The sequence below is a fragment of the Anabrus simplex genome, chromosome X, assembly GCF_040414725.1.
Source record: "Anabrus simplex isolate iqAnaSimp1 chromosome X, ASM4041472v1, whole genome shotgun sequence".
NCBI lineage: Eukaryota > Metazoa > Arthropoda > Insecta > Orthoptera > Tettigoniidae > Anabrus > Anabrus simplex.
This window is the reverse complement of record NC_090279.1, coordinates 35,481,914-35,626,092: the sequence shown is the minus strand read 5'-3', so window position 1 is coordinate 35,626,092 and position 144,179 is coordinate 35,481,914. Positions and strand designations below refer to the sequence as shown.

At 39.5% G+C, this 144,179-nt stretch overlaps 1 protein-coding gene across 1 annotated transcript; it reads right to left on the bottom strand.

The window, feature by feature from the left end:
• Nucleotides 1-34,813: 34,813 nt before the first annotated feature.
• LOC136886394 (espin-like) lies at nt 34,814-99,999 on the bottom strand. Its single transcript, XM_068230515.1, has 4 exons — nt 99,733-99,999; nt 63,710-63,863; nt 49,811-49,931; nt 34,814-36,539 (listed from the first exon to the last, which is right to left on the bottom strand). Exons 3-4 carry the CDS (start codon nt 49,928-49,930, stop codon nt 35,007-35,009), a joined length of 1,653 nt encoding a protein of 550 aa, XP_068086616.1. The 5' UTR covers nt 49,931; nt 63,710-63,863; nt 99,733-99,999; the 3' UTR covers nt 34,814-35,006.
• Nucleotides 100,000-144,179: the final 44,180 nt, after the last annotated feature.

The following is a 144,179-nucleotide window of genomic DNA, read 5'->3' as shown; positions in this document are numbered from 1 at the left end:
ACCGAGCTCAGATCCTGACTGTCGGTCTCTAATTGAAATTTAACATGCTCATGGTAAAGATGGAATATTTCTAAGGGGAATAAGACGGCCAGTCCTTCTAAGTCGTATGTAGAGTACTTGGCCTCTTGAGGTGACAAGGTTCTAGACGTTTAGGCGATTGGCCGCCTTCCTAGTTCAGATTGCTGAATTAGAACCGCAACGACCACGGATGAAGAGGCGTCTGTGTGTACAATTAACTTCTTGGAGAAATCTGGCGTACCCGAGACCGGGGTGTTACACAGAACAAACCTCTAACGCTGCTTGCTGCGACGGCCCCCTTTCAAACTTGAAAGATTTCCTGCGGAGACGGTTTAGGGGTGCCGCCCTATTGCCGAAGTTGGGGACGAATTTCCCAAAGAAATCTAGCAACCCACTTAACATCCTTACAAGGCGTGAAGTTACGGATTGCATGCGTTCTTGAATGATCGACTGAAACTCCATCAGGTGACACAACATGCCCCAAGTAGGACATAGATGGTTACTAGGCTGCTAGGTAGGGTCTTCTGCGATACTAAATTTGAATATCTGTAACATTATCTAGATGATGTTGTTATTTTTATTGAGACCCTTGAAGAACCCTTAACTCATCTGGATGAAGCTCTAAAACGCCTTCGGAAAGCTGGATTGACGGTCAAGTTTTAAAATGTATCTTTTGATTAAGAACCGCCGTGCCCTTTGGGAGGACGAAAGGCACGCGGTTGTATTCATACAGATTCCAGTCGGTAGCGAAGGCAGTCATATGTTCTCATTCTTCCACCAGACGTATCTTATTATAGGCTTGGTTGAGATCTAAGATGGTGAAGAACATAGCCTCCCGAAACCAAGAGAAGCATGAATGCAAGTCGGGAAGGGGTACTGATTGTAGAACAATCTTACGATTTAACGCCCTGTATTCAGTTACTTTCCTGAAGCCCCCTTGAGGTTTCGACACCAGAAAAATGGGTGAAGAATACGCCGACTTGGAGTGTCCAATGATACCATCCCTCAGCATTTGGTCGATGATTTCCTTGAGGGCCTCCATTTTCGGCGGAGATAACCAGTAGGGAGGAAATCTTATGGGGATCGAATCCGTAACCTCAATCTTGTATTCAGTTATGTCAGTCACAACTAGATTTTCCGAAACACGTCGGGAAATGACTGACATAATTTACGGATGCAACTAGCCTGATCCTCACGTAGATGCCAAAGATCAAACGACATCTCACCCTGGAGAGGCGAAATAATGGATGATGCTACAGAATTACATTTCAAAAGAGGTACCGTACATGAAAATTACTGCAAATTTGAATATACAGGATTTACTTTGAAGATCGAGCACGATGGAGGAATGTGACAAGAAATCTGCTGTTAATATCACAGGACATGGCAAATTTTTAGCAACCTATTACTTAGATTTCCACGTAAATTTTGAAATACGAATTTTGGCATAGATAAATTCAAAAATTTCTAGGGGAGAATAGTTAGCCGAAACACATTATACAGAAGAAACATATTCGGGAAATTTACAACAGTACTTCAGCTTCGAATGCCATTCTATCGAAATAATGAATACACTAGATCCAGAATCTAAAAGGGCCGTAAACAGTTCGTTATCTGAATTTTGAAAAAGAGCACGAAGCCTGGAGTATCGGAGGCAATTTTGAGGCAATCTTTAGAACCTTGGAGGATGGTCTTCCTTCTTGATTATGTGACATAGTACCCTTAGATTATACTGGACTGAGCCTTCAGATGCAAATAAGGGCGAGGACTCAGCCAGGCGCCCTAGTTATAGTAATCGCCACGTAAGGCCATACACTAAAAGGTAAATATCGCCGCCCGATTCTCCTTTTTTAAGGCTGATCACTGCTTGCAACATGACTAGTTACATGTTAAAATCACCAGACCTAACCACAACAAACTAACCTGAATGTAAGCATCGATAATGAATGATCTCTTACCGCAGTAAAATATAAAAGTTAGGATAAATAAATCAATATATTCATTAATTAAGCCGGTTCCCACGCTCAATGAGGAATTAACGAAATAATCACACTTTCTCACTCTCACTCAAATTAATGTTACACATTTCTGCTCTTATTTTGATATGCGGATTACTACAACCATATTTTTGAAAATAGGGGTGTATTAAACGATGTAATTCATTTAATAAATCTTTGCAGTGTGATTTACGAAAGTTCCAGAGATTACGTAGTGCCTTTCCTTTCTTTTGCGCGAACCTCAATCAATCAATCAATCACTGCTGATCTGCATTTAGGGCAGTCGCCCAGGTGGCAAATTCCCTATCTGTTTTTTGCTAGCCATTTTTGAAACGATTACAAAGAAATTGGAAATATATTGAACATTTCCCTTAGTAAGTTATTCCAATCCCTAACTCCCCATCCTATAAACGAAAATTTCCCCCAATTTGTCCTCTTGAATTATAGCTTTTCCTACTTTTAAAGACACCGCTTAAACTTATTCGACCAATGATGTCATTCCACGGCATCTCTCCACCGACAGCTCGGAACATACCACTTAGTCCAGCAGCTCGTCTCCTTTCTCCCGAGTCTTCCCAGTCCAAACTTTGCAACATTTTTGTAAAGCTATTGTTTTGTCGGTTATCACCCAGAACAAATCAAGCTGATTTTCTTTCGATTTTTCCTCTCTGTCTTCAATGACCAGTAAAAAATATTTTGTGCATATTTCCAGTTTGCAGGCTGATTATACCTTGAAGCTTATCCAGGAAACATATAGGAGATCTAATGTGCTAAGCTATGTGAACGGAAATGAGGTCAGCTTTCAAGCTCACTGCCGAATTCATAATAATAATGTTATTAGTTCTACTAACTACAACTATGGTATCCACAAACGCTGAGGTGCCAGAATTTCCTCCTGCAGGAATCCTTTTACGTACCAGTAGGTCGACAGACATGAGACTGGCGTATTTGAGTAGCTTCAAATACTACTGAATTCGAACCCATAAACTTGAGCATTTCATACATTCTCTCCTTCACTCGCTTAAATTAAATTAAATTTAAACATTTCCTGCCTTTATTTTGATGTACGCATTACTATAACCGTGTTCCTAAAGGGAGGGGGGAGGGAGAGAGAAAGAGAGAGATCTAGATTGTACATTTTACTGCAATTTCCAAGAGTTCAAGGACTTACCACGTCCTTCCCTTTGCTTGGATATTGTTCTATTCTTTTTCCTTCCTCAATAAGCAATAGGGGATGGGGCCATTTTAAACATATTTTTAGTTTGCAAGTTTGTGTATCTCAAGCTTAAAACATTAGGGAAACCCAGGAAATCTACAGGGGCACTAAGAAGTCAAAGAACATTACCAGATTTTTATATACAAGGTGAACAAAAATGCCGCACTTGGAGGTCGTCACGCGATTCCTCATCGCATTGCAAGACAAAAGTTTCTATAGCCAAATCGGATCTGGTAGGGTTGGAAAACAAGTCGAAAACGAGAAGCTGGCAACACTGTCACATCCTGCAGCGCATCAGAATGTAATAGAAAAACGTGCATCATCCCGCCCTACCGTGCCCGCCGTCGCAGCTCACTGAATAGACTGCTGGGTTATCAATCCCACATGCACCATAGAGCTACGTTCGAATCTGAGTCAGGTTCTTTATCCTTGTGTGTGTGTGACGTCCGGTCCCTAGTTCCCGTCGTGTAACTGCGTTTGTGGGCATGACATCCTGTTGTCAAATGACAGTAGTCGAACACATGACAGTGTGAACCATGAGTCGACTAATCACGCTGTACACAACCATAACTCGTCCTGTCAAGTGCGTGTTGGACGACTTCCTGATGGAGTACACAAACGGCAAATACGTCGATATGTTTTTACGTAGTGTTGGGTGCATCCGATAACCAAGCCTCTGCTTCTGCTCGTGATTATGGAGCACGGTACCCTCAAATACCCATCTCGATAAGAATGTTTTCCGTCGCCGTGATCAACCCCTGCGGGAAACCAGTAATCTTCGTCCAGAAGTAGTGGACAGAGGTCGTCCAACGACTAGACGTACTCCACAAACGTAGGACGAGATTCTTGAAGCCGTTCACCAATCACCTCGGCAAAGTACCCGTGATATTGCAGGCAGTTCCAGGTATCTTAAACACTGGTTGTTGACGTGTTTCATGACGAAAAACTGCATCCATATCATTACACGTTAACTCAACGCCAGCGGCCAGAAGACCGCATTCAACGAGTACTGTTCTGAGAATGGCTTTTGACAAGTTGAAGATAACGAACATTTTATAAAGAATGTGATATGGAGTGACGAATGTAGCTTCACTCTGGAAGGTAATTTCAACCATCACAACAGCCATTATTGGTCTGGTCACAACTAACATGTCACCCGTTAACGTGGCTTTCAGGCATACGTTGGCGTAAACCTGTGCGCTGGAATCGTGGGAGAAGTGCTTTTAGACCCTTACCTATTGCCGGACGAGTTGAATGCGCCCCGCTATTGTACGTTTCTGGTCAATACTTTGCCTGACGATTTAGAAAACTTACCACTTGGTGTTCGGCGGCATCTATGGTTTCAGCATGATGGTGCACCGCCACACCTTGGAATAACTGTGCATAATTGGTTAAATGAAGCGTTTCCAGGGAAAAGGATTGGTCGTAGTGGTCCAATGTTCTGACCTCCACGTTCCCCGGACCTTAATCCACTAGATTTTTATTTGTGGGGCACTTAAAGGAACATGTTTATAGTACTCAATCCATCCATGTATAAGGCCTAATAGCTCGCGTGCATGCAGCATCGCTAATGGTGGATGCAGGTGTGTTGCGTAGGGTCCGGCAAAGTATGCTCCAGCGAGAGGCGAAGTGTTTGCAAGTGTAAGGTCGTCGCTTTGAACATCTGCTGTGAAGTGAACGTTGCTCGTATGTGTACGTATCGGCTCTGTGAAGATTAGACTGCACGTCACACGAACAGTATGTAATTATTGTGCGTAGCATAATGGATAATCTAGTGTAGCCACCTACTATACTGTATTGTGTTTCCTTGTACCGAATTCCATAGAGACGATGTTACTGTATCCAATATTATGTTGTACGTATTGGCTTTATTTTTGCCATGGACGATACAAAGTGGTCGTTTACGTCTCTAAGAAGTTCATGTTATGTTTGAATGTTTAAATAAATGTAAGTGTAACAGTAAGACAGAACATGGTGTATTGCATAGTGGAGGTGGACATTGGATGTAATTGGATACATTAACTGAAAACACCGGCGCGTCCGCACAATACCTCGTCTCAATGAGCTAATGAGGCAGCTCCCGGCAGTTCATGCGACCTGTGCTTGGCCACGCTGCACGTCGTTACAGCATTGCCAGAGCCTTTACATTTTAAAGTATACTGAATTATTACCGTATTTTAGTGACTCTGTCATTAAATATAAAGAGCAAACAGTTGTAAAACACGACAGCATCTTGCAATGTTAACTTACTTGGGCCGAATTGTTAATGGCACAACAGGATGTTACAAATATATTTCAATTTAAATAGGCATTACATGATCTTAAAAGAAAACTAGCGTGTGTAATATTAGCATAGGCCTAACATCTAAGCTGATGTAGCATCACTGGCAGTATTAGCACATGAGCCTACAATGTTTCCTCCCTTGAAGTTCACATATGGTTTAATGAGAATTTCACCTACCATCGATGTTACCAATTTGTCATTCTGTTCGAAACCTTGAACTTTATGTTTTATGTATTCCGGAAAGTATGTGCGTTTCTGTCCTAATATTGGACTACCATTCAGACTGGAGCCTACTCTTTTAAAAGTATTGACATGTGGCAACATTTTATTGCTACTATGTCTCATAAATTTGTAAAAATCGCACGACGCAACAGCCCTGAAGTGCCTGGCCTTGGCCCTGCTCAGCCCGAAGGCCTGCACATTACGAGGTGTCTTGTGTTCGGCAGGACGAATCCTCTCGGCCGTTATTCTTGGCTTTCTAGACCAGGGCCGCTATCTCACCGTACGATAACTCGCAAATGTAATCACGTAGGCTAGTGGACCTCGAACCAGCCCTCAGATCTAGGTAAAAATCCCTAACTTGGCGGGGAATCAAACTCGGGGCTTCCGGGTAAGAGGCTGGCATTATATCCCTTCACTACGGGGTCGGCCGTAAATTTGTAAACATGAGGAGATATCAGGCAGAAGGTTGAACAAATAACAAGAAAATCGCACACATACTCCCTTATGAACTAAGAAATGTTTTAACTGCGACTATTAAATTAACTGTGGGGACATCATCCTCGGTGTTCAATTCACCAACTAGGACTAGAATTAACTTATTTCTTGAATATTTCTACACATTGTTACACTCATTCCTTGTAATGCAGCTATGATGTTTTGTAACTGAAGAATATACCGCATTTGTATTAGTAATTTTCTTCACATATACATTAGAAATATTTTATACTTTAATAAAACACGTTTAGAATAAAGGCCCTGTCTTATTAGATATGCTATGCAGTACGGTTGCCTTGATGTATCGACATACAGAAAAAATACTTACGTTCCCTTCATCACAGTACAACAACCATCAGGTACGGTAACATGTTTATTGTACTTTTCAGCTGTGTAAGAGTGTGGATTGAAATTCTGTGTACGGTATGAGATATGTACTATCTTCAATGGCTCTGCTTATTGCTCCTCTTTCTATTCTACTTTTTTGCCTGGTTCTTCTCTTCACCTGCCAGAATGTGACAATAAATATGATGGGCGGTTCGGAAAGACATAAGGCACTGCATTCTCTGACAATCATGGTCTTGGAAGAGAAGTAGTTAAAAGTTTTTCCTGAGGATCAGTACCAGTTATTTCCCATAAAATATCACTGACTTTGAAATGTCTGTGGCATACCTGTAAAATAATGTATCACCGTGAGCGAAATTCATGCATTTACAGAGTGAATCGGCCTACTCCAGCAGCTCTTGTAGGTGGTATGTTTTAATGCGTATAATAAAAATAATAATACCGTTGAAATAATGTATTCCATGATTGTAAGCTAACATAACCTTATATCATTGGAGAGTAAATAGCCTACATATCACCAGCTGTTTCGTGTAGTTAAATACGTCATAGGCCTATGCTCATTATGATTGTGTGAGAATGTAATAATAATAATAATAATAATAATAATAATAATAATAATAATAATAATAATAATAATAATAATAATAATAGTTACTCACCACTGAGTTATTAGTAAATCTGTAGTCTTGTCTTGGAATTGCACGTAAACATATCTGCCGCATAACCTCGTCTTTCGGAAACTTAATGCATGCGCTTCGTTATCACTCTCGCATTTCTCCTTACAGTTGAGTACCCAACACATCAGTACCATTACGTACACCGGTATTAGCAATTGGGACCATTAAACGAATTAAAACTCTTCTAATTTCAGCGTTACATGGCCAAACTCATTGCTGTGTTATTACTGAAAAGGTTCAAGCTTGCCTGTCGATGCTGACGTCACAGTACATTCCCAGAACGGTTGTGAGGCCTTATATCTAGGAGGTGTTGATTTTGGTCGTCTTCGGTAAGGGTCTTTGATAATCATAATATCAGCACTCAGACCAAGCTTTATGCGTACAAAGCTACCGTTATATATGGATGTGAAACGTGGACTACCTACAGGAGGCACATACGATGCCTGGAAAAATACCATCAACGTTACCTGGGAAGGATCCTGAGGGTTAAATGGCAAGATCGATGCACTAACATCAGTGTTCTGGAAGAAGCTAACTCCACTAGCATTGAGGCCATGATTATCAAGCACCAACTTTGTTGGAGAGGCCACATCGTTCGCATGCCTGAATTCCGTCTCCCAAAACAAATTATGTACTCCCAGTTAAAGAATGGTCATAGAAAACTTGGAAGACCACAAAAGCGTTACAAAGATGCACTAAAAATCAACATGGAAAAGTGTCAAATGGAAACTAACAACTTGAAAGCTACGGCACATAACCGCACAGTCTGGCGTTGCAATGTCTGGGAAGGAACTCAGCGCTTCGAGCAAGAAAGGTGGAGAACAGAAATTGAAAGCGCATTGCAAGAAGACAAACCAAACTACACAGCCAGTACCTAACAGAACAAATGTGTGTCAAAAATGTGGAAAAATCTGCGGTTCTAGGATTGGCCTCTACAGTCACTTAAGATGTCACAAAAACTAAGTTCTTCAGGAAGAGGGGTAGCCCATCAAAGCTGTTAGCACAGCGTATACTAGACAAAGTGTTTCACATCACCTGTTTGGGCGGACTACAGTATTGCTCTATGCAATATAAGGTACTAAGGAAAAGATGTATTTCTGTCATTCTTATGTATCACTCTAGATAATTTCCTTACCAATGTAATACACACACGAGGTGTTATATTCAGCTCTACAATACACACATAGTCGTACTAATAAACGTCCTTATACACTTGTTTCACACTCGTGTAGTTATACATTGAATACGTTGCCTATTTTTCTGACTAATAAAGGTGGAATACCCATGGTATTACTATACTGCACGTATACACTCGCTCGAAGCCGTGCGAATCTCTTCTTGGAGTTCACTGACGTACTTCTTCACGTTCCTGGCCGCTTCTTCTGGTTAGGCCAATCTGTATATAAATCTGAATGTTATCGGTTGACATAGGTAAATATCCAGTTGTGTACAGAATTTCAAGCCGCATCTAATGCCGTTAACATAAATAATGTTAAAAAGTAATCGAGTGTGAAAATATTAACATAATGTAAAGTTACGACAAATAAAAAATCATCATAGCGTGGAACCTATTATATCATAACTCCAATTTTATCTTCATTAAGTTTTCAATTATTTCACAGGTGGTAAAGAAACATTTTGACTCAACGTAGATAACATTGATTTTAAATTTGAATGATAAAATATCAGTACGTGTCATTCCTTACAGTCATGTTCAGAAATTAGTGTGCGCAAGCACGAAAACGTCAGTCGCTGGCCAATGCCTTTACTATTAACTCTACATTGAGGGGAGGGGGAAAGGAAGGCAAATGGTCTCCGGATACGGAAGTTACTTTTAAAACAAACCTCAAGTTTTTATCTCGCTTAGTTCTTAATTTGTGACAGGAAGAACGTCTCGTTTGTTTAGGTTTCACGCGTGACACTGCTGGCTGATGTGCCTCACAAACAGTGCGCATTTAAATATCCAGACAATCGTATGCACTGCAGTGTTCATTTTATCAGTAGTATAATACTGACAAAATAAAAATCAGTGATAAATGAACTGTTGAGGACAAATGGATTGTGGTTTTGAAGTTTTGTGTAATTTGAGAGTGCGTGCTTTCGCGTGGGGGTTCTTAGTTCAAAGAAAAGAAGGGAGAAGGGTGACAATGGATCTTCAAAATAAGAAGAAACGTTCCATAGTAATAATTGTCACTGATAGTAATTACTACCCTCCTTCCTCGCTCATGTCCGCAGTGCTGTGAGAACTTGAAGTTCGCAAGATATAAAGCCACCTCTAGGATCTTTCATTAAGTAATTCTGACTGTGTTAAGGAGAATTCGAGCACGCGCCTTCGTAAATCGATATTTAATTTTAAAACTTCCGTCATCTAAAAGAAATGTTTCACTCCACCTGTTAAAGTGTTTTATTTTACAAACATTTCCAGCCTTCATAAACACAAAATGTTCTAACTTCTACTATATCTTCACATTATCTTGGAGATCATCAACGTTATTTTCCGTTCTTTCAATGTTTGCTCAATGGATGAGTCGGATATTTCACCACGATTATATTACTGCAGAAAGTAAAGGCCACTAAAATAAACTGATCACTCGTTTCTTTTTCGTCACTCGCTGCTATACAGGGTCCTGGTCTGAATAAGTAATTCAGCGAATAACTATAACAGACGTGTACACAGGAAGTTTATACACGGTTTATCAGTAACAAATCGCATATCAACGGTGTATAAACCTTGTATAAAAGTTATACACCGTTTATTAGTAAGACTGATAAATATTAAAACATTAAGACCACTGTCGCTTCCTGTCGCTCCTAGTCATTTCCTATTCCATTATCTCGATGAAACCTGTTCATGGCAGTTCTGACACCAGCTGCTCTGAAGACTGGAGTTGGGACCATGGCTGAATCTTGATGTACGCCAATTTCAGCAGGAAAAACGAACTAGATTCCTCTTTCGTAGAGGGACGGACATATCTTCCTTAGTTTGGAGGTAGCACATGTTCCATATTCTTAGTCATTAAAAGCAATAGAGTACACATTTCGGCTGGAGAGTATTAAGTACTATTACATTAACAGTCAGTAGTATAATTGTATGGTTCGGGCGCCGCCTCCTCTTCCGGGCTCCCAGGGGCCCCTCCGCCTCACGGGAGGCCCTCCCAGAGGCCCCCTCCGCCTCACGGGTGGCGCTCCCAGAGGCCTCCTCCGCCTCCGCCTCCCGAGGGGCCTTCCCAGAGGCCTCCTCCGCCTCCCGCGGGAAATTTGAATAGGTAAACAAAGCCACGTGCTTTTTGACAGCTGTCATCGACATCAACGCATCGCTATCCTCACTGCTGCCATCTTGACGGGCCTAAACCTCAGTGGTACCAACTTAACCTAACTAACGCGAGATTTGAATAGGTAAACAAAGCCACGTGCTGTTTGACAGCCACGTGCTTTTTGACAGACAACAACACATCGCTAACCTCAGTACTGCCATCTTGACGGGCCTAAACCTCAGTAGTACCAACTTAACCTAACTAGCGCGAGATTTGAATCGGTAAACAAAGCCACGTGTTTTTTTGACAACCACGTGCTTTTTGACAGAAAACAACGCATCGCTAACTTCAGCGTTACCATCTTGACGGACCTAAACCTTAGTGGTACCAACTTAACCTAACTAGCGCGAGATTTGAATCCGTAAACAAATCCACGTGCTTTTTGACAGCTGACATCCGCCATCTTTTATCAACAGAGCACAGTGCTGCCCTCTTTAGCTACTTACATTTGAAATGTGGTGGCGGATAATTTGAAAAATGCTTTTTGATAGCAGCCATCTTTAATGGACAGAGCACCGTGCTGTACTCTGGTGACAGACAATTCCACGTGACAGCAGTCATCTTTAATCAAGAGAGCACACGGCTGCACACTCTGTGGTGGCGGCAATTTGAAAAATATCACATGCTCTTGTTTGGAAACAAAGCCACGTGCTTTTTTGACAGCTACCATCCGCAATCTTTAATCAAGAGAGCATCGTGCTGCACTCTCTAGTTGAAATGCGGTGGCGGCAATTTGAAAAATTCCACGTGCTCTTGTTTGGAAACAATGCTACATGCTTATTTGACAGCTACCATTCGCCATGTTTAATCAAGAGAGCACCGTGCTGCACTCTCTAGTTGAAATGTGGTGGCGGCAATTTGAAAAATTCCACGTGCTCTTGTTTGGAAACAATGCCACATGCTTATTTGACAGCTGCCATCCGCCATCTTTAATCTATAGAGCACAGTGCTGCCCCCTTTAGCTGAATTGTAGTGGCGGACAATTTGAAAAATGCTTTTTGACAGCAGCCATTTTTAATCCAGAGAGTACCGTGCTACCCTCTTTGTGGTGGCGGCAAATTCGAAGTGCTTTACAAACTCTCGTGCTTTTTTCTGCCAGCTGTCATCCACCATCTTGCATCACAAACCTCAGTGCTGCACTCTTTTGCTAGATACCTTTGAAATGTGGTGGCGGCAATTTGAAAAATTCTATGTGCTCTTGTTTGGAAACAAAGCCACGTGCTTTTCTGACAGCTGTCATCCACTATCTTGAATCAATAGAGCACCGTGCTGCTATCATGCGGGCAATTTCGTCAGCTGTCATCCACCATCTTTAATCTACAGAGCACCGTGCTGCCCTCTGTAGTAGTGGGCAATTTGAAAAGTTCTGCTAGCTGTCATTCGCCATCTTTAATCAAGAGAGCACCGTGCTGCCCTCTTTAGCTAGATACCTTTGAAATATGGTGGCGGAAAATTGAAAAATTCCACGTGCTCTTGTTTAGTAAACAAACTCACGCGCGTTTTGTCAGCTGTCATCCGCCATCTTACATCGCAAACCTCAGTGCTGCGCTCTTTAGGTATATACCTTTGAAATATTGTGGCGGATAATTTAAAAACAAAAATTCTACAGCAGCCATCTCGACGCTAACTGCATAAGATGGCTGCTATACATGACTCTTTAAAGCTGCTAATGCAAGATGGCCGCTATACATAGATTTTTATGAGACTCCCTTGGGATGCTTGCGCAAGTTGGCGGTTATAAAAGGCTCCTTATCAGAAGCCCTAGGGATGCTTGCGCAAGATGGCGGTTGCTCTTATGAGGCGGCTTAAGGGTCCTTGCACAAGATGGCTAGAGACTCCCTAAGGATGCTTGCACAAGATGGCGGACACAAGATGGTTACTATACACGACTCCTTACGAGACGCCTTAAGGGTGCTTGCGCAAGATGGCTGCTGCTCTTATGAAGAAAGCTAGCTTAGGGGCTAACGTGTCGTGCTAGTTCGATTCATTAAATTTAGGGCTTAAATGCAAAATGATAAATATCTCGAAAACGGTGCATCGTAGAGCAAAACGGACAAAATTTTTCCGCCTAGTACGTAGGTTCGCAGTATGAGGAACAAGAAAAACAGTCTAATGAAGGGATCAACGGTACGGTTCCTACTTAGATCCTTTGGGATTTGCTCTGTTTTAGCTTGTATTGAAGCGAGTCTTCGTAACATGATCAGGTCTAGCTATGGTAGAGAGTATAACGTACCGTGCTGGTTCGATTCATTAAATTTGGGGCTTAAATGCAAAATGTTAAATATCTCGAAAACGGTGCATCGTAGAGCAAAACGGACAAAATTTTTCCGCCTAATACTTAGGTTCGCAGTATCAGGAACAAGAGAAACATAGTCTAATGATGAGATCAACGGTTCGGTTCCTACTTAGGCCCTTTGGCATTAGCTCTGATGTAGCTTGTATTGAAGCAAGTCGTCTAGCTATGGTAGAGAGTATAACGTACCGTGCTGGTTCGATTCATTAAATTTGGGGCTTAAATGCAAAATGTTAAATATCTCGAAAACGGTGCATCGTAGAGCAAAACGCACAAAATTTTTCCGCCTAATACTTTGGTTCGCAGTATCAGGAACAAGAGAAACATAGTCAAATGATGAGATCAACGGTTCGATTCCTACTTAAGCCCTTTGGCATTGGCAGCTATCTAATTCTACAAGATGGTGGCTGCTCTTATGAGACACAAGATGGCTTGAGACGTCCTAGGGATGCTTACGCAAGATGGTGGACACAAAATGGTGACTATACATAGCTCCTTATGAGACAGCCTGGCAACATTATTTTTAAAACGAAGTTTTGAATCGCAGACAGCTTGTACATTTAAGGAAAACCAACCATGGCGATTTCTGTATATTTCTGCATTATTGCCACCAGGTGATATAATTGGTATATGTGTACAGTCTATTGCACCTACAACTCCAGGAAAGTTGCAAATGTTATAGAAGTCTCGCATTACCCTTCTTACTTCTCCCTCCTCGGTAGGCATCTTGATGAATTGAGGTTTCAGAGCTGCAATCTCTCTAGTGACTTTGTGTATAGTCCTACTTGCAGTTCCTTTATTTACATTGAATACATCTCCAATTACTATTTGGAAACTTCCAGTTGCGTAATATCTTAGTGTGAGAAGGATCATGTACATTGGATTCAGTGCATGATTTCGTTTAGTTTGTGTCCTTAATTGTAGATGTAATCTTTGTTCTAGTTCTTCAACTACACGTTTTTCTAGGCGAAACCTTATTTTAAATTGTCGATCATTTAGTTCTAGAAAGGGATTCTTTTTATGTTGAAACACGCGAGGAGCTCTTTGGAGTTCATACTCTCCATTCCCGGATGAAACATCAGAATAATCTGAAATCTGAAAATAACATAACCTAGAGGCCCTTAGCATAAAACAATAAACAAACAACTTGTTAATAGTAGGATTATTGTTCAAATAATTACAAATAGCATTACTTACCATTTTACTTTAATCAATAGTAGACCTATTTGTTCTTTCTCTTCGTTATTATGTTATAGACACCTAACAGATTTATTTCTCACAAAAATAATAATTATATTCCTTCTGCCGAACTTAGTTCAACCAGGTTAATCTGAGAAAATTCACCAGTCAGATTTGATCTTCAATCAAGGAGACATGATCTTGGATTAATGTTTATACAACCAAAATTCTAAGTTCAGCTTGACTGGACATCAGTTTCAGGTGGTTGAACTCGGATTAAATTTTATGCAACCGGCCCTCAGTCTTCTCCATCTACAGCACCACACTTACACTCATCAAACCGTTCTTCCATCTTATTAAACTTAAGACTTAAACATCAACAATCCATCACTTTATTACCCTCATCAAGGCACCTAAAACAATATAAAAGATTTTTGACATTATAACCTACTTTCATAGTTTCCATACTGCCAAATTTTTTTTGCTAGGGGCTTTACGTCGCACCGAGCCAACATTTTCTCCTTAACTACAGTCCCACTTCATCCACCTTAATTACCTATTATTACATAAACCTTCTCCTCACACGGATACACTTGAACAATTCAAAATTTTCCTACACCTCATTTACACACACAAACAGACAGTTCTCCATTCCAAGTCCATTAGTTCACTCAGTCTTCTCACTTCTTTACTAGTTTCCAACTAAGCGTCAGTTCAACAATCAACAATAAAGTTAAACAATATACGAACTTCTTAAATTTACACTACCCTCAGAGCCTACTCAACCTCCCCTTTTCTCAACTCCTACCTAATTTTATCAGGCTTTCCCTTGTCACCAACTCTTCTCATAAACACATCTACTCTCGTATTCCTCAAGTCTTAAATCTACTACACCCTCCCATCCTACTACTCCTTCATCTACTTCACAACAACTTGCCCCGGGCGTATCACCTTCCCACAGGGCAAGGTGCTCTCCCCCTTCCCCTAAAACTACAGCCCCCTCTTCTGATATCATGGTCACGACGATACCCTTCCCGCATCTGCTCAGGGCGGATATCCATTTCTCTGAGCAAAATACCTTCCCCCTTCCTCCCTCGGCATTAACGACTTTATCTGTACAACCCCTGTTATTCGCTCAGTTTCTTTAGAAATCTAGCTCTAGCTACATTTAAGAATTTCGCTATATTCATTCCTTTCTCCCACTATTTACATAACCAAGATGTCATCTTATAGCTTTCCCCTACCTTATCCACCTCCTCCTTAGTTAGTTGTTTAATCTTTATATCCTCCAAAGCTCGGCATTGATTCAAAATATGCAGATCCACCCACCTCTCTCCACATAACACACATCTGTCCTTATTCTCACTACCTACCCATCCCCTGTTTCTCGGAGCTCCCAATACCCACCAATACGAACGTCTCTTATCCCTTCTACCCTCAAACTCAGTTTTCGGGTTTATTACTTCCACCAATTTATTTACTATTGCTAAAGAGACCCTCCCTCTACATTCCCTTATTAAACTCTATCTTTCAATATCTAGTAGTCTTCCCTTTATCCTTTCCCATACCAATTTTTTTCCTACCTTCCCCCACCAAACATCTCCATATACCCCCAATCCAATCTGCTGTAACCACTTTTTGCACTTATTCATCCAGTAACCTTCATTCGTCATACCTTTCTTAAAACTAACCGTTTCATTTACTAATATCCCACCCTTCCCTTCCTCCAATCTAATCCAATACCTGAACACCCTCTTAGCTATGTCAACCTCCATCGATTCTTTACAGACTAACCTGGCACCAACATTGGCTGTACAGTTCGGGAGGTCCATCATGGTCTTACTAAATTTCGCCACCACCTGGTTTAGTTCACACCTCCCCTCCTCCATTGCCCATCCTTCCACCCCAAATAGCATTTTTGCCCAATACCAATGATTTAAACACCGTTTTCTGAATTTTGTATTTAATATCTGGAAATTCCTTCTCTAATACCCTCAACTGCCTTTAATTTAGCTGTCCTACACTGTTCTTACCAAGAACCATTCTTACTAATTATTACCCCTAGATGCTCAATTTTCTCCCGGTCTAATTTCTTCCTGATCTAGCCTCCAGACTTCCTTATTCTTTCTCCCACCCCTTTTCCTACACACCATTATCTGAGTATTTCTTGCATTTGCTCTGAGAGACCACTTCTTAGTATACTCAACTACCTTGTCCAACCCTTTTGCAACCCACTTGCCGTCAAAGCCAAAATCAATAGGTCATCCGCGAATAGCAACCCTGGAACCTCTATTTTCCCTATCCAAGGACATTGCCATGCCTATCCTCCATGGCACTCTAAAATATTATTTATAAATAATATAAATAACATAGGGCTTACACCCCTGTCTCACCCCGCTCTTCGATTCAAAACACTTACTCATCCTTTCATCCTGCAACTTAATCATCACAAACATTCCTCATAAATTGTATCTATTGCCACCCTCATTTTCTTCGACATTCCAACCGCCCTTAATCTGAAAAATAGCGCCTCCCTACTGACCGTATTGAAGGCTTTTTCTAAGTCAATCGCTGCTACATATAATTTACGCCATGCTATCCTCACATACTTTGTAACCAAGGTGTCCAGAATTCAAACGTTATCGACTGTGTTCCTACCTTTCCTAAGTCCATTTTGAAACTCAGATATCCTACCATACTGTTCCGCCCAATTTGTTATCCTATTCGCCAAAACCCCTATGCACACATTCGACAACGCGTCTAGGAGTGTAATTCCTCTATAGTTATTAGGATCGCTACTATCCCCTTTATTTTTATAAATAGGGCATAATACGCCCTTCCTCCATTCCCTCGCAAATTTCCCCGTTTCCAGCAACTTATTAAATAATTTCACAGTCCCCCTCAACATCGGTTCATTTGCCCCAACCTCCTTCCACACACTATTGGAAATACTGTTCACACCTCCTGCATTGTTATCTCCTCATCCAATATTGGAATTTCTACTTCCAATTCGCTTACTACATATGACTTTTCTATTTCTCTACCCAAATTCCCCTCCCCTTCTAAAAGCCTTTTAAAATGCCTAACCCACTCGTTTTCTCCTATTTTATCCCCCTTCCCCACCGGTTTCGTTCTTCTAATCTTCTTTATTGACTCCCATATCCTCTCAAATTTCTTATCTCTACAATATCTATTTATTTATTCAGCTTCCACCTCCATCCATCCTCTTTTCTTCTCATTCAATACCTCCTTATATTCCCTTCTCACTTTACAATATTCCTTCCTTTTTTCTTGCTCCCCCTCCTTCGTAAACTCTTTTAAGACTCTCATTACTACCTCACGTTTTCTCCTGCAGTCTTCATCAAACCATCCATTCATTTTGTTCTTTTATCCCTCTACCCTTCTCCTCACTTTCTTCCCCACCCTCCATACAGGGAGTTCTATTAATTCTAGCAACCTATCCATATCATTCCCTTTTGCCGCCCTTTCAATTCCTACCCTTAATATATACCCTTCTTTTTCAAATCCCGTCTCAATTTCTCTTTCGCATTATCATCCCATACATACTTCCATCCTCCATTCCTATTTCTCTCCCTACTTTCCTCCATCTTGCCCTTCTCATCAGCAACCAAAGTTCTCGATTTTATTTTGATAGGCATATGTTCCGTTAACCCACATTCTAACACCTCAAAACGTATTATTCTCCTTAACGCTATCTCTGAGCTTATTCCTATATCGACTACACTCCCCCATTTGTTGTAATAAACGTAAACTTTCCCACACCATCCCCCTTCATCCACCCATTTAAAATAAATAAATCTTCTATAGCACATGACTCTAATAACCTTTCTCCATAACTTGTGTTTATTTCTTCAATCAGTTCGTCAAAAAATGTTTATTTGCATAAACTGAATCGCTCGGATGGTTATAAAGCAGGGCCAGACAAAATGCTTCCGCTGTGCGCTTCCACATTTTTACGCTCAGCCACACTACCCCCTCTACCCTACTCTGTAATAACTCCACCCATTCCGCTACCACATTTCTTATTAGAACTACTATGCCCCCTGGGTTTTGGCACCTCTTCCCTATTTTTTCGTTAACACGTTAACGACTATATAACCGTCGCATGTAATTTCAATCCCTTTCCCTAACGACGTCTCCACTAGAGCAATTATTTCAAAATCTTTCACTAAATCCACAATTTCCCTATTTCCTAACTTCCCCATCAACCCCTCAATATTCAGCATCCCAATCATCATCTCCAGTTATTTATTTCCTCTCCCTCCCTCTCTATACTTCTGCGTTTCACAACTTCCCCCCTTACTTCTCGTAATTCTTCCTTGTGGTTCCTCCCCATCCCTCTCCCCTCCCTCCCTTTCTTCTCACCCCATCATTCCCCTTTTCCGTGCCAACGCCTTTTGTTCCCTCTTCATAGATCTTTAAAACTTAACGATCTTCCCTTATTCAACGCCTGATTTCTCTCCAAGTTTATTTCTGCATTTCTCTTATTCGGGGAGGGTGAGTCACTACCCTGACTCCTTTTCCCTCCCATCACCTCTTCACTACCTATACTCAATTCACTTCGGTCTAGCGTCCTACTTGCTGATTTACTCATTCCTGGGTTGTTCTGACTCACCAAGGTTTCTGCTATTCCCGCCATCTGACCGCTGACACCGCAGTCCCGTCTTCTCTCTTCCTTCTCCCCGCTGATGTCTTCCTGCTCTCTATTTCTGCAACTCATTTGCTCCTCACATTTTTCCATACTCAGCAGTTCCTCCTGTGCCCACGATCGGGACCAATTTCTGCCTGAAGTCACCAGACACCTCCCCACTATCTTGGCTCGCAATCCCTGCGCTCTAGCCCGCCACATATGCCGCTTAAAGATATCCAACCGCATCCTGTCTTCTTTCTCTATATCAGCCTTCAAATAAATATTAGATCCTTTCAAATTTCCAGGATCCCTCAGAATTATATCAGCCGTCAGGGTTGAAATTAATCTTAACTGCACCGGCCTATGTCCCTTGTTCCTTCCTACTCTATATATATCATCTATATCCACTTCAGAGAAGTTTATCTTCATTTTATTCATAACTATGTCCACCACTTTCAATACTAACTCCACTTTTGATCCTGTTCCTTCCTCTGGTACACCATACACAAACATATTTTTCCTTGCTGATTCGTTCCTTGCTAGCCTCACTTCTCTCTTCACTGCTGTAAATTCCTCTTCCAGTACCAACACCTTCTATTTCAAGCTCCCTACCTCATCTTCTATCTCCGCTAACTTGTCATTTACCCCTCCAATTTCTTCTTTTATAAAAATTTTGAAGTACTTCTATCTCTTTCTTTTGGGTTGCCCGGTATTCCTCCATCATTTCCTTTATTTCTTCTCATTTGCTCACTTCCATCACCACTCTCTTGATCTCTTCAAGTTCCTCCCAACCGAACGGTCCCTGATTTGGAACCAGCGTCTTTTCTATACCTCCTACCACCAGCAACGTCGCAATAACCATCGCACGCAAAATAATATCCAACAGCCCATTATAACCACTAATTTATCTCCCTGTCTCTGCTCCACCTTTCTTCCTACACCACCTTGCAGCATGCCATCTTCCAATTCTTAGCCTGTATTGCTGTAGCGTTACTCCCATCTTGCACTCCTCAGCTCACTCACACGTCCGCACTTCCCGATGACTCGCTCGTGACTCTCTCTGGATATACCAGGGCTAACAATATGGTGGCATTTGGACAAATGCATATAGACACCCTTCCTAACACTAGAAATACCAGGGATATAATAAGTAAACTAAGAGACGAAGCAAGGAATATGCACACTATGAAATAGGTGCAATAGTTAATGAAGAATGATTTACAGTGGACACAGAAGATCCGTATTCACAGCTGACAAAAAATTTAAGCAGTAGACGACAAACATACACAATACAAGGTTGGCACGCGTACAATTTGACGAGCTGAGCATAGAACCGGCCTGAATGAAGACAGGTTACCAATGAGGATATACTACATTAGACAACAAAAAAGATGTACAGACTGGTTCACAGTACAAGCTTATAAAGATACAATTGAAAGACTATGCTTTCAACGTTAGAGGACGGTACCCTCATTTTCCATCTGTCCTGATAAGGACATGGTGAAATTAATTCAGTACTCGACTCACAAAATGTGAGACATGCGCCTTCAACCTATCAATTCCATATTTCATTTATATCATGTAATTAATTCTTAATAAGAAACGTATTCCCACTAATATCCACAGCACTGGAAAATAGTGCAACATCACAAGCAGTGGCACCTGTTGGAGCTCGTGATTCATCTCAACTCTCCTCAGCAAACAAGAATCAGGTACAGGTCCACCGGCATAATGGATCAGCATGAAACAAAGTGTCAGAATGAAAAGAATGCAACAGGCCGACCACACAAATTAGTAAAAATGCAAACAGTAAATTTCATTGAATTGCTCCACAAAGGATGGGCAGGAAAAACACACAGACGGAACACAGGAAGGTAATGCAGCATACCACAATTTACTGAACTTCAGTGATACTCATTTCTCAATGTGAAAAGCTGCTCACTTCGATAGTCACAGAAACAGCGTAGACAGAACCACGCTCTGCTACCACTTACACTCTGTGGCATACCAACAATCGAAAAAAAGGGCAACAAGCAATGGGCGGGTCAACACCGCAGCCCAGGTATTCGACTGCTAGCACAACCACTTAGAGATTAGAGGACGAACCAAGCGCGAAAACACGCCAACTAATTAGGTAAGGCCTCGATAAAAACACACAGACACAGGATTGGGAAGCGAGTGAATCTGGGCAATACCAATAAGTCAAGGACCATAACAGAGGGTCAAAAATGTCAAAGAATAGAGCAATTCAACTACAATAACACTCACCCTCACACTTAAGGACCAAAATTTAATACCATTTAAAAACGAGAACTAGGGTGGGTGGTCCAACATAAAATATAGAATACAAATTGATACCAATTAAAAAGCTACCGACCATAAGGTTCATTTAGAAAAAGGAACTACCACTAAAAAAGTGATCACAATGCTAGAAGTCTTCAAACTCAACCAATGAATAGAGTACAAGAAAGTTTAAAAAATAGTAAACTCAAGTTGTAACTTACAATATTATTGTTCGAGTCGGTACCTTTTGCCTTTTTAAAAGGGAGGATATAATGAGTACTCTTTAAAATTCATAATTTATGTGCACCTTCCTTGGTATGGCTGCCCCTCGAATTTACCCATTTAAATTTACCAAATTCTTAGAAAACAATTAAAAGCCAACAGACCCAACTACCATACATAATTACACGGTTTGAGATAACATACTGAACACGGAAGCGTTTTAAAGGAAACTATATAGCCGCATCCCCAAATCAGAACGATAATATCAAGAAGTAAGATTAAGGCAAGCCAAATTTGAATAAGGTAAATAGCCTATGTCAAAATAAATTGATATTAACCTAGAAAATCAACCATAAGATTAAACAATAATATTGAAAGAAATACATTCCTCCGTGAACCAGTTCATGACACCAATGGCATGAAATCATCACCCAACAAGCAGCATCCGGACATCACATTACATAATCACAACACCGACTCACACCGTGACAATGCGCGCTAATCAGAACAGTTATCAAGATATCAAAAGAAGGAAGCATTAAGCATTCCGCAACAATGCTATTAAATGGAGGGTAGCTTCAGAAATAGTAGCCACCAATGAGAGGAAATAATAATAATAATAATAATAATAATAATAATAATAATAATAATAATAATAATAATAATAATAATAATAATAATAATAATACCAGTCTAATATCTTGGAACTTGAAAATAGGTGCAATGAGTATGGTATGAAAATTACCCTCTCGAAGACTAAATTGATGTCAGTAGGTAAGAAATTCAACAGAATTGAATGTCAGATTGGTGATACAAAGCTAGAACAGGTCGATAATTTCAAGTATTTAGGTTATGTGTTCTCTTAGGATGGTAATATAGTAAGTGAGATTGAATCAAGGTGTCGTAAAGCTAATGCAGTGAGCTCGCAGTTGCGATCAACAGTATTCTGTAAGAAGGAAGCGAGCTCCCAGACGAAACTATCTTTACATCAGTCTGTTTTCAGACCAACTTTGCTTTACGGGAGCGAAAGCTGGATGGACTCAGGATATCTTATTCATAAGTTAGAAGTAACAGACATGAAAGTAGCAAGAATGATTGCTGGTACAAACCGGTGGGAACAATGGCAGGAGGGTACTCGGAATGAGGAGATAAAGGCTAATTTAGGAATGAACTTGATGGACGAAGCTGTACGCATAAACCGGCTATAGTGGTGGAGTCATGTGAGGCGAATGCAGGAGGATAGGTTACCTAGGAGAATAATGGACTCTGCTGTGGAGGGTAAGAGAAGTAGAGGTAGACCAAGACGACAATGGTTAGACTCGGTTTCTAAAGATTTAAAGATAAGAGGTATGGAATTAAATGAGGCCACAGCACTAGTTGCAAATCGAGGATTGTGGCAACGTTTAGTAAATTCACAGAGGCTTGCAGACTGAACGCTGAAAGGCATAACAGTCTATAATGATAATGTATGTATGTATGTATGTAAAATAATAATAATAATAATAATAATAATAATAATAATAATAATAATAATAATAATAATAATAATAATAGTCCGCCTCTGTGGTGTAGTGGTTAGCGTAATTAGCTGCCACCCCCGGAGGCCCGGGTTCGATTCCCGGCTCTGCCACGAAATTTGAAAAGTGGTACGAGGGCTGGAACGGGGTCCACTCAGCCTCGGGAGGTCAACTGAGTAGAGGTGGTTTCGATTCCCACCTCAGCCATCCTGGAAGTTGTTTTCCGTGGTTTCCCACTTCTCCTCCAGGCGAATGCCGGGATGGTACCTAACTTAAGGCCACGGCCGCTTCCTTCTCTCTTCCTTGCCTATCCCTTCCAATCTTCCCATCCCTACACAAGGCCCCTGTTCAGCATAGCAGGTGAGGCTGCCTGGGCGAGGTACTGGTCATACTCCCCAGTTGTATCCCCGACCAAGAGTGTGAAGCTCCAGGACACTGCCCTTGAGGCGGTAGAAGTGGGATCCCTCGCTAAGTCCGAGGGAAAAACCGAACCTGGAGGGTAAACAGATGATGATGATGATGATGATGATGATGATAATAATAATAATAATAATAATAATAATAACTACAAATAAAAATCAAAAAGGCAGAGGAAAATTGGATAAAATTAAACCTAACGCACACTTAAGTATTCACTCGGGTGTACAAATTAAAAATCGTTACAGTAATTATTTAAATATTCAGAGATTTTAGGTACCTGACTACACATATAGACCACACAGTTTGTAGAACATTTTTTCAGTCTCTTTTCTTTCCACGGGGAAGAATTTAAATTAATAACCTCAGATACAGCCATTTAACTTATCACAGGTCCTGTTCAAAAGGCAGATCATCGAAAATCACAAGTTAACAGTTACAACAGCAGCTCTAGTTACCTAGAAGTACCTTTTTCGAATTAAAATTTTTACTCGCCCGAATATAAGATACTTTATTGGGCATGTTGAAATTTTAATGACTTATACAATTTCAACCACGAAAATGTTCACTTCATAAAACCTTACAGTGTCAGAAGGGGAATGGTATCTTCAGGCTAAAAACAGAGGTAATATTTATTACATGCCGAGCCGACATATTGGATTCGTTCACCAGTAAGCTTGAACGAAGCTACGCACTACAATGTCGCCGAAATAGTTTATACGCTATACAAAGTTGGACTTACCATAGTGATGAGGCTGTTTCTTAATGTAAATACTTCACAAACCTAGAACTGTGACACCATGGTATCTGGCATGTTCCGATGGCGAAGAGAAGTCACATAATACTTACTTTTTAAAGAAAACTTTACACAAAGTTGAACTTTTACCACCCACCACTAAATTTAATGTAACGCTGGACAGAAAGCACATGCTAGGGTGGTTTGAAAAAACGCACGGCCTCCTTACAGGCCGAAGCACCATGAGTCCACACCACAGACATCTTGCCGGTAGTTACGCTGCCGCACAACAATGGTTGCGGGAGCGGACACAGAGCACACTGGGAAAACAGTTGACAATCAGTTGGCGAGCTAACCAATACCAAGTTCATAACACCAAAGTTCCACCAAAGATCCAACGGTGAGGAAATAGCCCACCGTTATTTCATAATTTACTCCAATCTGGTGTTTAAATGCATAACAATTAACTATTTCCGGCGAATTGCTGTGTTGCATTACATGGCGCAAGTTAAATGATAGTTTCCTCTCTACTTTTTTAATTCCACAAGTACCAAATTCAGGTGTAGCGGTAATTCCACATATTCCCAATAAATTATACCGCTACAGCAGCGATGATAGCCACTTAATGACTCTATGACGAAAAGCACAAAATGGAGTAATGTATTTCCCTTGAAATCTTTGGTATCATTCCATCCCCATGTGAAAAAAATTGTCAGTGAGCCCTGAAGACTCGCGTTCAGTGAAGTAATTGTAATATTACTGATTACATTTTGAAAACGTAATTCGGTAGTATTTTTTCTCATATAACTGTAATTGAGCCCACTTTTATTTTGTATTTTCCCATCATTGCTCACTTACAGCACAACTAAAATGTTTCAACTGAGCTAGTGACCACATAACTGTCGGGAGCAAATGAGATCAAACCCCACCTCAGCAAACCTGAATATTGATTTCCGCGGTTTCTACTTTACACAGCGAGTAACCTAAGGTACGAGCCACTTACTTCCCTTTCCCGTTGTCGCTATAAAGGCCGGTCTCCACTGATTAACATTTAACAACATGTTAAATATTAAAAGTGTTAAATGTTGAATACTGTTTCACTTAACATTGTGTCCACACTTATTAAACATGTTAAACCTGACTTCCTTTTTCTATATACAGGTAGCTCATTATATCAATTTGTGGTAATACATTTAGGTGGTGTCTAGCATTTTCAAACAAGGACAATGGACTCGGAGAGGATTACCGGGCGAGTTGGCCGTGAGGCTAGGGACACGCGGCTGTGAGCTTGCAACTGGGAGATAGTGGGTTCGAATCCCACTGTCGGCAGCCCTGGAGGTTTTCCATGGTTTCCCATTGTCACACCAGGCAAGTGCTGGGGCTGTACCTTAATTAAGACCACGGTCGCTTCCTTCCAAATCCTAGGCCTTTCCTATCCCGTCGTCACCATAAGACCTATCTTTGTCGGTGCGACGTAAAGCCACTAGCAAAAATAAAAAAAGATGAAGAGTATTATGCCTTTGTTATTGCCACTGTTGCTTCTTGTTATGATTTAGAAATGCAGTTTTATTAGGCACATTTCCTCCCCTCATCCCGGTCATTGCTTCGAAAGCAAACCATTTTGTAGTATAAACTTCGTCCGCTGCTGCCCCCGACTTTTCCAAACTTTTTACAATTCTCGACTCTACCGTACTGGGAGCGGAGGGACGTTAGTATTGTTTTTTGATGCTCTCTCGGGAACAATTTTAGATAATTTTGAGTTCCTGGGAACTATCGGCTTTCTTCGCTTTATCTCTGTATTCCTTTCATGAGACATCCCACAAACAAGGCCTTTCTATTATATCATTAAGTCCAGAACAATCTCCTTGCTCTACTCCATTTCTGACTATAAATTTTAGTACCGTACCGGTATAGTGCAGAGAGAACGACATACGTGCGCGTACTGTACTCTGCGAACCATGTGACCTTGCCGTGGTGGGGAGGCTTGCGTGTCCCAATGATGCAGATAGCCGAGCCGCAGGTGCAACCATATCGGATGGGTATCTGTTGAGAGACCAGACTAACGAATGGTTCATCGAAAGGGGGGTAGCAGCCTTTCGGTAGTTGCAAGGGCGGCAGTCTAGATGATTGACTGATACGGCCTTGTAATAATACTCAACATGGCTTAGCTGTGTTGATACTGCTACACGGCTGAAAGCAACGGGAAACTACAGCCGTAACTAACTCCCGAGGACATGCAGCTCTCTCTGTATGAATGATGTACTGATGATGGCTCCCTCCCGGATAAAATATTCCGGAGGTAAACTAGTCCCCCATTCGGATCTCCGGGTGGGGACTACACGAGAGGGGGCGATCATCAGGAAGATGGATACTGACATTCTGCGAGTCGGAGCGTGGAATGTTAGAAGTTTGAATCGTTGTGGTAGGTTAGAGAATCTGAAAAGGCAGATGGATAGGCTAAAGTTAGATGTAGTTGGCATAAGTGAAGTACGTTGGCAGGAAGAACAAGATTTTTGGTCAGGCGACTACCGAATTATCAACACAAAATCAAACAGAGGAAATGCAGGAGTTGGTTTAATAATGAATAAGAAAATAGGGCAGCGGGTAAGCTACTACGACCAGCATAGTGAAAGAATTATTGTCGTCAAGATAGACACCAAACCAATGGCCACCACAATAGTGCAGGTCTATATGCCTACTAGTTCAGCGGATGATGAAGAAATCGAAAGAATATATGAGGAGATAGAAGATTTAATACAATATGTAAAAGGTGACGAGAATCTAATTGTCATGGGAGACTGGAATGCAGTGGTAGGCCAAGGAAGAGAAGGTAGTACAGTAGGAGAATTTGGATTGGGACAAAGGAACGAAAGAGGAAGCCGGCTGGTTGAATTCTGCACTGATCATAATTTAGTCCTTGCCAATACTTGGTTCAAACACCACAAACGACGGCTGTATACGTGGACGAGACCTGGAGACACTGGAAGGTATAAAATAGACTTCATTATGATTAGGCAGAGATTCAGAAACCAGGTGTTGGATTGCAAAATTTTCCCAGGAGTAGACGTGGACTCTGACCACAACTTGTTGGTCATGAAATGCCATCTGAAGTTGAAGAAATTGAAGAAAGGAAAGAATGCAAAAAGATGGGATCTAGACAAGTTGAAAGAGAAGAGTGTGAGGGATTGTTTCAAGGAACATGTTGCACGAGGACTAAATGAAAAGGCTGAAGGAAACACTATAGAGGAAGAGTGGAGAGTCATGAAAAATGAAGTCAGTAGGGCTGCTGAAGAAATGTTAGGAAGGAAGAAAAGATCAACTAAGAATCAGTGGATAACTCAGGAGATACTAGACCTGATTGATGAACGACGAAAATACAAGAACGCTAGAAATGAAGAGGGCAGAAAAGAATACAGGCGATTAAAGAATCAAGTGGATAGAAAGTGCAAGATAGCTAAGGAAGAATGGCTGAAGGAGAAGTGCAAGGATGTCGAAGGCTGTATGGTCCTGGGAAAGGTAGATGCTGCATACAGGAAAATCAAGGAAACCTTTGGAGAAAGGAAATCTAGGTGTATGAATATTAAGAGCTCAGATGGAAAACCACTTCTAGAGAAAGAAGACAAAGCAGAAAGATGGCAGGAGCATATCCAACAGTTGTATCAAGGTAAAGATGTAGATAATTTGGTTCTGGAACATGAAGAGGCTGTTGATGCTGATGAAATGGGAGACCCAATTTTGAGGTCAGAGTTTGACAGAGCTGTGAGTGACCTAAATAGGAACAAGGCACCTGGAATTGATGACATTCCCTCTGAATTACTGACTGCCTTAGGAGAAACCAGCATGGCAAGGTTATTTCATTTAGTGTGCAAGATGTATGAGACAGGAGAAGTCCCATCCGATTTTCGGCAGAATGTTGTTATACCTATTCCCAAGAAAGCCGGTGCTGACAGGTGTGAAAACTACCGCACCATTAGTTTAGTATCTCATGCCTGCAAAATTTTAACACGTATTATTTACAGAAGAATGGAAAAACAAGTTGAAGCTGAGTTGGAAGAAGATCAATTTGGCTTCAGAAGAAATGTAGGAACACGTGAAGCAATCCTGACTTTACGTCTGATCTTAGAGGATCGAATCAAGAAGGACAAGCCCACGTACATGGGATTCGTAGATCTAGAAAAGGCATTCGATAATGTTGATTGGACCAAGCTATTTATGATTCTGAAGATGATGGGGATCATATACCGAGAACGAAGAATTATCTACAATCTGTATAAAAATCAGTCTGCAGTGATAAGAATCGAGGGCTTTGAAAAAGAAGCAGCAATCCAGAAAGGAGTGAGGCAAGGCTGCAGTCTGTCCCCTCTCCTTTTCAATGTTTACATAGAACAGGCAGTAAGGGAAATCAAAGAGAAATTTGGAAAGGGAATCACAGTCCAAGGAGAAGAAATCAAAACCTTGAGATTTGCCGATGATATTGTTATTTTATCTGAGACTGCAGAAGATCTCGAGAAGTTGCTGAATGGTATGGATGAAGTCTTGGGTAAGGAGTACAAGATGAAAATAAATAAGTCCAAAACAAAAGTAATGGAGTGCAGTCGAACGAAGGCAGGTGATGCGGGAAATATTAGATTAGGAAATGAAGTCTTAAAGGAAGTAGATGAATATTGTTACTTGGGTAGTAAAATAACTAACGATGGCAGAAGTAAAGAGGACATAAAATGCAGACTAGCACAAGCAAGGAAGAGCTTTCTTAAGAAAAGAAATTTGCTCACTTCAAACATTGATATCGGAATTAGAAAGATGTTTTTGAAGACGTTCGTGTGGAGCGTGGCATTGTATGGAAGTGAAACATGGACAATAACTGGCTCAGAAAGAAAGAGAATAGAAGCTTTTGAAATGTGGTGTTACAGAAGAACGCTGAAGGTGAGATGGATAGATCTAATCACGAATGAAGAGATACTGAATCGAACTGGTGAGAGGAGATCAATTTGGCTAAATTTGACGAGAAGAAGAGTTACAATGACAGGTCACATCTTAAGACACCCAGGACTTGTTCAGTTGGTTTTTGAAGGAAGTGTAGGGGGTAAGAACGGTAGGGGTAGGCCAAGGTATGAATATGACAAGCAGATTAGAGCAGACGTAGGATGCAATAGTTACGTAGAAATGAAAAGGTTAGCACATGATAGGGTGGCATGGAGAGCTGCATTAAACCAGTCTATGGACTGATGACTCAAATAACAACACAACTGTTTTTGTAGCTTATAACAAAGAGAATGATATTGCGGAGTGTTGTAACTATAATCCTACTTCACGAGAAGTATGTCGTTTGTGTCGTTTAGGCTATCTGTTGGAATGGAGACAGCACGGAAGTTGCCGAAGCCGTGCCGACATCTCACAAACAACGAATTGACTTGACATGTTTTCCACTTGGAGCGGAAAACACGCCAACATGTTAAAAATGTTAACCTCAACATTCTGAGTTAACAAGCAAAGTCAATTGGAAGACACAATCACAATATATATGTTAATTGTAACATTAACATGTTGGTGTTAAATGTTAATCAGCGGAGACCGGCCTTAAGACCTTCCTATGTTGGTGTGACTTATAACAAATGGTACACATACATTGGCCCACATGCAAATAGAGTCTTGTTTCCGACTGCACATTGAACTGGAGGTTCCATGTCCATGATCAAGATATTAACATTCAAGTGTTATATGAACGTGTTCAAAAGTAAAGGGATGCCTGTATGGAAAACAATCAGGAAGTTATGAATAGATCTAATCTTGCACACAACATGAAAATAAATTTGGAATTCAAGAGGACAAATTGGAGCAAAAATTCGTTTAGAGGAGTTAGGGTCTGGAATAATTTACAAGGGGATGTGTCCAATTTGTTGAAGAAAATACTCGATGTACATCTAATATTGAACCTGCCACCTGGGTGACTACTGTAAATGCAGATCAGTGGCGACTGATTGAATGTGGCACCCTCCTTTCCCAATGCAAAGGTTATTCCTAAATGGATCAAGGAAACAAATAAGGCACTTCTTGGGGGAAGACTCACGAATTACTTGTTGAAAGTAGAGTTAAAATGTTTAGATGGTATCGCGTATCGCATAGTGCAACTTGTGACCCACTCAAGTTTCGTAAGGAAAAATCGTTGATTTGTGGCGACAGGTCATTGGTCGTTACCCTCCTGTACATAGCCGAGTACGACAACCGTCCACTCCCTCCTTTCAGCCTGTGTGACGATTAAACATATTCTGCCATTTTAATGAAATTTAGGTAGCGTAACGGTTAGCCCGGGTTTGGTTCCAGGTATGTGGTTAAAAAGATGCATGCAGTTCAATTGGGGGTGTCCCTGAAATGAGCTACACCACTGCAGGTTGATGACGCGAGTTTACTGAAACAACACCTTTTGAAACGAAATACTCCCTGCAAATGATACTTTCATCGCCACAAAATAATCGAGATCATTAGTTATTACGCGATTAATTTCAAAATATGGTTTCTAATTTCAAGCCTGATTTTATACTCTGCTAGAATCGCATTTCACACACTGGGACAAATGGATCTTAGTCTGTCTCATTCTCTGTTAACACATCCACTTGCTTCCATATTCACTTTCACCCTCGTTTTAAAAATAATTCAAATAATCTGCAGGGATCAATGCAGGAACTACTTAAAGTGTGAATGTAGTGGTGAGGATGCAAAACATGAAAATTACAAAAACGAGACTGAATTATTCGATTGTCTTCTGTGTGACTTAGGTATGTATTTCAAGTTTCTCATCTCAAGGCCACTTACCTGTATGAGATCATGCTACATATATTAAATTACCAGTGTCTTCAATGGCAACTTTTCTCAAGACCACTTACCAGGATGATCTATGGTGCTGACTATCCACACTGTCTTCAGCTTGTAGAGTGGCTCCAACCACTAAATTAGACGATACTATGCTATTCAAAGTTACTACGGGCATCAACTACTCCACTCAACTCCCAATTAGTCATGTGGTCCACACCTCCCACGAACAAAGGAGGCAGCGAGCTGTTAATTTAACCCGATGGGTGCTACGCCTGTCTATAGACGGGCTGACGCGGCCGGTCCAGCACTGCTACACCCGTTTATAGACGGTGCGCAAGAACTTCAATTTTTTTTCAGTTTCTCGGTTCACTCTCGAGTGCCAATTTGATCTCTGATATTTTCTGCCATCTGTTGGGCATTATGTAGAACTAATTGATCACAGATTATAACTTCGGGAAGTAACTTACAGAGCTTTTTGTAGACGTCTGTGGAGTTCATCTGTGACGTAAACAAACATGGGGGAACAACAATCTAGTTGGCTCGTTGTAACAGGTTCCTTATTTCGTGAGTCGAAATAGCCTCATCTAATTCAGACAGAGTGACAATCAAACGCCCCGAAACAGTAATCCTCTCATGATGAGCTCTCCATTTGTCTTCTTTATTCAATAATTTGTCGAAATACTGGACCCATGTACTATGACTTATATTGGTCCCCCCAGAACCCGATTTCTTCTTGGTTATTTGATTTATTTTATCCCATACATTTCTACTGTCATTGTCCTTACACTTTTTATTTATGACTGCAGCCATCTTTTTTTTTGCCATTCCGACTTCGTCTTTCTTAACAATTCTCTGTATTCTTCCCTTTCTTTTTTACAAAATTCGTTTCTAGCTACTTGACCACCATCCACCCTGTATCTCCCAAGTGCCTTCATAACTAGTGACTTTTTCTTTACATATTCTGTATTATACCATCCATCTTTTATCTGCGTTTTACTTAGATTTTGCCTCATACCTTTTCCTGCCATTCCTATTAAATTTTCTGTCCTGGTTAGGGCTTCTTCCACTCTATTCTCTTCTATCAATTGTACAATACCTATTTTCCAAATCTCAAAATTTTCTCCATTGCAGTACTCTCTGAATTCATTTCCTAATTCTTCTCTCCAACGATACCTAGGTATTTTCCTCTCCTGTACGCTATCGTAAACGATCTATTGCGCTCTTATATCTTGAATCATTAATTTTATAGGTACTGGCATATGATTTGCCTCTGCCCAATCCTTAATGCTTATCTCTTTGATAATTTGCAAACTATCCCCACAGCATACAACTAGGTCAATTGTACTGCTCTCATTTTCTACTATATAGGTTAGTTTCCCACTCTCATCTCCAAACCACCACCCATTCAATATATAAAGCTCCTCTACCGCGCATAATTCTAGTAGTTTTTCTCCATTTCTGTTACATTCTTTATCCTGGCTATTTCTATTAACTACTAATACCTCATCCTCAAGTTTTCTGTAAACTGGCTTCTTGTCCCCTATCCTTGCGTTAAGATCGCCCATAATAATAATGCTTGCCTGATCATACGTACTTCTCATTCGTCTAATTTCTGTTGCTCAATAATCAAAAAATTCATTCTGCGCAAATGGGAGCTTAAAGGTGGATTATATATAATAGCTTTACATGTTTAATTCCTCCAATTGACCCTATCTAATATTCTTATCCAGATTAATTCCTTAAACTCAGATTCTAAGAGCTGCATTCTATCTTTTAAGTTGTTTTTTATTACCAATGAAATTCCGCCCGATATCCTTCCTCTATTGGATCTCCTTGATCCATAATGACTCCATACGATACACCCTTCTATCTTTAAGTCTTCCTTGTAATCCGCCCAAGTTTCTACAAGCCCAAGGATGTCCATTTCTTCCAGTAGCTCTTTGAAGTCTTCGTTACCTATTTTTCTCCATACTCCTTCAATATTAACACATGAAACCTTTAACTCTTAGTTATTTTTTACCTCTATGTTCTAAACTCCCTGACTTACTTCTAGTCATTCTAGATCTTTCCACTTCCATTATACTCCCCTCCGGAGAGCAAATAACGTCTTCTCAGATAGTTCTTCTGTGATTTTTAATCTACTACCTGAAGCCATCCCCTTCTTCTGAAAAAAGTCTTTTAGATTCACTGACCTTCGCCTGGAAGTATCCTCAGCTCCTCCACGCAGCCCCGCTGTTGACATCCAGCTCGCCTCGTCGTTCCTCCCACAGTTATTTAACTCCACTGGAAGATCTGATGTAGACCGTTGAATCACCTGTCCAGGGTTATCAACATCAGCACCGCACGTATACTCTGGAATCCTTTGTCATTACTCCTTCACCTTGCACTTCCGCTGATGACCCAAACTGCTTACTTCGTTCTTTAAACATATCACCCAGATCACTGACCATCCACGTTCTCGTCCAAGTATCTCCTATCACATGCAAGCGGTTTCCTCTTATAAATGCCCGTAGATTCGATTTTCTTGCTTGTCGTAAATGGAATTGTAGAACTCCTTGCTCTTGGTGGCTTTTCCTGTCCATATCCCTTTTTATCCAAATCCTGCTGCCCTTCAACCTCGCACTATTCAAAATTCGGCTTGCCATTAATAAGGAAACAAACTTAATTCTAACAGGTCTTCTTCCCCTATTCTTTCCCATCCTATACACATCATCTATCTCCCTTTCGGTGCAATCAATGCCTAATTTCTCTCTCATTAGGTTAAAGACTGAGCTCATCAATTCCTAGATTCTCCTTCCGTTTCATCCAGTCCATCAATAATAATATTTCTTCTCTTCTCCTCCTCCGTTCTTCTGCTATCTCGCCATTGAAGTACCTGTACTTGTTCTTCTAGCGCCTGTATCCTCTGATTTATTATAGCTCTTTCTTCGTTGTCTTATCTTATCTTCGCCTTTATTTCTGTTAAATCTTTGGTTATGCTGTCCTTCATATCGTTGATTTGTTGGAACTGTGCTTCTAACATTTCTTTGGTCTGGTCAGCCTGAGAAGCATTGCGGACAAATTCCTTGATTTTCTCCATGTCCTTGGGCCTGGGTTCATCTCGATGCCTCCGATGACTAATAGAGTAGCCACTATAGCTGCCGCCATCCACAGTTCTGTTAGTCCTATTTCTTTATTAAATCCTAATTTACACTCCGTCTTGATCCACTTGACCCGGTTGTGCCATCGCCCTATCACACTCCTATACTGCTTTTCCTGCACTTCCGGACCATTACCACGCACGTCTGCTCACTAGCTCAGCTCAGCAAAGACTGCACGAACAATCTAGTTGCTCTTGCAGCGATGTTATTTCGGATCAAAGAATCTTTCAGTTATTAACCACAGCGGAAAGTGATGATGGAGATGATGATTTTAATGAATGTTTAAGCGATTTTTAGAGTGAGAGTGATACATAGAGTGCCAAAAGTATTGTATGTGAGAGAGAAACAGAGCGTCTTTCTAATTGAAAGAAGAAAAACACAGTTAGTTCTAAAGCTACTTTTTCGCTATTTTCTTGGCGGACTGATTACTTTTCTCCACCAGACTTTCAAGTAACTCATTGATTTTTTAAAAACGTTTTTGCCAATGGAGCTGGTGCAGATAGTTGAACAAATCGGCATCACAAACCACCAGTAAGAAACATTTAACTATCACCACATTCCAAGTTTAGAAAGATTTAAAAATTACAACTAATGTACTTCTAAGAAGTTAAATGTAATAGTTGCCTACAGATTTTAGGAAATAATATTATTTAGGGCTCTTTACCTTGTATAAAAATAATGTATGCATAGGCACAAAATTGTAATTTGGTTTTCTCTCAAAATAATATTGAAATAAGTGTGTAGGATTTTCCTTTGTTTTCAGATTTATAAACAACCAAAATTAGTAAACATTTTAAGCTAATCACCCCACCAATAATTTAAAAATTGAGGTATCTACTAATTTTTTTACATACGAATGAAAAAACTCAGCTAAGTGGTACCAAAGAGTCAACTGGTAACTCAGAAATTAAAAGGTTAATCACAAGGAAGATGGGGCTGGAGCCAATACAAACTCACATTTAACAGTTTTATTACAACTATGTATTTACATTGGTACAAACCTTAGCACAGACAATTCTCTTACAGGTCATGACACAACACAGAGTTCTTTGTCACCGGCAGGATCTCTCACTGGTGTAGCACTGATCCTCCAGAGAAGTGCTCCTCCCCACCTCCGAGGCGCATATAGCGAGTGTACTGCAGATAGAGGGAGACTCACTAGATTACTGTTGTTGTGTGTTCCAAGTAACTTATTTGTTCAGTGAGCACTGCTCTAGGAAGTGAACCACCTCCTGGTGACCATGCAGTTTAGCAAGGGTCAGAGGAGTGCAACCATCACTAGCCTTAACATCGAGACTAGTGAGGTCTAGTGTGGTGAGATACTTAATTACTTCAAGGTGACCTTGATATGCAGCCAAGTGTAGTGGAGTGTCACAATGACTAGTCTGAACCTTGAGACTAGTGGGGTCTAGTGTGATTAGGTACTTTATTACTTCAAGGTGACCTCGATATGCAGCCAAGTGTAGGAGAGTCCAACCACTACTAGTCTTAACATTGAGACTAGTGGGGTCTAGTGTGGTGAAGTACTTTATTACTTCAAGGTGACCTGCACGTGCAGCCAATTGTAGTGGAGTGTGACCGCCACTAGTTTTAAATTTGAGACTAGTGGTGTCTAGTGTGATGAGGTACTTAATTACTTCAAGGTGACCTTCACGTGCAGCCAGGTGTAGTGGAGTCCAACCATCACTAGCCTTAACATTGAGACTAGTGGGGTCTAGTGTGGTGAGGTACCGCACTGCTTCAAGGTGACCATTACATGCAGCCATGTGTAGTGGAGTGCAAACATCATTAGCTGTAACACTGAGACTAGTGGGGTCTAGTGTGGTGAGGTACCTCACTATATCGAGGTGACCCCACTGAGCAGCTTGTACAAGAGCAGTAACCAGCAACTCCCTAGTAATACCTCCCTCCTTCACCAGGTACCTCACCACCTCCATGTGGCCCTCTTTTGCTGACAAGAGCAGAGCAGGCACTCCTTGAGTGTGGGTGCCAATGTTCACATCTATTGCACTCCTTCCAAAGGAGAGACAATCCTCTAGACCCCGATTTTTCTCCTCTTCTACAAGAGCCTTCACAACATGCAGCTGCCCCCTCTCTGCAGAATGGTTCAATGCAGTGCGCTTCCAATCCACACAGGGATTTCTTGCAAGAAGGAAATTCACCACATTTACGTACCCCTGATCAGCTGCCCAATTTAGAGTTTGCTGAAGGATTTCGTGACCAGGTTCATACTGGACGAGCAGTTCCTGCCACGGTGGACCTTCCTCTATGTCCCGCCACTCCCTCTCTCTCTGGCGAGAAAGGTTCTCTCTCATCTCGCACGCCAACTCTCGCTGCTCAACAATCTTCTCCCTGTCCTTACATGCTCTCTCGACTTGTTCTTCTCTCTTCTTACATGCTTTCTTCACTTCCTCTTCTCTCTTCTTACATGCTTTCTCCACATCCTCTTCCCTCTCCTTACATGCTCTCTCAAACTCCTCTCCTCTGTCCCTACATGCTTTCTCCACATCCTTTACTTTCTTCTCAAATGCCTCCTCCCTTTGTTCTATTACCATCTCCCTCTTTTTAAGTACTTCTTCCCACAACCTCAGGCTGTTCTGTGTTTCCTTAAGACTTGTCTCCAATTCTTCCATCACTCTGGTGTCTTCTCTTAGCTGCAACTCCCTCATCTCCACATGTTCCACAAGTGAACCATAGAGTGCCGCACACAGTTCGCACCGAGTCTGAAACACACAATAACACCACAAATTGACAGATAATCCTTCTCAGAGCCGGGTACACGGGATCAATTTTAGGTACACTGGCACCATAAGAATTACTTGAAGAAATTTTGATTCACTTGCAAAATGCCGCAGACATGGCAACCATATTATAATGTTATAGAAACTTACTACGTCAGCTGAGTGGCACTGTAGCCACATTGTCAACAAAGAAAGAAAAAATTGAATATGTTGATGGTTTAAACATTGAATTTATTTGTAGTGTAGAACCCTCAGCTGTCATTTTGAATGCTACATGTTTGATATTAACCCTTGTTATGCACTCTCTACAACCTCAAATGCTTTCCATATATTCTCACCGTCTGCCTACTTCGCCGCACTACTGGCGCAACTCCTACGTTGTTGTCACGTTCGCCCGGCTCACCATGAACTGTGCTGCTCGCCTACGCTCTCTTCAGCCCGCCGCTACGACGTACACTCTGTTCTCGTAACTTCTGGACTTGCCTTGCCACGAGTATATAAGTCTACTTCTGCCTCTGATCGCTGGTCAGACATTCATGAGAATATTTTCGAGTGGAGAGAGAGAGAGAGCACACAAGCGGCTGGCCCGTTGTGTTGTTTTAAAATTTGTTTTTATGATGCTACTTTGAAAATTCTATGAAATGCTGGGTGAGCAGAAACCATATTATTTACTTATACTTGTGTTTCCTTTCAAAATTTAAAGACTTGATGGTTTACGAGGGCATGGCCTTCAGGCTATGATTGCAAGTCGGAAACTTGCAGACTCTTTTTTCAAATTGTGTTCAAAATTCTGCTGATGAAACTTTATCATGGATAAACGTCAGAAGTGCTTACACATCAAGAACGACTTTGTTTTGGTGGCATAATATATGCATCCACTATTAACTTTTATTACAATTAAAGCAGCCTCCTCCTCCTCCCTTTTCTGTCTGTCTATCTCTAGCCTGTATATTTCCTTCTTCATACTCTTCTAGTACTTATACAACTATTCCTACCTTAATTAAATTACTCTTTCTTTGCTTCTGGTGGGTTTTGATAAGGATTTTGTGTGTGGCCTTTATTCAGTTGTATTATCGCTCTGTTCTTCTTGACCTTTGTTTTTAACTTGACAAAGATTCGCAATTAAGTATTTAATTTATTTTCCACCTAGTCGATACAATGATTGCTTAAGGCAATTTTTAATGGTCAAAAGTGGTACATGTTTCGTATATTATCAACATCTTCAGCCACATAACACTGTTTAGATGAAAAATATATAAAAAATTGACAAAGTAATGCTTTAGAGGAAGTGTCCTTAAAATTAACATAAGATTGACAAGATTAAAACAAACAAATAACTCAAGAGAAAATATATAAATTATTTCTACAATAGAAAGCAGTCGTCAAGGAAACACTTGTACAATATTCCATAGAGAAATTGTCCTAATAAATATTCTTTTCTTAATAATTCATGAAAAAAGATCAATTTGTAAATTAAAAATTATACAATTTATAAGTAATTATCGAAACGAAGAAATCCTGATATCACAGTGCGGCTCTTATTATTAATGTAGATGAAAATATAACTAATTCCTAGTTGTCAAATCTTATTAAGCCTGCTTTCCTTTGGAACAGTAACTCCTGTCATTCTTTCACAGTTTTGCGCCGGGTGTAATATTGATGATGCAATCTTCCTTGCTCTTGCACCTGAGGAGGTGGAGGAGCGGGGGATATAGGTGTGTCAAGAACTTCCTTGCTGTCACCTATAGCTTCAACTGAGGAGGAACAAGTTGTAGGGCTATCTGTAGGTGGAGAAATTCCAATTCTTTTTTCGTGATCCTTCTCAAGCATTTTCAAATATACTAGAATTTGATAATATAATGGATTCTTATATTCTACAGCCTCATTAAGGTTATCATTTTTCTTTACAAGTTGGTCTAGATGAATGTACAGGTCTTCATATGTGTTCATTAAGGTATGTATTAACGTTCAAAATCACTTATTTCGCCCAAAAATGCCATTTTAGTTTTTTCACCGGAAATGAAAGCTTGAAGTCTCTACTTCAAAATGAGATATAATTCAAGCATATATTCCAACTGTAAGTATCCGGAAATAAGATTTAAATGGCCTCTTGCGCGCGTGATAAGGGGCGTAGCTGCAGTGTCCTGCTTACATGTAAACATCTCGTCAGATTTTCTTATTCAAATTTACCTCGTTGGTGCGGCTTGCCTCCTGAGTATATAGTTCATAGTTCTGACCAACAGATGGCATTACTTGTATATTCCAAAGACTTTTATTCCATTGCTAGGCAACAGACATAAACAAATATGTCAGCTTCCTTTTGGCCATGTGGTCTTTCACATTGTGACTAAAAAGTGTTTGTTTCTTTGTGTGTGTGCATAAAATGGGTTCTAAAAGCCGATGTGGAGGAAATAGAAAGCGAAAATTTCATGGAAACCGACATAGTAAGGTGAATGTCAGTGTTAATTGTGCTGTCAATGTAAATAGTGAGAAAGAAGGTAGGCCTAATGAAAGGGCATCATTTTGTAGTGCTTCTCAGTCCAAACTTTCTTCTGTAAATATTGAATCGGATAGTGTTAGTGACGTTTACAATATCATTATTGACATAGAGTGCTTTGCAAATATATTATCTGCATTAGCTTGCCCTAGTTGCTTCAGTTGTAAAACAGTTTCTGTAAATAACTTAGAAAATCTGAGATTTGGTTGGGGAATGTCCCTTGCATTGTTCTGCAGCAATTGTGATTATGAATTCCCCAACTTTCCAACTTCCAAACGACAGGGTAAATTCGTTGAAGTGAATAGAAGATTAGTTTATGCTATGAGAGAGATTGGTTGTGGACAGAGTGAAGCTAAGAAATTTTCTACAATCATGAACTTGCCCCCACCCCCTTCACCTCCAGCATATTATAAACATGTCAAAGCTATTTCTACTGTCACTCAAGCGGTTGCAGAAGAAAGCATGAAAAGTGCTGCAGAAGAAGTGAAGGTAAGGAGGGGATATGAGTGTGGTGTATCAGTGGATGGAACATGGCAGAAACGTGGACATTCATCTCTCTCTGGTGTTGTTTCTGCGATATCAGTTGACACTGGTAAAGTGCTTGATGTGCATGTTCTATCAAAATATTGTGTAAGTTGTAGGAAACATTCTGCAGATGATAAGAAATCACCGGCGTACCTTTCCTGGCAGGCAGACCATGCAGCAGTGTGTGCAAAGAACTACAGTGGTTCATCTCCTAATATGGAGCCTGAAGGTGCAAAATTAATATTTGGCCGATCCAAGGAGAATAGGGGCTTACAATATATTCATTTTTATGGAGACGGGGACTCCAAAAGTTTCAAGGCTGTGGTAGATTCTGATCCATATAATGGAAAAGATATCACAAAGATGGAATGTGTGGGACATTACCAAAAACGGTTGGGAACAGCTCTTCGGAAACTGTCACAGGAAAAGAAACTGGGAGGTAGGGGTAAACTGACAGGGGCACTCATCGATAAGATGCAAAATTACTTTGGAATTGCTTTACGTTCCAACACAAGCAGTATTCACGCCATGTCAAACGGCATATGGGCCACTTTGTACCACTTGACAGCAACAAAGGACCGTCCCACCCACCATAGGTGTCCTGTAGGAGCTGACAGCTGGTGCTCTTATCAGCGAGCTAAAGCAAATAATAAGATAGAAAAATTTAAATTCAAGTCAGGCCTGTCTTTTGACATTCTTCAAGCAGTAAAGCCTATATATGAGCGACTCACCGACCCAGAAATGCTTTCTAAGTGCTTGCATGGATTGACTCAAAATAATAATGAGTCATTCAATGCCATGGTATGGAGACGGTGTCCTAAAGAGACATATGTGGGCCTTGAGACCTTAAAATTAGGAGTGATGGATGCTGTTTGCCATTTCAACTGGGGAAACAGAGTGGAAATGGAAATATTGAAGAGGATGGGAATTGCTCCTGGCAAATACACATCATCTGGTGTACTTGAAGCTGATGCAGTACGGTTACACAAAGGTGCAAATCAAAGTACTGCAGAACAAAAGCAGAGGAGGCGGTACTTGAGAGGCAGAAGAAAACTAAAAGAAGACAAAAAACTTCTAAATGAAGGTCCAACCTATGGAGCAGGCGAGTTTTAAAGTGCCCAAGTAAGTGAGTTATGTTCATAAGGTAGTTCTAAAACTTCAGTGCTGTTTCTCTAGAATGTAATTTTTTGCACACCTTCCCACATTTGAAATAAATTTAAATATCCTTAAAATTGAGATAGAAAACTCAGTGATAGATTAAATTAAAGCTAATAAATGTGGGGATGTTGTGAACTACTACTTTGTTGATATTGTGAATATTATTAATATTATTGTTATTAGTATAAGCATTTTAACAGGGATGATTAATTATTTTTAAACTTTTGTCAAAAATGATGTCTAGCTCCCTTTCTATTCCTGATAATTAGAAGATCCTAGTTCACAACACTCTATGAATTAAATACTTCAACTTGGTGAAAACAATTTCAAGATTATAACATTTTTGGAAATTTTGACATTTTGAAAATTGATGTGTTTTTTTAATTAAACATTATTTTTCGGTGATGATAAGGCAGAAAATGTTGATTTTATTATAGGAATATGTTAGTCTAATATGTTGTGAATTATGGTACGAAACTCAAAAAAATCGGTTAAGAACTTTGGATTTTCCTTCGCAACGTTTAAACATACCTTAAGCTGCCCTTTTTTAACTTTTTTATGATGGTCAGGTCTTGTTCTATGTTGGTAAATTTATGACCTGTGGCAGTCATGTGTGATCCCATTGCTGAGAATCTTCTATGTTTTTCAGCATTCACATGTTCCAAATATCTAACTTTAAAATTGCGGCCAGATTGTCCTATGTATGTATTCTTACATTCAAAGCATGTGAGTTTATATATTCCAGAATCAAAAAATTTATCTTTTTCCGAGAGATTTATTGTATCATGGTTGAAAATACTATGTTTCATGTTGTTATTGGTGGAAAATGCAATTTTGAAATTTTTTCTCTTAAATAAATTTGTTATTACATGAATGTTTGGATTATTATATGTGAACTTGATATATTTTTCAGTTTTACTAGGTTCGACTGCTAATTTAGATTGTTGCTTCTCCGAAAATTTATTAATTATTTTATCAATCATGTTATTGTTGAAACCATTCAAGAGGGCTTGTTGTCGGATAAACAACAGTTCTTTATTCCTTTATCCAAATCTGAAAGGAATAAAGAACTGTTGTTTATCCGACAACAAGCCCTCTTGAATGGTTTCAACAATAACATGATTGATAAAATAATTAATAAATTTTCGGAGAAGCAACAATCTAAATTAGCAGTCGAACCTAGTAAAACTGAAAAATATATCAAGTTCACATATAATAATCCAAACATTCATGTAATAACAAATTTATTTAAGAGAAAAAATTTCAAAATTGCATTTTCCACCAATAACAACATGAAACATAGTATTTTCAACCATGATACAATAAATCTCTCGGAAAAAGATAAATTTTTTGATTCTGGAATATATAAACTCACATGCTTTGAATGTAAGAATACATACATAGGACAATCTGGCCGCAATTTTAAAGTTAGATATTTGGAACATGTGAATGCTGAAAAACATAGAAGATTCTCAGCAATGGGATCACACATGACTGCCACAGGTCATAAATTTACCAACATAGAACAAGACCTGACCATCATAAAAAAGTTAAAAAAGGGCAGCTTAATGAACACATATGAAGACCTGTACATTCATCTAGACCAACTTGTAAAGAAAAATGATAACCTTAATGAGGCTGTAGAATATAAGAATCCATTATATTATCAAATTCTAGTATATTTGAAAATGCTTGAGAAGGATCACGAAAAAAGAATTGGAATTTCTCCACCTACAGATAGCCCTACAACTTGTTCCTCCTCAGTTGAAGCTATAGGTGACAGCAAGGAAGTTCTTGACACACCTATATCCCCCGCTCCTCTACCTCCTCAGGTGCAAGAGCAAGGAAGATTGCATCATCAATATTACACCCGGCGCAAAACTGTGAAAGAATGACAGGAGTTACTGTTCCAAAGGAAAGCAGGCTTAATAAGATTTGACAACTAGGAATTAGTTATATTTTCATCTACATTAATAATAAGAGCCGCACTGTGATATCAGGATTTCTTCGCTTCGATAATTACTTATAAATTGTATAATTTTTAATTTACAAATTGATCTTTTTTCATGAATTATTAAGAAAAGAATATTTATTAGGACAATTTCTCTATGGAATATTGTACAAGTGTTTCCTTGACGACTGCTTTCTATTGTAGAAATAATTTATATATTTTCTCTTGAGTTATTTGTTTGTTTTAATCTTGTCAATCTTATGTTAATTTTAAGGACACTTCCTCTAAAGCATTACTTTGTCAATTTTTTATATATTTTTCATCTAAACAGTGTTATGTGGCTGAAGATGTTGATAATATACGAAACATGTACCACTTTTGACCATTAAAAATTGCCTTAAGCAATCATTGTATCGACTAGGTGGAAAATAAATTAAATACTTAATTGCGAATCTATTGAAGTGCGATACGGACCATGAAGCTGATTTTATGTAATTGACAAAGATTGTCGTTGTGTATCATGGATTTTGTGAGGCTCTTTAGGGTCACCTATACGAATCTAGTCAGCCCCCATTTTGATCTCATTTAATTCTGTCTAGTTTTCACCAAATTCAAAACTGTGGGTATTTATAATCCTATTTTGTAATTTAGCGCGTTATTGTTCTTGAAAAGTTAAAACTGATTTCCTCTTTGGAAAACATTGCCTTATGTTTCCCTTCTCTCATCCTTTTTTTTTTTGTTTCTTTATATTCTGTACCTACCACGAGCAACCCTCTGGTTTTGTCTGGCAACGCTTCACTGAATCTGCTTGCTAATATTGTATATTTCGGGAATCAGTAACCAGATTGACAACTCTATGTTCGATTTATGTCTTTCGGTGGTCTCGCATATTTCCACCAGTCTTTTGGTACCGTCCTGTTCTGACAGTGAGACAGTCTGATTACGGCCGATGCAATGTTTATATACCATCTGAATTTTTGGTGGATAACAGCCAGGGTATATTTCTTTATATTTGCAACTATTCCATCGCGTTCGTACTGCTTCTTATTCTTTAAAATATATGATAATCAGTTGTACATCACCGTAACCATAAAACTCACGTAACACCCTAGAATATGAACGTTAGCTAGGAGTTACATTAATACCAATCACTCGTGAAAATTATAAATTTTTTATTTAATCTTTATGATATTACAAATTAAAATCCTGTATAACTTAAAGTACCAGTAATGTAAGAGTCTCAAGAAGTACAGAGTTAAAATTTAACAACTGTAGGTCTGATTTGATAGTTCAATCATCACATAAAATACAGCACATTGCACTATGTTGGGCACAAACAGCGTGGTGACTGTGTCCACAGAAATTGGTGATCATTCTTGTCAAATGCGGTGGGCACACTTGGCAATCACTTGGAGTTAATTTAGCACTGTTTTAAAGAAAACTCTATTCTATTCACGACGCTACACAGAGAAGCGAAGGAAATGTCAATTAAACCACCAACAACAACAACTTGCAATAATACTAATGTGTCGTAAATGTTACGACTACACTGATAAAATACTAATTTCAAAACAACCGGGATCATGGATGAACACGTCCAGCAATGCAGCTTACTTCCAACTGAAGGTAGTATGGCGTTCAGTCCACAGAAACGTCCGGGTTTGGAGCAGCAGGCTATGTTGCCAAACTGCTTCGTAAAATTTATGACGTGTTAATATACTAGGGTTAAAATACCTCTATTGCTCGCTATTGCCCGGGTACCACATTTAATGTTTATGATGTTATTTGCCTTATGTCCCACTAACTACTTTTACAGTTTTCAGAGATGCCGAGGTGCGAGAATTTAGTCCCACAGGAGTTCTATTGCGTGTCAGTAAATCTGCAGACACGAGGCTGATGTATCTGAGCACCTTAAAATACCACCGGCCTGAGCCAAGAACGAACCTGCCACGAGGTCAGAATGCCAGCACCTAAACCATCTGAGCCACTCAGCCTGGCTATTTAATGCTTACATTTAGGATAGTAACCTGTTAATTATGTATGATGGGAATTTCTGTATATTTCTTAGTCATCCTTTCAAATTAACAATCAAATTAATTGACAATGGCATGTGTTGACATGTCTCACTATAAGTATGTACACAATTCCAACTGTTACTGGGACCACCAATCAACCTAGGAACTGCAGAAACTGTATTCAACACTCATCTTGGGCCACTTTGGACATTTTCCTTTTCACCCCAAGTTGTTGGAAGTAGGGACTGGACTTAACCATGTATTCGACACTATTTTCAATTATTTGCACCAGCTACCCCCCCCTTGCTGACCGGGCTTGTTACAGATGACTTACCCCCACAGTATTCTTTCCCAGATGGTAATATGTGTACCAAATTCTGCTGAAATAGATCCTGTGGTTTAGGTAAAGATTCGAAGCAACTCCCCTCCTCACACAAATACACACAAAAACCATACGCCTGTTAATAATATTAAGATATCAATTATAATAACAGAAGACACACTACATGCTGTTATGTACAACAAAGCAGTTATTATTGTAATTTGTCACAAGTTATTCGGACTTCCTAAGCATTAGCCTTGAATTTCACCCTTTATTTTCCCACTTCCAATAATATCATAACACTTCAAATAGATTCCCAACAACAAAGGGGTGTAAAGCAAATAGGCTACAACAGATAAGGTAGCCACCTTGGTTTTAAATTGAGTTGAAACCTTGGAATTGACTGGCGTGAGAATGAGAAACCAAACAGAATCATCTCCAGGGTTGAAAATAGCTATCTTCAAATGCTACTTCTTCATTGTATTATTGGATCCATTCTTTCATTGGTGGAAATAGAGAGGCTCGAACCTACAATCTGCTGAATGCAACAGAGATAAACTAATGACAGTATTACTCATGGGAATAATGATGGGCAACTTTAATGCAAAGGTAGGCCAGGGAAAATACGAAGATCTAGTTGGTGCTTCTGAACTGGGTGGTGGTGACCACTTCATGAGAGTTTTTTGATGCCTATCATGATGCATTTTCTTGAAATGCATATGTGGAAATCACCTGCTGACACCGAGAATATTATATGCAATAAAATAGATCTTACCTTGGTTAATATAAGATTTCTAAATAGTTTTCTCTCTGTTAGAACGCATCAACTGTGTTGATTTCTGTTATGCTCATGCACGAAATGTTGGTACAGGTAAAACAATGTTAAGAAGACTGATAAAATACACTGGCATCAACAAGAATGTACACATACATTTACTGAAGGATAATAAAATCAAGATCAAAGTTACAAAGATCTTAACATTTACTTCAAATAAAAAGCCAAATCCTCCCAAAATTGAAAAAGATATGAAGGAAGCTGTGAAATATACAAAGATTTGCAGCACAAGGACATCTCACATCTGACTCCATTAATAGGACAAAGGAATAGATGACTGAGGGGATTATCAAAATAATGGAAAATATGCAAGAGCTTAAGAATATTAGCCAAACTAGTTAAAAAAACAACAATAGGGAAATATACAGGAAAATTAGGAAATCAAAAGAATACAGAGTTAAGTCAAAATGTGAAGAGAGATGTTGTAGGCAAAAAAGTACACTTTTCATGGGACCCAAGGAATACTGGTGTAAACAGGGGGAAAGTGCAATAAGTGGGAAACAAGTTCTAAACAGTATGTAAAAAAGCTCTAGAATGGACACAAAAATTACCAGAGGTATATTGTTAATTTACAGTATTTTAATCGTAACACTGTTACATTACTTACCTCAAATAAACATCCAGTGTAAATTAATTGTGGATAGGACTACTACAATGCCTTTGTAATTCTGCTCATCCACTGACCACCAGGTCGTAGTAATAATATTATGTAATACACTATAATATTTTAATAAGGGTATCTTTCTTAGAAATGCAACAGAATTATCTGTCATGCAACAAATTTTCTCTCTTGATGAAACATTTCAATTACTACATTTGTACCTAATTACAACATTAACACATACTTATTCCAGATGGAAAAACTACACTAACACTGCTTCCTACTGAAATAGACCAGAATCGATTTCTGTTTACACTTCTCTTCCCTTAATGTCCTCTATTTGTTTTTCAAGTTCATATAGGTTATGAAAATTTTCACACCCCTCTACAGATAACAGATATCTACATAAAGTGACTACTGCAGCATTTGCCTCAGTACTGGTAGGCATCACTTCACTGTGCTCTTCTTCTTCTTCTTGTTATGCAACCAACTCCTCCACACTTCTTTCCTCGGCAGTTATCACAGAATCATCCACCCGAAAGGAAGTCCTCAGCAGTGCAGTTTGACTACAGCATTCTCCACACATCAGGAAGCAGGCTTCCTCCTTCTTCTTTCACTGGCAAGCACGAGTTGAAATTGTAGCCTTTCCAAGACTTCTGAATTAAGTAAAGACGGAAACTTAAAATGATAATGAATAAAATATGCTGCACCAGGTTCTTTTTATAGAATGGCTTAAAGGGGTGTATAATACCTACATCCCAAGGCTGCAGCTTGCGTGTGCAGTTAACAGGCAGCAATTCTAACTGCACGTTCCTCAAATCAACATCCACAAGATGTGCAGGGCAACTGTCAATGAAAAGAAGGATTTTCCAATTTAGTGCAGCCATTTTTGAATCCAGAGCAGGTAACTGCCATGGAAAAAAGATCTGAGGTCATCCAAACTTTATAATTCACTATGTAAGCAGTTATTAATGATCGCACACTCATGATGCAACGAGGCTTTTTTGATTTCCCTATCAAAAAAGCCGGAGTCTCCCAGAGCTCACAATATCACCGTGAGACTCCCCGCCATGGTATTTATCCCCTTTGAATGAAAAAGTCTTGCTGGGCAACACACAGCCCAATTGTTCCTGGGTTTGTACTTGTTGGTCAGCTCCGGCAATCTTCTATTGATTTCCTCTTCCACAGTTTCATAACAACTGCGTTTTATTCCCCAGCCATTGGATGCGCTGAAATGTTCAAAGCCCAAAATATTAGACACTTTGCGCGCATTTTCCGAAACATGCCTTTCTGTCCACCATAATGGCGTCGACCTTCTGTCCATAGGACATAAACTAGTTGCTTGGTTATCGTGTCTGCTTTTTGTCCATGCTAATTTCACATAGACCACCCGCCCAAAAACACAACCTTAGTAATATGTTAAAAACAATTATTTCGGTAAGGTAACCCACTCGTAAGAAATGTTCTGCGTCCCGTAAATTCCAAAAGGAAATTCTAAATTCCCATGGAGGGAATTAGATATTTTTCCACCAATAGAGCATATAAAAAATCAGATCAAAATTAGATGTATGGCTTTTCAGGCGTTTGCTCTATTAACCAGCATTTTGTCTTAGGTCTGACACTAGACTCGTCAGAGTGGGATGTGTCAGACCCTACCCACTGATGCTGGGGTGTATGCAGGTGGACCTATCAGAAGCCTAGTTATGAGGCACAGTCTGATAACTGCATACGGGAGATAAAACTCCACAAGGGAATTTATGCCCGCCTAGCAATTCCTAATGGAAATTCTAAATTCCCATGGAGGGAATTAGATATTTTTCCACCAATAGAGCATATCAAATCAGATAAAAAATTAGATGTATGGCTTTTCAGACGTTTGCTCTATTAACCAGCATTTCGTCTTAGGTCTGACACTAGACTCGTCAGAGTGGGATGTGTCAGACCCTACCCACTGATGCTGGGGTGTATGCAGGAGAACTTATCAGAAGCCTATTTATGGGGCACAGTCTGATAACTGCATACGGAAGATAAAACTCGACAATGGAATTTATGCCCGCCTAGCAATTCCAAATGGAAATTCTAAATTCCCATGGAGGGAATTAGATATTTTTCCACCAATAGAGCTAGGCGGGCATAAATTCCATTGAGGAGTTTTATCTCCCGTATGCAGTTATCAGACTGTGCCTTATAATAGGCTTCTGAAAAGTCCACCTGCATACACACCCCAGCATCAGTGGGTAGGGTCTGACACATCCCACTCTGACGAGTCTAGTGTCAGACCTAAGACGAAATGCTGGTTAATAGAACAAACGCCTGAAAAGCCATACATCTAATTTTTAATCTGATTTTTGATCACGTAAATTTGTCGAGTAGGCCACTGCTTATCAGAGTTGTCGTGCAGTTTGCAAAGCATCCCCGGATATTTATAACCTGCTAGTTTCACCAGTGCATTGTCGTAACATGTGTGTTGTCTGGTTTGGAAATCACACCGTGGTTATTCGAAGCATTATAGTTTACTTGCGACGCCATTTTACACTATCTACCCCATCTCGAACAGCCTAACATGGTGTAAATAACAGGAAACATAAAATGTTGCAAACGTAAATCTGAAGATTTTAGTATATTGTGAGCATAGAGACACAGAGGGAACTAACAAAGGTATGTTGTAAATGATGGGAAAACTTAATATGTGGGACAGTAAAAGCAGGACAATACTGTGATTACTTTAAGTTCCATGAAAGTGTTAAGCAGGTTTCTGGAATATACTGACCTAAACCCAACCCAGCAGGGTCTGGATAAGGGGGAAGGAAAATGATGATGAGAGTTCTAGGTCAGAATGAAGGTTAGAGGAAAGACAAGTCACATAGAGAATCTTCTTGTTCAATATAAGCCATGATGCTGTATATGATTACAATTCTGTATCTGGGAAAAGGTTATAAGAGCAATAAAACTTGGCAAGGAAGGAAAAGGCACAGGAGAGGATGGAGTCCTCATGGGAATTTTGAATCAGCTGAATAAAGAAAACTTTAGCATCATCATACAACTGTGTAATGTTATTTACAACAATGCCAGAACAATGCTAACTACAGTATATTAGCGAACACTTGTACTGAATTGTGGGACTGTGAAAATTAGGCCCGCTTTCTACAGAGTTTTTGAGATTACCCCACTAAGTCTAAAATTTATTACCATACTATAACTTCAATATTAATATTTCATGGTGTAGCCTAATGAGCAATGCTAGATTATTTTGAGAAATAAAAGATCATAAATCAGTACGTGTTGCAGACTTTCACGATGAGGCTATTACTTGTACAAGATATGCTGATACAGGGAATATTTCATTTACCTCAAAGACAGGCCCAGGATTGGGTTCTATGCCCCCTATGAGCAGTAACATGGAAATAACTTCATAGAGGCCTCTAGGCTGCTCCTTGTCAGGGAGTAACTTCACAACAGAGTAACTCATTCTGTAACACAAACAGGGTAATATACAGGATAACATTAGTAAACTGACTCCACAAATACCGTAACAAAATTCTAGCATGCGGTTTTTGTACAAAGATATCCATAATGCAAAAGATGTATACATTAATAATAACAACATTAATAGTAACTAAATGTCACAGCTCCCGGAACTAAAAGCGGAGTACAAGGAACTGTCAGACTATTACAAGACCAGCTTTAGGCAAAGGACACGGAACTTGTGAAAATCAAAAGTGAATTTAAAAACAAGCAAGATGAAATGGAGCAATATCAGCGGCGGCAATGTATCCGTATTTTTGGCATTCCGGAATAGGAAGGGGAAGATTCTGATGTCATAGCAATTGGCATCGCAAGAGATCTTAGTGTCGACCTTGACCTTCAAGACAATGAACTGGGTGCGAAGCCACGAGATCTAATAGTGAAATTTGGCGGAGTGAAATCTATATAAATAAAATCATAATGACAGTGTGTCTGTACATTGATTATTTTGGTGAAATTTCCGTACAGTTATCCGTTTCAGGTGTAATAATGACCATCTGCATAATTTTTAGCTTTGGTGTCTGTTTGTCGGTTTGTCTGTCTGTCCTTCTATAACTTGAAAACTACTGGATATATTTCCACCAAACTTCATATTTAGAATTCACCTGTCCTTGGGTAGGTTTTAGCGCAAATATTGTTTCTAAATCACTGAAATGAGTGGGGATTTTTACAAAACCGAAACCATGATTTTGCACTCCCTAAAAGTATACACAACCAAACTTAATAGAAATCTACCTGCCTTAATGAAAATTAATTTCTAAACCTTTTTTCTCATGTGCATCAGTTTGATACCAGGATTAATAAGGAGATATCATTAAGGACCGTTTTTCAGTACAAGTCCCACCAGACTTAACGCAAGAACGGGTGCGTGTAAAGCGTATTTCTTACAACTTAAAAACTACGAAAGATATTTGAACCAAACCTTATATTAGCATCCACCTGTCCAAGGGTAGGTTTTAAGGTCAATACCATTTCAAATTCCCGGAATGGACTGGGGTTTTATAGGAGACCGAAATGGTGATTTTACTCTCCCACAATATATAAAGTACAAGACCAACCTGACTGGAAATCAATCAAACATTTTGGAAATTCAATTCTAATTTCTTTTTCTGATGTGCATTTTTCATCAGGAGGATTAATAAGGGAGATAACATGAAAAGGTTGGTTTCTCAGGATAAGTCTAGCAGACATAGCCCAAAAGGAGTTATACGTGGAACAGATACCTTATCTATCTACATAAATCATATCGTAATGACCGTGTCTCTGTGCATTGACTATTTTGGTGAAATTTTCGTACAGCTTTCCGTTTAAGGGGTAATAATGACCATCTGCATATTTTTAAGCTATAGTTTCCTGGAAGTCCTAAATTTTACCCCTCTCGCCCAAAATCAAGATTGCCTCACAATCTGAAAAATTGAAATTAAGTAAAATTATATGTTTTAGCCGGTAACCTCTGGATATCTTCTAAGATCTTTAAATATTTCACTTTTTATGCCAAAGAATATAAAAATATAGGGAATTTAATGACGGTGCAGACCTTCGTTTTGAGGTATTTTGCGGCTAAACGGCAAGTCCTATCACAAAACGGATGGCACAGTCTCCGTTCAATTTCAAGTGATCTACAACTTTGGTCCTGTGATATTTTGTCATCTCTCTCTCCCTTATAGGGTAGATTTGGCTGTATATTTCGATTGTTCGTAAATTTTGTGCTTTTTACATGTTTGTTACTTACGTTGACACACATATAAGAAAGACAGAGTCATCGAATTTGGCACGCACATTGACATGACCAATGGCTACATGCAAACTAAATTTCATGATTCTAGCTTGCACATAAGTATGTGAAAAATAATGTAGAATGATAAAAATGTACCCAAATTTCACCCATTCAAATATGGTAACTCAATCGAACCCATAAATATGTGAGATACGAGAAAATGTTTTAACACCAAATATGTAGAGCGATAAAAGGGACGTCTGAGGGCACAAACCATTTGTTAGTATGATGTACTGTTTAGGAGCAGTAAATCTCGAAATGAAGGTTTGCACTTACAAACGTGCCCATGCTTATCTGTCATCTATATAAATATAATCATTAAGACCATCTGTCTGTACATTGACTATTTTGGTGGAATTTCCGAAAAGTTATCTGTTTCACTTGTAATAATGACAATCTGCATATTTCTTAGCTTTGGTGTCTGTTTGTCGGTTTGATTGTATGAGTTTTTATAACTTGAAAACTACTGAATATATTTCTACCAAACTTGATATTTAGAATCTACCTGTCCTTGTGTAGGTTTTAGGGCCAATATTATTTCAGAATACCTAAACTTACTGGGGGTTTATCTGAAACCGAAACCATGATTTTGCACTTCCTCAAAATATACACATCCAAAATTAATCAAAATCTACAATCCTTAATGGAAATCAATTTCTAAAACTTTTCTCATGTGAATTTTTTGATAGGAGGATTAATAAGCAGATATCATGAACGGTTGGTTTTGCAGGTTAAGTCCAGGGGACGTAGCCAAAAGGTGTTATATGTGGAGCAGATTCCTTATCTATCTATATAAATACAATTGTAACGACTATGTGTGCCTGTAAATTGACAATTTTGGTAAAAAAATTTCGTACAGCTACCCGTTTGAGGGGTATTAATGATCATCTGCATATTTTTTAGTTTAAATTCCTGAAAGTCCTAATTTTTACCCCCCTCACCCAAAATCCAGATTGCAGCATTATCTGCCAGAGGAGCAAGAAAATTGAAATTTGGCAAAATTATACATTTCAGCCTTTAAATTTTTCATTTTTTCCCCCAAAGAATATCGAAATATGGAGGCAATTTTAATGATGGTGCAGACTTTTGTTTCGAGGTATTTCGTGGGATGGACGGGAAGTCCTATCACATAATGGATGGCACAATCTTCGCTGAATTAGGAGTGATCTTCAACCTTGGTCTTATGACTTTTTGTCATATCTGTATCGCTTATACGTTAGATTCGTCTCTATTTCTCAATTTTAAGTAAATTTGGACTTTTTACCTGCATAATTCATACTTACAGGAAAGATAGTATCATCAAACTTTACACGAACATTGGTCCACCCAGTACCCATATGTGAGCCAAATGCTATGTCACATAATTATCCAAAAAGTAATGCAATGTAAGATAACCTTACTCAAATTTCAACCTATTCAACGTTTCTAACTCAATCTGACCCATGCATAGATGAGATGCGAGAAAATATCATAGGATCAGCCATTTAGATCGCTAAATACTGTGCCTTATGGTACAATCCTTTGTCGATATGACGTACCGTTTAGCAGCAGTTTATCTGTAAATGAAGGTCTGCAATATTGTATATATGCATATACTTTTATATGCCCATCTGTATATATTCATTGATGTCGATTTGTAGCGATAGAGAAAGGGTGTGTTTGCTATTGTAATCAGTACTCCCCACACCGACTTTGACTGGCAGTAGGAATGGGGTCCTTCTCCAACTCCTGTGTAACTGGCATTAGTAAGGAGGACCTACCATTGTAATGAATAATTCACTTCTCGATTTGTCTTGCAGAAGGCAAGGGAGCATGCAGTTTTGTTCAAAAGTTCCCTACCCTACTGTGTTTGGCTCTAGGCCAGGGTGCCTGCCATTATAAACAAATGTTCCAATCCAAAATGTGACTAGCATTAGGCACAGTGGCCTCCTATTTTCATGAAAACTCACTAATTCTGCATGACTAGCAGTAAGCTGGCTGGCAGCAGGAAAAAAGGCCTGTCATTATAATGATAACTGCACAACTCAATTTTGAGTTGTAGTAGGGAAGTGGCCTGCTATTATAATAAAAACTCCTCAACTGTAATCTGTCTGAAAGTAGGAAAGGGGCATGCCATTGTAACTAAAACTCCCCAAATCGATTGTGTCCGTGCAGTAGGCAATGGGGCCTGCAATTATAATGTAAACTTGCCAACTCGATTGTGAATGGCAGTAGGCAAGTGAGCCTGCCGTTATCATCACAACTCCGCAGCCCACACTTTACACTGGAAACAACGTATGGGGACCTCCCCATGCTATTTCTCGGATAAGGCTAAGAGGCATGCAATTTTTAAACAATATCATTTACTGCACGCACAGTATTTACTTCGATATCCGTATACAATGTAGAGTACCGTAGCGAAGCATGGGTAGATTTGCTAGTCTTCCATAAGAAAAGAGGATTCAAGGGAATGGCGGTCACAAGAAGAGAGGATCTGACTGCAACAAGGCTCGCAGTCCTTAAGGAGGCAATTTTGAGTTTTGGAGTACGCCAGATATGGAGCGTTGATGGAGTAATTAATATAAAAATTGGATCAAATAATTATAAAGTGTGCACTGTGGAACAGTTAAATGAAATTGATATGCGGGAGAAAGGGTCACAACATTTTTGTAACTTTCTATTGTAGTTTAAGTTCAAAGTTATCCTTGTAGTATATAATAACTTTTTATCTTAACTCTCTATAGAACGGAATTAGTAATACACTTTACTTCTGCTTGCCGTAGTGATAGACTGGTGTTAGTAGAGGTAGACTGGGTACAGTGCCTCATTTTTATCGTATTTATATCCACGTATATTATTGCTATATTGCCATTATCATACTGATCAAAGTAAATTGTTAGTTACATTCCCATTATTGCCATAATCACCTCCAATATACAGTAACTGATAACATCGTAAGCTACATAAAAATATAAACTGAAAGTGGAAAAACCGGAGTCAACTGCAGTTAGCCCCTCAGATAACAACCTTAAGACAAACGAACAGACTCCCCTCTTCCTTACAAACATTCCTCACAAACTTTCAATTACACCATCCTCCCTCAATATCCCGGGAACCAGTTGTGCAGGCAACACACACCTATTGTCATCTGAGCTCTCTTGCCATTGCCGGTCGACAAGGGACATTATTATGCCACATAAATGCTCAAAGCCTGCTTGCTGAGACGTGAATGGAAGAAATTAAAGTTCTATTTATGTCTCCCAGTTTCCACGCAATATTAATTTCCAAATCTTGGTTAAAACTACACCATGCATTTGAAAGACTGCAGCTGGCGGGTTATACATTGCTTAGATCCGACATATGTTACGACCAGTCTATGTCCTAAAATAATCCATAGGTCTCCAGGTCCGTACAAGCGAAAACCTGAGTTCATGTTCCTGGAAATAACTGCGAGTGAAGTAAAATGTCTTCTGGGTGTAGTATATAAGCCACCAAATGCGGGTTTCTTATGCGATCTAGAAACTCAAATACAAGATTAAGTCACTGAGTACTCTAATATAATTATAATGGGCGATTTCAACATAAACCTTCTTGAACCTAACTCTCCTCAGACTACCCAAATTATAAATTCTTTTAAAGCTTGCAACATAACATTTCTCCCTCTCCATGCCACATATCTCACAGACACATCACACACCTTGAATCTCATGGCCACAAACCAATCTGAATTAGTTCTTCACCATGGTCAAATTAGTGTCCCAGGTATATCGTGGCATGATGCTATATTTATGGCCTATTCTATTAAAAGTCCCAAGTTCAAACCGAAAAGAATTTAATGTCGAGATCTACGACAAATTGATAAGAATAAACTTTTACAAGACGCAGTTGCAGTGCCATGGCATTATATATTTAAACTTAAAGACATAAATGACGAAGTGGCATGTTTCAATCAACATATGATGAGCTGTACGATAGACATGCCCCTGAAAGGACGGCTCGAGTTTCGCGGAAGCCAGCTCCCTGGCTCTCAGATGAGATTACAGCACTTAGGGCTAAACACGATGCTGCTTACAGACGAGTTAGAAAACAATGCATACCTGACAATCTACTTAACTATAAGAGACTGAGAAACGCTACAACCCAACAGATTAGAAATGCGAAATTACGATACACTCACAGTTTAATTCAAGCAAATGTTTCAACATCTGTGTTGTGGAAACCTATAAGGAGCTTTGGCATTACCAAAGGATGAGACGACGACAAAATAAATATACCCTTGGAAAAACTGAACGATAATTTTTCATCCAACTGCACATAAAATGCAGCCCTGAAACAGGAAGCTATTGGCGGGAATTATGCAAAGATGATAAGTCCCAACTGACGAGCCCAACTTAGCACACGAGGGCGAAACACAGGCAACCAAGAATGAGTTAGCTGGAAAATTTATAATGTCCTATAACGGACCATTATATTGGTATTAATTATGCAAAGACGCGAATAGATAGAGAAAACTTCTACTTCTGTCCAGCAACCCACTCAAAGCCAGGTTTGCTATAAATCGGATGACATCAACGGAGAAAGGAAATTACACTATAGGAATAGAGATGATAAAAATGATTCTGGATGTGACATTACCTGCGCTAATTAACATAATTAACTCTTCCCTTGTAGGACAGCACATTTCCCGAAACATGGAAAGCGGGCATTATACGTCCTCAAAAACAAGTAGCTTCCCCTTCTGAGCCATCTGAATTTAGAGCCATCTGCATACTTTCTGCTTTATCCAAAGCGCTAGAGTTCATCGCCCATAGACAACAGACTACATGACGATTTACAACTTACTTGACAAACTACAATCTGCTTTTTGTCAAGCACACAGTACAACAACAGCAGTACTGAAGGTCACAGAAGACACTCCAGAAGCAATGGACAATACCAATATAAATGGTCCGTTATTGGACATTATAAAATTTCCAGCTAACTCATTCCTGGTTGCCAGCGTTTCGCCCCCATGCGCTAGGCTGGGTTCATCAGTTGGTACCTAGCACACCTACCAAGACGCTGGCTAATGCATACCGTGGAGAATACGCCGAGGGGTCAGACAAGGAGGTATAATATCACCGATACTCTTTAATCCTTATTCTGAGCACATATTCAAAGAAGCCCTATTTGATGTAGAAGGAATTTCAGTAAATGGTGTCAAACTCAACAATTTGCGCTACTGAGATGACACAATTGTCTTTTCAGATACGATGGAAGGGCTGCAGAAGTTGATGAACAACATTTCTGAAACAAACAAGAGATATGGTCTGGACATCAACACTAATAAAATAAAATTTATGATCAGTAAGAAGAATATCCGAGGCGTGAATCTGTTCCTGAATGGAACAAGTACAGAGAAGGTTTCACACTATTCATATATGGGTACCATCATTAACAAAGCATGTGACAATTCGCAAGATATAAAGTGTCGCATTGGACAAACGAGGAGTGTTTTCAACTCAATGAGCTCAACCTTCAAGAACCACGACCTTACAATGGATACCAAAATGTGGCTCCTTAGGAGCTGTGTGCTTTCAGTTCTCTTTTATGGTGTGAAAACATGGACCCTTACAAAAGCCACCATTGCTAGACTGGAAGCATTTGAACTCTGGCTATACAGAAGAATTTTCAGAATATCATGGATTCTGAGACTTACAAACGTTGAGGTTCTACGCCGAGCTAACAAGAGACCAGAGCTGATCAACACTAAGTGTCGTAAACTACAATATTTTGGACACATCAGGACAAATCAGAAAATATATGAGCTACTTCAACTTATTCTGCACAGAAAAATAGAAGGAAAAAGATCTCCTGAGTGAAGAACAATTTCCTGGCTCGACAACCTTAAAACCTGGTTCAACAAAACATCTGCAGAACTGTTCCAAATTGCAATGGATAAAGCCAGAATAGCCTTGTTGATCACCAATGTCCGAGACGGACAGGCACGCTAAGAAGAGGAAAAAAATGACAGAAATGTTAACAAAAAGGGATATGAGAGGGATACAGCTGTGAAACAAAAAAATACAGATATTTGGTGCATTTAATGCAATACAGATATGGAAGTGGCTCCTCCACTAAAAGACTGTAAAGAGAAAAAGAAAGATCAGAGAGAAACATGGATGAGAATGAGATAGGTAAAATCAAAGAGGAAGCTGTACTTAACATCTCGTTAGGGTATTAAACAGAGAATGAAGCCACCAGCAAAACTATGCATTATGATAGGAATATAAGGAAAATAATTAAAAGAAGATGAAAACAGAGAAGATACATGCAGCTAGTAGCACATGCAGAGGTGCCAGACTCTATGACATACTTAAAGTCTGGGAAGAACCTCAAATACTAAGTTTATATAATGACTAGCAAATGTTCCCTTGCTTCACTGTGGTATTCTACTCTGTATATGTATTTCTTGGTAAATTACTGTAAAGGCAGTGAATAACATTATATTACATTGCATGTCTCTTACTGATATCCGAGAAACAAAACAGGGAAGACGCCATGACTTGTTTCTGATGTAAGGTAGGCATTGGGGAAGTTTTATTGATAATGGCAGGCCACATTTCCTACTGCCAATCACAATCGAGTTTGGTAGCCTCTACTGAATGACAGGCTCACTTGGCAACTGCCATTCACGGTAGAGATGGAGAGTTTTCATTATAAAGACAGGCCCCTTTTCCTAATGCCAATCACCATTGAGTTGAAGAGATTTCAATATAATCAAGAAATGCAGCGCTATATAACATATCAACAACTGAGACACAACAATAAATCATAGGAGCAAAGTTGTAGATCTCTCCAAATTAAACAGCGATTGTGCTATCTGTTTTGTTATGCGCTGTACCATTTAGCCACAAACTACCCAGAAACAAAGGTCTGCACCATCATTAAAATGCATCCATATTTTGATATTTTCTGGGGCCAAAAGTTATACATTTGAACAGCTTGGTATTTTACCTCAAAGAAAAGTGTGTCCAGGTTTCAGGATTAGCACTCACATACATACAGAGTAATTAAGGAAGAAAGTAATACAGTAAGAAAGTTGAAATTAATATAAAATAGGATTATAACCGAGGACAGCCGGATAGGACATACCGTATTTTCTCACCTAATTAATGTACATTTTTTATGAAAAACAGGTGAAAACTATATCTATATTACATGAAAACTTTGGATGCGTAAATTATTCAAGCAATTCAGGTATTTAAAAAATATTTACAATTCATTTACATTTAAAATGTATATCAAATATAATATAAACACAAGACATTGACTCCATATGCAGCGGCTATTTCTTGTCCTTTAAAATACAGCATTTCATGAGAAATGGCATATCCAACGTTGCGTAACAAAATCATATATGTAAGCAAGTTACTTGCAGAAACTTGCTGCTTTTAGGTCCACGAAATGCACTGCGAGGCTTCTTAGTCGCCTGAAGTGCACTTCTCTCTTATCGCAGTAGCGCACGTTGCAATCGGACTCTCAATACTTGTGGCCCACTACCCTATCCCCGTATGTTTTGGCGTAACTGATCACCGCGAGTTTATATGAAGCAGTATTACTCGAATTCTTGCTCAGTGTGGACTAACAAACAATTCTGAGATCACAGGAAATGCATGTCCCATACCCAAAACACTCCAAAAATATATGTTTGTACCAGACTGGAATAGAGCATTACTAGTCACTTCTGTGCTGATTCCCTCACTGAACTAGTGCAGTGGTATTTTCTACCAGCAGATAAGAGCACGCTGCCAGGTGTTTGGGATGCCCGGTTTCACAACAGGAAGGCCGCTACTTGAGTAGCCGACATCTGTATTACGAAACGCATCCAGAGCTGCGTGATGGATGTTTGAAGAATATGTAAACATTTCTTTTCCTCCACTTTGGACACAAAAATATTGGGATGCGTAAATTATGCAAGGGCGTTAATTATGTGAAAAAATATGATATATGCAAATACCAAGCAGATGTATTGCAAAATGAAATGTTTCGCACTAAATTGTGATGGTATGAGTTACGGATATAAGAATGTGGTAACAGTGGATAAATTTAGGCACAGAGATCCTAAAACAGATAAGAAGATGACTTATGGTGTTATTACTTAAGCCGAACACATTAACTGCAGGAAAGAAATAATAAATAAAGTCTGGGGTAAAATAAACTATACTGAAATTACAAACAAGCTATGAACATCAACATTCATCATTGTAACATGAGAGGCGACCACGGAGTCACATATCTATGCATCTTGGTACTGTATGTGTTCCCTTCAAAACGATCCGTTGGAGAGAGTTCAGTTCCCCGGACTCACACCTGTAGATGGCCACATATGGGTCATACTGAAAGAATTAGTTTTCCAGTCAGGCATCTCTATCTAGGAATGTAGATGAATATTAAAAGAGAAAACTCTCTCTCCAATACCCAGTATTGACAAATTTGTGAACGATCTACAGGAATCTTATGATCAATGCATGACTCATTAGGCCACACATTTTGACAGACTTACACAGAAAATTGTATACCAATCCATGCCAGTGCTTCAAAATTAACACATTATACACTGCCTATCCATACATATGAGGAAATGGAATAAGCAAACAAGACATCAGCCAGTTACCCAACAAAGAGCGTTTTTACAATTCTCTACATGACTAGTGGGATCTCAACTTGATTTTGCTGATTAACATGTCTCTCAGCGTTGCAGTCCACCTTCATATAGCAACAGCGACTGCAGTCAGACTAGCAACTCCATGCCATGGAAAGGCTGAGCATTGCATGCTTCAATTTGTAACAATGAAATCATGTTATCCCTTCGGGATAAGTGGAAGAACAGAGAGACAAATGGAGGCATGTAGAAACAAGGGCCTATGGATAGCTCTGATACACTGTGATCCTTCTGTTTACCCTTGTAAGCTGTATTGTATAGATGAACTATTTCCAGGTCTTGGGAAGATTCGCTTCACTTCATAACAAGCCTAACTTCTTCTCAAAATCTCTACAATTATCGTTATGAAGGATGCACACTGGTACCAGTCATGCTGAAGGGAGTGCATTTACAAATAAACCTGAACATAAAAATACTATGATTACAAGTAATAACAATACATAACATTAGTATGATATGGACAAGGAGAATATTTGAGTGATACATGTAACATAAATATTACATTATTTTATGATTTGTCTTAGTTGTGGCAGTGAATATACAGAGCAGGAGGTGGCAAGTTAATGAACTTCATGAATTATTTTACTTTATACGAGTATACTGAGTCGAGTTCTAAAAACTGACCATGTAAGTCATATGTACTGCAAGTAATATTTGTTTATACCCATTTCTTTATTTCACTTACATCTGTGATATTTAAGGAAAGATGATATTTAATAGTTACAGTAAATTAAGTGAAAATTATAATCAATTCATTATGTGATTTAGAGCAACAGGTAAGTCACACTTCCTGCAGGCTTGTACCTTAATTACTGTATCTTAATCTTCGCTGTTGAGGCAAATGCCAACAGCCCCACATTAACCCTTTGACACCGACCTCCATACATCGTATAGACCTTTCCCTCACACGCTGCTGCCTAACTTCATTTTGTTGTAAATTGTAAAGTTTTAAAAGGTGTCGAGATGGAAATAGTTTATCTTCGAAGGTAAAGATGTCTGCCTTGCTTGTATGTATGAACCAGCTCAAATCAGTTATTTTTTTCTTTCTAATATGTTTCAAGTAGTCTGATCTATTTCTCCTTGAGAGCATGTAGGCTAAGATTTTTCCTGCACTCTAGCAGATGTATGTTCCATCAAGGGATATTCCCTCATGGATTGATAGTATAAATCGCCGTCTCTTCACCGATATGAATGTTAACATCATCTGGTGAGAATTCCTATAATTCATTCAACGCATTGAAACCTCCTAAGACTCGTAATTACTTGAGATATATATATGTGTGTATGTATTAAGCACCCAATCAATTAGGAAGTAAATACGGACAAATATGAACATGATTACATGTAATCATAATTAACTGACTTGCTGACACTTTGAAATATGACATTGCGTGGCGCAGAAGGATAGCACAGTGCAGTTTGAATGAAAGACAAGTAATGAAGTTTTAGTAAATCAGACAATAACAGCACTACACCAGACTGAACTGAGCAAAGAGAGAATGGACGTAACACGAGAAATGGGGGGGGCATGGTGCACATGGCCAAATAATGGATGACAAAGCATGCCAAAATATACGCCCTCTTACTCAAGAACTAATCGACCCATTTACCTGGGATTTGTGCCAAATTAATCTTTGAAATATTGCTCTCAGTTCTTCCAATCAAAGTTCCCGAGACAACAATTACCCTACTCTTCACTTCATTGTGAAACAACCCAACCAAATGCAGGAATGTCATTTTCATTCTGTACAAATATGGAAGGTTCCTTCTCAATTACTAAACTATAAGCTAAATACAAAGTTAATTAATGTAAACTACATTATTTTGACACTCTACTGTAAACATCTGAGCTAAACTGTTACACAGTTACATAGTATAAACTTCATGATCCGTATTGACAGTGCTGAATTGTGCAAAGTCTTTGTCTTTTTCTCCTATTCAATACCTTATACAAACTTGAGCGGGTTACAAATTCATGTCAAGTTTACTTAAAAGAATATGCATGTTTCGGACCTTCTTTATGGACATTTGAGGTACAGCTTGTATTGTACTGAGTTGAAAACAATCTCGACGTAGCATAAAAATTTGCAATTATGATACACTACATATTAAAATTCACAAATAGTGGACCTGAAAGTTTTTGTACAAAAATTTGCATTTGGATAACAACTGTCAGATTTTGCCACTAATTCTAAATTGAGCCTTATACCCAAGAACAAATTACACACAACCTTAGTCATATATAAAAATATTATGCCTTGCTTACAGGTGGAATCATTAACATTGACAGTGCTCTATTAACTTTGATGAAATCTCCTCAGAACAAGCATCAAGAATTATTTGCACACACTCAAAATACGATGTTTACCATTTAAAATCAAGTATACATGCAAGACACACGAATGCATTTTCTCAAAGTAACATTCTGAATAAATTGAATCTACTTTCAGAAAACACAATAATTTAATATAAATTTTGCCACGATGCACAAAAAATTATATGATTTTAATATTTTTAATGAGTATGCAAACTCAAAATGTTAACATCCACATTTACTGAATTGTGAGTTTGTGAAAATTAGGCCTACTTTCTAAAAAGTCCTTGCGGTTACCCGGCTAAGTCTTAAACCTAATACAATGTTATAAAATTTATATTAATAATAATAGTTCATGGTGTAGGTTAATATAGTCACATCCTAGTTTGTTAATCATGGGAAACAGCTATATAACCTAATAAATGGGAGACTCGAGATACCAGTCACTACAGAATAGGAGGGGGCATCTCGAAAAAAATTCTCAGTCGTGGCCACCCTTGCGAAAATTTACTGCAAGTAGTTTGCAGTTGTGAGAAAGAATTCCCAGCCCAAACTATCTCTACATAGGTATGTTTTCACAGGAATTATGCTGCAAGGGAGTGAAATTGGTGGACTTGGGATATCTTATTCATGAATTTTAACAGACACAAAAAGAGGGAGAATGACTGCTGGTACAAACCGCTGGGAACAATAGCAGGAGATTATTCAGAATGAGAGAAGATAAAAGCCAAGATATGAATTAAGTAATTCGATAAATGTGTAAACCTGCATACTTTGTGGGGTCATGTGAGGTGAATGGAGGAAGATGGGTTTTGGGGAGAATATTGGACTTAGCCACAGAGGATAAAAGAAATAGGAGACCAAGACTACTATGGTTAGACTCACTTTCTAATGAGTGAAACATTAAAGGTATGAAACTTAATGAGGCCACAAAGCCTTACAGACTTACCTTCTCTCTCCTTCCCAGTTTCACGGAGAAGAAATGGTGTGCCTAGCTGCAGGAAGTGATGGCCGATACACAGCTTGGTCACGTGTCACAGAGGTAATGGCTTCTCTCGCAGTAACTGTTGCATTCAGAAGTACATAGAGTTGAGTATAAAAACCTATAAAGATGAGCATGTGGATCAGTCTCAATCGCTTGGTAAATACAACCTCAACAGAGAAGAACTAACAAATAGAGTTTGGGGTAAAACAAACAAACAATAATGAAATTACAAACAAGCTATGAACATCACGAGTTTGTCGTAACATGAAAGGTGTCCACGGGGTCACATGTCTATGTGCCTTGGTACAGCACGTTGTTACCTCACAATGGTCGTTTGTTCTCACACCTGTAGTCACCTACATATGGGAAACGCTGAAAGAATTTGTTTTCCATTCAGACAACTCTGTCTAGGAATGTACATGAATTACGGGAGAAGACTTGTCTGCAACAACCAGTGTTCATACACATGTTCCACAATCTACAGGTATCTTATGAACAATGCGTGATGCACTGCGCTGCACCTTTTGACGGACTTGCACAGCGAAGTGTGTATCGGTCCATGCCAGTGCTTCAAAATGAATTAACAGCTGTTCACTGCCTAACCAAACATACGAGGAGATGGAATAAGCGAAGGAGACTTTTACGGATACATCAGCAAGTGTTCAAACGAACAGTTAAGGGTGATTTTAAACTTCTCTATATGCCTTTATGGGAAAGCTCCCATAGGCAGGGTCTCACCTGTACTTTGCTAATTAACATGTGTCTCAGCATTGCTGTCCATTCTGATACAGCAACAGGAACTGTGCTCAAACAAGCTACAGCTTACCACGGAAACTCCGAGCTTTGTACGTTTCAGTCTGTACCAATGTTATAATGTGATTACTACAGGACGAGCGGAGGCACACAGAGATAAGGGCCTGTGGATAGCTCTGATCCACCGTGATCCCTCTGTTTATCAGTGTTAGCTGCCATGTATAGGGGAACTATTTTCAGTGGAGATCAGTTTCACTACATAATAAGCCTAAGCAATTCTCAAAATCTCTATGATTATCATTGTGAAGTATATACACTGGTACCAGTTTGCCGAAGGGACAGTAATTACTTATAAACCTGACATATAAAAATGTTAATTATTGTTTCAGGTAAATAACACATGACATTGGTATAATAGGGAAAAGGAGGACATTTGAGTGATATATGTTATATAAATATTACATACCTTCATGATTTGTCTCGTTTGTGGCACTGAATTTGTAGATGAGGATATGGAGTAAGTTAAAAAAAGTAAACTTCATGAAGTATTGTATTTTATCACATGAGATTATTGAGTAGACTTCCAGAAACCGACCATGTACATCACATTTATTATAAGTTAATTCGTTTATAACCATTTCCTTATCTCAAATACATTTGCGATACTGCGGGAAAGGTGATATCTAACATTTATACTAAATTAAAGTTTTTTTTTTTTTGCTACTGGCTTTACATCGCACCGACACACATAGGTCTTATGGCGATGATGGGATAGGAAAAGCCTAGGTGTTGGAAGAAAGCAGCTGTGGCCTTAAGGTACAGCCCCAGCATTTGGCTGGCGTGAAAATGGGAACCATGGAAAACCATCTTCAGGACTGCCGACAGTGGGATTCGAACCCACTATCTCCCGGATGCAAGTTCACAGGCACGCTCCTCTAACTGCATGGCCAACTCGCCTGGTAAAAGTAAAAATTAAAATAAATTCATTATGAGAATTGCAACAAAAGGTAGGTCACACCTAAAGTATCCACATCCTGCTGTCTTGTTTCTTAAAACAGGATAATTCACAGTTAAGAGTCAAGACTCCAACAGAATAATGTGAAGCAAATTCAGTGAGCAAGGAGCCAATCTTTGACAGCCTACAGACAAATGAGCCCTCAAAGAAGCGCTATTCAGTATAACAAACTGTAAATTATAAGCAGAGGTCAAGAGGTTCAGTGTGTTCAGTTTCTTGTGTTACAAACTTACTAAAGGACAATGCTCTTTCTGCTCCAAATATATATCGTTCATACAAGAACTGAGATGATCTGCCATCTAGGAAAACAAAATTTAGCAAGCAACTCACCGAAATTCATTAAGTCAATATTTATTTTTTCGTAGTCTGTATGGCATTATCAATCTCCTATTGCTCTAAGCAACCTTAAGAAGATAAACCTGATCATCTTCCCCCTGCAAAGAGGCGCAGGCATTGAGGTTCTTGTGTTTATATTATACAGCCCACTAAACAGCTGACGGGCATGAGGGTGCAAGCTCCAAGAATAGAGCCGCAAAACTACCCCCAGGGGCCTGTTTCATAAAACTAACTAATAATATTAGCTAATAATATTATAACTCATAAAACAAATTATTAGTTGTCAAAATTCTGTTTCATAAATATGCATGACTAATAAAATGGCTTCACTAATAATATTAGTTCATTAGTCAGCTGATACAGTTTGAGGTTAGAATCGATTTGTTGCATGTTCTTACAGTAGTTTGTTTTCGTTCCTTGCAGTAGGCTAGCGCTTGACCCACTCATACTCTGTGCTTTTTGTGTTTGACTACAACCGGAACCGGCTATTCAGTGCAGTTTCAGATTCTTATCAGTTTATATAGGCTACGATGGGTAAAAGAAACGACAATAATGTCAGGAAAGTAAGTTTCCTCAGAAAAGTGCTGGAGTTGAAGGGGCAGTTGATCGGAGCCTTTTCATTAACCGTGACAAAGGACTCGAAAAGGCAAGCGTGGATGGAACTGTGGGATTATGCTGTGGCTATTGGGCTGGTCACAGCCGACAAAGATCACACTTATGTGCGGGATGCTACTTGGCCTAACATGAGGAGCAGAACAGTGGTAAGTTTTAGCTGTATTTTTCTCTTAGTTGGAGGTTATGTTAGTGTTTATTTAACCGGGCGAGTTGGCAGTGCGCGTAGAGGCGCGCGGCTGTGAGCTTGCATCCGGGAGATAGTAGGTTCGAATCCCACTATCGGCAGCCCTGAAAATGGTTTTCCGTGGTTTCCCATTTTCACACCAGGCAAATGCTGGGGCTGTACCTTAATTAAGGCCACGGCCGCTTCCTTCCAACTCCTAGGCCTTTCCTATCCCATCGTCGCCATAAGACCTATCTGTGTCGGTGCGACGTAAAGCCCCTAGCAAAAAAAAAAAAAAGTGTTTATTTACTAACTTCAAGCCAACCTTTTCTCAACTGGATGTCGATATTTTTTAAAGGGGGAGAGGGAGAAATAAGGAGACTATTAGCTCCGCAGTAGAGTTTACTGTGCTGTATACTACCCATACTACCCATAGTAATTGTGTTTTTATCACTGTGACTGAGCAGAACATAACCTGAAATTAATTCCAGTGATATTTATAAATCTTTGTTATAATATGCAAAAAAAAAAAAAAAGCATACAAAAATTATTGTATACAATAGATGTAGGTAGTACTTTAGTATAGATTCACAATTAAGTATTTATTTATTTTCCACGTAGTTGATACAATGATTGCTTAAGGCAATTTTTAATGGTCAAAACTGGTACATGTTTCGTATATTATCAACATATTCAGCCACATAACACTGTTTAGATGAAAAATATATAAAATTGACAGTGTTATGTGGCTGAAGATGTTGATAATATACGAAACATGTACCACTTTTGACTATTAAAAATTGCCTTAAGCAATCATTGTATCGACTAGGTGGAAAATAAATAAATACTTAATTGTGAATCTATTGAAGTGCGATACGGACCATGAAGCTGATTTTATGTAAGTACTTTAGTATAGTCAGTTTTAACAGGATGGCCTTCTTCTAGACTTACATGGTTTCTTTTATTTACAGGCAAAAGTTGATAATGCTTATCAGACTGGAAGTGGGGGAGGAAGTAGCAAAAAATTAGATGTCACAGACCACCTGGTTCTTGACATTATCGGAAGAGAATCTCCTGTTTTACAGGGATACGGAACAGAAGATTCTCTTGGAGAAATCGTTCTTCCTGCAATGGGACCAACTTCAGCTTCGACCAGCGACTATATAGTGGCGTTGGAAGAAAGTAGGCCTATATCTGACACTGAAATTGATGGAAGCTTGCAAAATGGAGAGCTCCAGCATCAGCAGGAGACACCTAAGGCTAGAGATAAGCTGGAAATGATTTAACTTAAGACTGTATTCTGGCATCTAATTCCACCTCTTGAATGCGACTCCTTTGTGTGACTTTAAACTTACAGGCTCAGGCTGCCCGCTAGTAACCAAGATCTGTTTTCCGGATTACATTTAGTGGAACACTGTACATAAAAGTGATGCTTAAGCATGTTTATCATACTCTGGTATAGTCATCTTGAAACATATTTTGCATGAACACTAATGGCATAAAGAACTTGAAATAAATGTATCATATGTCAAAAAAGCTACACTTTATCATAAAATATCAATCTGTGAAGTGGATCATCAGCAATCCCATTGTACACAGCCACTACAACCAACAAAAATTGACTACATTGCTCACAGCAAGCCATCAGTCATTCTTCTAATGCCTGTCCTCATCAGGGACCCTTTCTTGAAATTGGCACGAGTGAGCATACCACTTTTAAACACGCTCATAACAGAAATGTGTGGATTAGTGTTCAGAAACTTGGGTACGTTCCCAGTTCCTGTTGCAAATAGAAGTGTCATTAAATATGTAAGCTGGTCAACTAATGTGTACAAAAAAAAACACCACTGACACAGTCCTTTATTTGTAGAATTCTTTTCTGTGATAACTTCCTTTTTCTATAATATTTTCTCCTTAATAGCAAGGGAAAATCTGTGACAAATTGGGACAAATATTCGTTTATAGGAAGGGGAGTTAGGGATTGGAATAACTTACCAAGGGGGATGTTCAATAAATTTCCAATTTCTTTGCAATCATTTAAGAAAAGGCTAGGAAAACAACAGATAGGGAATCTGCCACCTGGGCGACTGCCCTAAATGCAGATCAGTAGTGACTGATTGATTGACAGTACTTGAGCACCTCTGAGGTATGTAAATTATATGGGCCGATTTTAAAACATTGGGCGTTTGGAAAAAAAAAAAACATTAAGAAGATAAGAGTTATTGTCTTTTTAATCTGTAATATTATAATTTAAATTTTGGTTCAATGATTACAAGGCAATTAGGCCTACAAATTTATATTATTATTCCTAGCATTTACCCGTTGGTGCAAGGTCCGCCATTTTGCACGATCTTGGGCATCGTGTGGTCTTAACATGAGAGTCTTCGTATCATTTACTGTGTCATGCCAGCTTTGCTCTGGACGTTCGTGTGGACATTGCCCATTAATTTCAAAGGAGTGAGTTAAATTGGCTCCAGGCGAGTTGGCCATGCGGTTAGGGGTGCGCGGCTGTGAGGTTGGATTCGGGAGATAGTAGTTTCGAATCCCACTGCGGAAGCCCTGAAGATGGTTTTCTGTGATTTCCCATTTTCACACCAGGCAAATGCTGGGGCTGTACGTTAATTAAGGCTATGACCGCTTCCTTCCAACTCCTAACCCTTTCCTATCCCATCGTCGCCTTATGACCTATCTGTGTTGGTGCAACGTAAAGCCGCTAACAAAAAAAAAACTGTTCCAGATGCGGCACACAGGACATGACCATACCATTTGAGATGCTTTTCCTGTGCTTTCTCAGTGATGGGTGCAATGCTCATTCGCTAGTGAATGGTGTCGTTTCTGACATGATACAAGTGTGATGCCTATCAACAGCAAAGCGTATACATTTCCATATTATACAATTTATTAACTTCATTATATATACCCGCATTGACTTTTGCTCACCTGTAATGGAGTGTGTTCCACCTTCCAATACCTATTTTATTGTAGGCCTTTATATGTTTAGGACTAACACATTACACACGGTATTGATAATATTTAGGACAAAAAAATAGCTGAAGATGTCTAATAGAGACTAAAACATAATAGCCAAAGATGTCTCTATTACAGATTATTTATAAAGGCTGGTGTTTAACAATTTATTCCTGTCATTAGTCTCAGGGTACCCATTTTCTGGAAAAATAGGGAAAGCATGGAAAACACAGGGAAATGACTTGTCACATCAAAATTAATCTTTCAGTGTAATACTGTACCCAAACGTAATGATAGAGTTAGACTGATATTAGGCGCGACACGAGCCGAACGCAGTGAGTAGTATTTTGAGAGAGAGATAGAGACAGATAGTGAACACATGCGGTAATGAAGAAGAGTGAATGAAAAAGAGAGAAATACTTGCACGAACCGCTCAAATGTTCCATCAGCTGTATTGTTCCAAATACAGTGTGTCCCACTCCCAGCATGGCCGGGAGACTACATGCGTGTTCTGAGCGGTATATTCATAACCTTCTGCGTATTCTGTGTCCACTATTACTACATTTATCACTTACTCATGCACCCAGTAGCCTTCATCATGAATACTAACCTCTATGTATGGAGGATTTTGAGATCTGATCAAAAATTAGATGTTGGCTTTTCAGGCGTTTGCTCTATTAACCAGCGTTTCGTCTTAGGTCTGACACTAGACTCGTCAGAGTGGAACGTGTCAGACCCTACCCACTGATGCTGGGGTGTATGCAGGTGAACTTATCAGAAGCCTATTTATGAGGCACAGTCTGATAACTGCATACGGGAGATAAAACTCCACAATGGAATTAATGCCCGCCTAGCAATTCCAAATGAAAATTCTAAGTTCCCATGGAGGGAATTAGATATTTTCCACCAATAGAGCATATCAAAAATTATATGTTGGCTTTTCAGGCGTTTGCTCTATTAACCAGCGCTTCGTCTTAGGTCTGACACTAGACTCGTCAGAGTGGGATCCCTATTGCACACTCTATAACCCTCCTTGTTTTTTTATGTGCTCTTAAAAATCTTTGTTGAGACTGACTAGCAAAATCTCGGATTACTGGTGGTATGAGCCAAGATTTTAAAGGATAGATGGAGTCTCCAAGCAGAACTGCACCAGGGAAAGGTCTCCAGCCATTAGCCATCCTATTGTTCAAGCCACTTAATCCTAGAACCCTAGCATCGCTGACACTGCCAGGCCAGTTTGCACATACATAGTAGAATTCTAAATTTGGCCCACATACTAGCAGAACATTCAAGGAATGTTTCCCATGTCGATCAACAAATGCCGGTTCATATGCACTTGGTGCATCAATTTTGATAAGTGTTCCATCAAGTACTCCACAAATTAAAGGAATACCACCAAGTTCAGTGAATCTGGCAACTACTTCACCACAGTCAGCTGGCCAACGTACAACATCCTGCAGAAGAGTGTCATTTATTGCAGTCACAACTCGGTGCACAACTCTGCAGACTGTTGCTTTTGAAACACCATGCATATCAGAAATACAATGATACTGTGCACGACTACCTAACCAGTCTAGTGCAATCTGAAGCTGCTGTTTTGAGGTTAGTGCTTCATTCCTTGCAGTGGGAGATTCTAAGATATTACCAATCCTATCAAGCACATATTCAAATGTTCTGTAATCTAACCTAAATCTCTCATTGTATTCATATGATTGTTCCATACCAGTATAGGCTGTTCTTGGCCTAAAAGTTCTTGGACGGCGAATATAAACTCTCTCCTCATCACCATTTGAATCAGAGTCAACCATTTCACTGATCTTCACAATTTTATGCCAATATATCAATATACCACACACTTTGGTTTCACTAATAATATGAAATATGAGTCAAAATACACTAATAGAAATAATCCCAATAATATGAGTAAATTGTATTAGTTATGTTGTCTATGAAACAATTTACTAATATTATTAGTAACATCTACTAATAATTTAGACTCAAACTAATAACTAATATTATTAACTAATAATTTTATGAAACACAATACTAATATTATTAGTTAATATTATTGGTTTTTACTAATAATATTAGTGAAATATGTTTTATGAAACAGGGCCCAGGTCTCTAGTATCATGCGTTACAGCACCATTAATAATAATAATGTTATTGGTCTTAAGACCCACTAACTATTTTTTTTTTTTTTTTTTGGTTTACGGAGACACTGAGGTGCCCGAATTTTGTCTTGCAGGAGTTCCTTTAATTGCGAGTAAATGTACCGACACGAGGCTGATTTGAGCACCTTCAAATACCACCAGATTGAGCCAGGATCAAACATGCCAAGCTGAGGTCAGAAGGCCAGCGCCCCAATCGTCTGAGCCACTCAGCCCGGCTACAACACCACTGGTATGGCTAGTGCCAAAATTATTTCCCTGGGTAAGTTAGGCCTGGCTAGTGACAAAACCATTGGTCCGGATTTGTTAGGTCTGGCTAGTGACAAAACCATTGGTCCGGATTTGTTTGGTCTGACTAGTGACAAAGCAATCGGTTTAGATTAGTTAGATCTGGCTAATGAGAAATTCACCAGTCTGAATTTGTTAGATCTGACTAACGACGAAACCATCAGTCTGGATTAGTTAGATTCGGCTAATGAAAAAACCATCGGTCTGAATTGGATAAGTCTGGCTAGTGACAAAATCATTTGTCCAGATTTGTTAGATCAAGTATATGAAAAATTATTTGTCGGGATTGGTCAGGTCCGGTTTGTGAGAAAACCTTTGGGATGGTCCTCCGTAAAGTGGGCAGGGAGGTGCAAGCCACAACATTAGAGCCGCGAAGCTGCCCCCAGGATTCTAGTACCCTGTGATACTAGTGATGAGACCACTGGTCTGGATAGGCTGGAACTGGGCAGCACAAAACCATTGGGCTGGAGTCCTCCATAATTTTTTAAAATTGTCACCTGTACTTTTCAATATATGTGCTGACAAGTAGTGATGGGCAATGCTCTCACTCGAGACTCTCGCGAGAATCCCGAGACCGATCCTCCTGTAGCACAAGCTGTGCCACGTACCAGTAACGACAAGTGTAAACTTGACAGTTATCATCAGCGGTTCTCACATGGAAACGTGTGTGACGATAAATTTGGTCAAAATCCTATGAAAGCACTGCATGTTGAACTATGAGCTCCTTACCATTACGAAAGTGAGTACAGAATGCCAGTATCTTAAACTGTTCACGAGTTATGTCAGGTGGACTTCTTAGCTGAATAACCCATATAATTTGTTAATTGTTATTAGGATGTAATCCTACCTGGATGCCTCACAATCGTTGTCGGCAGGGTAGTTTCTTGTGATTCAGACCGGGCCGGAGGTGTTCTGTGACAATTCCTCTTCATTGATATGCGTTTGTAAATGCCGGATCATCCCAGAAGTTTCTGCCGATGTATTTTACTTCTTTTGAATAAGCAACACAGTGGGCTGTACTATGTAACATCTCTTAAAAATAACCAACATCAAAGATTTACGTTGCATTTCGGACATCGTCTTAAAGTTGTCGCGTACAACTCGACACAGTTCACATTGCACCGTCGTATATCGAAGTACCTACCTAATTATGACGCTCGGGGCCGATGACCTTCGATGTTAGGCCCCTTAAAACAACAAGCATCATCAATCATGACGCGAATACTCTATAGCAATTTAGATTGTACATTCCACTCATGCGTAATGGTGGTTGCATATGCAGCAAGGCGCATCTTGCCTCGTCTCGAGTTCGAATAATGCACGCCTCTAGTATCCAGTTACGTGTACCTACAGTAGCCGTCAGGTTCTGTACTTAAACCACTCATTCGTGTACCTACCAGTGCACACAATGCCCGAATGCGTATCCTTTATAATTATGTTATACTGCGTCAAAATAGACCTCGGTGTAAATGAACGCCCTAGTCACTTGTTGACACGTATTTACGAAAATGAGAAGGCCCGTGGTTGGCTATCACATATTCGGAACAAACAACGCCATATTTGTTGTTGCTGTTTGAGTCATCAGTCCGTAGACTGCTTTGATGCAGCTCTCCATGCCATCCTATCCTGTACGAACCTTTTATTTTAACATAACTGCTGCATCCTACTTCTGCTCTAATCTGCTTGTCATATTCACACCTCAGCCTTCCCCTACCATTCTTACCGGCTACACACGCTGAACACGTGCTGGGTGTCTATCATTCTATCTCTTCCTCTCGTCAATGTAGCCAAATCGATCTCTTCTCCCCAATTCGATTTAGGGTGACGATGTTAGTCTTTTACGTATCATATTGCTTTTCGTTCTGGGAGTGATCATAGCCATGAGAGCTAAAGATTGTCATTTTCAAACAACACGTAGAGGATTTTTCATTTCATAATTCTTAGATGCACCACAGGGATTCATACCTCAGCATTTTTGGTTATGAACTCAGTGACTGTATCACCCTCTAAAACCCATCCTGTTCACCTAGAAAGTGTGCAAAATCAAAGTTCCTTCAAAAGTGAAGATAAAAGCTACACTAGTGAATTGAGGAATGGTTATTTTAATAGACTGTGTTCGTACTTAAGTTGGTAGATGATAACGCAAGGTGGTCAGGTTTCATAATTGAATTGTAAGTGGTGGTATAAGGTGAGAGGAGAGATTTGTGTGCGATGGTTTATGAATGGGAATTATGTACAGGTATTGGCTTGATACAGTTTGGCTTGTTATGAGACGGAAATGAAAGTAGTAGAGTATATTTTAACGTGCAGTTTGGCGTGATATGTTTGTTTACAATTAGAATATAAGATTTAGTATGATTAAGAGCAGGGGTAGAAGAAAATAGAAATAATTCAGTAGCCAGCCCCTTTTTATCAGGAGCCAGCACATTTTTCGCAAATATACATTATGAACACCACAGGTTAGACTAGGATAAAGCTACGTATTATTTTTGAAGTGTGACCTTAAGTAGTATAGTCTCAGTTCATATAAGAATGGAAATTTATATTTTAAGAGATACTAACCCAAATAATCACCAGTCACCTTCAAGGTCAGCGTCTTTTAAAATTACACTACATGTGCCGGTTTGATTTCCCACCAGTAACATTCAACTTGCTTAACAATGCAAACAAACCTTCAAAATCAGTGAGGGGTCCCTTTTTTTCTTTTTTGCAGTATTTTAAGATGCCATGAACAATGCATTCATATGCTGTAACATATTAGCATTCATTTTCTCGACGCACCTCGCTAAAAGTGCACATTCGGGATTTTTCATGAAACTTTCAGCCTCCTGCCGGCCCCGCTGTGTAGTGGTAGGGTGCCTGCCTCTTACCCGGAGGCCTCGGGTTCTATTCCCGGCCAGGTTACGGATTTTGACCTGGATCTGATGGGTGGTTCGAGGTCCACTCAGCCTACATGATTACAATTGAGGAGCTATCTGATGGTGAGATGGCGAACCCGGTCAAGAAAGCCAAGGATAACGGCCAAGAGGATTCGTTGTGCTGACCGCACGACACCTCATAATCTGCAGGCCTCCGGGCTGAGCAGCAGTCGCTTTGTAGGCCAAGGCCCTTTGGGGCTGTTATGCCATTTTTTCAGCCTCCTGACACTTCGAGTGCGGATAGGATTTTTCGAATGTTTTAAACGTTTCCGGTTTAAGTGGTCCTGAAAATCCAGATACACCTTTAGAATGTTTGTCGGGAATACTACGAAAGTTACTGCATAATTTACACTTCGCAATTCCTTCTTCATAGCACAGCCACGGTAGTCATTCAAGCTACAATTCTCTGCATTGTGTATCATTCTCATACTTCCCTGAATCAGTAATATTCAGCTTGCTTAACAATGAAACCAAACCTTCAAAATCAGTGTAAGGTCTGTTATTTTTTTTGCAATATGATAAGATGCCACGAACAAAGCATTCATATGCTGTGACATATTAGCATTCATTTTCTTTACGCACTTCGCTCGAAGTGCTGAAATTATTTCCGTTTGCCTGAAAATTGAAATTTCGACGTATTTCTTATGTTTGACCTATTATTGTCTTGAACACCATAAATATCACGCTGGTCATTGTCGTCCTGAACTCTACAGTCGGCACTTCCATCACGTGTTTTCTCACATTCACTCCCTTCTGTATCACTTTGTTATATTTACGGGCCCTACTTACGAAGAAATCTGAAAGAGTACACTGTTTGTTACTCGCATCAGTCAATTTGTGCGGTTTTGTTCGTTTCAGTTTGCCGATTTTCTCAAGTATAGTATAGAAACCTGAAATACACCAGCGTTAAATGGCTTCCGAGTTCGCGGGCTTCGATGTCTGATGCTACGTTGCCAATTTTCCATAAACGCACAGGAATAAAAACAACCGTATTTATAAAGTGCAAACCGTTCAATACCAAGATGCTGTAATTAAATTAAAAGTATAAATATTGTTCGGTGAAAATACAAGAACTGATAAACACGTCATTCCGTATGTTCTAAATGCAAAGAATGAATTCCACGGGAATTTAAAGTATCAGTACCGATCAGCACTGCTTTGGCGGCAATAGTTGAGGAACGGCTAGTCACGGGAAGGATGGCGGTAATGTAGTGTTTGTGGAATTATTTAACGTAGTAGTTCTCTGCATTTCTCCACAACTCCGGTCTGATCTTTGTACTCGGCTACCGATGGCTGATCATCTGTAATAGAACTGGATGTGTCACGATATGTCCATATGAAAGGATACTTGTTTGACGGGTTACAACGATATCTCCCATGACCGCTAGGCAGCTCCCGCGCAGAAATGAAACGTCCAGTTCCAAGGTACGAAGAGCAATTACAGAATTCAAAACGCCGCCAAAAGCAGAGAAAATGTTTATTGCACATATTTGAATATATGAGCTACAGAAAAAACGTGAAACACCACACGACTTGTTACTTTGTAAAGTGATGGGAGAGTACATGTAAGGGAACTCCGGATTTCAAACAATAAATTTTCAAAACCGAATATGAAAATTCAGGCGCCATGGCGACTGGGCGCCCGGTATTTTTCGACCCCTGATTAAGAGTGATGGTGATTACAATGGTTGTAAAGAGTGTAATATTAGATTGTAATGGTGGATTTAGCATGCAATTATTTAAATGGCAAGTAGTTAGATAATGTCATAGTGAGTAATGGAAGTAGAACAATGTAATAGGAAAATACATGAGAGAAATAGAGGACGCTGACTCAGCGGATGTGTCAACGTTGGTCTGGCTCAGCAAGTTGTAATGGTTCGCGCGTTGACATCTAGGAGGGGATTGTGCAATGACTTGCTGTGTCAGTCACGAAAGGAATGGGAGGGCATTATCCTTCCATATGGATGGCCAAGTACACTGTGCCTTTCTGCGGTGTATTTTATTTTACTTTATTTTATGCCATGTATGCCATTTTGTTTTGTGTTCACACAGTTGTCATACTCCCACGGATAACGGATCTCCGAAAACGAGATGAGCGTGGGCCTTTTTGACAGTGTCGTTGATGATTTCATGGAAATTTATTTTGGTTTGTTTATTTTCAGCAAATGCAAATTGATTGATCATATCCTGATAAGGTTAGACGTTGTTATTTTTCTCCGTTATAGATCATTAAGGTCATGTACTGTACATCTGGAGGAAAAATAAAATAATAAAAGCTACACTGTGTATCAAACTAGAGCCTGATTATTTCACTATATTATGTTTGGAGTAACGAATTGTGTAGCAAGATTTCAATGAGTTAACCACAAAATCATTCAAGAAGAGACATTTCTCTTTGTGGAATTACAACGCTGAATTCCTTTCTTAATACCGAATACTGGTATAATTTAGCTCTGAATCTTCAAAAGCCTACGTTTTCAATGGTTTCCCCACCAAAAAAATCACACTTAAGCCTGATAGGGCTAAATTAGAGCAACATCATACAATTACTGTACTATCAGATCCAGCAACCCTCAGAAGGGCTCTTGGTGTATTTTCTCACTATTCTCAATGGATACAAGAAGTTTCTGAGATGATCAGACCGCTTAGTACTTCAACGTGCAATTCCTGCCTTCGAAAATCAGGAAGCTGATAGTCGTAATTCTGTGATAACCACTATTAATGAAAATGAAACCCCGACAGCTGAAACTGATGTGTCGGAGAGTTTGCCATATCTGCTACCGCTAGGCAAACTTTTCTTCCCCTGAAATATTATTGAAAAGTGTAAAACGACTGTTATCTGTTGAGAAAGAGGCTTCGCAAATGGTGACACTTCCACCCTAGCAGACATTTCAAATTGTAAACAAATCATAAAGTCTGTCAATTTCACATTTCATAATAAGGAAAAATAAGAAACAACAGGCTGTGATGGACAATGGAATTATTTTTCAGCTTTAACCTTTTCACTGCCGAGTTTTGACGCGACCAGGCGAGCCCTCTGGGCTGTGGTTTTAAGAAAGAAGCACTTTTACAGATACATTATTACCGATACTATTAATGGAATGCATATCATCCTCTTAGGCCCGCAGCCCAATACGGGGTCGGGAATGAAGTGAGATTACACTTTACACCATATTTTTACGGCCGGATGCCCTTCCTGATGCAAACCTCAGTTGAGAAGATAATGAATACGAAATGAATAATGGTGAATGAAACTGGGTAAGGAAGTGGAAAGAACTGTCCCGGCATTTGCTTGGGAGTGCAGAAGGAGAAACCATAAGAAAACATTCTCAGGACAGCTGACAGTGGTGTTCGAACCCACTCGCCTGCCGAATGCAGAGCTTGGCTCTATAGCCGTAGCATGTTAATACGCGGCTACTCTGCTCAGTGATACTGTTACTGAAATATCATCTAAAATTGTTGATCCAAGAACTGGTATTATCAAAATCATTTACATTTGTGGAGAAAAGTAAATATCTGAGGAGAGGGTGACAATTCCATGTGAGATTCTTCACTACTACTTTGTCTCACATTTTCTTGTAGTTCAGTATCACCCCCTATATATTATCCAACTTCATTATCAAAATGTAGCTCTCCAGAATCACTATTCATGAGGAAAGATTCAATTTCATTGTCAACAAGAGATGAATGTTCCCTTCAAGATGCCATGATGGCTACACGTTAGCGGGAAAGATGTTCCATTCCAGCGAAGCTTTCAAAACACATGAAATGGAGTGGTATATCTGCTATAGAGAACTTCTTTGAGCATTTCCATGGAATCTCAAAGCATGACATTATATCGCGTTCATTTGAGAGATCGGACAAGGAACGGCGTTCAATAACGTATATATATATGGGTTAGGCAGTGAATGGGTTAATACTGTGTAAACTTGGTGATGATAACACTGTTGATGACAGGCTCTACTTCAAAGTCAGTGTCTATAATGCTATAACCAAAATGTACAAATACCGGGTGAGTTGGCCGTGTGGTTAGAGGCGCGCAGCTATGGGCTTGCATCTAGGAGATAGTGGGTGTGAATCCCACAGTTGGCAGCCCTAAAGATGGTTTTCCATGGTTTCCCATTTTCACACCAGGCAAATGCTGGGGCTGTACCTTAATTAAGGCCACGGCCGCTTCCTTCCAACTCCTAGGCCTTTCCTATCTCATCGTCGCCATAAGATCTGTGTCGGTGCGACAAAGCCCCTAGCAAAAAAATGTTAAAAATCTACATTTCAGCTTGGACGATGTCGAATTAAAGACACCATCATGTAGATTTGATCAGAGCATAAACTTTGTTTCCACAACCTATAAAAATTATATTAGGAACTGACCACAGTTCAGTTATTGATAATAAAGTTATGATAGGGACTAGTGAAATTAAGTGAGAAAATTATGAAAGAAATTAACTGAAGTTGTGAAATAAGACTCTATATCCAGTTGTATCGTTAAAAGAACCCATGACAAAAATTGTCTGTTGGGAGTTCATATGTTTGGTTATATTTAGCCATTTTTAAGAGCATATTTGGGCAATATTTAGTTCCTAAACATCCGAACTGTACTTGTAAATACAACCTTAGTTGGGGAGAATGTGGTATATCTCCTTGAACAAAGGTGAAATGTTACAGCCTTGTCCAACCCCTGTGGATACCTTGAAACGAGACTTATTTTACCATCAATTCTTACTACAGCTGAATTGTCAACATAAATGTCTTTGGTTGCTTTTAATATTTTACCCCGAATCACATAATCTCTCAGTACGGCTAACATCATCTCCACTGGTACACTTCCATAAGCCTCCTCTAGAGTATGAAACAAACATGAATTTTCTATTCCTCTTGTAGCATTTTTAATTACCTAAGTTACTACATACTTAAAATAGATCCTGAGAGCCTCTCTGAGGCTGATCCCACACTGGTTTTCATCCAACTTACTCTCAACCACTGCTGATCGCACCCTCCCTTCCAAGATGCCAGTAAACACTTAACAACAAGATAGCTCGACAGTTCTTGCAATACTTCCTCCCTTGTTTATATCATGTTGCAATTACTGCTCTTGTGCAAACAGAAGGTACTTTACTAAAAGTTCCATGCTAATATTACCCTTTTGGGGCCATTTCATCGCTGCCTTCCCAATATATTTCACAATTTTAGGTCTAATTTAATTGATTCCTACAGTTTTATGAAAATGGAGTATATTTACCGTCCATTCCATTTCCTCAAGTGTACTTTCACTTCATCATCAGCTCAGTTGTTCACATCAACAGAAAGATTTCCTTTTATGATGAGAAGATTTTCAATATAATCCTTCCATCTGTCCAGTGATCCCTACCATCAGTTCTTCTATCATTTCATATGATTTACAAAAAATACCGTTCATTTCCTCATGTACTCCCATTCTAAGATTCCTTATCAGTGTCCAGAATAGTTTACCTGCCACCAGACCTAGTCTTTCCAAATTCTTACCAAAATCTACCTATTACTACTTGGATTCAACAGCTATTTGTTTCACTCTCCTTTCTTAATCTACGTACAATTCCCTATGTGCATCAGCCCTGGTTTGGACCCGTGTCTGATATGCCTTCTTTTTAGGTTTACAAGCTGCCCTCAGTTCATCATATCATCAAGATGTTCACATTTTCCCCAACACACAGTTGTTTCTAGACATTCCTTTGCTGTTTCTACAACACCATCCCTGTATGCCACCCATTCTCTTTCCATACCCTGAACCTGCTTCCTGTCTATTGTTTTGAACTTTTCACTAATCATATCCATGAACTCCTGTCTAATTCCCTTGCCATATACATTTTCTACCCTTATTCTTCTTCACGCGAATTTCACTTTCTGCATCCTAGGCCTACACATACTTATCTGTACCACCCAAAACCCCTCGGAATACTTTCACGTTCCTTCCTTAATTTGGTGTATGTTATGATATAGTCTATTATGTAACTCGTGTCACTACCCTCCTGTGTGTAGTGATGAATAGTCTTATGCTTGAAGCACGGATTCGAACATGCTAATCCCATATAAGCCCAGAAGTCCAGCCATTAGATTTCATATCTTTTTCCATTTTACCTATCACCTTCACATATCCTTCAGTTCTATAATCCTTGTTCTTATTCCTCCTACAGCCAAACTTACCCACAATATTAGCTCATTTACATCCTTAACAGACACTATCCTGCATACAATAGTATTACTGATTAACAGCCCTAACCCACCCTTCCCATTTTAACACATTAAGAACAAAGATTAGTTTTTTTTTTTTTTTGCTAGGGGCTTTACGTCGCACCGACACATATAGGTCTTATGGCGACGATGGGATAGGAAAGGCCTAGAAGTTGGAAGGAAGCGGCCGTGGCCTTAATTAAGGTACAGCCCCAGCATTTGCCTGGTGTGAAAATGGGAAACCACGGAAAACCATTTTCAGGGCTGCCGATAGTGGGATTCGAACCTACTATCTCCCGGATGCAAGCTCACAGCCGCGCGCCTCTACGCGCACGGCCAACTCGCCCGGTAAGATTAGTTTACAAGACTCTATATCCAGTTGTATCGTTAAAAGAACCCATGACAAAAATTGTCTGTTGGGAGTTCATATGTTGCGTCTTCCAGTTGAGTTTACAAGACGCAACCGCTCAAAGGCCAGCAATAATTCGGGGCTCCTTTTTAATGAAATATTGTTGTAACACTTCAACTTTATAATGATTACTCAACAGCACGATGTCCCTTTTTAGCTCATTACAACATTACGTTAATAACCAATAATTTTTAAACTTTTATACATGTTTATAGACAATTTTAGAAAAGCTATGTCTAAGTACATTTTTGTTTTCACCTTAGCAAGGACATTTGTAGCCGATGATGTCTGTACAAATACGAAACATGTACTACTAATTGAATAAATTGCTTATGGCAATAAATATATAGTATTGATAAAGTGGAATAGGCTAAATATTTGATTTGAATTAATCAAATATTTGAGACATCGGTATGGATCATGAAGTTGATTGCTTGCAACATTATGAACACTTTATAATCTCCTATTTATTCCTCATTATCTTCTCTTACCCATACACTAAATGCTAACAAATCCAGATGCAGCCTCCTTGCTGATCCAGCCAGTTCTACTTCTGTGAGTGCTATCAATATTCATAACTCCCAACTAAATTATATTTCAATCGCTAAATCTCTTCTAAGGTGTCCCTCGCCTGTCAAAAGAAACTGGGATTCTGTTACTCCCATACGTTTAGGTTTGCTTAAAATGTTCCGTGTGCGCTTGACAAGAATTCTCAGAAGTGAAATGCTACCCTACTTACACACAGTCCAAGTGAGAATCTCTCCTCTAATATGATAGGTAACCCATCCTCCACCATTCGCTTCACATTACCACACAACAAAAGCCACCTTGTGTGTTCAGTCTTAACACAATGGCTGAAGCTAATGGATGATTGATTAGCAGCTTAGATAAGTACAAAAGTATGTCTGTAAGTTAATAAGGTGACTGTTGAGGACAACTACAGTTATTATTTATTACTTGTTCATAATATCACTATCTCAGTCATCGACTAGTTTATACAATGTTCACGTATATACACACACACGACTTCAATAATGTGTATTTTTTACATGTGTTATAAATAGCACTTTAGTCACACTAACATGCTTTTAACATCAACACTGGGAAATAAGACCTACTTCTTAAAAAAAAAATAACAGCTTCCAACTAGTTCATTCCTCTCTTAGTTTTATCTCCTCATTCTGAGTACCTTCTGCCGTGGTTCCATCCGGTTTGTTCCACTGATCATTCTTGCTACCTTCAAGTCTCTTACTTATAACTTATCAATAAGAAATCCTGAGTCCACCCAGCTTTCACTCTAGTACAGCAAAGTTGGTCTGTAAACAGACTGCTATATGGAAAGTTTCGACTGGCAGCTGACAGAATATTGCTGATTGATACTGTGAGCTCACTGCAATAGTTTTGCTGCTCCTTGGTTCAATCTAACATTCTATACTACCATCTTGGGAGAATACACTTCCTAAAGAGTTGAAAAGGCCTACCTGTTCCAGTTTGATATTCCCAACCTGACATTCAATTCCCTAAGTTTTCTTCCCTTCTGACATCACCTTAGTCTTGGAAAGGCCAATTTTCCTATCATACTCATTGCATCCACTTTCAAGATTTAAGATATTACAATTGCTGGGTTTCACCACAACCCACCATTATGAAAAGCAATCAGCATAGGCCAAACTGCTTACTATATCTCTATGCAACTGTATCCCTGCCTCCCACATTATAGTTTTTAGTAGATGATCCATATATACTATGAAAATCAAAGGTGAAAGATTACAGCCTTATCTAAGCCCTGTGGGTACCTTGAAATAAGAACTCATTCTACCATGAATTCTCACTGCAGCACAAGTGTCAATATACACGTCTTTGGTTTCCTCACAATAATTTACCCTTAATCCCATCGGCTAATATGTTCTCCCTTGGTACTTTGTAATGAGCGTTCTCTAGAATACAAAACAAATATGAACAGTCTATTCATTTTGTAGCATTTTTATTTACCTGGCACATACTGAAAATCAGATCCTGAGAGCCCCTTTGTGGTGTCATCACACACTGGTTCTCATGTTTTCATCAAACTTACTCACAACCACTCCTGATAGCACCCTCCGTCCAAAATGCCAGTGAACACTTTGCCTGGTACACTGAACAATGGAGTAGCTCAAGAGTTGTTGCAATCCTTCCTATTCCCGTGTTTACATGGGAGTGCAATTACTGCTCTCATGCAATCAGAAAGTACTTTATTAATATTCCATGCCAACCTTATTACTCTGCGTAGCCATGTCAACCCTGCCTTCCCACTATATTTCACCACTTCAGGTCTAATTTCATCTATTCCTGCTGCCATATGACAAAAGAGTTTTTTTACCATCCTTTCCAATTCCTGAAGTGTAAGTTCACTAATATCATTGTCCTCCTTCCTATGAGCCCAGTTGTTCACTGTGTGAACAGAAAGATTTCCTTTTACGACAAGAAGATTTTCAAAATAATCCTTCCATCTATCCAGTGATTCCTATAGATCTACTATCAGTTCATGTGATTTACCAAAAACACTGGTTCATTTCCTTTCCTTCTCTTTCAAAGATCCTGATTAATGTCTAGAAAAGATTACCTACTGCCAGACCTACCCTTTCTAGATTCTTTCCAAAATCTACCCATTACTACTTAGATTCAACAGTTATTTGTTTTGCTCACCTTTCTTCATCTATCTAAAATTCCCTGTCTGCATCTGCCCTGGTTTGGACGCATGTCTGATACACTTTATTTTTAAGTTTACAAGCAGGCTTCACTTCTTCTCACCATGATATTAACATTTTCATTCTTTACACACAACTGTTCCTAGGCATTCCCTTGCTGTTTCTACTACTGCAACCCTTATACCATCCATTCTCTTTACATATTGAACCTGATTCCTGTCTACTATTTGGAACTTTTCAATAATCATATCCATGTACTTCTGTCTAATTACCCTGCCCTGTAAATTTACTACCCTTATTCATCTGCTGATGGATTTCACTTGGTGTATCCTATGTCTACAGGCACTTAATCCACTAGAGTTCTTTAAAATCTAAAACCTTTCTCAATACTTGCACATTCCTAACATATTTCCTGAATTCAATGTCAGTTATGATATAGTGTATAATGGATAGGGTTGCTCCTACCCTCCAATATGTAGCAATGAATAGCCTCATGCCTGTAGGATGTATTCGTAATTGTTAATCCCACACTAGCACAGAAGTCCATTAAATGCTTACCATCCCTATGAGCTTCCATACCTTCCCCACATTTACCCATCGCATTCTCATAACCTTTAGTTCTACAGTATTATTATTGTTCTAATTCCTTCAATCACCAAATCTATCCACGTCATTTGCACATTTACGTGCCTAAAAGAAACTACGTTGCATGCAATAATATTACTGATGAACAACCCCACCCCACATTCTGCCCTTCATTTTTTAACACACATTAAGAACACTTTATAATCCATATACTCCCCATTACCTCTTCTTACTCATAGAACATTAAATTCTAATACATTCACACACACTCTCTTTGCTGACTGAGCCAGTTCAATCTCTGTAAGACCCATTAATATTGAAAACTCCCCACAGAACTACATTTCATTCACCTAGGTTTTTCCAAGGAGTCCCTCACCTGTAAATTGGAAGTGCGATTCTGTTACTCCCATACGTTGAGGCTCGCTTAAAATGTTCTAAGTGTGGTTGTTAAGAATTGTCGGAAGCAGGATTCTACCCTACTTACATATAGCCCTTGTTCCCCAAGAAATGAATTTAATTCAGTATTTAATAGTAACTTTTGTATTATGTAGTTATATTAGTTGTTAGTTGAATATCAAATGAGAATCTCCTGTCTTACAGGTTAGAGACCACCGGTCGATATTATCGTCCTTGCCGCCAGAGTACATCGAGGTTCATGATTCAGAATATGTCCACAATGGCCACTCCTATTCCATAGCAACTGTCGCCCATGGTTCACAAACTAGTACATGACTAACCCTCACCACGAACAACAACAACAACAACAACTACTACTACTACTACTACTACTACTAATAACCAAGCAAGTGACTGCCCGGTTTGTGTGATGTAACTGTCAGCTTGCATTCGGGAGATAGTGAGTTCAAAGTTGATTGCCTGCAGACCTGAAGATGGCTTTCCCTGGCTTAGTATGTTCACACCAGGCAAATGCCAGGGCACTACTTTAAGACCATGGCAACTTCTTCCCACTACAATTAGCACTTTCTTATCGTATCACTGCTGTAAGACCTAACTGTGTTGGTGCAACGAAAATATAATAATAATAATAATAATAATAATAATAATAATAATAATAATAATAATAATAATAATAATAATACTCAGGGTAAAGGTCCAGGATCCACCAACACAGCCCCCGCGACTGTGATCTGTGCAACATCACTGGAAGGATGAGATTTACAGTAATGGCAGATAATTTTAAAGGAGATTGGCTGTTTGACATAAAGTAAATATATAATCACAGCAAATCAAAGGGTGACTAGATTCGGTAAAAGTTTATTAACTGGTCTAGATTAACAGTGCAGCTAACATGTCGTAACAAGACCAAGACCACGGCAAGAGGCTAGTACATGACAGAATATGAGATACGTCCATCTATTGTCCAAACCATCAGCCTGGATGGTTAGATTCGGCTAGTGACCAGAACATTGAGCTGGAGGTAAGCAACAGGGGTCTGGGACCGTAAGGCCTCGGGTTAGGGCTGCTAAGCGGCCAACAGGTCTCTAGCATCTCCTAGGACAGAACTGGCTTGTGACAAGACCTTCTAATATACCTAAAACAATTGATGGTGACAGGTCAGGTTGTGACAGGTTACATTGTGATCCACCAAAAACCACTGTCACAAGGTTAGGTTCCGATAGGTGTGACATAATTTCTGATGGACCGACTGTTGTCATTGAAACCACTGTTGGTGAGAAGGATCGAATGCAATAAATACAAAACTGAATCAGTCATTAGTCTATAAAAATTTTCTCCAGAAGATATTCCAGGAACTGAAGAACCACCAACATACAAAGTGTACTGGAATTCAAAACAGGATAATTTAAGGTCCTCATTGTTCTTTAAAGAGAAGAAACATCCAGTCAATTACACTCGTAGTCGCACTGAACTTGGTTTGTCACTATTATTGTGAAAAATAGGAACTTAGTATGTTATGACAAGCACAGAATCCCATCAGACAGACGGCATGTTAAACAGCGACTCATCAATGATGACTGGTAGGAAGTTGAACCTCACCAATTTTTCTTTAAACTTTAAACATTTAACAAACTTCTACATAATATGCGTAAATCAACTTCGACTATTCCACTTGACAACCGAACATTTAAGATCACATTCGGTGATCAGTAAATCAAGAAAGAGAAGGATATCCAAAAATCACACACTGGAACAAGACCATACATTTCTGGAACATATTTTCAGAATGTATTTTATAAAAAAGACTGCGACAGGTTGTGGTAGTGAATGACATGGCTGAGTTTTGCTTTTGGATGCACTGAGTATAATGCCAATGTCTGCTCCAACAGTTTCACTTAAAACTGACGGCATACTATGATACAATCATCTTAATTATATTGTGAATACTAGTAGAAATTGAAAAGGTTGAGTTTGAATGGACTCCCAGATTTAGACTGGGATTTTTGAAATTAGAAACTGTAAACTTAAAACAGCCTTTGATCTCAAATATCGTAAGAAGGAATTTATTCACAGTGTCTTTCACTGAGAAATATGCCTTTATATAGACTAACATGTGTTCGATCTTTTACTTATTATAAATCTGAGTGGAGACCCCTTGAAATGTTACGACTTTACAGAATAACGATACACTTCAGGAATTACAATGCTGTGGCTGTTACCTGGACAGAATATCCGGTTGTGGTAGAACAGTGTTCCACAGAGCTGAAGCAGTTATGACAACAGAACCCTCGTAGCTATGGAACAGTGTTCCACAGAGCTGATGCTGTTAACTCGACAGGACACTCATTGCGAGGTCTCAGTGTTTCACAGAAGAAGACAATGAAACATATTAGAAGCACGCTATGGGTGTTACCACAACAGAAGTCTCATTGCGATGGAACAGTGTTCCACAGAATAAGAGCAAAAGGTAGTAGGGATGTACTGAAATACTAGTTAGATGTCTCACGAGTGGTACACGGTATGCACTTCTTGATCGCCATTTTTTCCTCTATGTTTTTAATTGAAATTGCCCAGATAATTGATGAAGTTAACAGTTTTAATATATTGCAATGGCAGAAAAGAAAGCAAGAAAATTGTTTTGCCTGACCATTGTACTATCCCAATGTTCCAAAAACAAGGTCAATCATACTCATACCATCAATTTCCTAAGGAGGAGCCCTTCTGTAAAAAGTGTTTGCATGTGCTTTGTAGACAGGACCTAAGAAATAAAAGTGTGACTCATTATATCAATGTCTGCTCAAAGCATTTTGCAGTTGTTGATTTTGTCATTACTGAAACAAGTGAAAGAGATCATTAGTTCTAATTAGGAAATAAATTTGAAAAAAATTAGTCCTGATTAGTTAATATGACCTATTTCAATCATTTTAGCAAGGCTGAGTAGCTCCAACAGTAAAGCACTGGTCTTCTAGGACCAACTTGGCAGGTTTGAACCTGGCTCAGTCCGGTGGTATTTGAAGGTGCTCAGATAAGTCAGCCTCGTGTCGGTAGATTTACTGGCACATAAAGAAGTCCAGTGGGACAAAATTCCGTCACTTTGGTGTATCCGAAAACTATAAAAGTAGTTAGGTGGGACATAAACAATAACATTTTAAAATATTATTCAATGAGCCTCTGTGGCTTATGCCGCAGCCCGCCAGGCTCTCACCGCCGAGTTCCAAGGTTCAAATCTCGGGCACTCCACGTGTGATTTGTGCTGGACAAAGTGCAGGCGGGACACGTTTTCCTCTGGGTACTCCGGTCATCTATCATTCCAGCAACAATCTCCGATTTAATTTAATTTTATTTCATCTGTCAGCCAGTAATCATTGCCCCAGAGGAGTGTGACAGGCTTCCTCAGCCGGCACAATTCCTATCTCGCTGCTAGATGGGGGCTTCATTCATTCCATTTCTGACCTGGTCGAATGACTGGAAATAGGCTGAGAATTTTAGTTTCCAGTGTTATTCAATAAATTTAGGTGAAAAACAAAAACTTACAGGAGAACACGGTAAATCTTCCATGAGCGGGCGCATATGGCATGGCTCGCACGATGTCACAGACATTAAACATTCAATAAGGCGCACCTCAGATGATGTAACAGATGTTACACGAACAACATGGCACGGGTCGGTGATGTATGAACCGGCTATACAGAATTGCCAACCAAAGAATGCATAGTGACAAGACCATTGATCTGGATAGGTTAAATCTGGCTCATGACAAGACGATTGGGCTGGATTTACAACATAAAAATAATTTAGAAGCCTCCACCTTATCAATACAATATTTATTTGCTATAATGCAGTAAATTCAGTACCGGTTTCGATCCCTATGGGATCATTGTTGTAACCAAGGTTGAAGTTTACAAAACACAACTTTTATTGCTTCACTTTATGATATTTACACAAATAACTGAAATTTATTTTGAAGCAAAAAGGAATATTGAATCTTGAGAAAAGTTTGTCTTTATACAATATGTACAGGTTTACAGTCTTTATATACACTTCTATCTTGAAAAGATAGTCTTTGTGAATTGACACGTTGATAGTCGAGAACTATCTGGCACACTAACATGAATGTCTTTGAGAGTCCTTGTTTGTTGAAGTGCCTGAATTCCTAAAAAGCAAGTTCAATTGATTGAAGAAATTCCACCTAGCGAAACTAAGGGAGCTTGCATAACTTAGGGAATGAAAATGGCTTGTAAAAGAATTACGGAACATAAGCAGCGGAAACAGGTAAGGGAGCGGTGACCAGAGGTGAAACCTCGTACTGCCAGAAATTCAGTCCACCTGGTCGAAGCACATTTTCAAGAGGAGTAGCCTCCGTGCTCGACGTAGGGTGTATTCTGGAGCTGGACACCGGGCAAGTGGGCGAGTGAGTAGGCAGGGAGCTCCTATTTATAGTACACTCGATGGTCAGGCACGCGCACTGAGGGCTGCGCGTCGAAGCTAGCAGAATGATACACAGGCGCGCGTGCAGCTGGCTGGTGGAGCGAGAAAGGGAGCGCCGGACATACAACAATCATCCTCAGCTGACACACATTAAATTGGTTTCAAAAACATCACATGTAAGACATTACACCTTCATAAAACTGACCCATTTAAACCAAACATTAAAAAGTTGCTTATTAAAATAGTAAATAGATCTTTTTCTTTGGTTTGAAGGTACCCGTTATGCGAGGCATATCACCTCATTGTGCTTAATCTATTGAACATCAAATAAAGTTTACACATGTTTACACTAGTGTTTGTAAAATTGTTACATATTTACAGCATTTATTGTCTTTAAGAATATGTATACATAAAAAGTATTAGACCCAATGTAACAGGTCGGTTAAAAATAGATGAAATGGTAAAAACAAATAAAATGGGTCCAATTTTTTGTTCTAATTTGTACTGTTTGTTATTGCTGCATTGTACTTGTAAATTGGTGAATACACGTTGTATATATGCTAAAGTTGAGGCTTATAATTGTTTTCCATTCGTTCCAATTTTCTTTGACTGCTGCTAGTATGCAGGTGATGAAGTTATCTTGATATACAGATGTTGTTGTGAAGGATTGCGTGTGCCATTATTAAGTTAAATAATGCCTATTATGAACTGAATTTCATTTGATATGCCGTACGTCTTGAAGTAAGGTTTAAATTATGTCAATGTTAGCCAATATACATTTGTTCTGGTGATAGCGTGAGGGCATCTTTTATGTTGTAGAATATGATATCTGTAAGTAGAAATAATTTGTATAAGAAACGGCGTGTAATAGGCTGTGAAAAGTGAGTTGTGTGTTAAAGTACTTACGTTGAGTGTTGGCACTGTGTGCGCTGCACGGCGAGATCTGTTACGTCTTACGTGTTATTCTGGGGCTGTAGTTCATGGCTGCGGAGGAGAGGTTTGGAGGGAGCGGGGCTAAAGTAGGGGAAGTCTTTAGGCGGTTCATTTGAATGTGTGAGTTGTTGTTTCTTAATTCTTTTCAAATAATGATTTTTAGAAGGGGAATGACTGTATCGAAAAGAATGTTAGTTCTTTCTGTGATTTCATTTAAGCTGAAATTTGGGTTGACGTATTGGTCTAAGTTTATGTAGAATTCTTCCAATATACTGAGCAAGGGGCTCTTAGGGTTGGTGTTCAGAATTTGCATGTCATTGTTAAAATTTGTGAATCTATGTTTTTGGTCATTAAAATGTTGTCCCATGGCTGAAAGGTGTCTATGTTTAACTGCATTTATGTGTTCGTTATATCGTATCTGAAAGTTTCTCCCGGTATGCCCTATGTAGCTGGCCTCGCAGTCATTACATTTCAGGCGGTAGACACCTGAGTGGTAGTAATACTTTGAAATACTGAGTCATTTCTCCAATTGTGTTTTGCTCCCTTGCTCAGTATAATGGATTCTATTTCATTAAATATGTACTAGTTAAATTTTTCATTGGTGGATGGAATACATGCTGGTCATTTTCAGTAGATCTAGTCAAATGTTGTGCATTGGGTGTATGATTGCGTGTATGCTGGTCTTGTGATTGTTTCAATACATTTAGTTTTTATTTAATGTATTCTGTTTTTGTATGGTTATAATTGCTATTTTTTCATTGGTTATTTGTTGAAAGTTGTTCCAATAAGTGTCTGGTAAGTCGCATGAAGCAGACAAATGTAATACAACCGTTATCATGGAGAAAGATGAATACATAACTAACACCAAAACTTGCTTCCAAGATGAAACCTTCCAAACTAAAAACAAAGATCCCACCAATAGCATTCAAAAAAACCTAAACATTTTACTGAAAAACATCCACTTCCTTTTAAATGAACAGGAAACTACAAAATTAATCACAATGAACCCAGGACTACCTACTGCTAAAGCATACCCAAAAATTCATAAAGATAATATTCCCATGAGCACTATAATAAATTATAGACCAAGTCCCACCTATAAATTATCACAATTCATTCAAAGATTTATTAAAAAACATTATGTGTTCCAAGCCAAGAAAACCATAAAAAACTCAATAGAATTCTGCAACATTACCAAAAACATAAAAATAGAACAGCACCATAGATTAGCATCGTATGACATAATAAATATGTACCCCAATATACCTACACAAAAAAAACGTGAAAATCATAGAATCCAATCTCAAAAATCATAGCAAGCTCAGTAAGTTAGAAATAGAGGAATTCATAAAATTATTACACTTTGCCATCAACAATAATTACTTTAAATTTCACGATACTATATACCACCAAAAAGGATTACCCATGGGATCGCCAACATCAGGTATATTGGCAGAAATATATATAGACTACCTAGAACACCAAGAAATCCGAAAACTAGACAACATCCCCTTTTGGTGTAGATTTGTAGACGATGTATTTGTTATAACAGATAACAGACATACCAACGAAAATAAAATCCTACAACAACTAAATAAAGTAGATCCTCATATAAAATTTACTATGGAAACCGAAAATAACACCACCATAAATTACCTAGATATATCCATAACCAGGCACAATAACCATTTAACATATAAAATATACAGAAAACCTACTCACACATCTAACACAATAAAAATAGACTCCACCTACACACGCACAAGAAAGCCGCATACTATAGTATGATATACAGAGCACACAATATACCACTCACGAAAAAAAGACTTAAATAAAGAATTGAATCTAATCCATGAAATAGCCAGACAGAACGGGTATAAAAAAGAAATGACCAACAAGATCATTAACAAAATAAAAAACCAATCTAAAACCAAGCTAACTAGAACCGAAAAAGATAAAAAAGACTATGTACTATTCACCTATAATAATAGCCACATAGATTCCATAACTAACATTTTTTAAAAACAAGGCCTGAAAATAGCCTACAAAACCACACGTAGCAATACTAACATCTTACACAATTCTAAATCAGTCAACAACATAAATCAATACAACCACTCAGGTGTCTACCGCCTGAAATGTAATGACTGCGAGGCCAGCTACATAGGGCATACCGGGAGAAACTTTCAGATACGATATAATGAACACATAAATGCAGTTAAACATAGACACTTTTCAGCCATGGGACAACATTTTAATGACCAAAAACATAGATTCACAAATATTAACAATGACATGCAAATTCTGAACACCAACCCTAAGAGCCCATTGCTCGGTATATTGGAAGAATTCTACATAAACTTAGACCAATACGTCAACCCAAATTTCAACTTAAATGAAATCACAGAAAGAACTAACATTCTTTTCGATACAGTCATTCCCCTTCTAAAAAATCATTATTTGAAAAGAATTAAGAAACAACAACTCACACATACAAATGAACCCATCCCTCCAAACCTCTCCTCCGCAGCCATGAACTACAGCCCCAGAATAACACGTAAGACGTAACAGATCTCGACGTGCAGCCGTGCAGCGCACACAGTGCCAACACTCAACGTAAGTATGCACTTTAACACACAACTCACTTTTCACAGCCTATTACATGCCGTTTCTTATACAAATTATTTCTACTTACAGATATCATATTCTACAACATAAAAGAAGCCCTGTGTAATAGATAAGAAAAATGTTCCACCGATCAATACATTTATTGTGGATGAATTATTACACTAGTACCGGTTTCGACCTATCTTGGGCATCATCAGCTAGCACACAAATTTACAGTCATGGGATAAATTACAAAGAAGTTACTTAAGAGCATCCGGATGTCTGATAAAAAATGGAAGTAAGATATATTGCAGTATGTTGCGTTAAAATAGCTCTGATTAAAAGTAGTGATGGTTAGAATAAACTAAAACCTATTGATTGAGCATGGACATGAGTACATAAACACATTAAAATATATATGGCACATCATAAGACACTAAAAATATATAGCACAATAAACACATTAAAACATGGATGTTATAAAACGTCTATTAAAATTTGAGTTCATGTTGCGTTGCATTCATTCTTCAATCCTCTTGTAGTTCATGTGCTGATTAAGTTGAATATCGAGAATGTTCTATGGTTGATATACTTTGTATTGGTATGTTATGAGAACTCTTGTCAGTAAAATTCGAAAATTAAGTTGATGTAGCAAGATAGGTTTTAATATCAGAGTAGTTGGTGGTGACACTTCTCTCGTCTATGTACGTATATGGTCGTTATTGTTGTTGCTGTGGAGGTTGTGTACCGATATGTTTGGATATTTGTTGTGCTCTGCCAATCCAATCAATACGGAATATGAAACTTATAAATAATAATAAAAGAAGCCCTCACGCTATCACCAGAACAAATGTATATTGGCTAACATTGACATAATTTAAACCTTACTTCAAGACGTACGGCATATCAAATGAAATTCAGTTCATAATAGGCATTATTTAACTTAATAATGGCACACGCAATCCTTCACAACAACATCTGTATATCAAGATAACTTCATCACCTGCATACTAGCAACAGTCAAAGAAAATTGGAACGAATGGAAAACAATTATAAGCCTCAACTTTAGCATATATACAACGTGTATTCACCAATTTACAAGTACAATGCAGCAATAACAAACAGTACAAATTAGAACAAAAAATTGGACCCATTTTATTTGTTTTTACACTTTCATCTATTTTTAACCGACCTGTTATATTGGGTCTAATACTTTTTATGTATACGTATTCTTAAAGACGATAAATGCTGTAAATATGTAACAATTTTACAAACACTAGTGTAAACAAGTGTAAACTTTATTTGATGTTCAATAGATTAAGCACAATGAGGTGATATGCCTCGCATAACGGGTACTTTCAAACCAAAGAAAAAGATCTATTTACTATTTTAATAAGCAACTTTTTAATGTTTGGTTTAAATGGGTCAGTTTTATGAATGTGAATTTAATGTGTGTCAGCTGAGGATGATCCCATAGGGATCGAAACCAGTACTGAATTTACTGCATTATAGCAAATAAATATTGTATTGATAAGGTGGAGGCTTCTAAATTATTTCTATGTTGTAATAGCAATCAATACGGAAATGAAGCTAATAGATTATGATGGGCTGGATTTGTCGTCAGCAAGGGGGGGGGGGCTGGAGGTGCATGACCCCAGGTTAGAACTGCCAATCGGCCCTAGGCCTCTGATATCCCATGTGACAACACCACTGATCTGAATTGGTTAGGCTGGATTGGGAGGGTCCGGCTAGCGTCAAAACCATTGGTCTGGATTCATTAGGTCTGGTTAGTGACAAAACCATTTGTCTGGATAGATTAGGTCTGGCTAGTGACAAAAACCATTGGGCTGGATAGGTTAGGTCCAGCTAGTCACAAGACCATTGGTCTGAATTATAGGAATAACCCTCAATTTATGTTCATCTACACGCTTTTTGTGACAGAGATTGAATGAACAAAAACATGCCTTAACTACGGCTGCTGATACAATTTCACCTAATGTAGTAACCCTGTGGCCACTGATCATGCGACCTCTAGCGGGAAAAAAATTACACAAATTTCTTCACAGCCAATCGGAGCTGGCCAACAGGAACAAAGATAATGGTGGCAATTCGTTTTTTCATGCTGTTTTGCTTTCAATTCTCCTATATAAGTAAGAATACTTTTTGGGGTGGGATGGTGGACTTCTAGGAAGTGTATAGATCTCTCCTCTCTGCTACTTCATGTATTGTAAAACATTACTTTTCAATAATTTCTAACGATTCCCAACAGCAGCCCGCCTATGAAAGTGTCACCGAGAATGTTGTACCTTTGATATTTTCATGGATTGGGATCAGTACCTTGGAAATAATCCCCAGAGGAAGATTTAAAAATAGGGAAGTAGCCAAAACACAGTGCGTGGTGGTGTACCCTGTATCGCAGGGTGAGCTATAATTTGACACTGTACAGAGGTGCCAAACTTTGAAGTGGGTCACCCTCTGTCCCTCAGAAAATTTTCGAGTCAAGTCCAAAGCACGTCCTTTTCTTGATGATACCCCCTTTTCCCTTCCTCACAGCAATCTATTTTAAAGTATATCATATTACACAATAACATTTGCACACTAACTGTTAATTCAGTGATAAAACATTCTTTGTAACTTGTTTCACATCCAGCAGATGATCTTCAGTGTAAATATTCTTGAGACATCCTTCCTCCGCGATGAAATTTTCGTCTTCTGAACCATAAACTATTCCAGTCTACATTGGTGTAATGTGGCCCTCAATACTGTAAATACAACATTACTAAAGAATTTGTACTCGAGAAGAGCAGAGTATCTCCTTCATTCACATAATGAATTTCACAACGCTTTTGCGAAGCAAAAAAAGTGACGATCGAATAAGTAACATTGCCAACTCACAATCACTGAAACGAAGAGGGTTGATCAGAAATTCCTTTTTTGTGATAATGTCACTTTTCTGTAATAATTTTCCCTTTGACCAAAATGCTGTAATCGTGAGGTGAAATCCATTATAATTACGGACAACCCATAATAGCTGGCACCTCTGCACTGTAGCACCATCAATTTCAGACTTCCTGCACACAAAATAATTCATCAAATTTAAAATATTTATATCTGTCTTATGGCTTGAAACAAGATCTTAAAACATGTGCGCTGAAGGAGAATTCAATACAGTAGTACTGGAGGTACTCTCTGGTACTGCAGTCTTACCGTACTTTATGTACACCTCTAACCTTATACACACACTCTCACACAAATATACACTACGCATGTTTTTGTAAGGCTATTTGCACTAAAGAACTAAACACAATCACTAAAAGAAACGGTTGCTACTTTTAGTCCTTTCCTTCCAGTCAACTCGCTTCCTTCCGAATAATTTTCCACCCTTTGCCTTCAATTCCGCGGCAGTAGTAAAGAAGTAGGGGACTGGAAAAAATAATATTGCATTGAAAATTACTCACACGGGTTCAGCACTCCATTTTGATTATTTTCAGGTCCCAAAATGTAGGATTTTTAGTGATTTTATGGGTAATATTGGCAATAATTATTCATAATGAAGTAGGAGGATGTATTTATCATAGCCATCTTTGTTTCCAGAGGTGTTATGGGATAGACTGGTCACTTTGACTTTAGAGCGAAGTATGGAACTTGCAGTAGTTGGGGATAGCATGGAAGTTACAACACAAATCATGGAAGTTACAAGTTTTCATTATATTATAGACATATAGACATAAGACATTTTCATAGGGTATGGTATGATGTTAAGAAGAGCAATGATTTGGGGACAAGCAAAGCCCCCAGGTTGGAGCCGCGAAGTGGCCTCAGATCTCTAGTTTCGACTGCTTGTCCCCACATGACTGGTCTGGATAGAGTAGACCAACGGTCTAGTCCAGGCCCTACCCTAACCAGTCCAGACCTATGATGCTTGTAGTGCAAACTAGAAGCCTAAAGCTGCCTCGAAGCTCAACCTGGGGACTTATGCCCCCACACCCACTTTGCTTGTACACACATGACTGGTCTATCAAAACCAATGCTCTTGTCCAGATCCCATCCTAACCAGTCCAGACCAATGGTCTAATCCAAGCCCTACCCTAACCTGTCCAGACCAATGGTGCTTGCGGCTCTAACCGTGGAGCGATGGAACTAACCTCGTGAGTGCTTTCAAATTTAAGTACGCTGGCAGTACGTGCAACGGATACCAAACTAACCTTCTATATTACTCTGCGAGTACCACTTCCTATTCTTGTTAACTGTGTGCACTTGCAATATAATGCAGCCTCTGTTTTACTTTTGCTGTGAGAGTAATAACACATTTTGTGGGTTGGTCGGTAAGTCAATGGTGACATAAAAGTAGGATCGCTCCTCATTGCGGCCTCGCGTATTGTTTCATATCATTTGTACATGCTTTTCTGATACCTAAACATGCACACGCGTTCGTAAATTAATCCATAGGATTGGGCGCTCAGGTGGTACTGAAGCGATCTCTGATGTTTTCTTCCTGTGTTTTTAATTTCTAGTATTTTAATGGTTCATTGTGATTTCTATGGTGAATTTATATCATCGGTATGCCTTATGTGATGTGATCATGTTTTGCTTTAATGTACATTTAAATGTCACATGTTGGTTCGTGACATCATAGTTTCATTATGGCAAAGTCAAAGGGATGAACTATGACATCATAAACATGGCTACCATGGCAAGAGAGTCGTGGTGCTTGGCAAATATTTACATTTAATAATTACTTAGAAATTGCAAAAAAAAAAAAATCATAATTTTTGCATCTAAGTTCCTTTTCTGGACATGGCAGAATTCGCCCTTTACGTTAAACATTTCTGAGACCCGAATTGGAGATAGTGGGATTGTGTACTAGACCCCAATTCCTTCTTACTTCGTGATTATGAAAAACCACACCCAAACACTACGCAGGTATTCACCATTCTGCCACACAGTAGTTCGCAAATAATTAATGCAAAATATACATAAAAACTGCACATAACACGGTAACACACATGTATACAGTAGGTGTGTAGCGACGTAAGATGGCGACAGTTGCAAGTTTCCGGCTTCACTAGCACGAATGCTACGAGATAGAGCACTGCAGGCTATTTACTATATGTCTGTGAAGTGACCAGTCTATCCCATAACACCTCTGGATACAAAGAAGGCTATCATAAATACATCCTCCTACCTCATATGAGTAATTATTACCAATAACACCCACAAAATCACTATAAATGCTACATTTCAGGGACCAAGAAATATTAAAAATAGAGTGCTGAACACGAGTAATTTTCAGTGCAATATTATTATTTCCAGTCCCCTACTTCTTTACAGGAGCCAATTCCGCTTTCAAATACGCAATAGTCATTGCGCCTATATTATTTCCCACTTCTTTCAAAACATCAACAGAATATGGTAACTTCATTTTCATGCATATAGGCTAAGTAACAGTTTTGTTTCCATTATCAAACTTAGAAATACTCTACATGAGTCTCATGTAAAACAATTAAGAAGCAGAAAGTGCATCCGTGTATTATCATTACGCTGCCTAGCGGACAAGTTTTGCGTGTTACATCCCCATTGGAAGCATGCTATGGCTGTTACGTCAGCAGAATACTTGTTGGGATGGAACAGTGTTCTAAGTTCATGGGAAACAGGCAGGTAACTTACAGCACAACACATCAGCACAGTATTAACACGATCAGAGCACGCCTTTTTCTTGAAGTGTGCTTGCCGAAGGCGAGTTACCTGGATAAACCATGAGTGAACGATAGTATGCAATAGCTCAAAATACCGAATGCTACGCCTAACACATGGGCTGATCAAATACGAGAAAGGAGAAAGAATCATGCCTTGCTTTCTCCAGTGTGAAACCATTTTACAACATGGATAAAGACTAAATCACTCAAGAACCATGCTAAGTCTTAATGAACTAAAATAACTTCAGTAATTATGAAGCAAAGTAGGACAAAATGACTAATGAAGTAATGATATAATGAAGGGTTCAGGAAGAACTGGTACCTCTGACAAATACGAGTATAAGTTAACAGGTTTAGCTGAGTAACACATTACCATGCTAGAACACTTGTTATCTTACCGTCCACCTTTATCAGCGAGAATCCTGATTCTCAGGACTACTTCCTAGGCCACTACTATTATTACCGATAATAATAACCGAGCGAGTGCCTGCCTGGTTTGTGCCACATAGCTTCCAAAATGCACTCGGGAGGTAGTGGGTTCGAACTCCACTTTTCGGAACCACGAAGACAGTCTTCCCTGGCTTCCCGTGTTCACACAAGACAAACGCCACTACCGCTTCATCCCCCCCACCCCCCTCGAAAACACTTTCCTATTCTTTCGCCGCTGTAAGACCAGTCGGTGTCGGTGCAACGTAAAAATAATAATAAGAAGGATCTCGTCACACCACTCGGATATTAAAGTAGAATCACCCCTACTTTGTGTACATACCGATTTACTAAAAACGCACTTACCTCACTCCAAACATCAACACGTCCGCAACAGAACGACGCCACAGCAGACTCTTTCTTCTTCTTTCTTCTTGATGTTTGGTTGGGATCGGTATTTAACTAACACCCAGTTCCAATACTTTATTAATGAAACACTGCCGAACACTCAGAAACACTTAGTTATGGTGACTAATAAACACTTTATCACACAGGTGTTAAAGCTGGTAAAACTGTGAACTTCTTGTTTATTATCATGTATGCATTGAACCGTAGGCCTATTCAGAAAATACTTTAGTACAAAGATACAGCAGACTCCAAAGAGAATGTGTAGCGCAGACTCCAGTAGCAACAAGAAGTGAGGTCGATGGGAATCAGGGCTACCAATGTCGACGAAGAAAATTATCGAAATCTAGCTTTAAAAATTATGGCGTTTTCATAAAATTATCGCAAAAATATTATTGTTATACTATTATGATAAAAGGTACTATTATTATAACGAAAAATCACCAACATATCTGGCGTAAATTCTCAACATTTTTGAAATCCATAGCAATGTCCGTGACCTAATGTTCACTATTAACTGAAGGAGTTCTGATAAGATTGGATTTTGAGAACACTCGCTCGCAAATTGGAGATAGTCTGAGGCAAAACCAATTAATTTATTGTAGCAATACCGAAAATATCTATCTCAACAGCATTCAGCTAAGTGCAAACGTCGAACGTCGTGACATCTAGCGTCTAGCCTAGGAACTGCATAACTTCTATATGCTACAGTTGAGAGAAATGCGTCTCCTCTCACTATATATATTTGTGAAAATAACCGAGTATTAATAATAATAATAATAATAATAATAATAATAATAATAATAATAATAATAATAATCATAATAATAATAATAATAATAATAATAATAATAATAATAATAATAATAATAATAATAATAATAATAATAATAATAATCATAATAACAGAGAATATCATTTTAAAATATGGAATTTCTCATTCGCAAATCTCCAAACGAGCATTATAATGGCCGTGAATTTCAGTGTCTTAAAAAAATTGAAAGCAGAATTCGTCTGAGAAACCACCCAGCGTCCGGGAGGAATACCTCACAACTACTCTCTCCTCTTCTTTATGGCCTTTTCCCAGTTACCTGGAATGAGCACTTTGTACAGACCTAGCCTACTTGTTGTTTTTTTTTTTTTTTTTTTTTTTTTTGCTAGTGGCTTTACGTCGCACCGACACAGATAGGTCTTATGGCGATGATGGGATAGGAAACGTCTAGGAGTTGGAAGGAAGCGACAGGAAGGTACAGCCCCAGCGTTTGCCTGGTGTGAAAATGGGAAACCACGGAAACCCATCTTCAGGGCTGCCGACAGTGGGATTCGAACCCAATATCTCCCGGATGCAAGCTCAGCCGTGCGCCTCTAACCGCACGGTAGCCTAGTTTTACGGCCGGATGCCCTATGTGGAGGGATGTATTCACTGTTGCCTGTTTGTTGTGTGATATATTGTGTGTATTTGAAGAAGATGCCAATCGGGTAGTCCCCGAGCCAGAGAAATTATCAGCCGCGATTTAATCTCCGGTTCAGCCAAGTGTCATACCCAGTACTCTCTGAAGCTGATCATTCCGTGATGGTGATTATTGTTTCAACAGAAAGTACAAGTGGACAACCATTCTCTTTCAACATTAATCAGAATAGGTCTTACAATTGGAAGAATGAAGGTATCGTCTGAAGAAAGGGAAGGTCTACGAACCACTGACCAATCACCCAACGCGCCGGACGGGGCAACATGATTGAGTTATTAAGTTCTCGGATAAGAGAAGCTGTAACTAAGGAGCAGGAGTTTTGGTCCCTTATTTCTTCTCCTTCCTCTTTTGTCCTTCAGTACGGCCGACCATCACCTCTCGCTTGTGCTGTACTTTGAATTTTCTGCGTTTCCTCTGAAGGCAGAAATACATAATATTGTGCGTACATAATACTCGAGTGAAGTGCGATGTTCCTGACAAGAAAGAATTGTTCAGGATCTGCTATAGTCTCTTGCACATTTTTATGCATGCAGAAATATCATCATACCTACATATTAAATATGTTGGACTGGTGGTCAGTCCTATGCCAAATACACTGAAATAATTTTCTTACAGTAAAAAAAAAAAAAAATTGAAGCCGTCTGGATTTGAAACTCATGGCTTTTGACTTCAGAATAACCAGGGTAACTGTTGCGGTACAGGCCCACAACGGGTGAAGTGTGAAATTTATGGTGGTACTTAACTATGCGGACCCTCAACTTTGAGGACATTAAAGAGTTCTATTTATGTTTCACTAACAGCTCAGTATGTGATTAATAATAATAATAATAATAATAATAATAATAATAATAATAATAATAATAATAATAATAATAATAATAATAATAATAATAATAATAATAATAATAATCTATATGTATAAAAATGAATGTTTGTATGTTTGTATGTTTGTATGTATATGACACATCTCCTCCTGAACCACTGGAGCAATTTCAATCAAATTTTGAACACTTATTATTTGCTATCTGGAGACGAGCACTGTGGAGGTAAGCCACCTCTAGCCCCCTTAGGAGTGGGGGGTTAGGGGGGTCAGGTAAAAAAATAGTCGAAAATAGTTTCCAATCCATAGTTTTTGGGGTCGCTGAGGTGAATAGTGACACTCTCGATTTTTGAAAAGTCAAAATTCTGCTCCCATTTGGGTGGGGGGGGGGCGAGGGGGGACTGATGATGAATGTATGTGTGCAAATGACACATCTCCTCCTAAACCATTGGAGCAATTTCAATCAAATTTTGAACACTGATTATTTGCTATTTGGAGACGAGCACTGTGGGGGTAAGCTACCACTAATCCCCTTAGGGGTGGGGGGTTAGGGGGTCAGGTAAAAACATAATCGAAAATAGAGTCGAATCCATAGTTTTGGGGGTCGCTGAGGTGAATAGTGACACTCCCGATTTTTGAAAAGTCAAAATTCTGCTCCCATTTGGGTGGGGGGCGAGGGGGGACTCATGATGAATGTATGTGTGCAAATGACACATTTCCTCCTAAACCACTGGAGCAATTTCAATCAAATTTTGAACACTTATTATTTGCTATTTGGAGACGAGCACTGTGGGGGTAAGCTACCACTAATCCCCTTAGGGGTGGGGGGTTAGGGGGTCAGGTAAAAACATAATCGAAAATAGAGTCGAATCCATAGTTTTTGGGGTCGCTGAGGTGAATAGTGACACTCCCGATATTTGAAAAGTCAAAATTCTGCTCTCATTTGGGTGGGGGGTGGAGGGGGGACTGATGATGAATGTATGTGTGCAAATGAAACATCTCCTCCTAAACCACTAGAGCAATTTCAATCAAATTTTGAACACTTATTATTTGCTATCTGGAGACGAGCACTGTGGGGGTAAGCTACCACTAATCCCCTTAGGGGTCGGGGGTTAGGGGGGCAGGTAAAAACATAATCGAAAATAGTGTCGAATCCATAGTTTTTGGTGTCGCTGAGGTGAATAGTGGCACTCCCGATTTTTTTAAAGTCAAATTTCTGCTCCCTTTTGGGTGGGGGGCGAGGGGGGACTGATGATGGATGTACGTGTGTAAATGACACATCTCCTCCTAAACCACTCGAGAAATTTCAATCAAATTTTGAACACATATTATTTGCTACGGGGCGAGAGGGGCTGATGATGAATGTATGTGTGCAAATGACACATCTCCTCCTAAACCACTAGAGCAATTTCAATCTAATTTTGAACACTTATTATTTGCTATCTGGAGACGAGCACTGTGGGGGTAAGCTACCACTAATCCCCTTAGGGGTCGGGGGTTAGGGGGTCAGGTAAAAACATAATCGAAAATAGAGTCGAATCCATAGTTTTTGGTGTCGCTGAGGTGAATAGTGGCACTCCCGATTTTTTAAAGTCAAATTTCTGCTCCCTTTTGGGTGGGGGGAGAAGGGGGAGTGATACATAAAATTAAACGAAAATAATGTCGAATACATAGTTTTCGGGGTCGTCGAGGTGAATTGTACACTGCGGATTTTTATTATCAGGAGACAAACCACGTGGGATAATACAGCCCAGGAAACCTTAGCGGTGGGGGGCAAGGGGGTCAGGTATACAAATTAACGAAAATAGTGTCGAATCCATACTTTTCGGGGTCGCAGAGATGAATAGTGGCACTCCGGATTTTTAGTATCAGGAGATACCCCACGTGGGGGTAATACACCCCAAAAACCTTAGTGGTAGTGGGGCAAGAGGACTCAGATACAAAAATCATCAAAAGTAGTGTTGAATCCATACTTTTCGTGGTCGCTGAGATATATAGTCACACTCCGGAATATCTTAAAGTCCAAGTTCAGCTCCATCATTGTAGGGGGCGATGGGAGAGTGGTATATGAAAATAATCGAAAAGAATGTCGAATCCATAGTTGTCGTGGTCGCTGAGATGAATAGTGAGACTCCGGATATTTTATAATCTCATCCCCCTTTGGGGGGGCAAGGGGGAATGATACATAAAATAATCGAAAATAGTGTCAAATACATAGTTTTCGATTTCGCCGAGGTGAATTGTACACTTCGAAATTTTAGTATCAGGAGACAAACCACGTGGGGGTAGGACACCCCAGGAACCCTTAGGGGCGCGGGGTAGAGGGGGCGAAGGGGCTGAGATATAAAAATCATCGAAAGTAATGTCGAATCCGTACTTTTCGGGGTCGGTGAGATGAATAATAGCACTCCGGAAATTTTTTAAAGTTCATCCCCCTTCGTGGTGGGTGGCAATTGGATTGTGATATACAAAAATAAACGAAAATAATGTTGAATCCATAGTTGTCGGGGTCGCTGAGATGAATGATGAGACCCCGGATGTCTTACAAGTCCAAGTTCATCCCCCTATCTGGTAGGGGGTGAGGGGGATTCAGATTTAAAAATAATCGAAAATAGTGTCGAAGCTATAGTTTTCGGGGTCGCTGAGATGAATAGTAACACTCCCGATTTTTAAAAACTCAAATTTAACCCCCTTTAGGGGGAGGGAGAGTGAGATATAATAATAATCGAATATAATGCCTAATCCATAGTTTTCCGGGTCGCTGAGATGAATAGTAATATTCCGGATTTTTAAAGTCCAGCTTCAGCACCCTTTGGCATAGAGGGTGAGAAAGGGTGAAAAAATTAATTGTCAAAAATGCCCCCCTTTGGCATAGAGGGTGATAAAGGGTGAAAAAATAAAATGTCAAGATTGCCCAAGGTAATAGACGTGTGTATGTTCCAGTATGACTTTCAAGTATGACTTACTACATGGAAAACATACTGTGGGAGTAAGACGCCCCTAGAACCACTTCGGAAGCGGGTGAAATATGTAATCCATATTAATAAATAGAAGTCAGTTTGGCGCGATCTATATATACAGTACTATACATATATAAATTAAGGCATAAAAATTAAAACAGACGTGAATTAATGAGACCATTCTAGGCATCCTAGAAACTTAAAACTTGGTACCAGACAACCTGATGACTTCAGGATCTCTAGAAAATGCTAAAATTCTCAAAATTCTCTGAGAGGGACACGTTGGGAGTTTCAAATATGCATAAGAACATACTCGGTGATGTTTATCCTGAACGATAACCTATAGGTTTCATGGGCTTAAAAGTTTCCTGACAGTCCTCATTTTTAACCCCCTCCCCCATACCAAGATGGCAGCACAATCTCCCAGACGAGTTAGAAAATAGAAATTTGGCAAAATTATAGCTTTTTGCCTGTAACAGATGGAAAATTTACGAGATCTTTAAAACATTATTTTTTTACCCCCAAAAAATATCGAAATATGGAGGCAATTTTAATGACGGTGCAGACCTTCCTTTCGAGGTATTAGGTGGCTAAACGGTAAGTCGTATCACAAAACAGATGGTATAATCTCCGTTCAATTTGGAGTGATCTACAACTTTGGTCCTATGACGTTTTGTCGTATTTCTATCCCTTATGTTAAATTTGGCTCTATTTCTGGATTTACGTAAATTTTGCACTTTGTACGCGTATAATTGATGGTTTGATTCACTTATAGGAAAGAGGGGATGATCAAATTCTACACGAATATTGGCCCCCCAGCCAAATTCTATGTTTGAAGCTGTCGCATAAGTATCTGAAAAGTAATTCACTGTGTGAAAACCTTAGGCAAATTTCACCCTATTCAACGTTTCTGCTCAATCATACCTTTAAATAGATGAGATACCAGGAAATATCATAGGGCCAGCCATTTAGATTGCTAAATGAGGCCAGAGGTGTCTTACCGTACAATCCGCTTGTCGATATCATGCACCGTTATACGATACGATGTGTTCATCGATGCCGTGCAAGAATGCTCTCGCACATCAATCCCAAGAGGCTGTAGGTCTCAGTACATACAGGGTCTAGACGCCAGTACAGTAGATAAATTAAATGAGTACCTACTGCTCTATGAAGAAAATCCCTTCAGTGAGTACACTATTCAGGCTGGTCAACAACTAATCCAGTCCATGGGCGAAATAAAGAGAGAACGTTGGGTTAAGCTGATGGAAGAACTAGACATGGCAAGAAACAGCAGAAAAGCTTGGAAGCTACTTAGACGTCTGAACAATGACCCCACGAAAAGTCCTCTACATAGCAACACTACTTCCAACCAGATAGCTCATCAGCTCCTAATAAATGGCAAAACAGATAAGCGAAAAAGACCACCAAAACTTCAAAGAAATATCGAACAAGAAACATCCAGTCTGTCCAATCCCTTCACTATGAACGAGCTGGAAAACGCCATAAAAATGAGCAAAACTGGCAAGGCAGCCGGTCTAGATGACATGCGTATGGAGCAGATACAGCACTTTGGGAATACTACCAAACAATGGATCCTACAGCTTTTCAATAACTGTCTGGAACGATGTCAAATCCCTAAAATCTGGAGGAAGACTAAGGTGGTTGCAATCCTGAAACCTGGTAAGCAGCTTACGGATCCGAAGAATTTCAGACCAATATCACTCCTGTGCCATCTATATAAAAATTTTGAAAGAATACTTCTGAACCGTATAACACCAGTGGTCGAACCTTTTCTAATCCCAGAGCAGGCTGGATTTAGACCAGGAAGGAACTGCTGTACACAGATCCTTAATCTGACACACCACATAGAAGATGGATTTCAACGTGGTGATATTACTGGAGTGGCTTTTGTTGATCTCTCTTCAGCATATGATACTGTACAACACCAGATAGTTCTAGGCTCACAACGATTATTGCCACGTTGTTGCAGAACCGACGCTTCTTCGTTGAATTTCAAGGAGAGCGGAGTAGATGGAGAATACAGAAGAACGGTCTCCCACAAGGCAGTGTCCTAGCACCAATGCTATTTAACATATATACCAACGACCAACCTCTTCCACCTCACACAAGGAGCTTTCTGTACGCAGATGACCTGGCCCTGGCAACTCAGAGTAAAAACTTTGAGCAAGTGGAACAAAACCTTACTGCTGCTTTGAAGATGCTCTCAGATTATTATGAGGAAAATCACCTCAAGCCAAACCCATCGAAAACTAGTGTGTGCGCCTTTCATTTAAAGAACAAAGAAGCCCTGCGGAAGCTGCGTGTGAAATGGAAAGGAATGGAGCTGGAACATAGCAATACTCCAGTTTACCTTGGTGTTACCCTGGATCGTTCGCTGATCTTCACCACACACTGCACCAAACTCAAGGCAAAAGTTTCATCACGAAACTGCCTACTGCGAAAGGTAACTGGTTCTGGATGGGGTGCCCACCCCCAGACAGTAAGGAAAACTGCCCTAGCACTCTGCTACTCTGCTGCTGAATATGCTAGTCCCGTGTGGTATAAATCAGCTAACGCAAAGAAAGTCGACATTGCCTTGAATGAAACCTGCAGGCTAATTACAGGCTGTTTAAAACCAACACCCACACAGAAGTTGTATTCACTTACAGGTATAGCCCCACCTGATATTAGACGTGAGGTGGCCGCTAATATCGAGAGACAAAAGGTTTGCAGCATCTCAGCCCACCCCCTTCATGAACTTCAGCCACCTCCAGCTCGACTGAAATCCAGGAAGAGTTTTCTACAGTCTTCTGCTCCACTTGATTCTGACCCAAAAAAAGGCCAGGGTTAATCTATGGAAACAAAGGTACCCAGATCATCCGGAACGTGTTGAAATTGAAGAGAAGTTGCCACCTGGTCACGAAGAGGGATGGTGTATATGGAAGTCATTAAACAGACTGCGGACCGGCGTTGCAAGATCTAAGGACAATCTTGTGTAATGGGGCATCGTGCATGGTGGGGACTCATTATGCGAATGTGGAGAGGAGCAGACTTCTGCGCACCTCTTGCACTGTCGTCTATGCCCAGATTCATGTACAGGGTTGGAATTGGCACTGGCCGGAAACAATGCCACCAATGTAGCCAAATACTGGTCACAACTTGTGTAAATAATGTATATATAGTGTAGATAGTTTCATATAATACTTCCTTTCTCCTTTTTTTATTTTTTACAATTAATTTTTTCATATGTCTTTCATTTTGTGTAATTAACATACTTCATATTTTTATTATTTATTTTTTTGAATTGTATTTGAATTGATTTCTTATATATTGGTACCTCTGACACGAATAAATAATAACCGTTTAGCAGCAGTTATTCTGTAAATGAAGGTGAACATGCATATACTTCCGTATGTCGATCTACATTTATTAATTTAAGTCGATTTGTAGCGATCTAGAAAGGGGTGTGTATTGCATTGTAATTAATACTTTACAAATCAATAGTGACTCTCAGCAGGTGGGCGTCTGCTGTTGTAATCAGTACTCCCCACATCGACTTTAACTAGCAATAGGAATAGGGTAGTTCTCCAACGCCTGTGTACCATTGTAATGTATAATTCCCTTCTCGATTTGACTAGCAGAAGGCAAGGGAGCGTGCATTTTTTCAAAACTCTTTTACCTGATTCTCTTTATCATTAGGTATAGGTGCCCCTGATTATAAACACATTCACCCATGAAAATGTGACTGAAGTTACGCATAGTGAATTGCGACAGACAAGTGGACCTGTGGTTATCATCACAACTCTGCAACTCGCACTTCACATTGGAAACAACGTCTGCGGACCTCTCTATGCTTTTTCTCGGATAACGCAAAGGGGCATGCAATTAAAATATCTTTATTCACTTCATGTAAAGCAATTTACTTCGATTTCCGTATACATTGTAGAATACCGTAGAGAAGCACGGGTACATTTGCTAGTAATAATAATAATAATAATAATAATAATAATAATAATAATAATAATAATAATAATAATAATAATAATAATAATAATAATAATAATGTTTTCAATACTTGTTGGCCTTATCAGTTCCCATGCCATTACCTTGCTGGGTAATTTTTTCAGTAAATAACACTCTTCTTCGAATATCATTGCAATGTAAGACAATTTACCGTCAAACACTGATAAATTATAAACAGCACATCAGTGTGCCAAGAATGATACAAGTGGTAATGTGCTGGTCACACCAAGCCGTGTGGGTAGGAAAAGCTCAAGCTGACCGGTATTGGTACAATCAGAAATAGGTTTCAGATCCACTGGTGAAATGATAAAATTGAATATGAGCTTTCGCGTAACGGGTTGCCTAGAAGGGGTTTGGACCAATTAAAACAAGAAGATAATATTATATTGCATTAAATTAGTTGTAATTATTTAAATGTATTTTAAGAAAACTAATACCACTCTTAATTTTAAGAAAACAAAATCCGAAGGGCAAAGAAACTGCATAGCACGGCTATAGCAAAACATCAGAATAATTATTTTGCTTTGTTAACTTAACTCAAGGGTTGACAATTTATTTAAAATCATTTGTAAGTTAAAACTGGTTTCCATATTAATACATATTTACCACTAATACTATCAATTAGTTATTATATATCTTATTAATTTTCTACAGTATTTTAATAATAATAATAATAATAATAATAATAATAATAATAATAATAATAATTGTCGCACGGAAGGCTCAAAGAGAAATTCAGAATGTGAAAGTTCTAAGGCAAGCAAAACTGGACTCAGATCACTATCTATCCAAGATAAAAATCAAACTGCTCCCGAGAAACACAAGGAGAGTTCGAGCCAAATATTGAAAGATTTGATAGAGAAAAACTAGGATCTAACCATGAGTTCACGCAGAAACTACAATCCGTAGATGCAGAGAACTGGGAAGAACTGCGCGAGGCCCCGGTCAAAACAGCTAAAGAGACGGTTCAGCTTACTAAGCCCAGGAAGCATGCTTGGTGGAACAGTGAATGCGATGCAGCGATAAGGCAAAGACAGGTCGCCTGGCAGAAATGGAACTCGCTAAAGAACCAAGTCAACTGGAATGAGAGAAAGTGTGCAGCAAAAACCATGCTGGCGAAAGGCAGGCATTTCCTCCTACCTTAAATACGTATGGTTTTCCCGCCAATGATGCTGTGGTAAAACCAGTGATTCTGTATGGGTTGGAAACAGCAACACTAACGAACCTGGAAAAACTACTAAAGATTGAAAGGAGAATATTGAGGAGGATTTACGGCCCAAGGGTGGTAGAGGGAAACTACGGATTATGATCAAATAAGGAGATATACAAAAGAACAGAAGACCTGGAAACAACAATAAGGAAAAGACAGCTACGATTCTATGGACACATGGTCAGAATGGATCCAGCAAGGTTAAATAAACAAATTTTTAATAAAATATACTACTTGAAGAGCCAGGGGGGATATGCCAAGCAGATGAAGGAAGAACTCAAGAGGTTAGGAATTGCAGATGAAGAATGTCGTGATAGAGACCAAATCAGGAAAAGACTTTCCAACATAAAAGTTCTGGTTGAAGAAAAGAAAGAGCGCAGGGGGGGAAGATGGACTGAAGAGAGAAGAGCGCAACATTCTGAAAGAATGAAGGCACTGTGGAGAAAGAGGAAGGAAGGAGGGATGATTAGAAGGAAGTGAAGTGGTATTGGCGTGGTCCAAAGTTTGGCCGGTTCGCAAGAAATAATAATAATAATAATAATAATAATAATAATAATAATAATAATAATAATAATAATAATAATAATAATAATAATAATGAGAAGAAGAATAACATTAAGAATACTAGCAATTCATTAATAAACAACATTTTCAAATTGACATAAAAGTTCAATTCCAATTTATCTGACCTATACCGAGCGAGTTGGACGTGCGGTTAGGGGCGTGCAGCTGTGAGCTTGCATTCGGGAGATAGTGGGTTCGAAATCTACTGTTGGTAGCCCTGAAGATTGCTTGCCGTGGTCTCCCATTTTCACACCAGTTAAATGCTGTGGCTATACCTTAAGTGAGGCCGTGGCCGCTTCCTTTCCACTCCGAGCTCTTTCCTATCCCGATGTCGCCATAAAACCTGTCTGTGTCGGTGCGACGTAAAGCAGCTTGTAAACAAATCTGACCTATAATGGAGTTCTGCATAACACAAAAGATGCACAGTCTTTACCACGAACATTTTACATGGAAAATTATTTACAATGTGTCACAACATTCAAACACTCGCTTTCATAAGGTCTGCCAAAGAATCTTGTATATTTTATTTTCTTGCAGATGACGCTGTCTGATTCTTGTGTCATCAGCCGTTCTAAGTTTCAGCAACCATTCTTATACATAAGGTGTTGGGTCCCATAAGTGGACTGATGGTTTTATTGCGGTAATAAACACCATACTAGATATATTTTCAATCAACAGACTATTCCTGGATTGTCTCGTGATGGCGTTAAAAGTGATAAATCCCCTTTCGTAGTGAGCACCAGCTATCGGCAATGTTAATACAGCCATTTTTGCTATCCTCTACAGACCCAATGTATAAAGTAATGCCATTTTTGAAATAAAAATTAGATATATTGCTAATTGGGCATCACATATCACAGATACAATAAAAAACTATGAATTTTTGAAAAACATTTTTGAAAAAATGCATGTGTCGTGTGTGACACATTGGTATTCTAACTTACTAAAAGGAACTTCATAGTCTTGAATGAATTACTGGGTTATTGGTACATATTTCCAAAATCTACCACACAAAACACTGTTGTATGTTCACTACTGCAAGCTAACAATCTTTGTCGATGTTCTGAGAACAGTACTCCACATGCTGTGCAGAAAACTCGAGCTCGCACACTTTTGCAGCCTGGCATTCTACATCTGTGTGTTTTGCCATCATCCACCATTTCTGGCATGTGAAGTGCACCAGACGTCCTCTTGGCAGTGCTTGGAAGTGGTGATGAAGACTTTCTTTTCTTCACCTGGCAGGCTGTGTCTTCTGGTGTTTCATTTTCTTCTGATTCTTCTTCTCCCCTGTTGTTTGGTTGTTCTGAATTCATGAGCCATTTGGCTACTTCGATTTTGAAGTCCAGGTAGTCTATGATGTCCTTCTTTGCTTTCTTCGGTACCTTACAATCTCCTCGGTACTCTATCCATCCTGCTGCACAAGCAAAACCAAAGAAGTGTAGAATGAGCCGTACAGTCCATTTTCTGGTTTTTGCATGTTGCCTATTGTATGACAGCACTCTGTCGAGGAAATCCACTCCTCCCATAAATTTGTTGTAATTCTCAACAACGAGAGGCCGCTTCACTTTCTTGCAGATTTGGTCTTTTTTGCACCAACGGCGGCATTCCACAACTGGATTTGTGCCTTCTATGGACGAGGCAAGAGTAACTGGCTTATTTTCAAACCATTTTACTATGCACACTTGCCCATCGCTACGAACAACTTGGTCAACTGAGCCCCTGCCTGCCCTGATGTACAGTCGCATTGCAGCATGACCCCAGAATGGCACCATCTGTTCATCAATACACACCTGCACCGACCTCGCATTTTTCAAGCACCCATCACGAACTGACTCTAATAAAGGCCTCACCTTCCAGAACTTATCATTGCGGCGTTCAGTTGGTACATCATCATGATCAACTACAACTTTTAAATTCTGTTTGATGGCAAGGAAACGATTTCGGGACATCTTTGAAACGATGTGTTCTACTTTAGTGGAACCCGCCCAGTACATCTTCAGCCTTGGGTATCCCAAGTATGACATAGTCATTGAAAATGCCAAAAAACCTTTTGATTTCTTCGGCAGTTGTATTGAGAGATTTTCCCAAACGCGATAGAGACATTACATTTGTACATCGAGATACAACACTGTAAATACTCTCCGAAAAATACTCTTCGAAAAATATTGAAAGGGTTGCAACTCCTTACGTGGGACCTCATGTAAAGCTGGAGCAGGTGGAAGAGGTTCAAATATATCGGTATGTCTCCATGGTGGAATACGATGATTCACTGGAATCTCTAATTCTTCAGTAGGATCCTCGGGACTGTCGGAAGGAACATCTTCGTAAATGACTGCATCGGGTGTTAAAACGTCATTACTTTCGGAGTCCACACCCTCGAGATCAGAGCAGTTGCCATCAATTTAAAGTTCTGATATAATTTCCTCCGCGGACACTGTAATGCAAGAGACCGTTAAAAATTAAATGCCAGAATGTATTTGAATTATGCCAAAGTCACACTGCTTACAAAAATGTCTCAGTCTCGCAAGAAGACAAACATTTTTAACTACCTATACCTGTTAATTCAAATCTGTTGTCACTATTTATTACTATTTTTCTCCAATTGTCGAGAAATTAGTGTATCGGAACAACACTGGTACTCTAATTTCTTTGACGGTCGTAAGAAAATTCTAAACCAAATCAGTATTAGAATTAAGGTTCAGTTGCAGTGTGTCGTATGCGACACACGCTTTCAAAACACTTCGTACAGTCAAGATAATTCACAAAATTGTAAATTATACTATATCAACAGACTCTTTAATGTGTTTCAATTATAAATCAATTGAAACAAAACAGATACATGCAAATAAAAGCAGTGAAAATCACTTACATGCAGAACGCGCCATTTTCAGTTCATTTTCTGAGGACACGATCTCAAACAATGACATCCCAGTCACGCAGTTCCCGCTATTTGGGCTCAAAACTACTTTCGGTCGTTAACTGCACTCTACAGTTTGCCATGAGAACTAAATTGGATGTGTCGCACGCGCGTGCTTTTAGAATAATAATAATAATAATAATAATAATAATAATAATAATAATAATAATAATAATAATAATAATAATAATAATAATAATATGACGACTACTACGACGACGACGACGACAATGATGTCCCAGTTGCTTCTGATTCTGATCCAGACGGTGAAATATTCAACAGTCATAAAGCGGTAATACTGATCTCCAGCATGCATCATGATAGCTATTGAAGAGGCTGAGAAGAAGAAATCGGAAACAGTTCATTTTTATAACAGCACGAAAAATGGTGTACTTTAGATGCAAATGACAAGTTATGCCAAACTTACAACGTAGCACGACGAACCAACAGATGGACACTCGTTGTCTTCTATCATCTCTTCAATGTGGTTGGTATCAACGCTTTCGTTGTATGGAAATTCAATCCCAGCCACGAGAAAAACATGCCAAGGAGAGTACTTTTGAAAGAGCTGGCGAAAGAACTCATGAAACCATAGCTGTTGGTGCGTGCTGCTATACCTAGCCAGCCTAAAAATCTCAAGAAAAGACTACGTACAGATAATGGTGACAGGGAGATATATGCGTGATTTGCCCTAGGTCAAAGGAGAGGAAAATTAAAACTAGATATGAAAAATGCAAGGAAAATGTCTGTGGAGAGTACATTGGGGAAAATATGTGAGAATTGTGTGTAATGTGAAAAAAAGAACACTGTCGTGAACTTCATGATACTTAATGTGTATTGATTTCTTGTAAACATACTTTTTAATGTGGTGGAGTGTTTGTAGTCAAATAAGATGCAATTGTATTGTAATTAGGGTATTTTTCAATACATACTCTCCAAGAGGCCTTAAAGAACCCACGCGAGTAATAAAGGGGGAAAACTGAGCGCGAGTATCTAAAGATTAAGTGGAACATCTCGATAATTCCCACTCTGTCTGGAAATTTCAGCTTCCCTCAAATGTTTTCCAGGTCATTCTTGCATTCACTGAATAGCACGAATGCTTCTATGATTTATTCTGTAGACATCAGTCAGACTAGTAGAACCTTTCTGGAAATACTATGAAATATTCTAACTTCATCAAAATCATGTTAGTAGTGCACAATAAGTTGGGCTGGGTTATGAGTGTGGGATTTTGGTAAAGAAGAAAAGGATTACAAGAATTATTAATTGAATTTCAGAAGCGACAGCAGTTGTTACGTACCCATGCTCAAGAGGGAGTGTTGTCTAGTATTTCCCACTTATATATGTTAGGGCATTTACTAGAATAACACGCTGCAAAATTATTTGCAGGAGAGAGTCATTTTTATTTTTATTTTACATATGTCCAAAGCTACTATGGAACAAAGTTAGCTCACATCTTAGATCTGAATTAGCAAAGAGGTTATAAGTCAATAGAATAAACAAGAGGAAATTTAAGATGGCGGTGGACATAGGTAAACTGAATCTGAAACATTAGGGAGTCCTAGTTCACTAAAGAGACAAGAGCCTTATTTACGATTGTGGAAAATACGATTAGTTTGGAATTTATGCAAGTGAAGGTTGTGTTATTAACACTAGTATTTTAGTGAAGCGGGTTGTAAAGTCGTAATACTGTGAACGTTTATTTGACTGGCTATTAAATTAACAATCGTGTGCAGATTTAACATATTCTATGACCTAAAAGAAGCTACTACAGCATACACTCGTGACTTGGTTTTGTAGTTCAGCAAAGTAGAAAATCAACTCAGATTTTTTTTATGGTGATGTTTTCATCACTTGTTCTTTAAAATATTTACAGGCAAAACAATTTAGTCAAAAATCTTACGTCTGTGAATGTAAGTTGTTAAGTTTGCAGATATTCACTACCAATATATGTTCTCAGAATAACAATGATTATGATTGGCTTCTCCAATTATTTAGAATACTACTGTGTAGCTAAAATTATACATCTGTACTTTAAGCTAACGAAGTTCCTCTGTTCAGTCATAGCAAGTATAACTAAATTAGGAAATTAACTAAGAAAATTGAGCTTGTGGTACCTAAATGATAACAGCCGCAAGAGAACGAGAAGGAAATTGTATAGGGTAGTGTGAAAACGACCGAGTATCTTCCGGTATAAGAAGATAGCTTCTACCAAGTGCCAACAGTCTCCTCGAGGGTGGATGAGCGGGTAGAGGCTAGGGCACTCTATTGTCCTTGGGACAGGAAATGGTCCCAAAAGGCGGATGAACCTTCAACTGGTCAACGGCATTAGGATGCAGAAGGCAACGGGAAACCACTGCATTAAAGATCCTTAAGGATATCCCTTTGAGTTCATATGGCATGGCTCTGTTAAATGTAAAACTATTAGCCGGCGTTTCTATTCCCCCATTCGGATCTCCAGGGGGGAATGTTTTGAACGCTGCTATCATTAGTAAGCCTGACAGTTGTGGAAAGATCAAAGTGTATGACAACAAAGTTCGAATTGCTACATGGAATGTACGCAGCTTATATATGACCGGGAAGCTATCAAACGTGGAAGCAGAAAGATGCAGGCTGAAAATTGACATTCTTGGGTTAAGTGAAGCAAGATGGCCTGGATCAGGGATTCAGATTATGAAGTAAGGATCCTTGTACTTTTCAGGGGGAGATGATATTAACCACAGGTATGGAGTTGGCGTTATTCTGTCATCAATGATTGCAAAATCAGTTTTAGATTTCGTTCCAATTAGTGATCGAGTATTGTTACTAAGCTTGCAAACGACACACCGACCTATGAATATCATCCAGGTTCATGCACCAACTTCTGACAGAGATGATGAAGAGATAGAATCATTCTATAATACATTGAATGAAGCACTGAAACTTACAAAGAAAGGAGAGATAACACTGGTCATGGGTGATTTCAACTCAAAGATTGGCCTCGGTGCTGAAGGTGATATTGTGGGGAGCTGTGGTCTTGGTGAACGAAACACAAGGGGAGACAGATTGGTGCAGTTTTGCACAGAACATGAAGTTCTCGTTTCTAATACCTTTTTCAAACTTCACCCTAGGAGGCTATACACATGGACTTCACCTGCAGATAATGAAGAAAAGATCGATTTTATTTTAGTGAAACAAGAGCTGAAGAAATTCGTGAAATCAGTAAAAACCTATCCTGGTGCCGACATTAACAGTGACCACAACCCAGTAGTAATGCACTTTAAAATGCAACGCTTTAGAAACGCTAGAAGGTGTGCTAAAACATCAAGACGCGTAGACATCAGAAAATTGGCCAGTTCTGATGTCAGAACTAGTGTTGGTGCTGCTCTGGAAGAAAAGATGGAAGCAATAAAAGAGTCTCAACATATAGAAGTAGAATCCACATGGAACTCTATAAGAGATAGCATAACTCAAGTCAAGAAAAATAATATAGGATACGTCAACAGCAGCAAAAAGCAAAACTGGATGACTGATGAAATCCTGGAGCTTACGAATGAAAGGGGGAAATATAAAGGTAAAGACCCCGTTAAATACAAAAATCTACACAAAGAGATACGTAGAAAATGCAGAGAAGCAAAGGAATTCTGGATGTCTGACAAATGCAAGGAAATCGAGGAACTTCAGGAGAAGCATGATCACTTTAACCTATATAAAAAGGTGAAAGAGCTGAGTGGTCTACAAAAGAAGCGATGCGGACAAATATTAAGGAACACAAACAATGAGATTATTTTAGGAGTTGAAGAAAAACTTAAAAGATGGAAGGAATACGTCGAATATCTCTTCAATGATGACAGAGATGATCCTCCACCACCTGACGAAAGAATCAATGAAGCCAGTCCTGAAATAACAAAGAGTGAAGTATTGAAAGCCATTAAACTTCAGAAGAATGGTAAAGCCACTGGTTCAGACAGAATTTACGCCGAAGTTGTTAAAGTTATAGCTGAACAGGACTCAACCGGCCTCAGTCTACTAACATCGTTGTTCAACGTCATCTATACATCAGGAAAGATACCTTCTGACTGGCTGAGATCAACTTTCATACCAATACCGAAGAAGCAGAACTCCTCCCAGTGTGATGATTACCGTATGATTAGTTTGATGTCCCATGTCCTCAAAATATTTCTGCGAATCATACACACCCGGATTTACAAGAAATGTGAATCTTATATGGGTCAGACCCAGTTTGTCTTCCGAAATGGGGTCGGCACACGTGAAGCACTCTTCTCCTTAAATGTACTAGTACAGAGGTGCAGGGACATGAATGTCGATGTATATACTTGTTTTATTGACTACAAAAAAGTCTTCGACTCTGTGAAACATGAAAAGATGATAGAGATATTAAGATCGACTGGTATTGACCAATGCGATTTACGCATTATCAGCGCACTGTACTGGAATCAAACCGCAGATGTCAAAAATCGACCAAAGAACATCAGAAGCGTCTACAATCAGAAAAGGTGTTCGTCAGGGTTGTGTGCTGTCACCTCTCTTATTCAACATTTATTCTGAGGCAATATTTAAGGAGGTATTGTTGGAGGAAAACAGCGGGATAGTTATAAATGGACAGGCAATTAACAATATCAGGTACGCAGATGATACTGTTGTCATAGCAAATGAATTACCTGTGCTCCAACGCATGATAGACAAATTAGTCCAGCGCAGTGAAGAGTTTGGCCTGTTTGTCAACGCTTCCAAGACCAAAGTTGTAGTCTTCTCTAAACGAAAAATTCCAGCAACCCTGTCAACAAACGGCAGTAAGATTGAACAAGTATCCTCCTTCAAATACTTGGGTACTGTGCTAGATGAGGAATGTGATTCCAAGAGGGAGATAAAATCTAGAATAGAACAGGCCAGGAGGCAATTTTTTAGCATGAAACAGCTATTTACAAAATCGGACCTAAGTGTGCAATTAAAAATGCGAATGATTCGGTGCTATGTATTCTCCATTTTTCTCTTTGGATGTGAAAGCTGGACCCTTGACCAAAATCTAGAAAAAAGAATTGATGCTTTTGAAATGTATCTCTATCGCCGCCTACTCCGAATACCGTGGGTGCTGAAAATTTCAAATGACGAAGTCCTTCATCGCATGAAGAAACAAAAAGAACTATTACTTACTGTCAAAAAAAGAAAAACCCAATATCTAGGTCACATTATGAGAGGCGAGAAGTACCAGCTATTACAACTCATCATTGAAGGTAAAATACAGGGGAAAAGGTCTGTTGGCAGGAGGAAGAATTCATGGCTGAAGGACATCCGAAGATGGCACAACTGCACTTCAGAAGATGCTTTCCATGCTGCAACATCACGTCCAGAGCTGGCTATGTGGACCGCCAACCTCCGCTAGAAGAAGGCGCCTCAAGAAGAAGTGCCAGATTAAACACAAACTATTGTGAACAAGTATAATAACAAAGAGACCTGTACACATTAAACACTCTTCAGAACTGCGACTTTGATCATCTGATGTCATTAAAAAATGTTCATACAGAGCTTTGTAACTCCTTGCAATACCCTCAACAGCTATGTGAGATGAAGCTACCCAGGGCACAGACAAAATTCTCCCTACTTTTGCTATTTGCAGTTCAAGCTCGTTTGCACAGGCCTGTAATTGATATTGAATGTTTTTAGGGATCCATGAAAAATCTCAAATGCATTCACTGAGTTTACGGTATTACCAGTACTCAGATCTGTTTTATGACACTCGATAATATTTGAATACATCAGACACTGTAATTTCAGCGGACTAGATTTTCTACCCATCATAGAACTCGCACCATCACTACATACACCAACCGAATGTTTCTTCTAAAAGGGAATGTGAGAGACCACTAGAATATAAGACCCCAGTTCCGACAATTTAAAGAAAATTACACTGAAGAAAATAGAAATTGCAACACCCAGAAGGAGTAGTGCTACATTACTGCAATTGAACATGCAGGACGAGTGTTCGGTTGTGATTCGATCATTGCACTTTCAGATCCCTCTGACCGCAAGTTTGGACAACAATCAATACAGGATGTGCCCAACACGAGCTGCAATACCTTGATGAATTCGTCGAGGCAAGGAGTCAATAAGGCCCTGGATCGCTTCCTGAGGAATAGGGGCCCATGCTTGCTGCACTGCACGGGTCAGTTTTTCCAGAGTTGTGGGTGGCTGAGGACGGTTGGCCAGTTGTCGACCCATCATGTCCCACACATGCTCAATAGGACTGAGGTCCGGGGATCTGGCGGGCCACTCTAAGGTTGTGATGTCGTGGAGAGCTTCTCTGGAGATGCGTGTTGTGTGAACCCGGGCACTGTTCTGCTGAAACATCCCATTAGCAATGTTCGCCATCATAGGGACAACCACTGGATTGAGTACCCTATGAACGTACTGTCGAGCAGTCATAGTGCCCTCAAGAAGCACTAATTGTGATTTCACATTAAAGCCAATAGCATCCCAGACCATAATGCTTGGTGTTGGCCCCGTGTGCCTCTCGACAATAAGATCTGGGCGGCCCCTCTCCCCGGTACGTCGGCGCACACGATTCCGGCGATCACTTCGCGCAAGACAGAAGCGCGAATCATCACTAAAGACGACCCTACGCCATTCGCCGACCCACATCGATCTTTCTCAATACCAGATCAGCCTTACACGTCGCTGTTGTGGGGTCAATGGAACACCTTCTGCAGGGACAAGGTCTCGTAAGCCAGCTGCACGCAGGTATTACCAACTGTTTGTTGTGCAACGTGGGGTGCCACAACTGCTCTAATTTGCGCTGCTGTTGCATGGGGTTCCATCCGGGCCATCCGAATGATGCAGCGATCCTCTCTCACAGTTGTCTGTCTCGCTGGTCCTTTGCCAGGTCTACGAGTGTGGGTACCGATACCTTCATTTGACCACTGATGCCATACACGTTGTACTGTAGATGCCTGTCGGCCAACACGTACAGCGACACTCCTTAGCGATAATCCAGCCTCACACAGCCCAATTATCCGAGCCCTCTCAAACGGCGACAGTTGTTGATAGTGTTCTTTTCTCTGTCGTCGAGGCATGTTTGACGGGGAACACTTCACTGCACAGACTGCAAGTCAACTACGCTACACCAGAGTCCGTATACTGGAGTTTGATTACTCCGCGACCAATAACGTGGGGAGACCTGTAGCAACAATCCAATGGGTCTGAAACTTTGATCGTTTATATACCTGCATGGCTTCGTTCCATATCTTGAAAATCAACACAAACGACCAAGGCCTTCAGGGTGTTGCAATTTCCATTTTCTTAAGTGTATTTTGGTTCATCACCACTGAGAGAAGCACGGATATAAACCTGTTTTTGAGGATCTGTGTTGGATTCGTCTATAAAAATCGAAAATTTAGAATCGACTGCATTTATTTCCTTACATAGCACTTTTTTAAATTTGCGTTTCTGAACTAATAGAGTTAATTATACTGACGGCAGCTGAATGACCCTGGAGTCCTATAACCATATCCAGTCCATTGGCTGCCCGTTGATCTATTAATTCAAGGTATTTGTTATAAGAAATGCATCTTTGATACACTGTCTGCTGTACGAAAGACCTTATTGGTATTTGCGTGGTAAAGGTTAATTTTTTCTGAGAATTTGTTTTGTGTCGTTGACTTGTTATGATAAAATATGTTGTTCCTCAGTGATGTTTGGCGTTCCGCTGTTGTACTTCCGTAGGACGTAATCCCTGTGTTCACCCATTCCTTTGAAATGTGGAGCACTGATTCTCTTTTAATGCTCAAACCAATTTCTTGTTCCTTCAAACATCCCTTACGGAAAATTCTCTGAGCTTCTATAGACAGACAAGCGCATGCTTTCAAGAAATTTTCTGATTGTTGGGCAATCCATCATTTTGGATATGAAGACAACTTTCATGTGGAGAAGCTAAAGAAGAAAATTCACAATTAGAACTAGTACAGGCAGCTGAAATTCAATCACTTACATGAACCACGCGGCCATCCACACTAACGTTCCTTTTGTGAGTAGATTCTCCAGATATCTCACAGACCGTCCATTTGTTATTTTATTTTATGAAATACTTCCTCTCATGCAGAGGCTACCTTGCGACAGAGTATTATTTTGCATTAAAGTTTAGAAAAGAAATAGATATACTTGAGAAATTTAAATGGCAACCTAACTGTAATAATGGTTTCCTAGAACTATTAATGAACCCCTTAATCCAAGTGGGACCAAAGCATACAAAAAATAGGAAACGGTACGGTTTGTGGTATTAGCTTCTTAGCCATTTGGTATAATAATTGTAGGTTTTCAAACGTGATGATTACCACCAAGGCGGTGGTCTGTTTAGCTTGATGTTATTAATTATAATTAACTATTCCTTGCCTACTACCTATTATTAAATATCAGCGGTGTTATGTGCAAGTAAAACTCTTGGTTCTTATTATGATATAATTTTGATTCTTTGCACACTACTGAAAATGACAAGGGTTTTTTTTAAATTTCAAAATAAGATGTTCTCTCACACTTCGAAGTTTGAAGTAATAATCATTATTACACATTCCGGAGTTGTATGAAGCAGTGTAGGTAGAAATACAGTTGGCAGTATTGATTAGATATATACGCTGATCACTATGGGCCTTTGAAATAATGCGGGGCATTTAAAACAACACCTTATAAACCCTTCAGCCAAATAAAAGGGAAATAGGTCTCAGACTGCGTTCCGGTGCGTTCCGGCACCCTTGTATCCCTGGGTACAATAAAGTATTTGGTAAAACTAAGATTCTTCGAATTCCTTATTTCAATGAAGATCCTTCTTATCTCTTGTACAAAACCAAAATTCATCCACATTTAAAAATAGTCTTGAGGAAATACTGACTCTGCTAATGATCTCCAATGATTGTCGATTTTTAATTTTCAATTTCTCTGGAGCAAATTTAGGAAGTCATTTTAAATGAACGAAAGGAATTGGCGGCCTACTTTAATTTTGGAGAAACCCACTTGAGGTGTTAAACTGAAATTTCGAAAAACAATACCTCCAAAGTCATATCGTTAATATTCATTTATTTGATATTTATTATTATTTCCCTCCGGATCTACAGTATTTCCTACCTTGTATGTATGTATGTTGGGTATTCAGCCCGAAAGCTGGTTTGATCCTCTACAGCTCCACCAACAGCTGTCATAGATAGCCTAGGTATCACTGAAGAGGCATACTAGGGAAATGAGGAGTTAGGTAGTTTCCCGTTGCTTTCCTCAATTTCCTACCTTAGTGATCCTTAATGAAGAGAAATAATATTGCCCAACCTAGACGAACACCTTCAACTTTACTCTTCTAGATAAAATACTAATGTGATAATAATAAGCATAATAATAGGTAAGAGTACCGGAATAACCAAAACAATAAATAAATATAGTGGGCAGTGATCAGTGCGCGGTGGATCGTGGTATTTACCAATTATTCTGCGATTGCCAGAGATTCGCGGGACTACTCGCAAATTATAATAGGGGTTTGGTATAAAGGGATAATTGCCGCCTCTCCCTGCAGTACTAACTGCTGGCTGGAGCCTGAAAATTAACAAAAGAATAACTTGTGGGCCCTCCCCGCCGTGATCACCGCGCGGTGGAGTCGGAAGAAAACCATATAATCGGCGATTGCCATGGAATCGCGAGGCTACTCACGATAATAGAAATGGCAACAGCACCAGGAGGTTTAAAGACCTCCACCTTCTGGCTGAAATTCGTGAACCTCGCACATTCTGTAACTACTGCCTTCCACCCTCGCTGACCTGCTATTGGTTCGCTGATTCAGCCAAAGCATTGCATAATCTGCTGCCTTAGCGTGCCGTAATCTCCTCGCTTATCAGTTCCTGTCTGAACTGCTTCACTCCACACATTCTACATACAATAAAACAGCGTTATTTAATTTACTATTCCTACTTATAACCACTATACCTATCCATATTCAGCCAAAATAACTCAATCTCTTGTTATATCACCCTTATATACTCATACAAACTCCACATTTCAAATTATCATCCCACTCCTCAACTAGTTTCCCTTCCATTCGGATTGCTCACAGTTAAATTCCACAGTTAAATTCCAATCACATATCCATCAATTATTACCCTACAATTTCTATAATACAATCACTCTTTTTCACCTCTTAGGAGTAACACTACCTCAACCGCCAACCACATCATCACTACCACTCTTATCAGTCAAGCATCTTTAGTCTATATATACAAAACACTAGCCATTTCAAATACAATTACCTCTTATCAAGCATATACCACTCGCAATCACTTCATCATCCCTCTAAACAACCTCTCCTTCCAATCACCTCAACACTACATCTCTTATCAATCAGATGTACAGACCCAGAACAACTCCACATTTCAAATCATCATCCACCTCCTCAACCAGTTTCTCTTCTATTCAAATTACTCATAGTCGAATTCCACACTTAAATTTCAATCACATTTCCATCCATTTTTTACTATACCATACCTATAAAACAAGCACTCTTTTCTCCACCATACCACCAATTCTGCATCTTACAGGTAACAGAGCCTCAACCGCCAACCACATCGTCACTACATCTCTTATCACTCAAACATCTTTTCAAAAACTAATCATAATCCATTTACTGATCAATTCCAATACGCATTTCAGATATCATTAACGTCCATCCAAACTTGTGCACTCACAACTTATCATACTAGCTATATAACAAAATCTCTCCACCTTCAGCTCTTTACCAACCATACTCCACTCACCCTCCAACTATATCCTTCTTGCTTTTCCTTAAGTATCGTCCCTCTACGAGGTGAGGTATATGAAACAATAGAATCAAGACCACATGAAGTGGCTTCATTGAAGTTTTGTCCGATCACTTCATGTGATGTTGAGAGATCTTTCTGTCAGTACAAAAACATTCTGTATGACAGGAGAACAAGATTGTTACCGGAAAACATTGAAACGTTTGCTTGTTGTAAATTGCTTTTATACATTAGTGTCCAAAAGTTAAGCATAATTACTAAACGAGGCCATACCGCCTGATAGAAATGTGAGAAGGATTGCTGAACAAACGGAAGCTAAATCACACGTCATATGCCACACAACTTGTCCAAAGAACAGTGTCAGAAATGTTCTGATAGCTAAGGTTGAAAAGAACTAACAAAACTTGGCAATGTCCTCCACAACAAAATATGCTGTTAATAGGGCGTATGGTTCCCCTACGACCACACATACTTCGCAGCGACGTGGCATGCTCTCTATCAGATGGTCCAAGAGCTCTTGTGGCAGTCGATCTCATTCCTCCGAAAGGGCAATGCGAAGGTCTGGGAAGGTCCTTGGTGGAGGCTGACGGGATGCAATTCGCCTACCCAATGCATTCCAGGCATGTTCAATAGGATTCAGATCCGCAGACCTCACTGGCCAGTCCCTGCAATGAATGTCTTCCCCAGCCAAAAATTCATCCACCAGAGCAGCGCGGTGCAGTCGGGCATTATCGTCCATTAAGAGGAAGTCTGGGCCAACCGCACCTCTGAAGTGTCTAATATGTGGTCTCAGTGCCTCATCCCTGTATCTCCGAGCGTTAACATTGTTCCTCGGACCACCCATGTAGATGTGCAGGTCCGTACGGCCACTCAACATGATGCCGCCCCACACCATGACGCCATCACCACCATACTGGTCCCGTTCCACGATGTTCCTGTAGTTGTATCGGCTACCCGGTTCTCTCCAGATTAATGTGCGACGGGAATCGTTCTAAAAACTGAAGCGGGATTAATCTGTGAGGAACACATGCCTCCATTCATTCATGGTCCAGTTTCGATGTTGACGGCTCCACAGTAAACGGGCCCGTATCTGTGCTGGAGTGAGCGGGACGTATACCACTGGACGTCGGGCAAACAGTCCTGCTGTTCTGAGCCTCCGGTACACAGTTCGCCGGGAAACGGCAACCCCTGAGACTGCTGCAAGCTCCGCCGACAATATATTGTCTTGCGAAGGCACTCCGATTTCGTCGGACGGTTAAGGCCAGATATTGGTCCTGCTGTGGTGTGTTTATCCTTGGTCGACCTCGTACTGGCCTACGACTAACATTTCCTGTGTCTCGAAATCGTTTCCAAAGCCTGAAAATGACGTTTTGTGGCACATTCAAGGATATGGTGACTTCTGTCCGTGTCAGGCCTGCTTCCAGGCGGCCGAGTATTCTACCCTGCAAAACGGGCTCCAAATGGCGTCATTTTGCCATTATGTTGTCACGTTCACCACGAGGCTACACTCCGTACACTATAACAGGGCAAACACGACTGAGGGAATACGGCGCACCCGCACTGGCTGTGTTTACCTTGCGGTTACGCCGCTAGTCAAAGCAAGGAACACTCCTTTCCTATACAAAGTGAACACGTAGGTTGGTATGTGCATATTTCGTGCGATTTGCGGTCTATTTCCTGTTGCCCTGCTTCCTCGTACCTTATGCTTAACTTTTGTACACAAGTGTAGTAATTGAGTATGTTATTAAATTATATGTATTCTTTTCATTCCTACTTTGTTGCCTATTTTACACGTCAGAGCCTAATTACATGTCTATTTTGGCTATTTTAAGAGCCTATGTGCCTGCCTATTTTAACTGTATTTAGTGCCTATAATTATCATCTCTAGTGAAAACGAGTCAACTGTACGTCGCCACAACACCGAGTCACACTCGCACACTTCATCTCACCGGCCGTCTTCCTCGCTGGCCCGATCGCTATCCTCGCGAAGGGAGGAGCATCACCATGATCGCCATGATGTTTGTAATTTATTTTTCCAAATAGAATCATATTTTTGTAAGTATAGAGTATTTACAAAAATTGAGCAAATTCGTTCTGAATATAAAAAAACTTGAAAACTTGGTAGTACTCGTCATCGCTAGTAATATCAATTTGGGGAAATTGTCATGCTGACTCGTTAGTGTGGTATTATTTTTAAGCGGGGGTTACGAGACCCGCCCAGAATACCAACAAACATGTCTAAATAATAATGCTTCATTGGCATATTTAGTGGCGATTTATTTGCTCTGTTTTCGATTTATTCAGATATTTTTAACAAGTAGCTTTTTACTTTTGGATCATATGATGCTCCAATACTTGTTGAACTGGTCAATGGTACAGTGGCAATCCTAACCATACCTTTAGTTGGCTGAGAACACAGAGGTCACCATCTACGAGAGAATCACAGTAACTAACGGACCATGTTGAAATCTCAGCTGTTTGGCAAAAAGCTCACTCCGCTGTACTCATCAATGCGAATAGAGGAGTTTTAAAGCTGTGTACATATAGATAAGGTTTAAAATTCTTACATGTAAACATTCTCAGATACTACAGTATACTTGCAAGCTTCTCTCCAGCAGTGAAAAAGAAAGCCCTAAAAGTATAAATACAGGAAAAATGCGTGATAAAGAGAACGGTGTTCAGGTGCAGGTAAGCAACACAAAATCAATTTACTGTTCGTATTAAGTCTTCTAAAAACATACGTTTAGAAGGAAGGCACGTATATTCGCTGTCTTTTGTGTAAATGACCAGGACTTTGTTATAATTCCGCCAAACGGCCAAGAATGTCCTCTCTCGTACGATCTGGATGAGCGAGTTTATAGGCCTAAAAGCGTTGGCGAGATTTTGGCGTAGATTAGAAAAAATATTGCATCACCGGTTTAGACAACGGCCTTCTGAGCCCAAGTTGGCAGGTTCGAGCCTGGCTCAGTCCGGTGATACTTGAAGGTGCTCAGATATGTCAGCCTCTTGTAGAAAGATTTACCGGCATATGAAAAAACTCCCGTGGGAATAATTCCGAAACCACGGCGTCTCCGAAATCCGTGTAAGTAGTTAGTGGGATGTAAAGCCAATATTATTATTAATGATTGAAGAGAACTGAAAAAATACTTACAATAATTTTTACAATTTGCTTAACATCGCACCGACACAGACAGGCCTTACGGCGACGATGGGATGGGAAATGGCTAGGAATGGGAAGAAGCAACCGACGGCTTAATTAAGGTACATCCCTAGCATTTGCCTGGTATAAAAGTGGGAAACCAGAGAAAACCATCTTCGGGGCTGCCGACAGTGGGGTTTGAACCCACTATTTTCCGAAAGCAAGCTAGTAGTATAATAGGCGGATTCGGGCGCCACCTCCTCCTCCGGCTCTCGGGAGAGGCCTCCGCCTCCCGCGACAAATTTGATTTTGGCGGGAAATTTTAATTTTGGCGAGAAATTTGAATTTTGGCGCGAGATTTGAATTTGAAAACAAAGCCACGTGCTTTTTGACAGCTGTCAAAGACAACAACGCATCGCTAACCTCACTGCTGCCATCTTGACGGGCCTAAACCTCAGTGGTACCAACTTAACTTAACTAGCGCGAGATTTGAATTTGTAAACAAATCCACGTGTTTTTTTACAGCCACGTGCTTTTTGACAGACAACAACGCATCGCTAACCTCACTGCTGCCATCTTGACGGGCCTAAACCTCAGTAGTACCAACTTAACCTAACTAGCGCGAGATTTGAATAGGTAAACAAATCCACGTGTTTTTTGACAGCTGTCATCCGCCATCTTTAAACTACAGAGCACCGTGCCGCCCTCTTTATCGCAGTAGCTGCAAATTCGTCACCTGTCATCCGCAGTGCTGCCATCTTAACGGGCCTAAACCTTAGTGCTATCAACTTAACCTCACTAGCGTGAGATAAACAAAGCCACGTGCTTTTTTGACAGCTGTCATCCGCCATCTTTAATCAAGAGAGCGCCATGCTGCACTCTATGTGGTGGCGGCAAAGTCGAAGTGCTTTACAAACTCACGTGCTTTTGTCATCCGCGATCTTTAATCCAGAGAGGACCGTGCTGCCCTGTTTGTGGCGGTGGCAAATTCCACGTGCTCTTGTTTGGGAAACAAAGTCACGTGCTTTTTTTCTGACAGCTGTCATCCGCCATCTTTAATCAAGAGAGCACAGTGCTGCCCTCTTTAGCTACTTACCTTTGAAATGTGGTGGCGGCAAATTCCACGTGCTCTTGTTTGGAAACAAAGCTACGTGCATTTTTGACAGCTGTCATCCGCCATCTTTAATCTAGAGAGCACCGTGCTGCCCTCTTTGTGGCGGTGGCAAATTCCACGTGCTCTTGTTTGGGAAACAAAGTCACGTGCTTTTTTTCTGCCAGCTGTCATCTGCCATCTTTAATCAAGAGAGCACAGTGCTGCACCCTTTAGCTAGATACCTTTGAAATGTGGTGGCGGCAATTTAAAATTGTATCAAAGCAGCCATCTTTAATCTACAGAGCACCGTGCTGCCCTCTTTAGCTACTTACCTTTGAGGCGGACAATTTGAAACATTCTATTTGACAAGCTGCCATCTTTAATCTACAGAGCATCGTGCTGCACTCTTTAGGTACATACATTTAACATGTGGTAGTAGATAATTTGAAAAATTCCGTCAGCTGCTATCTGCCATCTTGCATCGCTTACCTCAGTGCTGCTATCTTTAAGCTACTAAACCTTATCGTGGTGGCGGTGGTGGGAAATTTAATATCTACATGCTTTTTTTTGACAGCTGACATCCGCCATCTTTAATCATGAGAGAAGCGTGCTGGTATCTTGCGGGTAATTCCGTCTACTGTCATCTGCCATCTATAATCGTCAAAGCATCGTACTGCTATCTTTAGCTACATACATTTAACATGTGGTGGCGGATAATTTGAAAAAAAATTCCGTTAGCTATCATCCGCCATCTTTATTCATTAGAGCATCGTGCTGCTATCTCTAGCTACATACATTTAATATGTGGTGGCGGCAATTTGAAATTCTATCTAGATGCCATCTTTAATCAACAGAGCACCGTGCTGCTATCCCTTTGAATTGTGGTGTTGTATAATTTGAAATTCCGTTAGCTATCATCATTAAACATTAGTGCATTCGCTAACCTAACCTCTCATCTACTATCTTGAAGGAGACTATACGACACCTCCTCTACCTCCTGCTCTTCCTCCTCCTCCCCTACCGCCTCCGCCTCCTACTCCTCCTCCTCTGTCAAGGCATAGCTTTATCGAACACGCATCGCGAAGGCAAGAGTGTGCAGCGATAACATTATTATGCATGTTGAGACTTGCGGATTACGAAAGAAACATAACAAGACTAAAATCGATGTTGTTATCTTCAACCTGTGATTAGAACATTGATTGATGTGTTCAGATCACTAAACAAGTGATCAAGGCTAGAATCGAACACGGTACTTCGATACAACATGCAGGGGATACCTTTATTATAAGAAAATCAGATTGAAACATGACTAGAATCGATGCCGTTAGCTTCAACATGTAACTAGAACATTGATTGATGTGTTCAGATCGCTAAACAAGTGATCAAGACTAGAATCGAACACGGTACTCGATACAACATATCAGGGGACACCTTTGTTCTAAGAAGATCAGATTGAAACCTAGCAAGACTAAAATCGATGCCATTAACTTCAACATGTGATTAGAACATTAAATCAGATTGAAACATAACAAGACTAGAATCGAACACTGCACTCGATGTTGTTAACCTCAACTTGTGATCAGAACATTAATTGATGTGTTCAGATCACTAAACAAGTAGAACCGAACACTGTACTCGATACAACATGTCAGGGGATACCTTTGTTCTAAGAAGGTCAGATTGAAACATAACGAGACTTGAATCGAACACTGTACTCGATGTCGTTAACTTCAACATGTGATTAAAACATTGTTTGGTGTGTTCAGAACACTACATAGGTGATCAAGACTAGAATCGAACGCTGTACTTAATACAACATGTTAGGGGATACCTTTGTTCTAAGAAGATCAGATTGAAACATAACAAGACAAGAATTGAACACTGTACTCAATACAACTCGTCAGGGGATAACTTTTTTCTAAGAAGATCAAATTGAAACATAACAAGACTAGAATCGAACACTGCACTCGGGTAGTATAATATAGGGATTCGGGCGCCGCCTCCGCCTCAGGGCTCCCAGGGGCCCCTCCGCCTCCGCCTCACGGGGGGCCCTCCCAGAGGCCTCCTCCGCCTACCGAGGTGCCTTCCCAGACGCCTCCTCCGCCTCCCGCGGGAAATTTGAATTTGTAAACAAAGCCACGTGCTTTTTGACAGCTGTCATCGACAACAACGCATCGCCAATCTCGCTGCTGCCATCTTGACGGGCCTAAACCTCAGTGGTACCAACATAACCTAACTAGCGCGAGATTTGAATTGGTAAACAAATCCACGTGTTTTTTGACAGCCACGTGCTTTTTGACAGACAACAACGCATCCCCAACCTCAGTACTGCCAGCTTGACCGGCCTAAACCTCAGTAGAACCAACTCAACCTAACTAGTGCGTGGTAAACAAATCCACGTGCTTTTTTGACAGCTGTCATCCGCCATCTTTAAACCACAGAGCACTGTGCTGCCCTTTTTATCGCAGTAGCTGCAAATTCGTCACCTGTCATCCGCAGTGCTGCCATCTTAACGGGCCAAAACCTTAGTGCTACCAACTTAACCTCACTAGCGCGAGATTTGAATCGGTAAACAAATCCACGTGCTTTTTTGACAGCTGTCATCCGCCATCTTTAATCTATAGAGCACAGTGCTGACCTCTTTAGCTACTTACCTTTGAAATGTGGTGGCGGATAATTTGAAAAATGCTTTTTGACAGCAGCCATCTTTAATCTAGAGAGCACTGTGCTGCCCTCTTTAGCTAGATACCTTTGAAATGTGGTGGCAGGCAATTCCACATGACAGCAGCCATCTTTAATCAAGAGAGCACCGTGCTGCCCTCTATGTGGTGGCGGCAATTTGAAAAATTCTGCGTGCTCTTGTTTTTAAACTAACTCACGCGCTTTTTTGACAGCCGTCATCCGCCATCTTTAATCAACAGAGCACAGTGCTGCCCTCTTTAGCTAGATACCTTTGAAATGTGTTGGCGGCAAATTCCACGTGCTCTTGTTTGGAAACAAAGCAATGCGCTTTTTTGACAGCTGTCATCCGCCATCTTTAATCAACAGAGCACCGTGCTGCTATCATGCGGGCAATTTCGTCAGCTGTCATCCGCCATCTTTAATCCACAGAACACCGTGCTGCCCTCTTTATGGCTACTAATTTAAGCACGTAGTAGCGGGCAATTTGAAAAGTTCTGTTAGCTCTCATCCGACATCTTTAATCAAGAGAGCACCGTGCTGCCATCTTTAGCTAGATACCTTTGAAATGTGGTGGCGGCAAATTCAAAAATTTCACGTGCTCTTGTTTGGAAAGAAACTCACGTGCTTTTTTGACAGCTACCATCCGCCATCTTTAATCAACAGAGCATAGTGCTGCCCTCTTTAGTTAGATACCTTTGCAATGTGGTGGCGGCGAATTCCACGTGCTCTTGTTTGGAAAAAAAGCCATGTGCTCTTTTTGACAAGTGTCATCTGCCATCTTTAATCAACAGAGCACCATGCTGCTATCATGCGGGTAATTTCGTCAGCTGTCATCCGCCATCTTTAATCTACAGAGCACCGTGCTACACTCTTTAGTTGAAATGTGGTGGCGGCAAATTCCACGTACTCTTGTTTGGAAAAAAATTCTATGTGCTCTTCAGCTGTCATCCACCATCTTTAATCAAGAGAGCACCGTGCTGCCCTCTTTGTGGTGGCGGATAATTTGAAAAATTCTTTTTGACAAGCAGCCATCTTTAATCCAGAGAGAACAGTGCTGCCCTCTTTAGCTACTTACCTTTGAGGCGGTTAATTTGAAAAATTATATTTGACAAGCTGTCATCTTTAATGAAAGGAGCATCGTGCTGCTATCTTGCGGGTAATTTTTACGTCACAGCTGTCATTCACCATCTTGCATTGCTAACCTTAGTGTTGCCCTCTTTAGCTACTTACCTTTGAGGCGGACTATTTGAAAGAAAAAATCTATTTGACAAGCCGTCACCCACCATCTTGCATCGCAAACCTTTGTGCTGCACTCTTTAGTTGAAATGCGGTAGAGGATAATTTGAAAAAAATATTTTTTGGCAAGCACCCATCTTTGAGCACCGTGCTGCTATCTTTATCGTAGTAGCGAGCAATTTAAAATCTAGATGTTTTTTTCTAACAGTTATCATCCGCCACCTTTAATCTAGAGAGCACCGTGCTGTCATCTTTGTGGTGGTGGTAAATTCCACGTGCTTTACAAACCCACGTGCTTTTTGTCATCCGCCATCTTTAAACAAGAGAGCGCAGTGCCGCACTCTATGTAGTAGCGGATAATTTGAAAAATTATTTTTGACAAACAGCCATCTTTATTCAACACAGTTACCGCTATCTTACATCGCTTACCTCGGCGCTGCACTCTTTAGTTAAAATGTGGTGGCGGTTAATTCGAACAAGTTTAATCATACATCGGGGGAGCTAGAGTATGCACGTGCTGCAGTGATGACGTCATCATGCATGTTTAGACTTATCCGTTTTCTTAAGAGTAAGTCGGTGTAAAGGAATGCAATAAGTATGCATCATAAAAACAAGAGTTTGCATGTGCTGCAGTGATGACGTTATTGTGCATGTTTAAACCCGTTCGTTGACTAAAAGCTTTAGTCTTCGAGAAACAGTGATAGAGAGTGGAGTGCAAACATGACGAAAACATTAATAGTTGATGTGCAAGGCTTTAAAGTAAACGGAAACAAATTTGTGTTTAAAGAGGTGGCTGTGTTAGATTGCAGTGTGTTGTGGTCACCAAAACTTGTTAGTTTAGTATTTAGTCCACCGTTCCCTTACTGTTTGCAAACAGATGAAGATAAAAAGCAGACTCAGTGGATTGAAAACAATTTAGGTTTGAAGTGGGAAGAAAAAGGATTACCTTATCGTTTTCTACATTTAATGATGAATACACATTTGTCAAGAGCAGATCTTGTTCTTTTAAAGGGTTGTGAAAAGAAAGAATGGTTGCGTGATTTTCTACCATCATCGTGTGAAGTTATCGACATGCATCATTTAAAACTCTTCCGAAAGAGCATAGTAGAGAAACAAGTAAACAGTCTTTACAACATGTATGCATGTACTTTGGTTGGTTGTGTTGCAGTGCATGCCGGGAAGTGAACAACATATGTAAACTGCAATGTCGAAATAACCTTATTGTAAAAGAAACATTTGTAGAGTAAAGACATCATGTCATTTCTAACAGATACTAAGTGTAACGCAGTTGAAAAGGCGATCGTAAAGTTTTATGCATGCAAAAAGAAACTAAACACTTTTACTGAAGAAGAGTTAAATGCATTACCAAAGGCATTTTTGGTTAATGTAGCTGCGAATGCTGTAAAGAAGATTTGGGATAAGGTGCCTCGTGAGTGGACTCAAGATCCTGTTTTGTCAGAGCTTCAAACGTGTAGTTTACATCATGAACACGTGAGTTTAGGTAGAAGACCTTCTGTGAGACAGTGCCGTACATGTCAACTAATTAAACTGTATCACGGACCTAAAACTAACGAGTTGTCTTCGCTTATAAACACTTATCATGGCTGTGGAGAGAGTAAACAAGGAAAAGGTGAAGAAACGTGCTGGGAGAAAGATGAGGAAGCATGTTGGGCGTGGACTCATCAATAGAGTGATTGATCTTCTTTTCTTCGTGCTTCATCTCCCCTGCGGCCCTAGAACACGTTCGCCTGACACGTAGTTACATGCTGCCTGCATAGAGTACGTCTTGTAGCTGTTAAAATCTGTTTCGTAAAGTTATGCTGTGTGTGTATGTGTTATTACCTAGTGCTTTAGCTGCTCAGAAGAATATAGCAGCACTTGTCGTTGTTGGTGTAATAAAACGAAAACTAGTGTCAAAGACCGTAAAATAAACAAAGGATAAAAATGTATATATATATTCTAAAATAAATATGAATTGTCAAAACATATTACAGGTGTTGTTTAATCCTACAGCATGTCCTAGTGACTTAGAAGAAAGGAAACGTAGAGGATTAAAAGAAAACACACATAAGATTTAAAGTACATCCTCTTTATTAATCCATGAATTAAAGCTGTTATTAAAACTAAGCCATTTAACATACAGTTTATTGCCACGACGTCGAATAACACGTTCAACTAAATAGTGATCAGGATATTTTTTTTTTTGCAGTTCTTCGATGTAGAATCCTCCTTCAATAGGCTGTCCTCTGAGATCGCGAAGTAAATACGTAACTGGATTAGTAAGCTTAACACTTCTGATTTGAAAAATTTCAGTGCTCCAGTTAGGTGTGTATCCTTTTGCAAAACTTGTGTTTGCTGATGCGAACAAAATCACCTTCTTTAAAGCGATGGCGGCGTGGATCAGCTGTTTTAATTACAAGATGAATAGCATTTATACGAGGTGTATTCTTTGTAACAAGACGTGGCTTTGTTCCGATAGTGCGATGAGGTGTATCGTTGTAGGTAGATAAAAGTCTAGGTAGCAGATCAATGCAACGATATGAACCTTGCGCTGTAAATACTCGCCACATCATTGTTTTGAGTGTACGATTAAAACACTTACCTTGAGATAGCTGAACGTAGAGTAGTGTTGAATGCCAAGTAACTTGAGGTAAGAAGAAAAATCCTTGTTGTAAAACTCTTTACCTTGATCAGTTTGAAGAAGCCTTGGGCAGCGTTTCGATTCTGCAACAATATGTTTAAATGCTTCTTTAACTTGAGCTGCTGTTTTAGAACGCACGGGTTGTGCAAAAGCAAACTTCGAGTACACATCGATAACAGTAAGTAGATACTTATACCCCTTATTACTAGAAGCATATGGAATCATTTCTTCTAAGTCTGCTTGCCAGAGATCATCTTTTCCTCGTGTAATAACGCGTCTGCGACAGTAGGTGCCACGTGCTGGTTTATGTAACTCATGTGCGATGTTTACCTTTACAGGTGAGATCTTCTCTTGACGAGCCATTACAAAATAATACCGGCATAACGTAGTTCTCTTTCTATTTCTAGAATTTCTGATCCGTGACGAGTGTGACCAGCCTCTTGCGATGCTCTTAAAAGTTGTAATCGTTCAACGAGTAAGTTTGGGTCATTCCAGTATCTTACATCCACATACGGCAACAAAGGCTTGTAGATAACATCTAGACTGCGTGCAGTCGGAAACAGCTTAGAAATAAACTCACGATACTTGTAACTCTTATTCGCATTTACAGCTTCTGTTCTCTTGTAATTACGCCGTGTTGCGTCAGTAGCAAAAAGTATTGCTTTATATTTTTTAAGATCATCTTGTAAAATTATATCCTTGTCAGGTATTCGTGAGAAAAGAAGTTCTAAGAGTCCTTTCGTAGGTTTATAGGTAACACCTTTTACAATGAGTTTGTTGTTATTAATCTTAACATTTCAATTTCCTATCCGGAAACAGTCATCTTCGTAGCGAATACCGTAGGTAGTGTCAGTTTGTCCTGTAAAACGTTTTTCTATATAAAATGCAAAGAAAGATCCATAGGTATCTTGAATAAAAGTTCTAAACTGATTGCGATACTCTGGTGTAATCATAACCTCAGACAAAGATGGTAGATTTTGCGTCGATGTAGTAGGTATTTCAGCAATAACATCTGTAGTTAAAATCTCAACACGCTTAGATGGTGATGTATCATTAAGTTCTTCTTCTCCTGCTTCCTTATCTTCCTCTTCCTCTTCTTGATCTACATCCTGCTTCTTCTCTTCCTTATCTTGTTCATGCTTTTCTTCTTCATGCTTCTCTTTATGATATGATGTTTGCATAGAAGCAAAACTTGAAGTAGACTGTGGTAATGAAGTAGAATTAAAAATTTCTTTGAGTGGTGTACTTAGTTGTGTTTTTAAAAATAAACCCGTGTCTGCTTGAATACGTTTAAGCTCCTTAAATTTCCGTCGAATATTGTTTCGAGCTTGAATGATATATTTTGTGATCTCCTTGCTAGATGTTAACATGATGATGGTTTTTAATCGAGTAGTTACTGTAATTCTGTGTTAATGCATATAAAATGATGGAAACCCATGCGATATCGTCCATGCTGTACATCACTTTCTTTATCAATAACTAAAAAGCTGTAACGGTGTAATGACCAACATTTAGCACACATACGTTTAAAGTCATCGAATGTCATATCAGTGTTAACATGATCGTTATACACATGTCGCATGTTGCGCTCATCTTGCCGAAAAAGCACAATAACATTTGCGTTGTCGCGTATCAACTGCTTAGGCACACGAGAATAGGTTTGGCACAAATAGATGCAATCAACATATTTATGCCGACCCATACTAAAGAATGCACGAATAACGTTTTGCTGTTCTGTTGCGACATCATCAAAGATCATAAGAGAATTAGGAAGCACATCGTCTGGTGAAGGTACTTGCTCATGCGAATTAAATTTAAAATATCTTATTCCATCTTTAACTAGATCGTGCATTACAGTTTGTAGAATAGTATATAGCGGCTGATAGAGTGACTTTGCGAAAACGTAAATATTCTCGAAGCGTACACCATTTACAGAAGTAATAAGTGTGAGTAAAAGATTTGTTTTCCCGCATCCCGACGGACCTGATATAATACATCGAACAGTAAAAGGAAACAACGTTCCATGACGTTTTCCTGTAGTTGTACTAGAACCAGGTAAGAGATGTGGTACAATGTCGGTAACAGATAGCGTGTCTTGCTGCTTTATAATCTTCATGATAACTGAATCATAAAGTACGTAATAGTAATATATATATTAAACGAAACAAGAGGCAACGGTTAGTTTATGATTTGCTCTTGACTAGTAAAGTCGTGTCCAGCATGGTGAAACAACGATATCCAAACGACATGTAGAAGAAGAAGAAAGTAAAAACTGTTGGATGGAAAGATGTTATAAAGGCTGCGAAAAAGCTATTCGAAGGGAATACAATCCTCGTGTAGCTATTACTAAAGCGTTACGCGCAGCAAGAGCGAGAATTTCTCCAAAGTGCAGAGCAATATTTAGTAAACGTGCACGAATTATTCCTGTACCAAAACGAGGAGGATTTCTTCCTGCGCTGTTTGCTGGCTTAGCAGCTTTAGGGTCATTGCTAGGTGGTGCTAGTGCTTTAGCGAGAACTGTCAAAGCTGTAGAAGAAGCGAAACAACAGTTGAAAGAGAGTGAACGTCATAACAAGACGATGGAGGCAATTGCGTTACGAGGCAAAGGTGTGAACATGAAGCTAGCGCCATACAAGAAAGGGCTTGGTATCTACATTTCTCCAAAAAAACGTCTACTGAATGCACTGCCATATCGAGCTCTAACGCATGATGAAGTTTTTACGTTTGCTAAACAACTAGGAATTCATTATTTTCGAAGAGTGTATATGCGCGATCAACTACCAGAGCGCCCGCGTGAACGTGAAAGTGCCGTAATTAACTTGGACGACAGTCGTGGACCTGGAACTCATTACGTTGCTTATGTAAAACGTAAATCTAAAGTATGTTATTTTGATAGCTATGGAGACTTACCTCCTCCTTTTGAGCTCATACGTTATTTCGGAAGCAGTGCAGACATTGTTTACAATAAAAACCGTGTGCAAAACTTTAATACACGCATGTGCGGACGATTATGTCTTATGTTCTTATATCAAACCCAGACAGTAGAGAAAGTGCATTAGTGTCTACGTGATGACTAACAGTGAAAGAACGTTTGCTGTACGTGGAGAAGGAAATGAAACAACCGTCTATTTTAATCCACCAATCGAACTTGGTTATCAGCCGCATAGTCTTGGACTAGTATCGTTTGAAAGCTACAATAAAATCTATAATGTGCGTGATGGTGTAAACAAGTTCTATTACGATGAGTATGTGCTAACACTACCTTCAGGTAGTTATACAGTAGACGATATTCACGACTATATTGAAAGTACGTTAATTGATCAGTTTGGGGCAGATAGTTTTAGTAATCATAATTACAAGTTCTCTATCACTATAAGCAACATTACACATAAATGTGTTATTGAATCATCATTTAAGATTGACTTCAAATCACAACCTGATTCGATTGGACCACTGCTTGGATTTTCATCGAGGGAGCTCCTACCGAACGTACGTTACGAGTCTGATCAACCTATAAAACTCTTCGATGATTAAAATGTGAACATTACTTGTAATATTATTACAGACTTGAATAGTAATCTACAATCTTCACACGTCCTGCAGGACTTTATTGTTACAGAGGAACGTGGATATACTATTTGTGAGAAACCAGCAGTAGTTCTTTATCATCCTGTGTCTGTAAAACACATTAGCAACATTACTCTTAGACTTGTAAATAAACATAATCAGCGTATTCATTTAGATCAGCACGCGTACGTAGCTTACAAACTACATCTTAAACCAGTATGAAAACCATCTATAAAACACGGTGTACATTCCGAAGACATACTACGTGTGTGCAGAGACTCATCGAGTTAACAGATACCCATAAACAGATACTGCAAGATTTAGGATATACACTACTACAACAGAATGGAATAAATGCTAGACATTACGAATACAGTAGAAAGTCGTGAAGGTGTAGTACGAAGTGAGCTTCATTCCTATCAACCTTTTACGTTTGGATTAAATAACAATGATGAAATTCATTTTATTATTTATCAACAAGATATTTACACCTTACCACATGAAAGCTACCTCTATATTGAAGGACGACTAGAAAAGTCTGATGGAAGTGGACCAAGCACTTCACAACTAAACAACCATGCTCTAGCTTTTCTCTTTTGTGAAGCGCGATATGAAGTAAATAATATTGAAATAGATCGAACGAAGAATGTTGGTATTACAAGTGCAATGAAACTCTACCCTTCTTTCTGTGATGAAGAAAGTAATCTTTTGCGGATGGCTGGATGGTGTCCAAAAGCTCCTAACAACTGGATGATTAATGAGGATGGAACTTTTACGGGTATGTTATCACTGAAACATATTTTTGGATTCGCAGAAGACTTTACTCGTATTATAATCAACGCAAAACAAGAGCTTATTCTAATCCGTGATCGAAGTGATTACAATTCTCTTAAAGCAGTAGAAACACCAGTAGAATCGAAAATAACACTGCATCGTATACTGTGGCGGATTCCACATGTAACCTTATCTGATCGTGAAAAACATCGATTGCTCAAGATTATAGAAAATGGTACACCATTAAATATACGTTTTAGAAGTTGGGAGCTGCATGAATATCCTGTGTTACCACCTACAAACAAGCATAGCTGGGCTGTTAAAACATCACGTTTTACTGAGAAGCCCTTGTATATTATTTTTGGATTTCAAACTAATCGTAAATTCAATCACGAAAAAGATAGCTCACTGTTTGATCACTGTAAATTAAGACACGTTAGACTATATCTCAACGGAATTACGTATCCCTACGAAAACATAGACATTAATTGAGAAAAATAAGTTTGGGATGCTCTATGACATGTTTTGTAAATTTCAATCATCGTATTATCAGAAAGAAGATCGTCCGCTATTTACACCTCAAGAATTTAAAAATAAAGCACCGATTGTAGTTATAGACTGCTCTTATCATGAAGAATCTATAAAAGAATCTCCAGTTGATATTCGTTTAGAATTTGAAACATCTGAAAACATTCCTGCTAACACAGCAGCCTATTGTCTTATTATTCATATGAGTGATGTTACTTACCATCCGCTAACGAATATTGTTACGAGACTATAAATAAGAATAGATCTTTATCATTTTCATTAGTGTGTGCTTCGACATCGTACGCTATGGAATAAAACTGTAAATGTGCATGCTGGTTGCATGCTCATACGCAACATCTTATTTATCTTACACGAGTGTTGAGGCTATTAAGATGTTCTATAAACATAGATCGTCGATGCCGAAACATCTTATTCAATACTTACCACCAGGATTTTTATATACGTACGCTGCCTCTTACGTACCTAATTTTTGGGACATCCTTCCTCTACACAGTAAGATGTCGATCGAAGTAGCTTTATGCAGAACTTGTGAACGACATTACAAGCATCGAGGAGAAAATGGTGATGATGATTGGGATGGACCAAATCCGAGGATTGAACACTGTACACAGTGTATGAATGAACTTTCTCCAGTACCTCATGATGATGATGATTCCGAAAAGGAATAACAACAAGGTAAGAAGTATATGATCTTCTCTGTAAAGAATAACATACTTAGTATAATATATTTCTAAATGTTTTGTTTGTTCCAGGAGGCATATCAGAAGTATACGTTGTTAAGAAGCACACCAACCTTGTCAGCAGCAAAAACGAACACTGTTGTACATTTGTAAATAAATATTTGATCGCATTCAAAAATGTTGTACTTATTGCATTGCTTTACACCGACTTACTCTTAAGAAAAACGATCAGGTCTAAACATGCACAATGACGTCATCACTGCAGCACATGCTTACTCTAGCTTTCCCGATGCATGTTTAAACTTGTTCGAATTTACCGCCACGACTTTCCTTTACACCGACTTACTCTTATGAAAACGGACAAGTCTAAACATGCATGATGACGTCATCAATGCAGCACGTGCTTACTCTAGCTCCCCCGATGTATGATTAAACTTGTTCGAATTAACTGCCACCACATTTCAACTAAAGAGTGCAGCGCCGAGGTAAGCGATGTAAGATAGCGGTAACTGTGTTGAATAAAGATGGCTGTTTGTCAAAAAGAATTTTTTCAAATTATCCGCTACTACATAGAGTGCGGCACTGCGCTCTCTTGTTTAAAGATGGCGGATGACAAAAAGCACGCGGGTTTGTAAAGCACGTGGAATTTACCACCACCACAAAGAGGGCGGCACGGTGCTCTCTAGATTAAAGGTGGCGGATGACAACTGTTAGAAAAAAGCATCTAGATTTTAAATTGCTCGCTACAACGATAAAGATAGCAGCACGGTGCTCAAAGATGGGTGTTTGTCAAAAAAGAATTTTTCAAATTATCCGCTACCACATTTCAACTAAAGAGTGCAGCACTGAGGTTTGCGATGCAAGATGGTGGGTGACGGCTTGTCAAATAGATTTTTTTCTTTCAAATAGTCCACCTCAAAGGTAAGTAGCTAAAGAGGGCAACACTAAGATTAGCAATGCAAGAAGGTGGATGATAGCTGTGACGTAAAAATTTCCCGCAAGATAGCAGCACGATGCTCTATTCATTAAAGATGACAGCTTGTCAAATAGAATTTTTCAAATTAACCGCCTCAAAGGTAAGTAGGTAGTATAATAAAAATGGCTGCTTGTCCAAAAGAATTTTTACAAATTATCCGCCACCACAAAGAGGGCAGCACGGTGCTCCCTTGATTAAAGATGGCGGATGATAGCTAACAGAACTTTTCAAATTGCCCGCTACTACGTGCTTAAGGTAGTAGCCATAAAGAGGGCAGCACGGTGTTCTGTGGATTAAAGATGTCGGATGACAGCTGACGAAATTGCCCGCATGATAGCAGCACGGTGCTCTGTTGATTAAAGATGGCGGATGACAGCTGTCAAAAAAGCGCATTGCTTTGTTTCCAAACAAGAGCACGTGGAATTTGCCGCAACACATTTCAAAGGTATCTAGGTAAAGAGGGCAGCACTCTGTTCTGTTGATTAAAGATGGCGGATGACGGCTGTCAAAAAAGCGCGTGAGTTAGTTTCCAAACAAGAGCATGTAGAATTTTTCAAATTTCCGCCACCACATACAGGGCAGCACGGTGCTCTCTTGATTAAAGATGGCTGCTGTCATGTGGAATTGCCTGCCACCACATTTCAAAGGTATCTAGCTAAAGAGGGCAGCACAGTGCTCTCTAGATTAAAGATGGCTGCTGTCAAAAAGCATTTTTCAAATTATCCGCCACCACATTTCAAAGGTAAGTAGCTAAAGAGGTCAGCACTGTGCTCTATAGATTAAAGATGGCGGATGACAGCTGTCAAAAAAGCACGTGGATTTGTTTACCGATTCAAATCTCGCGCTAGTGTGGTTAAGTTGGTAGCACTAAGGTTTAGGCCCGTTAAGATGGCAGCACTGCGGATGACAGGTGACGAATTTGCAGCTACTGCGATAAAGAGGCAGCACAGTGCTCTGTGGTTTAAAGATGGCGGATGACAGCTGTCAAAAAAGCACGTGGATTTGTTTACCACGCACTAGTTAGGTTAAGTTGGTTCTACTGAGGTTTAGGCCGGTCAAGCTGGCAGTACTGAGGTTGGGGATGCGTTGTTGTCTGTCAAAAAGCACGTGGCTGTCAAAAAACACGTGGATTTGTTTACCAATTCAAATCTCGCGCTAGTTAGGTTAAGTTGGTACCACTGAAGTTTAGGCCCGTCAAGATGGCAGCAGCGAGGTTGGCGATGCTTTGCTGTCGATGACAGGTGTCAAAAAGCACGTGGCTTTGTTTACAAATTCAAATTTCCCGCGGGAGGCGAAGGAGGCCTCTGGGAAGGTCCCTCGGGAGGCGGAGGCGGAGGCGGAGGAGGCCTCTGGGTGGGCCCCCCGTGAGGCGGAGGCGGAGGTGCCCCTGGGAGCCCTGAGGCGGAGGCGGCGCCCGAATCCCTGTATTATACTACTCACTCGATGCCGTTTACCTTAACATGTGATCACAACATTGATTGATGTGTTCAGATCACTAAACAACTAGAATCGAACACTGTACTCGATACAACATGTCAGGGGATACCCTTCTTCTAAGAAAATTAGATTGAAACATAACAAGACTAGAATCGAACACTACACTCGATGTCGTTAACCTTAACATGTGATCCGATACAACATGTTAGGGGGTACCTTTGTTCTGAGAACATTAGATTGAAACATAGCAAGACTAGAATCGAACACTGTACTCGATACAACATGTGATTAGAACATTGTTTGAAGTGTTCAGGGCAAAGTACAACTTCAATGATTTACCTAGTGTAAAAATAAAAAAAACACTGTGCACATATCGCGTAGCTATCTCGCTTAGTAAACGATACAACTTTAATGATTTGCCTAGTACGAAAATCAAAAACACACTGTGCACATATCGCATAGCTAACTCGGCAACACTTCAAATGATTTGCTTAGTGCGAAAATAAAAATCTATACCGCGTAGCTAACTCGTTCACCGCACTGTTAAGACGCTTAGTAATTGCAAATACACTGATATATGTCATGCTAAAATCAAGAAAGCACATTGCGTAGCCAACTCGCTCGGTCACTCGCTTAGTAATTGCTACACGACTAGAACAATGATACACGTTACTCTTTTTTTCTCGAAACACACACACTCGGATAAGAATGTTGTGAGATACTACATACTTACATGTTAAAAAAAAATCATAAATTATATGTACACATGTTGTCTCCTCCAAGTTGTAAGACGAAATAGACGCAGTACTGCGAGTTTCCGCTGTAGCTGGCGAACGGAAGTAGCATGATATCTCAGCAAAAAAATACGCGTGAGCTTGCATACACGCAAG

Coding starts and splice junctions, on each gene's coding strand:
- LOC136886394 (XM_068230515.1), bottom strand. CDS start 49,930: ATGAGTTACTCTGTTGTGAAGTTACTCCCTGACAAGGAGCAGCCTAGA. Junction 36,540..49,810: donor ATCCTGGGCCTGTCTTTGAG/GTAAATGAAATA, acceptor TGTGTGTTTCAG/ACTCGGTGCGAACTGTGTGC.